The following is a 144,179-nucleotide window of genomic DNA, read 5'->3' on the forward strand; positions in this document are numbered from 1 at the left end:
CTCTAAATTGCCCATAGGCATGACTGTGAGTGCGAATGGTTGTTTGTTTCTATGTGCCCTGCGATTGGCTGGCAACCAGTTCAGGGTGTACCCCGCCTTCTGCCCGATGACAGCTGGGATAGGCTCCAGCACGCCCGCGACCCTAGTGAGGAGAAGCGGCTCAGAAAATGGATGGATGGATACTTTTTGATTGCCCGCATAAGTGATCTGACTCATGAGTGTGGCCAGAGAATGAATTAAACTCGTAAGTCAAGGTACCACTGTACACAGTGGTTTAGAAAACATGTTCTTTTTGCATTTGTGTCCTTTTGCCTCCACCAAACTACACTCTGGTGACTGTTATTCTCTCCTCTAGGTGATCGTGTGGGGCGACTATGGACGATTGGACCACAAATGTTTTATGGGTGTAGCACAGATCTTACTGGAAGATTTGGACCTATCAAGCACGGTGATTGGATGGTACAAACTCTTTCCACCAGTCCTCGTTGGTCGATCCCACACTAGCTCCACTCACGCGACTGGCGTCTCAGACATCATTGGACAGCTCAGGACCACCCCCAGGTGTTCGGTCCTAGTGACCGCGATGACGTCAAGCGTCCGAAATCCCTCCATCAACAAAATAGAGAAACATAGCTATTGGACCACAGTGGAGCAGAGGGTGGAAACAGGACAAAAAGACCTTGGTCTACCAATAAAAAGCCAGATGGAGAAACAGGGAATACGAGTGATAGAGAGAAAGTGGGAAAGAGCTAGCCAATCAAAGCTTAGTCTGAGTCTGACAATCATTTCTCACACCTTTACTTCTTTATCGACTTGAGCCTTTTCTTTGCAAACCTTTGCCTTTGTTTACTCCTCCGAGCTTGAGATTTTCTGTCCACCTTGATTGTCAATCCTTTTTGTGTGTGTGTGTGTACGTGTGTGTAACCTTATTTTTGTGCACCCGATCAAAGTCCTTCACTAGCCAGGAGTGCTATAAACAATGTGGGCGGAGTTGGTCAAGTTTCAAACTGACACCCCTTCATGCAGATGAACGGCTGCATGAGACCATCGGCACTACACCCTAGTGTAGCTGAGCGCGAGGGGCTGCTGTTTGGCAAGGTTTAGTGAACGTTTTAAGTTAAAGGAGCCTGCACACATGCACACACACACGCACACAAACACATACATATGCACACACATATACACTCATTACTTGCCTTGTGAGACATGAATGCAAGCACAAGAAAAGCTTAAATCCTTTATTATGGGAGAGACAAAAAGGCTTTTGCTTTATGTCTGAACAAAATGTAAAAGGAGGCCAAATTTATGATGTGCTTCGGATAATTTCATTTGAAGTTTTGGTTGTCTGTGTTTCGCTCAGAGTTCAGTATGGTACCACATGGTACAAACTCCTTGCGTATATTTTTCTATGATCAGTTTTGGAGCAATGCTTTGCTTTTGAGAAAAAGCCACTAGCAGGTCACAGTTTTCCAAAAGCCAATTCCTAACAACTGGTCCTTATCACCACCCCTCCACACACACACACGCAATCCATTTCCACTGTAAAAGGGAGCAGCATGATCTGGGGATGCTCTTTCCTTCTGCCCAGCTGCATGTTTGTTTGTTTGTTTTGGTACTTGAAATCTTCTTTTGTTTTGGTCTTTCTCGCTCTCTCTGTTTTTTTTGTTTTTGTTTTAAGAAAAGTCAACAACACGAGAAATTAACAAACAGTTCTTTAAAAAAATTGTTGGAAAAAAAGATGTGTTAGTTCCACATAATTTTAGGCCAGCTTGTATGTTGCATGTTCTTGTACAGTTTGCTTGTACTGAATATGAATACAAACCGAGAAAAGCCAAGCCATCCCCCGTCCCAATAACAGGAGCGGACCAATGAGGGAGGATCTACTCCACCCAGGCCACACCTTCCACTCTGGGTCAAAATGTCCATATCAGGAATTCTCCACAGTCGAATCTCATTGTTTCTGTTTTTCGTTTAAGGCCGTTAAACGACAGTGCTATTCTCTAGTACGGAGCATACCTGAGACCCTGGTGATGGTGAGGATATAACTGTGATGTCAGTTTGTCGGGCTCCAGACCAATAGAGAATGTGTGAAAAACAGCTACATGTATATGAAGTACTTTTAAGAGTTTGAGAGAAATTATAAAGATAGAGATATATATGAATATAGAAAAAAATTGTATCTGCCTGTCTCCAAAACACACATGCACACCTTGTACATAGAAAATAAGAAGTTATTAATAAGAGAAATGTCAGTGACACGCAAACATTCCTGTTTTTTGTTTGTTTTGTTTTTTGAGAGAGGAATGTGCACCCTTTGGTTGAGCTCAAGCTGCTGAGCGGTACTGAGCCACAGAGGGGCACGGTAAAAGGCCTTTCTTAACCCCCTTCAAGTTGTTAAAGCAAATGTGTAGAAACAGTTTAACCATTGTTTTTCCTTTCACAAACTCCTGTTTGTAACTATTGGTTAGGACTGGACTTCTAAAGCCAATGAAGAATCTGATTTTACAGACCTATGTTGCAAATGTTTGTGTTGAAAGTCTTGGCAGTGTGGCCGACTGCCCTTTCCTTTGTCAGTATTACTCCATGGATACTGATTGTTTACAGCCCATGGCTCCCCAAACCCAAACCACGATGCTAGACGAAAGACGAAGAAGTATTCACTGCAACAGTTCTTGTTTGTATAACAGATGTGGCTCTACTGACGTGTATGTTTTCTATTCAAGAGTTCATTTTTATTATTTACAAATAAAAGACTGTGCGAAAGAAGATACCTGCTCTTTCCAAGGAAGAGGCCTCATTATTACTGTCAAGCAGCCTTTGTTGTCACTGGTACTTTTGTAGTTGGTTGAGGTGCTACTATGCAAAGAAAAATCTTGTTTGTCTCCTAGAAAAGTACACCTTTCTTTCAGCTTTCTCATGGATCCACTCAAAGGAGACAAAGAGGCAAGACGTATTCATATTATCTATGGTTTTCTTTGAATTTGAATGTACGTTTGTACACTTATACAAATGGTTAAAATCGTACGTAAAATGGTTTAGCAAAGCAGTATATGTCCAGAAGAAGGCAGAAGAACACAAATAAATTTGATTCTATCATCATAAACTGTATACAGTATCTTAAATGCAGCTGTATGGAGGGGGGGGGGGGCACAAGCCAGTGCAAACTGTAGGCCGGTCCCAAGCCTGGATAAAGGAAGGGCATCCGGCTTAAAACTTTGCCAAACAAATATGAGCGTTCATCCAAAGACTTCCATACTGAATCGGTCGTGGTCTGGGTTAACAACGTCCGGCACCGGCGCCGTTACCCTACAATTCAGCTACTGTGGGTTGAAGATAAAAGAGAGCTGGAAAATGTATTTTAGGCAGAAAGAGAAGAGGAAAGCAAAGAGGCTAGAACTGAAAGTGGCGACTTTGAATGTTGGGAATATGACAAGAAACGCTAGGGAGCGGATTGACATGATGATTAGGAGAAAGTTAGATATATCGTGTATCAAGGAGAACAGGTGGAAAGCCAGTAAACCCAAAAGCTTAGGGGCAGGATTTAAACTATTTTACCGTGGTGTAGATGGGACGAGAAATGCAGTTGGGGTCATTTTAAAGGAAGACTTAGTGAGTAGTAGTAGTTGTATGTCTTAGAGGTGAAAAGAGTGTCACATCAAGTGATGAGGATGAAACTTGAATGTGACGTGGTTATGTATAATGTAATTAGTGGCTATGCCCCACAGGAAGGATATGACTTAGAAGTGAAAGGGAAATTCTGGAAGGAGATTGACAAAGTAGTTCAAAGTATCCCATGCAGAGAGATAGTCGTGTTTGGTGCAGATTGTAATGAACATATTGGTGACGGAAACAGGGGTGATGAAGAATTGATGGGTAAATTTGGCATCCACGTAATGAACTTGGAGGGACAGATGGTGGTGGACTTTGCAAAAAGGATGGGAATGGCTATAGTGAACACTTTCTCCCAGAAGAGGCAGGAATTTAGGATGACCTACAAGAGAGGCGGTAGAAGCACGCAGGTGGATTACATCTTGTGCAGACGACGTAATCTGAAGGATGGTACTGACAGTAAAATAGTGGCAGGAGAGAGTGTGGCTAGACAGCAAAGGACGGTGGTGTGTAAAATTACTCTGGTGGGAGGGGGGGGGGGGGGGGGGGGATTAAGCATAACAATTGTGATATATATATACGTGGCCGCCCCGTAGGCAAGTGCACCATGTTCAACATGGCCGCCCCGTAGGCAAGGGAGGCATGTGTTTCGGAATTGGATCTAGTCATATCATATATTTCATATCATATATCATATCTGTGACCCGGAAATGCGTCAGTCCCATTCTCTGCGTGCATTGCGCCACAGCGCCAGTAAACAACAGCATCCAATTCTGGAACTGGAAGTCTGGACTTTGTCAACGGCATTTTAAAAAGTGGCAAATGGAAACTATTTTTGGACACATTATTCAGTCCTGAAGGGCCATTTTATCCGATATCCACTATGGTAAGGTCCGTTTTATTGAGGTTTCACTGTAGATAGTGCCCCCTTCTCAAAGTTTTTGAGTTTTTGCAGTTTGCCCCACTTTAATAATGATCATCAAATCATCATCAATTGATGACAAAGTGAGCAATTTCCCTTTCTTTAAATATTGATGAATAAAGGGGGGGGGGGGGGAAAGGCTGCAACACAAAGGGCAGGTTCTTGAGCACCCCTTGGGATCGATGTGTGGATGTGCCTGCTTTTGATTCTGTTTAAGAAGCAGTATTTTTATTTCTGCTTCATGCCAGCCAGAAATTATGCAATGTTTAAGGCTGGCACACACACACAAGAAGCGCGAGATTTTTTTGTTTTTTCAGCCCTAGGAGAAAGAACTATGTTCTCTGTTTTTGCTGAATATGTACAGGCCTTTTAGCCAGGAGTTCAGTCAGTGGAAATGTGGATGAGTGAGCAGCAGTAGCAGTGAGTGTTGATGTGGAGGCTGAAGAGACCGTGACGTCCAGGCACTGGAGTCAACTGCTAATGTTGCAGTCTGCAGCAGGAAATGGTTTGCTGGCAAGCTGTAATGGAAGGTCATGTTTACATATCCCTTTTTTAGTTGTTAACTTATTTTTTTACACTTGTGTTAAAATAACGTTAAAAAGGATTTTAAGAGTACAACCCCAATTCCAATGAAGTTGGGACGTTGTGTTAAACAATAATAAAAACAGACTACAATGATTTGCAAATCATATTCAACCTATATTTAATTGAATACACTACAAAGACAAGATATTTAATGTTCAAACTGATAAATTTGATTGTTTTTAGCAAATGATCATTAACTTAGAAGTTTATGGCTGCAACACATTCCAGAAAAGATGGGACAGGTGGCAAAAAAGACTGAGAAAGTTGAGGAATGCTCATCAAACACCTGTTTGGAACATCCCACAGGTGAACAGGCTAATTGGCAAAAGGTGGGTGCCATGATTGGGTATAAAAGGACGAGTCCACATTTCAAATTGTTTTTGGAAATTGTGGACGTCAAAGACGAAAAGAACCATCCGAACTGTGATGGTATATGGGGCTGTGTTAGTGCCAAAGGCATGGGTAATTTATACATCTGTGAAGGCACCATTAATCCTGAAAGGTTCATACAGGTTTTGGAGAAACATGCTGCCATCCAACAATGCCTTGTTCATGGATGCCCATGCTTATTTCAGCAAGACAATGCCAAACCACATTCTGCACATGTTACAACAACATGGCTTCGTAGTAAAAGAGTGCGGGTACTTGACTGGCCTGCCTGCAGTCCAGACCTGTATCCCATTCAAAATATGTGGCGCATTATGAAGTGTAAAATACAACAACGGAGACCCCGGACTGTTGAACAGCTGAAGCTTTACATCAAGCAAGAATGGGAAAGAATTCCACCAACAAAGCTTCAACAAAGACCCTTATGATGACGACAAACGATGAACTTGGTTTTCCGGTCACCGGGGCCCCCCTCTGGAGGCAGGCCTGGTGGTGGGGCTCGAAGGCGAGTGTCTGGTGGCCGGGCCTGCACCCATTGGAGCCCGGCCGGGCACAGCCCGAAAGGGTAACGTGGGCCCCCTTCCCATGGGCTCACCACCTGTGGGAGGGCCCATTGGGGTCGGGTGCAGTGTGAGCTGGACAGTGGCCGAAGGCAGGAACCTTGGTGATCTGATCCCCGGCTACAGAAGCTGGCTCTTGGGACGTGGAATGTCACCTCTGTGTCAGGGAAGGAGCCCGAGCTGGTGTGTGAGGTTGAGAAGTTCCAACTAGATATAGTCGGACTCGCCTCCACACACAGCTTGGGCTCTGGTACCAGTCCTCTCGAGAGGGGTTGGACTCTCTTCCAATCTGGAGTTGCCCACGGTGAGAGGCGCCAAGCAGGTGTGCGTATACTTATTGCCCCCCGGCTTGGTGTCTGTACGTTGGGGTTCACCCCGGTGGACGAGAGGGTAGCCTCCCTCTGCCTTTGGGTGGGGGGACGGGTCTTGACTGTTGTTTGTGCCTGTGCACCAAACAGCATTTCAGAGTACCCATCCTTTTTGGAGTCCTTGGAGGGGGTGCTGGAGAGCGCTCCCGCTGGGGACTCCATCGTTCTGCTGGGGGACTTCAATGCTCACGTGGGCAATGACCGTGAGACCTGGAAGGGCGTGATTGGGAGGAACGTCCCCCCCACACGAGCGGTGTTCTGTTACTGGATTTCTGTGCTCATCGTGGATTGTCCATAACGAACACCATGATCAAGAATAAGGGTGTCCACGCGTGCATTTGGCACCAGGACACCCTAGGTCGGTGGCCAGGCAGACGACCATGGGGATGCCAGCTTTAACTTCCCACACGGACACTAAATGAATTACAAGCCAGTCCCAAGTCGCATCAAAGCTGAGAAACAGACAACTGGTTCCTCACCCGGACGCTAAATTAATTAACTACCACCCCCAGCCAATCTTAAGAGGCTCATCAGCAAAGACTTCTCTTCCCCGCTGTTTTCAGGGACAGGTGATCCTCCTGCTGCAGGGCATCCTACCAGCACTCTGAGCTACCCTTTTTGGGTGCCTGGGCAATCTCCGTGGGGATGGAAGTGGGCAGCACACGTCCGCTCCGAACGTCTTGTCGAGCAGCGACATACAGGCTCCGGTCGTCCTGCTTGGGAACTTTTTTTTCCCTGCTCTTTTTTTCCCTTACTCGTTTACCGCCAAATCTACCTGTTCCCCATGCGGACCGGACCGGCCAAACATTAGGAAGCTCAACCAGCCTGCCTAAATTGTGTTCGACCCACGTAAATCCACCTTGTGGTCTCCTAAAAGTACAGATTAGTGCACATTTGGGTTTAAACTAACGAGAACAGGAACCGCCATTTATAAGCATTATCACCCGGTGCTCACTCCCAACCTCACATCACAAGTCAGTCTCCTATGCCAATATTCGTCTGTCCTTTGTTTTGTTTTTTTGGGGTTTTTTTTTTGGGGGGGGGGGGGGGGGGGGGGTTCTGCATTGTTTCCCCTGTAGATACCCATGTTAGATTTCATTAAATTTCAGATAAAAAATCACTACCTGTATCATTTGTGTGTGTTTGGGTTCGACAAAAGACCTCTGGTTATCGAGAACTTTTATCTAATTCATGTATCAACCTTCAAATTATGAGTCTAACAAAAAGGTTTGTTGTCACTTTGTCCTGAAGTTTTATACATCTAAAAGTCACGTGGTTCCCCTTTCCAACGCAAAATAGCTTGATTTATACCACTGAAACTTAAAATCACGCTAAACCGCAAGTAACGCGGGTGTCACCGCCGGCTTATTTTTTAAATATTTTTCCAAATTAATTACATTTTTATTTAACCCTCATATACGCTACATAATAAAGAAAAAAAAAAGGGCAGCAGCAAGAGAAAAAGGTCACGTGCTTGAGCATTACTTGGGGTCTATGTGTGCACATGCCTACAAGAGCTGTAAAAGACTATACTTTTGTGTAAATGGTAATGCTCATCTTTAATCATATAGTGATGTCATATTTTGGAAGTTATAGCTTCACAAAAAACAGGCAAACTATTATAAACACTTCTCAGTATGGTACAATTCAGTTAACCACAACTGTAAGAAAGAAAACTGGATCTTAAATGTTAAAGTGTAGAATCAACACTTTATAAGATCTCAATGTGCGGCATGGTGGACGACTGGTTAGAGCGTCAGCCTCACAGTTCTGAGGACCCAGGTTCAATCCCCGCCTGTGTGGAGTTTGCATGTTCTCCCTGTACATGCGTGGGTTTTCTCCGGGCACTCCGGTTTCCTCCCACATCCCAAAAACATGCATTTTTAATTGGAGACTCTAAATTACCCGTAGGTGTGAATGTGAATGCGACTGGTTGTTTGTTTGTATGTGCCCTGCGATTGGCTGGCAACCAGTTTAGGGTGTACCCCGCCTCCTGCCGAATGACAGCTGGGATAGGCATACCCGCGACCCTAGTGAGGAGAACCAGCTCAGAAAATGGATTGATGGATTCTCAATGTGTGGTACGAGTACCACTAGTAGTATGTGGGCTCCCTCTAGTGGTACATGAACAAATCACTAAATTAAAATTGTATAATATTACAGTGGCTTTGACTCTTTTTTTTTTTTTTTTTTTTTTTAAATCCAATACTGTACATTTGTTAATGTACTGATCGGTTGTATTTAACTTTTAAGTATCAGATATTTGCGTTTAATCATTTACAAATGTTTGTTTTCAAACATTTACTCAGGTAAATTCTTATTTAACATTCTTATTTAACATTTTAATTGAATCATTATTTAAGTGCCGTTTTTTTTTTTAATATATATATATTTATTTATGTGCAGTGCTAAGGTTCAAACTGTGTTGTTACAGTGGCTAACAAATGTATGTATGTTTGTTTTTTTAGGTGGTACTTGATGTAAAAGGTTTGCAAAGCACTTTTTTCGAACATGAAAGCCACAAGGGGTACAGCACTAGAAAGTTGCAATTATTAAATATTAGACACGCAAAAATGTGAAACTTCAGCTACCATGGAATGACGTGAAAGTCGGTGCAGAGAAGCTTCCCCGTCCATGTGAGTCAGCGAGCATCATCGCCAGCAGTTTTATGGCAGAGTCGTCATCAGCCTCGTCGAGTGGAACAGCTTGATGGCTTGTAGGATGACAGAGGGTCTTAACTCTTGTCGTCCTCTGGAACTCTGCGCCGCCATCCTCCAAAGCTGCACATTGAACAGACGCTGAAAAGCTCTTTATTGCCACCTCGTGGCGTGATTCGTAAACAGTGTTTGGTCAACAGTGACCAATACTTTCAAAAAATTGTTCACTTTTTAAAGAAATAAAAACATTTGGAGAAGAAGAATGTGCAAAATATTTGTCATTGTGTCTTGTCCACATCTATATTATGGATTCATCCGACTCAGTAACAGATTTGTTCCTAAGTATGTAATGTGTATGCCTAAAATTGGGCCTCTCAGACAATAATAAACCTGATTAAGACATGTTTACTTAGCCATCAGAATGTATACGCACGTGGGCCTGTGCCCCCCCCCCCCAAGAAAAAAACCCCAAAACAAAACAAAACAAAAAAAAAACCGTTCAAATTGTACTATGTTCTTCCTCAGGTGACTTCTTTTTTTGTTTGTTTTATACGCTTACTCATTTATAGAAGCAAGCAAAAAAAAAAAAAATAGTTTTTGCTAATGCCCAGTTAGCATTGTAATACATGTGTGCCATCGATCCCTGTTGTCCACATTCAACATTTAAATATATCTACATATTTTAAAATGTGCAAAGATTGCCCAACAGTATCGATCCAATACTAATTGACGTTTTATATATATATATATATATATATATATATAGAGAGAGAGAGAGAGAGAGAGAGAGAGAGAGAGAGAGAGAGAGATTTTATTTATTTAGTGCTCATTTATATTAAGGATAAATTGCCAGGCCTCTGTCCTTGTTACCCGTCTGAATGTTTTCGTGACTGTGCAATAGCGTTCACGTTTGTGTTTCGCGTGATTCGCATCGTTGCGCATGTTATGCGTGATGCAATAAAACATAGATGATCACTTAATATGTCAATACTGTACCGGATAAGACAAACATGTGAAATTTGCATTTACTGTATAATACAGCAGACAGTATTTACAATCATGTACATTGAAATAACATTTTTTATTTATTTTTTTACATATGATTGCTAATTAAATTCTGCCTTTAAATACGCAGTAGTTTGGAATAGTTTCGATCGTGTCGGTCAGAGAGCTGGTAGAGAAATTACGCCGCGTCATACCGAGAGGCGCTTTATTTGCAGGTGAGCAAATATGATGCAGTAGGATACAACATTGAAATGATTGAAGCAAAGATGATTTCTCTTTAATTAAAACGGAGCTTTATCGTCTTGCAAAACAATTTTTTTTTGGGGGGGGGGTTTTGTTTTGATAATGGATTATGTTAGTGCGAGTGTGTCTAAAAAAAAAATGGAGTCGAAAGTGATTCCAAATGTTCCCCAAAGAAATCGTGAGTGTTGATTTGTCAAAAAAAAAAAAAAAAAAAAAAATATATATATATATATATATATATATAAAACACCCATGCAACCAAACTTTCTGGAGTTCACCAAACTTCAATTTGCCGCTGTAATAACGTTCTGTCCATATAGATGATTATTGGCTTTGACTTATATATCCCCATAACTTCAACTATCACATGCACATTTTTCCATTAAAAAAAAAAAACAACAACAACAACAACAAAACACTGTTTATTGCACGACTGTTGTTTTACAGCGTTCGCGCATGTGTAAACAAACATTAAGAGTGTAACCTATAATTGGTCAATTATGAAAATAATAGGTCCTCTTGGTCTCCAGAGATGCGCTACATGGAACACACAAGTCGAGGAGTCAGATGGCATTAGACGCAGGGACTTTGCCAGTAATGGAGGCTTTCTGGTTAAGAGGCAGACTGAAACAGAAGGGTGTCATGTCAGATTAGATTTGTTATTTCCCCCCTCGGTGTTAATGGTTTGAAAGGCCCCCTAGTTTGCTTCAGAGCCCATTAGAAAGTGGCGGCCGTGATACAGCCGTCATTACCGCGCTGTTCCCCCGCACCGCCGCTTAATCTAATTAGATAGCCCGGCTCCCGCCTGCCTTTTAGGGGGGGGGGGGGGACTCCTTCGATTGATATTCATTAAAAATACATGATTTATCACTAAACTCTCGGAGGTACGAACACGCGCAGCCTTTCCAAGGTACAACAGCGTTCTTTGGACTGCTGCGGATCAAGGATTTCATCCGTTGCGATTTCAGGTTTCATCATATTGTATTAGTCGGAAAGTGTGGAATTAATAATAATAATTATAATAATAAGAAGAAGAAGATGAAAAAAAGTGCAGCAAACAAGATCACGTAATGGTATAGATGAGTAATTATGTCTTTTGTCCGTGTTGTCAGGTTTAAGTAAGCGCGTTGATACAGATGTACAGCATTCGGTGAGTTCATTCATTCATTCATTCATTCCTTTATATAGTTTTTTTTTTTACTTCTGCGATACCCCTCCTAATTACATGAATTTACATTGGACGTTGTTCGAGTCCATTTCTTTCAACCACAACCAAAAACATAAACATTGATTCCAATATACAACATATCCAACCAATTTCCCAACATATAGAATACTTATTGTGCAATGTCATACTTTACCGTAAAACGTCACCGATGGTGTGTCTTAAAGCAAATGTCTTGAATGGATTTCAATCACCTGACGGACGCTCTATTCCGATATTCAACTTCTTTTTTTTTAGCGAGCTTCATGTCGGGTTGATGCTTCAGGCCCCAGAGCTGGGCCCCTTCTCTTACACAAGCGGCATGTGGCCACTAGATGGAGCTCCAGTCCGTGTTTGTCGCTGTTAAAAGCCACTTCCATATAGTAAAACCCACTATTATATCCTTTAACAGCACATTCCATCGTTGCTTTATCAACACTTGACTAGTTCCTCTCAAATGTTTTTTCTTCTTCTAAATCGATCAGATAATCATTTAAAAAAAAAAAAAAAAACATACCTTCAATTAAATGCATCGTTTGCAAAGTGCGTTTAATTGCTGGATGTTGACGGATTTAAAATATATATATATATATATATATATATATATATATATATATATATATATATATATGTGTGTGTGTGTGTGGTTTTTAAACTGTGCCGATGACTAACCTCGCATTATCCGAGCCACAAGCCCTCATTTAAACCCCTCCAAACACTTTGCAGCCTTTATAGGTCTTTTTAGCTATATGCGCCAGTGCTGGGCTCTATACTTGCAACACAAAAGGTCCCAGGCGTGTCATTCCCCCTCGTCATTCATCTTCATAACAACCAGTTAGTGTAAAATTAACAACGACTTAACTAACGGCGGCCATAAACGTGGCCGTGCATTAGAGGCAGATGGATGGTGGTGATGGAGGCTGGCCTAGGGAGAGCTGCCTTGCTCCAGCCCTTTTCGGTTTTGATGTTGTGTGGCCCCGATGCAAGACAACCGGGGAATTGGAATTCTCCCCAAATTAGATGGAACGATAAATAGCATTCATATCAACCGGTGTGGAGGAAACTGCGGATGTCCTCTCCTCAAATCAGATGTCGCGTCCATGCGCGATCGCGCTGAGAGAAGAGCGCGTGGGCGCGCGCCTGCCTGCGTGATGTAGGAGGTGGGGGTCTGGTATAATTTGGTCTATAGCTGCGTAATCCCGCCTGATTTCATCTAATACCACCGGGCAGACGCGGCGACGTGTGCGCACATGCCGCGACGTGATAATAGTTCGCTATAAAATCCAGCCTACCCCCGTTTTTGCAAATCTTTTTGGATGGCTAGAAATAGAGTGTGTTGTGTGTGTGTGTGTGTGAGAACATGAAATTCCGCTGCCAGAGCGCAAGACTGGATGTGACAGGGATTTGAAGCTCTGCATAGAAATTAAGACGACACCTGGGGGGGGGGGGGGGGGGGGGGGGATAAAAAAAGGAGAAAAAAGAAACAGTCTTTAACCCATAGCTTGAGGCTGTTTTCCAAACCATGTGCAGAACATTGTGGATGATAAAATCATGAATGGAGTTGTGGCTGGACCTCACGAAACCATCTAAAAGGGCTCTCGAACGCGGGCTCGCACTTCTGTCAAATAAACACTGAATTAAACACAGAAGCAAAAAAAACCAAAAAAAAAACAAAAACAAAAAAGACATTTAAAACACGAGATGCAGTCAAACATTAGAATGAAGTTAGTTGTAGCTATGCATAAAGCGTGTTTTTATTTTTTTATGATTATTTTTAATTTTATTTTGCAGGACATGTTTTACTTTTAATGTATAGTACATTTTTAACTTTGGGTCAAATAATTCCCGGTACGGTTCAGTTGTATTGAACTTTTTGGAACAGTAAATACATGAAGAATTTAATCTTCAAGAACTCTTTGTTAACGTTTATTCACGTATGATTTTTATTAAACTTTTATGTGAAATCTTTTTTTTATTGAATCATATATTATGTCATTTTTGTTGTTGTTATTTTTTTTTTAAAATTTATTTTCCTAGTGTTACCGTCCCGTGCATAGTGTTACAGTCCCTTATAATAATTTTCGGAATAAAACCGCAGCCTTGTTCTTGATGAACACGTAGGCCTACTGCGTTACTGTATTTTAATGCATTTCATTATGGTGTTAATTGGAGAGCTGAGTATTATTATTGTGGTACTTTGTGTCGAAAGTTTGAGAGACACTGCTGGAAAGTTTGCTTCTGGTGTGCTATAGGTAAAATATTTACCACACATTTAACGTGTGTTCTACAAACGGAATCAATTCATAAGTCACCATTTGTAAGCACAATTTTGATCTGGAGCATATTCATGGTAAAACTATGGTTTTAATAAATGGATTAAAATCTCTTCAAGCGCGTTTTGGGGGAGATTTCCTAAACAATATAGACGGCGACCCGAGAGACCAAGAGAGAGAAATGAAGGTGTAAAGAAGATCTGGGGTGGGGAGGGGTGATGTGTGTGTGTGTGTGTGTTAGGGGGGGGGGGGGGTCTATGTGCAGCCGATTTATCTCTGGGGCCCCCCCGGTCATTTCCATATATTGAAATGCGCCCCCAGTTACTCAATTTCCCCGGAGCTGTCGTGCGTGCAGAGGAAGGCGCCCATGTGACCGTCATCGGTCTGATGCTCTGTTGTCTCTCCGCTCTGTTCACGTCCCTTACGACACACACACACACACACACACACACACACACACACACACACACACACTCACTGCACTCTTGAATTTATACATCCTGTAACGTGTTGATCTTCAGAACGGATACCCAGAAGTGCTTAATCGGATGGTATATAATATTGCTTTAGATTTGCACAAACTGCGTGCAAAAAAATGAATGCCGCTGTTATTTTACTAAGTAACAAGAGTACAAGATCCTGCCAATGGAACCAACACGCAAACGTGCGCGCACAGCGTTTCCTCGCACCGCAGCATTGTAAAAGTCTGATTTATGACGAGCGCCGCGCTTCCGATTTCAGCCCGGGTGCGCGCTCCTTGCGTCCGAGCGGCACTGTGCAATGCCCTGCGTGCACGCGCCTTCGTGTATAGGTGTGATCGAAAGTGTGCAGGTGAGGATGAGGCGGGAGACGGCAGGAAGAGACAAACAGAAGACAAATGTATAGGTGGGGGGGGGGGGGGTCACGGTTAATATGTGCTGTAAATAGACGCCCTCTTTAACCAACTAGGATTAGATGGTTGGGGTCCCTTAAACTTGTTGGCCACGGGCTTTAAATGTTTGGATGTTTATACGGGCGCGCAGTAATTTTGAATGAAAGCCAGGGTTGCACATGAAGTATACCGACAAAACGGAGATATAAATACGTGTATTACACGTATTAAAACATGGCAGCAATGCAATACTGACCCCCCCCCCACAAATGGTGTTATTGAAAGTCGCCCTCGTTCATACAACACACTTCTAAATCTAAATCTTTGCTGGGGCGGTGGCTTCTTCTGGCAATACACTTGACGGCAAAACTCTTAAATGTGCAAAGAATATGCTTAAAAAGTCCTCTATATATCTTTCAATAACGCATTACACGACCAATAAATATGGGGGGAAAAAAATATTTTCCCATCCGACATGCCCAATAGTCTAAATGAGGCAAAATGTATTATTGTGAATAGATTGCAATCGAGAATTATACACCTTTCTTGATCCACTCTCGTGTTCGTGGATCTCCAAACTATTGTCCCGTGCGTCAAAAATCCACCAGCTATTCTTAATGGCGTCCCCGCAACCCCCTTCGTTGGGTTTGGACGCAAATCTAGATTTCAGTGTATTTCTTCTGTTTATCCTCACTTAATGCCTTCATCGCAACTATCAGGTTTTGATCATGAGACCGATGAATAAAACGCGAAGTGTTCCAATAAATGACTTTTGTCCAAACCTGCAGCGCCACACAAATGGACGCACATGCACGCGCACCGTCCCACGCAAACAAGCCCCAACTTGCAAAATATTTCACTCACTGGTCATGCATTTTCCCCCTTGACGTTGAACCTCCTCCGTCACTCCTCCGGCGACTCTCTCTCTCTCTCTCTCTCTCTCTCTCTCTCTCTCTCTCTCCTTCTCTGTCTCTCTCCCGTCACCCCCAGCCCCCCCCCACCCCACCCCTCCTCCTGGCCTGCCTCCCCACACCACCACACCACCCCCTCCGTATTAAGTGCGCGTCCTCTTCGGTCAGTGAGCGAATCTCCGGCTCCACTCCGAGCGCCCTCCAGCAACGACGAAGTGGCTCGCCCCTTCCTCCCGTCTCCCCCCGGCAGCCACAAGAGCCAGCATGTCTCCCGTCTTCCACGTCCTCTCATCCGTCGCTTTTGTGTCTCCTCAGCGGATGCACGCGTGCGACTTTGCCGATATAAAGCCCGTCGTCTTATATTACCGAACCCCCTTTTATTACAAGAGTATTTACAATCTCTTCCCCCTCCTCTTCTTCTTCACTCATCCTCCTCCTTCTCCTATATACCACCCCCACTGCCGACGAACCCTCCCCCGTTCCAGCTCGAACCTGAATCACATCTGAAAGTTATTATGGGCCCGCTGCGCACTTCTTCTTCCAAGGTCAGCAGCTTGGGTTTCACCCCGGACCGAGTCAGAACAGACAGGGGGCGGGGGGTTTTGGGGTGGGCGGGGGGTATTGCTTTGCTGGACACGAAAGTGCCCACTAAACAGTCACCACTTTCACACTTTCAAAGGTGTGCACAATGTGGGCTGTAAGGAAATGAGCTTTGGACTTGACCTCGGCAGTGACGTGACATCCACGCAAAACGGCGCTAAAGTCATTTTTAAGAAGGAACTTTTTTATTGATTTTTTTGTTTGCCACCTTTTACGGTGCTCATCGAGTCGCTGCCGTTGCGAAAATGATGCTACGTGGGGAGGAGGGGGGCGGGGGGTGACCATAATTCTAACATTACAAAAATCAAGAGTGATAGGTAATAAAGTGTCATCACCGTAGTGTTGTACAATGTGCTAATCATACACTGTGGGGGTAGGAGGGGGGGGGTGAATAAAAATATGTAATTTGATCATGTGCATCAGTTGCAGGCGATTAAAATGTGGTAAAGCGGCGTAATTCCCCCCCCCCCCCCCCTCGTCTCCTCGAAAAGAGTGAAATATGTTGGAATCATGTGCGAATTGGGCCCAGGCAGTAAATAGGTCCAAAAGGCCACCCACTGCTTGGCCCGCGCGTTGCTCGCTTGCGGAAGTTTCCCCCGAGTGTCTTGTGCGCCAAGCGGGCGCGCGCACGCGACACAAGTCGAAGCGCATTCTCTGCTTGCCCTGTTTCACGTCCACGTCCCTTTCTCTCTCTGCATATTGCTTTCATAATACGTCTCTCTCTCTCTCTCTCTTTCTCTCTTTCTCTCTTCTCTCTCTCCCCCCCCCCCCCTTCCTTCAAGTGTGTCTTGTCCGGCCCCCCTGATCTCTGTGTCCATTGGTTTCCACCGGGTCTACTTCATGCGCGGCCCTCCCCCTCCTCTTCCTCCTCCTCCTCCTCCTCCTACTCCTCCTCCCCTCCCCTCGCCAATGATCGTCCATTGGTGTTATTTGGCGTCCCCTCCGTCCCTCCTCCCACTCCCACTCCCACTCGGGTGCCTCGGCCCTGCCCATGTTTTTGTATGTCGGGTGTCCGTCCACCGCCTGACGTTCAAGTTCGCCGGGAACGTCACGTCCGTGCACTTGAACCCCCAACCACGGGGGTGGGGGGGAGGGGAGGGGAGGGGTGGTGGCGGCGATGGCGGGGGGGGGGGCGGGGGGGCGGAGGGGGGCTTTTGCCATTTTTTCCATCGCTCTCCCCTCTCTCCTCTCCTCTCTCTCCATCCTCACACACACACACACTCTCTCTCTTTTCACCGCTCTTCTTTCTCCAAAAAGCCATGAAGGCGATCCCGCGATCCATCTTCGCCTCCGCGCCATCTTTGTATTATTTCTAATTAGTTTTTAATTTTTATTTTTTTCAATGTTTTTTTTGGAGGGGTCAATGATTTTTGTTGTTTTTGTTGTTGTGCGTGGATGACGAAGGCGCCGGATGAAGACATTCTTTTGCCCCAGCGGAGTCTCCTACGCGTAACCCCGGCTCTCCCCGATGTGATCCGCACTGAGCGCCGCCGCCAGCCACCATGTCTCGCCGCAAGCAAGGCAAACCTCAGCACTTAAGCAAACGGGATTTCTCGCGTAAGTACAAACCAGAAACGGAACGATACATGCCCGTGCATCGGTCTCGTTCAGTGAAATAGGCAAATGGGAGGTATTGGTGTGTGTGTGTGTGGGGGGGTGGGGGGTGGGGGGAGGAGGAGGGGGGGTTGAGGGGTGAGGGGGTGTGCGTGTGTGGTGGGGAGGGGGGTCAGCGGAACGTCCGCCGCGAGGTCTCCGGGATGGAGCGCTCGGACCCGCGGTGAACTGAACTCAACTGTGCGGTCCTAAAAGTGCGAGCCACGAGACCAAAATAAGTTTGTTGGTCTTGTTGCAAAACAGCGACAGGGATCCGAAAGGAGACATTTGGGGGTAACCGGGGTCCAATTGTGCCCCCTCGATCGGTCCGGTCAGTGGAGGCGCACGCACGGCTCATCTGGGCGCTCGTAGACAAGAACGAGCCCCGATCGGAACATCACTTACTGTCTCGTGAGCAAAGTTTCACCTTCTCTCTCTCTCTCTCTCTCTCTCTCTCTCTCTCTCTCTCTCTCTCTCTCTCTCTCTCTCTCTCTCTCGCTCTCCTTCTATTCTTGGATTATTCCTAAAAACGGAACGCAAAACTTGGGAGTTGAAATTTCTGGAAGCAACGGAAACGCATCACCTCGTGTTTACAAGCTGCCTCCGTCACAGCAGCGACCGCGCTCGGCGCGCGCAGACAACACACATCGATTTGCCTTTCCTGGCTTTTAAAACCCGAACGCCTATTTACGCAAATGTCTCGGTGTTCATCCCAGTTTGAGGAACTTTCTCGCCAAAACACGCGCAACAGAGTTGTTGGAGCCCGGAGTTGCGAGACAGCAACAGGAACACCTCGTCATCCCGCTTCTCATCTATTTTTTTAATTTTATTTTTTCGGTTTGATGCCACAAAACAAACTGGGGCTAAATAAATGGGAACATTTATGAGCAACGTCTGAACTGCATACCATTTCGACACCGTTTGACGTAAAAATGACCCGTATTGATCACCTATACGAATCTGTCGTCTTTATTGCTCCGACATTGACAGCAAAGATGTTCCATATGAGTGGAAAGCGCGTCTGTCACAAAATTGCAGCGAGAATGGTGTCAAACGGAATTTAATCTTGGTGGTGTTTCAACGGTTCACCTAAACTAGTCAATGAAAAAAAAAAATAAATAAAAAAAAATAAAAAGCAATATTAACGAGATACTTGTATACGTATACACGAATGCTTGGTTAAGTTTTGGCATGTTGACTGGCTGTCGTCCGTGCAGCTGTTCGTTTTACGCAATTTTTTTTGGGGGGTAGGGGTGGGGGTCGAGGGGGGGTGGGGGGTGGGGGTACATGCAGGGTGACAGCGACCATGGCGATAAACTGTCGCTAGGAGGCAGAGCACGATCAGAAAATCCAGCTCAGAGCTTGAACTTGATCACTTTCACTGCTACCACTCCACATACTCACTAGTACTCTGTGTGTGTGTGTGTGTGTGTGTGGGGGGGGGGCTGGGGTGGGGGGTGGGGGGGGGGGTATGGGATGGCTAGGGGGTGCTTCGGGCATTACATACATACCCCCCCCCCAACACACACAGACATAATCACCCCCCCCACACATGCACTTTGACCTCGCCATTTTATTTTAATTTTTTGGGGGGGAGAATTAGCATTTTGCATACCTTTCAGATGCAAACAACATACATGAAATGTATTCACAACATGAGCATTGAAAAGAGACTCGCACTTTTCTATATACTGTCTCATCATTATTATATAAAAAAACAAAAAACAACAACAACACGTTTTTACAGCAGGACCAACCTTCTATTTAAACCACCCAAAACAGAACTAATTCAAGACTAAAATATGTACGATCCAGTGCTTTATTTTTCAAATTTTTGCATGTTTAACTTTAAAACCAACATTTAATTCAAGACCTTCAAGAGAAGTGATCTTTTTTTTTTTTTTTTAACTTAAAATCTTTGTCCGCTTCTCACAAAGCTTTAACATGCAACCAAATGCGTTTTCTACCAATGCACTAACTAACTCCCAACTGAAGTGTTGTATGTAAGGACTTCATGTATAGCTTTTATCAATATGTAAGTCTTATGTAGTCACTGTGACAAAAGTAAGGCCGCGGTGACCTGAAGTTAAATCATTAGGGTGCAGGGGTCCGGATGTAGGATGACGCTGGGGTGAAGGGGGTTGTGGTGGTGTTGGTGAATTTATCATGTTATCTCCATGTCCCAGTTTGTTCGTACATGTGTGCAGGAGTACAGCGTTCAAATGATAATTCCTGGAGGGGGATGTAGTCCACATAATATAAAAAAAGACACACACACACACACACACAGGCACACACACACCGGCTTGCATTCCAACACGCACGTTCCAACCCTTCCCTTTTATCAGACAAAATCTGTACCAATCACCCAGACGATGAAAATTAAAATCTATTTTTTGATCCTCAGTGGTTTTAAGTTCATTAAAATGTGAAATTGGGTGGCTGAGTAAAGAAGGTCAACGAGCATTATCTGGCGAGTGCGGAGTCACACTCCTCACCTTCGACTGCAAGATCTTCTTTAAAAGAAGGACACTGAATTACGCTTCTTTAATGCAGCGGTTGCTCTGTTCGCACGTCTCTACTCCACCGTAGGAGGATGTGCCTTTGACAAAAGCCTTCTTAAAAAGTAGTCGAGAGTTAATCCCACATCGAACGGGTTAGGAATCGCGTTGAATGGCTCATTTTGGGGATGAGTTTTGGAGTCTGTGTCAGGCACTGTGCCGCTGACGTACACTTTTTGTACTGGGCCTCGCATACACGTCGGACATGGTTGTTACACTTTTTTTCCCCCGTCTGCTGGTGACTGGAACAAAACTTTTTTAAACAAGGTTAGCAAAGTCCAAATATTTGTATACCACTGTTATGCACAAAAATGTCAAACCCATGTTTTCCTGTTGTTATCAAATTAAATGTTGACTTTCGAGAGCAATTCTGTCCATGGCACATTTTCCTGTCATTACACCACCCTGTTATTTTTCTGGTTGCTTGCTTGCTTAGCACCTTAAAAGCTCATCTTTATAGTTGCATAGTTTGCTCCCTCCCCAGTTCACACAAATAAGTGCAACAAAAGGATTAATGAAAAATATGTACTAGATTAATATGGGCTCATCTTCTAATTTCCTCCATTCTACTCATTCTTCTTCATTCCTCGCACTCTTATCTATTTCTTTTTCTTTGGCCTTTCTCTCCATTGCCAGCAGCCGATCCCCTGTCCACGGCAGTCGTCTCGTCGGAGGAGTTGTCGGAGCGCTGCTCGGAGCACTCGGAGGGGAGCAGCAGCCTCAACGGGCACCGCCCAGGCTCGACCTTAGGCCGGCTATCGCGACCGGGTCACGACCCTCACCGCTCGCCGGAACAGGACCTGCTGACCTGCGGCCAGTGCCAGGCCACATTCCCCTTGGCGGACATCCTGCTCTTCATCGAGCACAAGAGGAAGCGATGCCACGGCCCCCCCTGTCTGAGTGTGGGCCGAGGCCTGGACAAGCCCCCCTCCCCCTCTCCGGGCCTGGCCCTGACCCCTTCTCCCGCCTTGGGCTCTCTGCGCAGCCGAAGGCCCGTGGAAGTTGGCATCCAGGCTACGCTGGCGGACGACGACGATGACCGCTTTTTGTCACCTCGGGGAATCTGCCCCAAACAGGAGCTCCTCCCAGGTAAGTGCGTTCACACCTCCCGTTATGCGTCGATTCCCTCTGGGTTTGCACATGGTGCCTCAGAATAGGCGAACAAGCCACTCTGACGTTTGCAGAGTTTCTTTAGAGCAGATTTTTGTCCATCTATAGGGTGTGAATAAGGTGGTAAATTTGAAATAAGAATTGTTCCAAGCATGAATTCAATATCTACGTATTGCACCTCTTTGGACTTTGTTTTATGTGTTGTGTGTATAGGCAGGAGGTATTATATTCGGATGAGAAGCCTGCAAGTGCTCCACCTAAACTGTACAGAGGCCAGTCTAGTCTAAGAAGACATGTTAAGACAAGCCTCGGGCTTCTGCTTTTCTACACGAGGGTAGCGAGAAGTAAGAATGACACCCGGAACAATGAGGTTCTGTCTTCTGTTCCGACTAACACCAAACTTATGTGGTTATGCTTGCCATTGTTAAAAAAAAATCTCGACTCTCTGTGTCGGTTTATACAGCGCTGTATATGCAGTTGTAAGTGTGTTTGTGTGTGTGTGTGTGCAAGCATTTATGACTCGGACTCTTCGGAGTCAGTGCAGACTCTTCCTGAGTTTGGTCGCACAGAATGCTTGTTCTTTTTTAATGTGTGAGTGTGTGCTTGCTTCTCTCATGTGGCCTGAGCAGATGTGTCCGCTCGGTGTGGTTTCCCCTTCTTTCATTGCCACATCGAGCCCGACGAAATGCAGTCCAGCACTACACCCCGCGTTAGTACTTCCAACATCTTTCTTTTTTTTTTTTTTTTACACCACGTGTCTCGTAGGTAAAATTTAAGATTTGTCCTCACATGTATCTTGTCGCTCATCTTTTCCCTTGTCAAGCAATCAAAATAGCAGGCATGCGTTGAAAGGGAAAAGCCAGCATTAGTTCGGCTCTGAGAGGGAAAGTCATTTATATAAAGCATCTTAACGCCACTAATTATTTGTTGCACTGCCATCTTTTTCCTCCCTGTGCATTTTAATTAGCAGTAGTTTTTAGTGGCCGCCTGTCTGTACCAAATTAGCCACTGCAGAAAAAGAACGTGTAAAAAGGGGATGCAGATGAAATACAGCAGAGGAGAGACACAATAAAAACACACACGTTATCATTTTGTTCCTTTAGTGTGTCTAAGGAATCCTAAGTGCTCCAGTTGTTTCCCATTTCATTTAATTGTTGTGTACGACCTGTGTCCTGCACTAAATAACATTTCAAATGAGGAGCGCAGATGATGAAAATTATTGACAGACAAATGTGCATTTGACCTTTTTCTGCAGATAGACAAATCTAGGTCTGTGCGAGAGAGGGTGTGTAGTTTTTTTCAGGCAAACCTGCTTGTCTAAGCAGTGACTATATTTCAACACGCACAAACGCACACACACACACACACACACACACACACACACTTACCAGCTCAACTGGGTTATTAGAGCGATTTACATCATAATGCAGGCGCCTGGTTGCTTCAATAGCGTTGTGTGTGGGAACGTCTTGGTATGAACAGCTGTACACTCAAACTGGTGGAGAAAACCAGGATGGCTTTGCTATATGTCTTTTCTGAGTTTGAACTACAGAAAGCCATAGAACATACTTCAGATTTTTACACACCAGCTTTATGTTACGAAAAAAAAAAAAAAAAAAAAAAAATAGAACACATCTACTCTGATCATAAAAGCCAGTATTTCCCGTCCTGCTTTCATCCTAATTGACCCCAAACTGTCATGGCAAAGTAAATATGTCAGAAAAAAATCCTGCCGGAGCTTCAGCCTTGATTATATCTGCCCGGCATTCCCAATGACAAAACAACGAAGAGAGCGAAACACAGTGTGTTTCTTATTTATTAATGCTGACTTGTTGTGTTCAAGCGACATCTCTAATTATATATTTGATTTTTTCCTTACAGTAAATCAAGCGGGTCAGACATTACAGATGAACTCTGTTTTTGAGACAACTCACACAGATGTATGTTCTTTCAAACTAATGCCAGTGATCAGTTTTTAAAATTCGGAAGTCACATTAGAGAACGTGGTAGCTGTTTAATCACGTTCACGACACTGAAAGTAATCCGTCACAGTTAATATTTTAGCTTAGATGAAATGAAAATGATTAATTTAGTGCATCCTCACAGTTTGACCTGAATTTTTTTTTTTTTTTTTTTTTTATTCCATGTCGACTATTTTTGAATGTTGGAACAAGCATGACCAGTGTTAGCCAAAACTAACTTGCTAACTTGCTAACTTAGCTTAGTTTAGTTTAGAAACACGGCAGCGACTTTCAGTGCTCATGCACATTCACACACTCATACAAGCTTCATACAAGGCAGATGCCTTTGCTGTCATTATTTAACAACATTTTGCGCCGTCTTTCTTGTTTATGTGAGAGAAATATATACTGGCGTTTTAATAAGTCGCTCCTCCCGTCCCCAGTCTACCTGAGCTGTACTCTCCAGCGTCGGATTCGAGGGCTGCATATTACATCCAGTCAAGGACAGATGCATGTTTAAAAACAAACTTTACTTTAAACTAACTGTAAAATGACCAAAATGAAAAGTTTGTTAATTTTTCCTACCGATGTCAACGTCGCTCCTTCCGTTGCAAGTCCACAATGAACTTGCAAATCACATTCAATTCAAGAAAATACTTTGGTCATAATGAAACATTTCAGTTCAAGGCATCGCTGCGACACTGCAAATTTGAATTACAGTGAAGAAAATACATTTACATCACTTGAAACGAGCAAACTAATATTTTTGAATAATTTGAATAAAAAAAAAAAAAAAACACCAAATCAAACAAATGACAGTTTCGTTATACATTTTTTTCAGTGTCGTGAAGCATGCTCCAAACATCATCTGTGATGATTTATTGCCATTGCAATTGGAATAGCATCTTAACCTGGACGGAAATCATGTCGTCTTTTCCGATAAATCCGTGTTTTTCCCTAGCTTGTTTCTGTGTACCGATGATGCGATGACTATGGAGCTGCTTGTTGTGAAATGTGTATCTGTGGTCAGAGTGCGACAATGATGCTCCAACTGCAACGCTCCGAAGAGCACAAAGCGCCGGACTCGTGCTTGGCCGCCGCTATTTGCATATCAAAGAGAGTCGGCTGTGGAGAGGATGCATTACCTGTGTGTGGTTATGTTTGTGTGTGCGTGTGTGTGTGTGTGTGTGTGTGTGAGAGAGTGAGGATTGTATAAGCAAATCAGTGATGCAAAAAAAAAAAAAAAAAACAGCATACCTACATACCACACATGCACGCACAATATGCACTCTCTCTTGCCCATTTATTCTATTAATCCCTAACTGAGATGAAAATTGTGATATAATCCCTGGGGCAGTTCATTCAAAAAGCATTGCTAATGTCTCAAAAGAGAGGGCTTTGCATGTGTGTGTGTGTGTGTGTGTGTGTGTGTGCGTGCGCGTCAATGACCATTTGTCTCACCTCACCGCTGCATGGTTTTGATGGATTTGAACAGTCTCGGTTTGAAAAACTGAAAATGCTTTTGATGACGTGCAATTTTGTTTTAGGACTGTAATGATGACCATTGCTCCCGGTCCATTTCTCATACGTTAGAAGCAGTGATTCTCAAAGTGTGGCACGCGGGCTCCCCCTAGGGGTGCACGAAATAAACACTTAAGTACAGTTCAGTTGTATTTTGCGTTTAAGTTCAATACATTTGTGTTTAATCTTCAAGAACTGTTTTTTTTTTAAACATTTATTTAGGTACAATTTTATGCGCAATACATTTTAATGGCGGCATTTTTTTGTTGTAGTTTTTTTTTTTTTAAATCCTCCATTTCAGCGCAGTGTTGATGTTTGAAATGGTACATAATGCTACAGTGATATACAATGATATTTAATATACTTTTTAGTTATAAAATCAAACACTTTGGCCTAAAACATTACTGTATTTGAATGTTGGTCTTGTTGGTGGTACTTGGAGAGCTACGTGTTTTTTTTTTTTTTTTTTAGGTGGGACTTGGTGTAAAAAGTTAGCGAACCACTTGAGTTAGAGAACGAAACGCTTCTTCTTTGACACATCAGTTTATGTGGGAATGATCTGAAATTAAGCCAGAAGAAACAACTGTTCATCCTATTGACCAGCGATGTTATCGGCCGATAAACTGTGCTACCCCATCAATATTAGCTCATTAGCGCAGCCATTATTCCGACTTGCACAGATGAACCCTAAAATGTATTGAGATCCACTTCAAACTATCTATGCAAGCCATTAGCCCGCACTGGTGATATTCCCATTTGAAGGCTGGTGACATGATGATTGTTGTGTATGATTTATTGTTTAGTAATTATCTCATCATCACTGCTAATGCAACTTACCTCAATACATATTAGTTCATCTCCAAGGTCCATTTATTTTCTTGCATGGTGTCAGATCCCATTCTCAGCCTCATTCCTCTCTTTCTTTCTCTTCATCTCTCTCGCTCGCTCGCTCTGCTATGAGTTCTTCTTTTTGTGTGATTTTCAACCATTTCATTTTCTCGTTTCACTCATGCATTCGTCTCTCTTCCTTGCAACATTTAACAGTTAATGCAAATCCAACACTGCAGATTGTAACTGAACCATTTTGGATGTGTTTAGTGTGTGTCTCTCACACTACAGCGAGCCTACAAAGAGATTTCACACACAGGCTGCCATCACTAATCTATTGATAGCCCCTCTTTCGTCCTTTTCCAGCATAAGATTTATTAGTGGACTCAAGTGCTGCCTTTTTGAACTTCTCTTGTCGGGTTTGGATTGTGCTTATGAAGAGTAAATATCTTTTTGGAGGCATAGAATATCAGCAGTGGGATACCACATGTAACTTAATTGACCGTGCAGCGAATAATCTGCTGTTGGGGACATGATATTGTATTGTGGTAAATATTCAGCAGCCACTTCCATTCTTGTAATTCCACATGTGTGTTATTTCTGCTACTGTTGGCTGTTAATGACAAATAGATATTTTATTTTAAGCAAAGTAAAATGGTATTTCCACAAAACTTATGTCAACTGATGTTTGGGGTGTTGCTGAACTATTTTATTATTATTATTATTATTTTTTTGGGCAACTCAGACCAACAATTTGCTCGCACACAGAAGGGCACTTTGCCTGAAATGGGGGTCCTTCTCGAAAAACTGTGAGGGCACCGGACCCCTGTCCACTCCCGTTCCGCCGCCTCTGCACAGACCGGTTTCATAAAAATCGATATTTTGATGGACTGGCATAAAATCAAATCAATACAACTCATCATTACGTGGAATGTACTTGCAGTTCTTGTGTTACTTAAGTCATTAAATAATTTTTTTTGATTGCTGTCATTGCAGACAATACCACATCTCCTAAATAGGATGTTGGAAATGGAAGCAAGGTATTGAGCGCCTTTTGGCAGTTGTGAAGGCTTCATTGGCTCAATTGCAAATAGCGAAGTTGCTGTAGCCATAAAGCGCAGATATTAGTGGGATTGCTTCTATTGTCTCTTAAATTCAGATTTTGGTGGCACGGTGGACGACTCGTTAGCACATCTGGCTCACAGTTCTGAGGACCCGGATTCAAATCCGGCCTCGCCTATGTGGAGTTTGCACGTTCCCCCCGTGCCTGCGTGGGTTTTCTCCGGGTACTCCGGTTTACTCCCACATCCCAAAAACATGCATGGTCGGGTAACCGAAAACTCCAAATTGCCTCAAGGTGTGAATGTAAGAGCGACTGGTTGTTTGCCTATATTTGCCCTGCGATTGGCTGGCGACCAGTTCAGTTTTTGTTTTCCGATTCTGCCTCTCGCCGGACGTTAGCACACATAGCCGCCAGCACGCCCGCGACCCTCGTGAGGATAAGCGGTACGGAAAATTGATGGATGGATGAAATTCAGCTTTCTTTTTCTTGGAAGTTGTCAGCTTTTCTTCTTTTGTCTCATCATTTGGCCTTTTCCCCTTTCCTCTCCAGACATATTTTTGTTTAGTATTTTTTACAAGCTTGTGGTATTACTTTTTTATATCACGCGACCAAGATGAGCGGTTTGACGTGTGTACAGAAGCACGGGCAGAAGCACCTGAATTTCAAAACAAAACTTCTTTCAGACTCTGATGACCAACACAAGGGCCCGACTGATATAGATTTAACCAATTAACCAATTAAGTGTGGATAAGCGGTACGGAAAATGAACGAATGAATGTTTGACAGTTTCACAATAGTTTGTCCGTTAGCATTTGTTTAACTTTACAACACGGAGGAATTTTCCAGTACAAAAAATGAATGAATTCTTCTTGAGTATGTAAACAGCATAATGAGTGACGTTACTGGCAAAACCGTATTTATGCATCGTGCCCTTTAACATTAAATCAAATTTCTTCGACTCCGTTATTTTCTTTGCCATGAAGTGGTGAGTTCAAAATAAAAACCAGTGACCCATTTCGCAGATGTCAAAACATTATGTTTGACAGAGTTGCATTTTCAATATATGATGTACAGAGAGAGAGTTAAACTGAAATGGGAGCCAATTTTAACACTAAAAATGCACTCTAAGCATTAAAATAACTCTTATAAACACATTGTATATACATGTCTACTTACAGACATTTCATCTTGATGGGCATATGAGAAGATGGAGAAGGTTACAATTGACACAAAAAAGCTTGCTGTCAGCCATGCATGTTGCTGCCCAACCTTGCTGAACAGCATTTAGTGTTTCATGAGAAAGTAAGACTATATTTTAATCGGTGAAACTACGGCAAATTATGACTATTTTTGATCAGGGCTAATATTGGTTTCATTGGTCGAGACCTATTCAAAACAATACTTTTTTGTTCAGTCTCGCCATGCAGCCCAGTACCAAAGGTTCCACGGACTGGTACCGGTCTACGACCTGGTGGTTGGGGACCAGTGTTCTTGTGTGTTATCATTTTTAGATGGAGCTGACACACACACACACACATACACACACACACTCACACACACACACACACACACACACACACACAGACACACACACACACAAATAAACAAAAAGAGGCAGAAGCAACATAAAAGAGTTACATTTAATAAGTGAAAGCCATTACATTGCCCACATTCTTTGATTGACAGCTGATTCATGAGACGACACGCCGCAGATGGAGTCCTCTCCCAAAAATATACTTGAAAAACAACAACTTTCAACAATTTCCTAGTTTGAGGTTTGTACAGGAGTGTCCCTGACATGTGCGACTACTCTCGTGCTGTGCTCTACACACTCACTGATGGTGGAGGATTGTTTATTGATCTGATTCTTTTGTGTTTATCTAAGCAATTCAGTGTACACGCTACATTTACTCCTTCGTAGCACGAGGGAAAAGCTTCTGCTTTTGGCTCACTTGCTGCTCACAGGGTGTGTTTATTATTGCATGCACACACACACACACACACACACACACACACACGCACACACTGTTTAGAGTGCGCAGGGGTTGTACATGTTACTCTTTTATTATGTTAAAGGGTTCATAAAACTGTTTATTTGCTACAAAGTTTATTTATATATGCCCCTGGATTACAGCCCCCTACACACGCACGCGTGCATATTTGTCAATGCCCTCCTTTGTATGGCTATTAAGACCTTTACAGTCTGTCTACATACAGTACAGACTGCTGCTTTCCTGTAGCCGGTGCGGGTTCGATTCTCAGCCAGTGTCCTGACACAAAGCCACCGGAGCTCTCCAGTGCTGGTCCCAAGCCCGGAAAGTGTGTGTGGGACTTGGCAAAACGAATGCAGGGGTTTCGTTGGTAGTTTGTGTACGTGTGATTATGTGCGTGAGTGTATGGGAGAGACACACACGTCATGAGATGCTTACATCTTCCAGCTGTGTGTGAGTGGGTCTGATCCTGTATGTTGGCATTGTGTGTGTGTCTGTTTGTCTCACTCTCTCCCACCACCTTCTCCACTTGACATCCTTCTCTTCAGTAAATGAAAAGGGCGTTGATTGCCATACAAAATAGGATCCATCCCTCTAGCAGGATAACATATGTAATTCGTACAATCTACGGCTGTTATGATATGTCCTTTAACTAACACGACTCACTGAATGAAACTAAAGAGCTGCAGATGGCAATAATTCAGAGCGACGTAATCGATTCTACATGTAAAGTATTTTAAATGCTTTACATTAGAGGCATTCAAGTAAACATTTAAAGTCACCCAATGAGTGTAAGATGAAATGAAAATAGATCCTTCCATTTTCTTCAACCGCTTGCCCTCATTCGGGTCAAGGGTGAGCTGAAGCCTATCCCAGCTGATTTGGGGCTGCCAATCGCAGATCACATTTGGACAAACAACTATTCACATTGCCAGCTTTGGACAATTTAAAGTTTTCACCTAACCTAAGAAAGATGTTATTGGACTGTGGGAGGAAGCCGGCGTGCCCGGAGGAAAGTTCTGTAGTTCTGACCAAAACAATAGATTATAATTATGTTATTATGACAATATCAAAAGTTCATTTCACTTGAACTAGTAAAACAAATTATGTCTTTAATTTCATTTTTGTTTTAAATGTTTTCAATACAGTTTAATACATTTGGTCGTCCTGAAGTGCCTAGGAAGGGGAAAACAAAATTAAAAATATACAAATAAAAAAAGAAAGCTGTGAGGAAGCGGTGCACATTAAAACCTGATGAAAAGTTGAGCATGCTAAATTATAAGCATTTGTTAAAAAAAAAAAAAAAAAAAAAATCTAATAATAGGTCTGGGTCAGCATAGAAAGGCTTCTGGGTCCTGATTTGCACCGCATTTCACCGAATATAACAGTATTAAATATGCGATTAAGTCCCCCACATTCAGAGAAGCTCTTCAACATTCTGTTGAGGAATAACCGTAATTACCTACCGTTATCATTAATGTCAGTAAATGTTGAATCCTGACCTTGCTGTGCAGAGAAAAATACTACTACTCCTAGTCATACCTACAGTATACTGTACGTATGAATTAAGCATGAATATATATATAGTAATCACAATTTAATAGTTGCTTAGTTTCGTCACATGGAACAAAAAACAGTTCATAATTCCTTTGTAACATTCAAATTGTATATGAAGCATTATAAGAAATGCCACTGAATGGTTGTACTTTTTTATCCTATTTGCAGTCTAAAGCATTTTTATAATATTTTAATAATGTAAACGCACAAAATGGGCATTTTGCCAGAAAAATTGGCAAAGAACAGTCATAGGAATGTGCACTCAACACACATAAACATGTATGCATAAGGGACCCCCAAACACACACGCATACACAAACCGCCACCAGCAGCAACGCTGACTTTTCCAGATAATTTGTGGACGCTCATTTGAATTTTAAGCGCTACTTTAATCTTCAAAGCTCAAATAGGTTTATGAATATGCATGCAGTGGGCAGACTTTAGTTCATTACCTAGTTGTAAATTCTAATGACCATTAGTTCCTCACAGTAATTGCCAATTGTTTTGCATTTTTGATTGGCCTATTACCATGCGCATTCGCGATGCACATCCGCCACGCTTGTCAGAGCCCGGCATGTCAGGGGGTGTTGTCATGCTTGTGCATGTGCGTTGTGTGTGCGCTTTCACATTTCTGCCTTGGGTAATTGTATGTGTGTTTGTTTGTGTCTATGAGAGATGGATGTTTTTTTTTTTTTTTTTTTTTTTTTGCTTCTTCTTGTTTTGATTTTTGGCTAATATAAATGAAAGTTGCATTATTCTTAATTGTGATGAGCCGAGCCAGATATTGGACATATTTAATTTATATGATGTCTCGCCTCTTTGGCTTTGTCTACACACACACAGATACAATATATAGTCAACAAACCATCTGGCTAGGTCCTATATGGGTGAGCTGACATGGTAAAATTATTCCTAAACGCACATCTACCCCCCCTCCCTCTCCCCCCCCGCCTCCCTCTCTCTCTGTTGGTCCATTTATTTTGAGCAACCCTCTTTTTTCCCTCTTTCTTGAACAAAAGATATTAATCGAGTTCTCCTTTGCCCCTCCTCAACAGCATATTGAGAATCAATCTGGCCGAATGTGGTTGACTTTGTACCAGTGGAGGCTGGTTAAATAGAGGGCGCTAGGGTGCCACCCCACCGCTGCTGACTCGCACGAAAAGGACAGAAGAGAATGTAAAAGAAGAAAGAAAATGAAAATAAGATAGTATTGTAAAAATATTACAAATTATATGTATATCTAGTTTCACATGATTAGGTAGTATTAAGGCTTGTATTCAGGTTAATGATGAGTGAAATTGATTTGTTTGTCGCTGTTGTCTCATTGGATGATTTAACTTCTGGTTTTGGGCGCTTAGACGTTTGCCGTTAACTCTCGTTACATCATGATATTGGTGGTGGTGTTCCTCTACAATAAGAAAGATATTGCTGAGATTGGGTGCCAAATTCCAGCCCAGAACCATTTCACGTTAAACGGAGTTAGCGTTTAAAGCCTCCCACGCCCATGAATGGAAGCCCACGTCATTTCCGGTCCTATTCTCGTGCAGAGGCTCGTTGAAAATGGTGTGACTCAAAGAGTGGAATAATTATTTATTAGAGAATGAAAGGATGGATGGATGATTTCAAAGCAATTTTTAAGGTATGTTTTTTTTCCCGTGCTGAGAAAGCAGCCCTCACTTTTCGGCTGGTTTAAGAATGGCGTTGTGACTTTTTTTGGGATGAGCAGTTAGAGCCTACGGCATAAGTGGTGCCTGTTTTTTTTTGCAAGCGTGAATTCGATCTCTGCCTGATTAACATAGTGTTCTCTTCTGGATTTGGAGGAAAAAAAACAACAACAAAAAAAAAAATGAAATACCTTTCCTAATTCAAATGTCATGTAATATTTTTGTTAAAGCTCAAGTCAATTTTATTTCTATCTCTCATGGCTGCTCTTTTTGATAGAAGATCTTCTGAAGGGGGCGGTTCACGTCATTGCAGGCGCACACACACACACACACACACACACACACACATATTTATATATATATAAGCACATTGATTGTCCTTGAATAATGAGGATACAAAATTCAGATGAGAACAATGATGGGTAGCAGCATCACCAAACGCGTGAACAAGCACGAATGTTGAGATTTTCTTCTGCTGTTCCCTTTGTTGCTTCATTTTTTTTAATGAGTTACTTGCCCCCACTTTCTACTTACACACATACTCCTCTTCCGTCCTCCTCCCAGTTTGTGTACAAGTGCTGTTAGGGGAAATATGTGAAACTATATCCCGATGAAAAGGAATTCTTAATTGCTCAGAAATGAGCAACGTGATGGACCAAGTGTTTGTATGTGTGTTTTGAAGGGTGGTCTCTATAGGGACTCAAGGGGCCTGTTTCCCGAGGTGTCTATTCACACATATGCAGACGCATGCACGCAGACACACAGACCACACCACACCACACACACAGTATATACCTCTGGCTGCTGTTACTCACTTCAAAGTTATTAATATTCAGCTGGGAAACTGTATCCAGAGTACAGCTAAATTATTTAGTAAATTAACTTTTTTAGGTAGTCAGATCAACTGATGGGCAATTTTCTCGTGTGTGTGTGTGTGTGTGTGTGCGTGCGCTTCTGCCCGGTACTTGGTCTTAGGCCAAAAGCATGCATAATTGATCCCATGCCCGCTATCATTTTCTTGATGTAATTGCCCTGTAAGATATGATGAAATCTAATGGTTAATTTATTTCCCCAAAATGGAATGGCTAAAATGTACTTTTTAGCCATTTTTCTCTCTTTTTCCCCTGTGGGTGTTCCTGCATGCATGTGTGTTTTGTGAACATGAACATTTCTGCTGTGTGTGGTCAAAATTAAAGTAGATGCTCATGCTGCCGTCATTGGTCATTGCCAAGGTAAAAAGGAATGAAAAACATTTGATTTTAACTAAATAAACAGATAAAGCTATTTTGCAACGGGTGTGGAACTGAGGATAAACAAAGAAAAATGAAGTATGATTTGAAGATTCATTTGTTGTTGTTGTCAGATGCTCTAAAAACTAACCCGTTTTATTTTTTATTTTTGCCAAGCTACAATTTTTCAGCATCTATATATTCTATATGCTATGTATTTCAAAAAAAGTTAGTGTTAAAATGATCTGCCTATTTTACAACCATGGTTTAAAATCTTCCACATATCTAGCATCACAAAAATGAAAAAAAAAAAAAAACATGCACACACTACTTGTTGTTAAAGTCATAATAGTGTGACCTTCCTTGAACTGTTGGCCTGCACTAAATAAGCTTGCAAGAACACAACTGCATTGCGTGTGTGTTTGTATGTCCAACAAGTGTGTGTGTGTGTGTGTGCATTGATAAGAAAATACACCTTACCTACAGTGTATCCTTTATGACCTCCCTTTATCCTTTTTCACAATTTTGTCCTGCCTTTATCCATCTCCATCTTAGTTCTGTTTTTTCCACAATATGTTTTGCCGTGGACTGTCGTTAAACTGGACTGTCGTTAGCACTACACTACACGTACACACAAACAGTTTCACATACTGTATTTCTTTTGTTTTGAAATGTATTTATTTCAGGCTTTGTCTAATTCATGATTAACCTCTGTTTGCTTTTCTGGCTTACTGTAGCGTATATTCATCGGCTGCTAACAGAAAAACGGGCAAACACCCCCCCACCCCCCACACACTGTTTACTTTTGGCGTACAATAGAAATGCCAGTCCCCAGTCCACAAAGTTAGGTGATGAAAGAGATTGTGGAATGGAACTATGAAAGGTAGAAAGAGAAGGACTGAGAGATGAGGAAGAGAGGGCATAGGGGTAGAGTGCCTTGAGGGGCTTGGGCGGCGGGGTGGGATATGGATAGAGGTGGGATAGGGGATGTGAGAGAGAAAGAGAAAATGGGGTGGGGGTAAAGTGAAGTAGGACAGGCTGAGTCCTAACAGTGACTGTCCATTAACAGATGAACTTGGCCAGCGTCCAATTGTTTGATGAGACTCATGTTGTAAGGTGGCGGATGTGTGCGTTTGTGTGCGTTTAGCCCCCCCTCAACCCACACCCTTACATGCACTTGCTCTGGCTCTGCCTTGTTTGTCATTTGGCTCCCTTTGCCTTCCTCATCATACACTCACATACATGCACAGGATGATTAATGCTTGGCTTGAAGAACAATGCGATAACTATAAATTGTTAAAACAGTAAAGTTCCAACAATGCAAAACAATGTAAACTTACATAGAGAAGGTCGAAAACCAACATTGAATGCCCGTGACCTTTGATCCCTCAGGCGGCACTGCATCAAAAAGTCACATCAATGTGTAAAGGATATCACCACATGGGCTCAGGAACACTTCAGAAAACCAATGTCAGTAAATACAGTTCGGCGCTACATCCGTAAGTGCAACTTGAAACTCTACTATGCAAAGCAAAACACCCAGAAACGCCGCCGGCTTCTCTGGCCCTGAGCTCATCTAAGATGGACTGATGCAAAGTGGAAAAGTGTTCCGACAAGTCCACATTTCAAATTGTTTTTGGAAATTCTGGACGTCGTATCCTCAGAGGCCAAAGAGGAAAAGAACCATCCGGACTGTTATGGTTCAAAAGCTAGTATGTGATGGTATGGGGCCGTGTTAGTGCCAATGGCATGGGTAACTTACACATCTGTGAAGGCACCATTAATGCTGAAAGGTACATACAGGTTTTGGAGAAACATATGCTGCCATCCAAGTCTTTTTCATGGACGCCCCTGCTTATTTCAGCAAGACAATGCCAAACCACATTCTGCACATGTTACAACAGCGTGGCTTCGGAGTAAAAGAGTGCAGGTACTAGATTGGCCTGCCTGGAGTCCAGACCTGTCTCCCATTGAAAATGTGTGGCGCATTATGAGGCGTAAAATATGACAACAGAGACCCCAGACTGTTGAACAGCTGAAACTGTACATCAAGCAAGAATGGGAAAACATTCCACCTACAAAACTTCAACAATTAGTGTCCTCAGTTTATTGAATGTTAAAAGAAAAGGTGATGTAACACAGTGGTAAACATGATCACCTCCCAGATTTTTTGGAACGTGTTGAAGCCATAAAATTCTAAGTTAATGATTATTTGCTAAAAACAGAAAAGTTTATCAGTTTGAACATTAAATATCTTGTCTTTGTAGTGTATTCAATTAAATATAGGTTGAACATGATTTGCAAATCATTGTATTCTGTTTTTATTTATGTTTAACACAACGTCTCAACTTCATTGGAATTGGGGTTGTAAATCAGCTGAAGTTACAACATAAGCTCTACTTTAAACATTATTATGGTGGCAGCACAGGATGTGTTTTGCACTAGTGTGGGTTTTTAGGGATGTGCTATTTAGTTAGAAATATCAGGTCACATATATTACATCATATTGGTGAATTCTTTGGAGCAAAATCTAAAATGACTGCATTCTTCTGCATTTATATGCTGATGCTGTGCAATTGGACAATACATTGTTGCCTATATGTCTAATTTTCCAAGCTCTAAATGTACAATAGTAGGTTAGGATAGGGACCGAGCCCAACTGGGAAATTGCAGTTTTGGGCAAATAATCAACGCTCCGCTAAAAGTTATTATAATTGCCTATATTAATAGTTTAAACCACAGGTATCAACCTCAAGGCCCGGGGGCCAGATCCGGCCCGCCACATCGTTTTATGTGGTCTTGGAAAGCAAATCATTTGCATCAAGTTCCATGATTCCTGCTCAATCAAATGTGTATAAAATTTTGAAATCATCAAATGTAATGAATAATGTTAAGTGTTTTTGTGTTACTAAAGTTACCCATCAATTTGATGTGTAGTGTATATGTAATACTATGGTGAGACGATGAAACGACCCTCTGAGCAAAACCATACCAACAACATGGCCTGCGACAAAAATGACTTTGACACCGCTGGAAACCATACATATACCACAAACCATATACCACATTAATACCATCTCAATTGCTTCCAATTATTTTCAAACATTGCTGTACCCTTAAAATATCAGCACAGTACAGTACACCCACGCCAACAACTTTGATGTTGATAATTATGATAATGAAGATTTACTGTCAGGGTGCACTGCAAAACAAAGGCGCCACATGGATGCCGCGTCCTCTCACTAAGTGTTCTCACGCAGTGACAACACAAACTGGCAGATGTAGATAGGTTTAGCAATGTTCTCCTGAGCTGTTACGGACGCTGTTTTGACGGCGTGTTTAGTCCTAATTTCGCGAAACCTTCGCAATCCGTTGACACGGGGACTGCCATCTTGTCTATCTACTCCCACTGTCCGTCATCATTTCCAATCCAACACGGCTGCTGCTCGATCTGTGATTGAGTGAGTGAGTGTAGGCGAACTTGCACCTACCCACACAAGTGTGGTTGAGGGGAAATTTGGGTGTGCGGACAACTATTCTGCGGTGTTGACAGCCAATATTAACTGTTTGTTGTCTCAATTAAAGAAACTCTACAACACACTATCATATATACTGTCAACAGTATTTTGCTACGAAAAAAAAAAAAAAAAAATATATATATATATATTTTTTTTTCCCAGCTGTATTGCCACGACACTAACAAATCTCTCACAGAATCTTTAAAGAAAATATCAAAAATGGTCTGATGGCGGCACGAGGTTTATATTGCTTGTTTTACTGTGAATGTCATATGACAGGACAGCTGGGAAGTGGACTTAAGATTAATGAAGTTGTGATCATAATATCAACTCTTAAATCTCTAAAATGCTCCAATATTTTGATTATAGCATTCAACATGATTCGGTGCATAATCAATTATATTTCAAATCAAACAAATAAGTCTTACAGTAGAAAACAAAAGTGAGCTTTGTAGTCTGTAGTGGCATCATTTTGAATCAGCTCTTGCATTGGATAACAGAAGCGTACCTAATCTTGTGACTGGTGATTGTGTGTGCAGCTGCAAACAACTCCCCCTTAAACTCGGACTGGATTTACTGTACACTGCAAGGGCCCAATTATGATTCATTTCTTACATCCACTATTATTTCCTATTTATGTCCATTTCAAGTGACACAGATACGCTCATGACCTTTGTTTGTTAAGATGAGGGCTTTTGAGACAAACGTTTTGGTTGTCAGTTCTTCTCCTCACTTTGTCCTTGTAGTATGTATTAATTGTATTTATTTATTTGGGTTAAATCCCTGAATTGCCGCTGCCAATTTTGCACAGGGGAAGTCATTTGCACACACATGCACAAAAATAGATGCAGGGTGGTGGTGCAACATACTGTTTCTACCTCTGGCTATACCTCACCTCGCCCCCACTGCCTAGTGGCTATTTGTCGCATCTTTGGCTGCATTTGAAATTAAAGCTGCTTGGCTTGAAGCTACCATATCAGCTAGCTTCTTTCGTTCCTGCTCTCTAATCTTATGTAAACACAGAAATCAGCTTCCAGCTTACTCTGGCAGTTGAGGGCCAGCAGTGATGTCCCACTGCGATACAGACCTCTAAAGCTTGGATTTAAAGTTTAGAGCTGCTTCACATTTTGGGGAGGTGCGCTTATGTAGGAGGACGAGGTATTTCGATCGTCTCCTTATTGTATTTATACCTGGTAGAAGGATTTTTTTTAAAAAAAAAGAAAGCTTTGAGATATTCCTTTTGGGGTACTCTAAAAGTTCAAGTCCATTCCTTCCATTAATAAAAGGTGGTGGCTGCTTTAAAGTGTCTATTCTGCTCGAAATTCACATGATTAAGAGGAAAAGTGCACAAGGCAGACAAAATAGAGACAAAGATAAAGTGGAATTGAAAGAAAAGAAAACGGTGTCTTCACCAAGCTGAAGGAGACGTGTGACATGACCCATGTCCAGACCGATGTACGCATAAAAACATCTGTGTGCGAAGATACATTTTTATGTATACCAGTGTGTGGGTGTCTGTGAATGATCTATGGTTTGCGTTTACCAGGCCATACTTTGGCCCGGTTTGCCATCACTTGCGTATGAATGATAAATTACGGATGTCCGTCAGATTCACCCAAGCACCTGTGGTCCCTCTTTTTCTTTTGCTGAAACATTGAAATTTATTGATGTTTACTTTTCACGACCAACAAAATTCAAAACAACTTTCATAAATTTGGAAATAGTCAAATCAGTCAAAAACAAATCTGAAATAAATTATTGTTATGAGGATTTAGTAGGAAATGATGAACACAGGTGGACATTTTATTACATATGAACAATGTTTTTGATGTACAGAATTCCAGAAATTAAAAGGACCCATTTTTTTTTTTTTAAATTGTAATTTGTAATGGTGAGAATAGGCTGCAGGAAAAAAAACTAAATTAGTGTTGAATCACTCCGATACAAAACTATTGCAAATACTTTTTCTAAATAAAAAACAAACCAAAAAAATAAATAAGTGAACTCAGACAAGCCAGAATCAAACAACCTTTTCCTCTCGTGCTGCAAGGTCCGTGTTTCTCTTTTGCTCCGTCTACACTTTAGCGTCTCTCTTGAACCTTAATCCTTTACGCTAATAAGACACACACCCATGTTAACATTCAGGCATCAATTTATCTTTCCGCTGCTTTTGTTAGTTGCTTATGAACTTTATTAGGAGCTGACTGAAGACATTCCTGCTCCCTTATGAACTGGTTTGTTGTTTGACCGGTGCCAAAGGAGATGGCAGACGGTGAGTGAGACCATGTTTACCATTTTAATGCCTGTTGCTTTTTTTTTTTTTTTTTTTTAATTTAGGTCAACTGAAATCCACGAGTTTATATTTACTGTTTGACAAAAGTGACTGTGCTGTTTGTTATTGTTCTGACCTCTGAGTATAACCGCCAAATAGACATGCTGACAATTTCGAAGACCATCTTTTGAATTTATCTGCCAAAGCTCCGGTGCAAGGTACAAATTCCTCGTAGCTCGTAGCTGTGTTTGGACTTCGATGACCTTTTGTTGTGACAATCTGTGTTAGGGTGAAGAAAAAGCAGGTCAAAGCAATGGAATTAGTGCGATAATCACCGTTTTAGGATTTTAAAGAGCGGGACCAGCGCAAGAAAGCTCTTCGAGATAGATTAGCACTTCTGGTCTAATATTTCCCTGTTGTCTTGAAGTGTGTATAATATTTGTAGCCTTCCCTTTTAGCACACACAAAACTCTCTTAGGTGCATGACATTACATACGTGTGCATTCTGATGCCCGCCAAAGTCTCAGAGCACTCGTTCTTTACCTCTTGCTTGGTTGCTGTCTCACTCCCTTTTTTTTTTACGCGGGCTCTCCTGACCCCCCCCCCCCTTTTTTTTTTTTTTTTTTGCTGTGTTTGTGTTTCCACAGCCCGCTTGTCTCAGTAACAGTAAATACCCTTGCTACCTGACACAGATCCACCTTTCTACTTGACCGGGCACATAGAGAGGGTCAGCTGTGTGCATGTGTGTGCGTGTGTGTGCGCATGTGTGTGTACGTGTGCGTGCGCACGCGCACGTGTGAACAAAATTGTATTCCCCAGTGACTCTCTGCCCCCTGGTTGAAAGGACTGAGTGAACGCAACCTCTTACTCACTCTCCCCCAAGCAGGCTCCCATCTCTGACATAAAACAGGTTTAATCTTTGACACTGTGTCCAAACTGGCCTCTTTGCAGGTGAGGAGAGCCTCCTGGGGTGTGTATGTAACCGTTAGATTCACTCTGACCCAAATTTGGAGGACAATAGCCTGGAGGCTGTGTGTGTATTTATGATTGTGTCTCTCCTGTGCTACTGTGTGTTTTAGTCTTTCTGCTATTTGGTTCCCTCAATGCTTTTAGCCTCAATCTTTTTCTTGAGAAATACAACTACATTAGATATTTGCTTTTTATCTGCTTGAATGCAACCACTGGTATGCCAAATGACTGTTTGTATCAATCGAGAAAAGCAGTATGCCCCTGCTATCAATGCTTACTACACAAACATTAAAAAACAACAAATAGAACATTTTCTACCACGGAATGCTGTTTAAAATTGGAGTGAATTAGAAGCGCCTGGGCATTTACAAAGCTAACATGTTTCATCTTAGAAAGATGGTTACTACTACGCAGAACAAGCGGTCAAAAATGCTACTAGGAGTGATTATTCCGTATTGCCAAAACATCGCTTTCATCCAATACTGTAGCAATGGCTGGAGCCAAACAAGCTGGAATAAAAAGAGTGCCTGGGTTGATATCACAGTTAAGTGAATCAGCATGTGTTTGAGAAGTCAAGATGAAAACCACCTTTAGGTTTCATCATGTCAAATGTTTTTTAGTGCCCTATAAAAAGTTGCTACATCCCAATTCTGTAAATTCGGACAGTGGATCCTACATGTTACTCAATGGCACACAGCTTTGTGACTGCACAGCAATTTACAGAATTAGTTTACATAAGGAGATTCCACGTCTCCCCCTTCTATTCTTTATCTTACTGATTTTATGAAATTAGCATCCTCATCTTTAAGTATGTTATTTCATTGGATTGAAGCTCACCTCATACGTAAACACGAGAAGAACAGAGAGATGTTGATCGAGGCTGAAAAAAAAAACATTCCTTAAATATTCTCAGAAAAACTAATTTCCTTATATACTGTTTCAAGCTTTTAAGAGGAAGAGTGAAAATTAGACTATTAGGAAATCCTCAAGTGGATTTTTTTTTTTTTTTTTTTACAAATTTGTAGTTTTTCTTTCATCGAAACTGCACTTTTCTAAATTCCCTCCTACTTAGTTTAATCATTTAATTTAATGGCCACATTTGTATCAGTAAATCCTGAACGTCTTTATTTTTATTTATTTTTTTACCGAGAGATGAGCCGATATCTGATAACTGTGTTGATGTAAATTAAGTGACATAACAATCATGCAAAGAAGTGTTACTGACACAGAATTTTTAAAAAAAGGTCGATGTTACGCAGTAAAAAAGAAAGTGCAACAATGAAGGACATTAAGCTTTTCGTGTTTGTTCTTTGTTTATCACACATTTGAGAAACTTTTTATTTTGCGTTCTTTCCATTTCAACGTACTTACCTCATAGAAACAATGACTGATCATTCACCGAGTGTCTAACTTCCTGTTAGATATTACACAATTGCTGGAACCTAAACAGACGACATCATTTTGTTACCCTTTACAGGTTTTGACAAAAGGAATATGAAACATGAAACCAAACTGTCCTCGGTGGAAAACAAACTATTGCTACACTAGATGCTCGAGAGCAATCCCAGAGTTCTTGTTTCTACTGCAATGCTCTCTCATGATGGAGAGATTGACCTTTTTGGAATATTTACCATGTAATGCAATTATACCACTAATGGATTTGGCCCACTGATCTTTTTGTGCGCAGTGTCAGTGGGCTAGTGAAGCGCTGTTGGCTTTATTACAACTCACAGACACACGGACCATGCACACCAGTCGAGCCCTGTGCTCATTTGCCTGTGTATGTTCAACATCTATAATCCTCCCTCTCTTGTGAAATCACACACAAGCGCAAACGAACATGCGTGTGCACACAGCCACTAACGCACACGTGCACGCCAGACCCCTTGTGAGTGTGTGTGTGTGTCTGCCAAGTCAGACGGCAGACTGCCAGCAAATAAGGGGGCTGCGATGGGGTGAGGGCTCATCTGCTGGGGTTAGCCAGCTACAGCCATGCGCACACAAAAACACACACACACACACACACACACACACACAGACACACACTTAAGCAGTGGCCACTTAGATTAACAGGGTTAATTACCACAACATGACGCCCTGACTTTCCCACTGAGCTCTGCCCAGGGTTACTGTAGAAGCAGTTGTGCAACGTATTTACTGTATGTACATATCACACAATGTGTTCATGACTGACTTCCCAGACATAATTGATTAAAAAAAATGTACAAAATATATGTAAATACTGTCACTTTATAGTATTGTTCATTTGATTTATAAATTAGCAATACTTACAGATTTCTTTATCACTGATGTTTATATGTTGAGACTTATTACACCGCATTTATAAAACTGATAAACAATGATATACACTTTTCATAAATAATCTAAATAATCATGGCCAAACATTTGTTTTCTCCTGATCCTTTGTCTTCATCATACCAAGAGATTCCAGACAAGTTTTGCTCCTAACTTTGTGGAAAAAAAGTTTGTGAAAGAATTGTTTCCGGCGTTGTGTACTATTGTTCCATGCTGTTGTTCCGTCCTTGTATGATTTAACGATGTCACGATGGTTTATTGTGTGGCATTTGGTTGTACAAATGGTTCAGACAGCGGCAAGTTTTTTGTTTTGTTTTTGGCTTTACAAATGAAAAAGGAATACGTGACCAGTGGATAGGCAAAGTCAATCGACAGGGAAAGAAACGTACTCAGCGATGGGTGCCTCGCAAGCATTCCAAACTGTGCCGATCACTTCGAACCGCCGTGTTTTGAGAGACTTAGACTTAGCAGAAAGCATTGGATACAGAGGCAGAGGCTGAAACCAGCTGCCAACTATTTTTCCTACGGCCATCGTGACTTCAACTGCCAGCAAGAGAACTAAATCTCGCAGCTGCCACGGTGCAGCGGCGAAGACAAGAGGTGAGGATTTCCTTGTACATACCTATGAAACTATTATGGTTATTACGCACTGGGCAGTAGGAAAAAAAAGACGCACGCAGTACTTTTCAGTACTGCCGTCTGTACTTTTGCCTATATGACAAGCCAACAGGCAGGGCAAAGACTTTCTGTGCAGCGTGTTCTAACGCTACTTGAGCGAGGGGCACACAATATATAGCAATACTGGATCCTATGTAAAAGCTTGTGCCGTGTCACTGAAACATATAGGAAGATATAATACGTATAGTCGTGCTAAAAAATATTGGCACCCCTGGGGCCATGAGTATATAAAAAGACATGCTTTTGACATAGCATCACATGGAGCCAGTGGCCACTCTCTTTTTCTGTTGTACAGCTGCTACTTGGCTGCTCGTCGTCGTCACTGTCAGGTTCCGACCTCCTGATCAACGATGCGAAGTTCAGTTGGGTGCTCCTATACGTGGAAATCCTCCTCATATTCCAACACGTTGCTCGCCATTGCGTATAGTGTGTAGCGCGCTGTCTTTGTCAAGTGCAACGTCATTTCTGGTAGCCCTTGCGGTGGATAGAGTAACCACAACCCGGTGTCTTGAGCTTCGGGTATTTTCGGGGAGGACTCAATATGCGTCATAAAAACCTCATTTCTAGCTAAACTATGGTTGAAAACTTGCTGGAAGTTACGTGCATGTATTACGTAACATAGAAACAATGCAAAAATGAATTTTAACTGACCACATAACATCTTTGTAATCTGACCTTTAAGACGCCTGAGTTCAACCGATCAAATGGCTTTGGGAGTAACTACAACACAGCCAGGCCCTCTTGTGACCTTTCACACTACAAATTCTGGATTAAAAGACATATTCCTAAAACACATTCTGGAATGGGAAAGAAAGTGGCCCAAGTTGCCTAAAATGTTCAGCTACTGTAGGTGTATTGCCCAAGTGTCCTCATTTCTTATTTAAGTGTAATTTGTCCTCTGTGTTTGTGATTCACGGTGGTTCTTGTCATGACTCGCCTGCCCACATATTGCCACATATATTTAAAGCCTCTAATATTAAACTGTGATAAGAAGTTAAGTGGCAGCCATTTTAAGGCGCAAACGGCAAGCGCAGAGCTGTCATGGCCGTCGGGGGTTTTGGCAAGAGGCGCGAGGCGTGCTACTGTCGGGTTGAGAAGTTGAGGCACGTTTAATGGCGGGAAAAGGCAGAGAGGAGGTGATGGGGGTTGTATCAGAGCAAGTCTAAGGCACGCTGAAGGAAGCAATGACAGCGAAGACACTCGCTGAGAAAAGACCAGGGCAGATGGTAAAACTAGTGCAATGTGTGAAAAGCAGCAGGAAGTCCATGTCTTTGCCAGTCTCCACTAAATAAGGCACACTTTGCCACCCTTACACACATACCCCTTCCCAAGCAGTTTCTGGAAATCAAGAAGGGGAAACAAAATCATCGACATAAATGCTGTTCACAACAAAAGTTCTGTTTCTGTGTGCATTCATAATGTGGTCCAACACAGTGGCAATAAATCAGATCACTTGTCTGCCTTTCTTGAGGAGTACATTTGTATCGAATTACAGTAACGGAAAAACTAACTGTGAGTCACGTCTCTCATACTGGTGACTGGATGAAAAAAAATAGTAAAGGTTATTGGCACTGTTATAACTGCCATTTGATAAATGATGACCAAAGCAAAACTTTGTGTTTAGTCTCTGAGGTTTGGAACATTTATAGATGAAATATCACTCTTGCCCTACAAGCCCTGAGTGCTTATTTTTCAACATATTCGAATATACTTCTTACATATACAGGATTTTAGCGCTCTGTGTTACATGGAAATAATATATGACCCGATGTTTGTACTGAAGTATGAACTAGCAGTACTGTATTACCTACAAAAAACAACCCAAGGTTTGTACACCATGTAGTCACATCTTATACTTTTCATTCATTCATGTTCCGTTCCGCTTATCCTCACTAGGGTCGCGGGCATCTTGTACTAGTAATTTTTTAAATTGATTTTCCTATTTTGTATTTATTGAAACAGTTGTAAAATAACTTTTTTTCCCCCCGGAATACGAAAAAGATAAGTAACTCATAGATGGCCACCTAATTAAGATTAAATGTGTAGAAAACAAAAGCTTCACTCGCATAAATGGATAACTCTGCTCGTTGACCAAAGTAGGACGACATTAACGGGTGATGATGAATGATAAACTATTGTATTATTGTGTAAAATAATGCAAAGTATTGTAAAAGCTTTCCAGTGTTAAATACATACACCACTGAAAACAAAGTCCTTTGAATTTCTTTCCCCCTTACACACCGCATGAGACTCCTCCAACCCCTATGACCCTGACAGATAGCCCCATATTAAGCACACTCACCAATGCATGCACACATAGTAGCCTTATGTACATAGGTAGAGGTATAGGGACAGAAAGGTGGTGCGGGAAGGGTAGAATTGGAGGATGTTATTTGGCAATGGTTATATAGCACATACACGTACACACAGAGACATGCGCTCATACACAGCAGCTTTGCTATGTTTCAACTTGATTTAGAGGGCTCAGCTGCAGGGAATAGGAGCAAGAAAAAAAGAGGGCACGGGACATCGACGGACTGAGAGAAATGGGGGAGTGTAGTTTACGAGTAGTAGATCTGGGGAAGAAGAAATATAGTGAGTGTATAACTGTTTTTATGAGGTCCAGTAGTTGCTGCCCTGTAAGGAGAAGTGTGCTTTGTGGGAATTAATCTGCGCATCTGACACACTGCAACTTACATTCCATAGACATTCAGAAGACATTTGAGAGCTTACCATCCCAAACGGCTTCGTCAGCTATTTTAAAGGGACTTTTTCTCCCTTCGAAATCCATTCCAATAATGTTCTTTGTAGATCATTCAGAATGACTGGGATGATGACTTTGGAGAGACATGCATGAGTGCGCTTTTAATGATGTGACTCAGAGGGTTTTGGGGATGGCAGTGAGTGATATCCCACAAACTGAGAGAATGAAAGCTCATCTGAAAGCCAAAACAGATCCATAAATGGATACACATGAATACGATGCTGTCGATGCTTCTATCACTTCATCAGAAAGTTGTCCAATAACCTCTCAGGCCTAAAAAAAATAAATACAAAAAAAAATAAAAATAAATAAAGAGCACTGATATGGGATCAGATATCAGTCATCTACCATTGTTTATTTGAGATGAATAGTTCACTGTGCACTGCTGAATGGTGCCTTTTGAACTGCTTTCCTCAATGTTCATACATTCTATCATCCTTGTTTTTTGGAATCATGTTTCACTGTCAGTACAGTACGACATTTTTGGATGTCCGACAAACCTGCTCGAGTGAAAACACTTGTGTTGTCTTGCCACCTGATCTATCAGCACCTAAGCGCTTGTTTTGCTCCCCTCATGCTATGGCCACTCCCAGGTTGTACAGCATCTAAACGGGAATGTGCTTGTCAAATTAGCTGTGTGACCGCATCAGAATAGCTTTTCACAATACTGTATAACAGCAGCTACAAATATGATGGCCTTGTGTTTTCTTAAAGAGCCAAAGGGGAGCAGAAAGTCCAATTCTAAATATGACGTGCGTGTCTGTGTGGGGCCTCTGTGGTGTCTGTTTCCTTTCTCAGATTTTGTGTTTCTACTTTCCGTTTCAACAGACATGCTACAGTGCTGATTGACATGCTCTTTATGATGAATACCAGCAAGCCAGGTGTGCCGTGAGTGTGTGAGTGCATGTGTTGATGTATGGGTTTAGGTTTGGTCTTTCATTCACGACTTGCCTTAAGACTGATAGAAAAAAAAAAGATAAAGAGGGAGGAGATTGTAAAAAAGGTGAAAATAAGCAGGTATACAAGCCTGCAATCTCTTTTTAGGAAAATATTGCTTCAGTGTGTCTTCGGTTCTGAATCATGCCTGAACCTGTCCTGACGTGAATCCTAGCGGCTCTCCACTAGCAAGGAATTGACCCTGTTTACCCTGGAACCAGAGTTATTTTCTCTTACTCATGCTGCATACAAGTCCAAGGATTTGAAATTCCACCCATACAGCATATTCAGCACAGGGTTCAAGTGTTTTACCATTCGTAATTGCACATTATCACTTTGCAGTATTCAATAAAATAGTTGAAATGTGATAAAGTAGTTTTACCATCATGCAATTTGAAAAGCTGAAAACCAGCTGAAAAGGTTTTATGGCAGAAAAAAAGTACAGTTGCACCTGACACACCCAAGCCAAATTTGGCGTTCACTGATTTTTTTAATTTTTTTGGTAAAAGAGTATCTTTGAGATGAAAGTTGCACAAGCAAGTGACAAATGACTTCAAGACGTTTAGTTACAAAAATGGATGTAAAATAGTTTCTATTGTCATTATTTTGTACATTTTGAAGATGATTCATGTGCATGATATTATTGGAAAATTTTGAACAAGATTTTGCAGAAATCTAAAGGTTGTTGGTAGCTTCGCACAGAACCTAGAGAATTATAATCAATTGTACATTTAGAACTGTATTCATTTGGGGGTTATTCAAAGTTTTTTCTTACATGCCACAGAAAAAAGGAAAGCACATTAAAAAAAGATGTAACTTACAGCAAAAGAAACCACATTCCTCTCAAATGTATTCTACATGTGCTCCAGTTTGATAAAGCCAGACATATGGATACTGCTCTACCTTTATCCCAAGGGGGAAGTCTGGTTTCTCAATTATCTCTGTTTGGCGCTACTTCTGACCTGTGGCTGTATTTACGCGAACACACATTTTATCCATGGCTTTTAATGGCGTATATAAAAAAAAAAATCACTTCCTCATCAAAAAGCCCTCTCCTAATAGCTTTTCAGAGTTGTTTGGGAGCTGTTTTGGTTTGGTCATTAGTGGACCATGAGTACGTGTGCGCGTGTGTGTGGTGTTTTGGAAACCAGCTGATAGATGCGCTATAAGGTCGTTTTAGGTGGGAACGAGGGGTGGGGAGAGGGGGAATACAGGCCCTGCCCATGAGGGTGGGGTAAATTGGGGTTTAGGAGTTTGTGGTGCAGCACTTAAGCCATGCTGGGCCTGATGGGAATGCCAGGCCCCCACACCACTTTCCAAAATCACTAATGGAGCATCTTTGGACACACACACACACACACTCACCCACACACACACACCTTGCTACATGCCTGCAGACAAAAGTATTTTGCATGCTCCATTATTTCACCTAGATATTGAAGACATCCACACATCTGTTAATAAGACATCACTATTGTAAATATATGCTTTCTATTTTTCTTCTTTTGCCATTCTCAATAATTTACTTGCCTTTTTGTCCTCTGCTGGTGGCCCGGCCCCAGGCATAGTTCAATGCATATGTGTGTGTTTGTGTGTGCGCCTTTCACATCCATCATGAGTCTTTTGTCACTCCCTCACCCTTTCTATACCATATGCTCTGGCAGACGTCAACCCTCCAAAAGCACACTGAAACAATTTTTCGTCAGTACAAACACGAAGAAAGGTTCATTTAGTTTTACATCGTGAATGTATTTTTTGCATTCTGTTTAAAATAATTCATAAACTCATAAAATGACTCATTCCAGGTGGAAATTCAGTTGATCAATTTTAGTTTTGTTTATACACGTCAAAGTAAATCAAGCATTTACAATCTTAAGAATGCATAACTGATTATTAAATTTGACTATTCTTATACACAGTATCTGACAAGCAGAACTAACAACCTCCTCGGCTGGCCTATGAAACCAGAAAATGAAGATTGAGCTTCTGAAATTATATTTGAAAAAAATCTTACATAACAACACAAAAGACCATGTGTTTCCAGTTGTGCCATGCCACATGGAACAACTCTTGCCCTTGGGTTTGTGGATATGATCAGTTTCCAGCCAATAAAAGGGTGTAAAATAATTTTTATATTTACTATATATTTTTTTTCTGTTACACACACACACGCAGGCACTTATGCGCGCACGGACACACACACACACACACACACACACACACATACACACAGACACAATTTTAACTGTTAAACATATTTTATATCTTCTACTTGATACAGTTATGCCTGAACGAAAAAAATGGTTCTTTAGAAAGTTGTGCAGGATTATTGCTTGATCTCTGTCAAATACATCTGTCTTGATATTTCACACAAACCAAAAACCTCTTTCCACCATCTTGGCTGTGGTTCTAATGCTACACACCTTGTTTCTGTTGGAGGACAAAAGATTTCTTTTGGCAACAAGGGCTTTTCTGTCCTAGTCTCCTCACACACACATGACTATTCATTTAAAGAGGCAGGTAAACTGCTGTTCATTTCATATTAACACAGCTATATATTCTGCCTGTCTTGCTTGCTTCATCGCCTGCTCACAGTTTCCCCCTGTTCTATATAAAACGTCTGGGGGATCGATCGGGCTCTGCGGGTGTAGTGACTGCAGCGCTAATGAATGAAGCCAACAGTGTTTATTAAGTAGACAAGGTTGAGAAGGAGTGCTGGAGGGGAGTTCATCATCTGTCTTCATTTCATCGCGACCATGCTTGGTGTTCTTGTCTACGTCTGCAAAAGAACATAGGCTTACATGAGAAAACTTGACGGCAATTATGCTTCTTTCAGAATTAATCTTATATGCCTTTTTTTTTTTTTTTTTTTACCCAAAAATCCTTGCAATAAATATAATAAATGGAAAGGCACCAACTCACAGCAATTATGTCCATATTTTCATCAAGTCTCATTTTCTTTTTTAATCACCATAGTATAAACAATATAAAAGTGATGAATGTGAATTTTAAAGAGACTAAGGCAGAAATACCAGAGGTGGGATTCTAATTGTACAAATAGCTACATAAAATACATTATATCCATCCATCCAGCCAGCCAGCCATTCAGTTTCCATATCATATAATCAGCGGACGTGCTGGCGCCTATCTCAGCTAACTTCGGGCGAGAGGCGGGTACACCCTGAACTTGTTGCCAGTCAATCCCAGGGCGCATGTAGACAAACAATCATTCACACTCACATGCACACCTATAGGCAATTTCCAGTTTTCAATGAACATGTATGTTTTTGGAATGGGTCACTGATGATGTACGGTGTGAATGTGAGTGTGAATGCTTGTCCGTGTCAATATTTGCCCTGCGACTGACTGGCGACTAGTTCAGGTTGTAGTCCACCATTCGCCCGAAGTCAGCTGGGATAGGCTCCAGCGCCCTGCGACCCTAACCAGGATAAGCGGTGTTGAAAATGGATGGATGGATGGCTTTTGGAATGTGGGAGGAGTACCCGGAGAAAACCCATGCAGGTACGGGGAGAACATTTGATCTCAGAACCGTGAGGCAGATGTACTAACCAGTCGGCCATCGTGCCGTCATATGCTTCACAATCAAATAAAAATAATTGACACAATAATGTTTTTCAATGTAAACTTAAAAAAATTAAATCAAAATGTTTATTTTCCATGAGCTCACTCCACGTAAAAACAGAAAAGTGCAATTTTTTTAACACAGTTCAATTATGGGAATATGAGCAGGCAGACTTGCCATAACCTCTAACATCCTTTTTTTTATGAATTAGAGTCCATCCATCCATTTTCTATATCGCTTATGCTGACTAGGGTTGCGGGTATGCGGTATCAATTAACCTACCATGCATGTTTTGGGGATGTGGGAGGAAACCGGAGTACCCGGAGAAAACCCACGCAGGCACGGGGAGAACATGCAAACTCCACACAGGTGGGTCCGGGATTTGAACCCCGGTCCTCAGAACTGTGAGGCAGATGTGCTAACCGTTCCTGAGTCCGGAACGCAGGGGAGCTCTGCCTGCCTGAAGTCAGGGATACATGCATTTCAGTGCTAATTTGTCATTTTCCCTCCATCAAGTGGACACAGACTGTGGTTGTGGTTTTCCCTTTGGATCCAACATTTTTATTGTTTCCGTATACACCTTTGGGTTGATTTTGAGTGGACAGTGAGCCAAGCCTTTTCCTCCAACGTCAGTGTGTGACCTCACAAATATACTCCTTGAAGAATGGGCAAAAGTTCCCATACACTCAATCCTAAACCTTGCTGAAAACCTGCCCACAAGAGTTGAAGCTGTTATAGCTGCAAAATGTAGACCAGCATCATATTAAACAATATGGATTTTGAATGGGATATCACTTAAAATCATTTGTGAGGCAAGGCGAGTGAGCAAATACTTTTGGCAGTATCGTGGATGTGCTTATTGTGAACACAAACTCACACTTTAACTAAACATTCGCATCCTTAACATGAGACTATCAAGGCTTTTTGGCCTCTGTGGGGGTCACCAAGTCCCATCAGAATGATCGGGAAGTGGTTTTCTTTCTCCCTAAAATGAATTTATCTTGTTAACATTCAAATAATAATTTCAAATAACTTATTCTCAGAATCACTGACAGTCCAAAATAAAGCCCACTTGGAAGCTGAGGGTTAAAATACAATGCTTTGAAAAGCTCCCAAAATACACCTAAGACCCACTTGAAGTTGTGGCCTCATCTGAAAAGTACCGGGGTTGGAGGGCGGAGGGGGTGGGATCTTGAATCCGAGTGTTTCTGCTGAAGCCTAAACTCTATCTCTTCAAGGTCGGCAGTGAGACTGTGGGAGACTGTTTGTGTTAAAAGCAGGATGGCACATAGTTCTCCCACTCGCTTCTCATTCACTCTCTCACCACAAGCCAGAGCTGTCTTGGAAGGTAAAGGTTTTTAATTGCTGATGGCTTCCAGTCATAAATTTGTATTAAATATGTCCTCTATCGATTGGCCTTAAATGAATGGAATTAAAGAGATCGGCACTGAGTGCTTCCCACCTGGGAAAATGGAGGTATGACTGGAAGAAAAGGGGTGAGCAATAGATAGAAAAGGAGGGATGGAACTGATGTTGTGTATTAACACGACCAAGATACACAATGGACTGAAGTATTGAGACAAACGTACTATTCACTCGATGTTGGAATCATAATTCTTCATTCTCCCAAGACCTTTCGCACAATTCTGTGTCCCCAAAGGTGTGATTGGAAGATTCTGGTGTGGAAGTGCTTTAAAGCCCTCCCCTCAACATTATCAAACATTTAATTTCACAGAGATTGTGAGCCAGGCTCCACTAACCAACATCACTGACCTATGATCTTACAAATGTTCTTCTGGATGAATGCTCACAAATCCCCACGGACACAGTCCAAAATTGTGTGGAAAGTCTTCTACAAACTAAGTCTTGGACTAACGCAACTTCTAAATGAAAATGGCCTTTAGTCGCAAAAACGTTGGTGATAGTTTTGTGTAGCTTTGGCATGTGGATTGCAACCTTTCCTGAGGTTTCACTAAATATGCATGTGTTGGTTACAATGCGTGCCTGTTTTTGGTAATACACAAATTTCGCCGTACTTTTGGATCTTACGATTTTTTATCTTTACCTTTACATTGCTGTGAAATCATATTGCTAAGGGAAAAAGAAGTAAAATTTAATGTGGGCAGAGTGGTGAAAACAATGGCGTGGACAACTACAAGTCGTAAAAGAAGACAGAGTGAAGACTTTATAGACGTCACTGCGGCTGTCCCTCGTGTAGTTTGCCTTTATGCTTGAGCGCAACCCACTCTAGCTGTTTTTAAAGTGTGCTGCAGTTCTCCTCCAAGTCGGGGGTGTCATTAGAGCTGGTATTGGATAGGACACCAAAGGGTGGAGTTTCCTCTGCATTTTTTTTTTTTGCCATTTCCGTAGCCGTTTTTTCCTTTCCTTTCAGTAACAAGGAACAAAACGACAACAAAGACGACCGCGACAGAACAAATGGACCTACATGACCAGATGATATGTTTAATTATGCTGCAAGATTGATCGAGAAGGCGGCGACGTAGATGGTATGTAGAGCCAAGGGGAACGCTGAGTGCGTCATCACAGCATGTGACTAAAACGGACCAATCACGAGAGATGATTTCCGCGGCGTTCGACGCACAGCAACTATTTTTGTCGGGTGCATGGCAAGCTACGCAGAGGTGCTGCGCGGGGCAATTCGTCGGTCACATGATACAATGTTGTCGGCCGCGCGACCGCGGGAGTATAAAGAGGCCTTGAGAAGGCAGCCACCTGTATGCAGGGTTGATAGACAGATGGAGGGATGAAGTCAAGTGGGCGGAGGAGGGATTAGATGAGGAGAGGAAGCAAAGTGCTGTGCGTGTTTGTGTGTGGGCCTCCGTCCAGCTGAGGTGTTTGTTCGGCTCAGAGTGATCTCCTACTGCGGTCACTGCAGCACGCACAAAGCACACACACACACATGCACATGCACGAACACGCACACACACACACACACACACACACACAGACACACACACTGATGACTGAATTGTCCTGCTTGGCAGCTGTTACAGGTCTCTGCAGATCGTTCAATACTACCTTGTATGTGTGTCATTTGTGACTACCAACCTCTTCTCTCACTTATGGCAAGTAATGAAAATCTCAGTGTGCTCCTGCGTGTGTGTGTGTGTGTGTGTGCGTGTGTGTGTGAGCAAGTGCATTTTGGGCACTGGTCTTTCAGGAAAAAAAAACAATGGGCTCAATTGTAATGACTGTTATAAATCCGACGCGGCGAGCGGCGTAAATCTGTACGGAGGCGGGTTAGACTGGGTTTTTGTAATTTTGTAGATGTGTGCAAGGCAGCATTTAAAAAAAAGGGAGGTCTGCGCCGTTTTGGGCATCAACACAACCAACTTTATTCACTTTATTCCCTTTAAATGTCATCCGTGCATGACTGGAACATTGTCGCTGCTCTTGGCAGGTGTGGCAACAGCCAACATGAGCGCATACCCTTATTAAATACAAAATTAACGTGTGATAACCGCTTGCAACTTCAATATAACAATATGTCTGCAGACTTCGTACAGTATATCTATCCCCAACACCGATCGTTGCTGCATGTGCTTCCCGCATAGTTCCATGCCAGCCAGTGGGGTGATTTAAAAAATATAAGTATGATGATAATGATAATAACGGGTTCAATTATGATTTGATGTCCGCTGCTCATATATTTATGAATGAAATACGTCTGATCCACCAGGCATGTCCACGGAGGTCAGAGCTCTGCCTGTGCGCCGGTCACATTCACCAAAATCGCATTAGACCAGCTGCGTCGGCAGTTAGACATATTATCAGCAGGGGTAAGTTCAGATCGACTTTCTGCAACCAAACTGTCACATGTGCTGGGCGGATGTCAAAGGACACACCATCGTTGCGCCGGTACGCCCAGCTTGTTGCAAACACTTGCAGCGAGCCTTGCGCTTGCATAAAAATTAAGACAAGCCGGTTTTTATCTTCTGGCGCAGATCTGCCATGTATGAAAATACAGCCCAATGTGCTTTTAAAGAGAATAATCTCTTTTACAGAAGTTGTATACTGTACATAGATGTGTAAAAATAAACTTAGCGACCTCCTGTTCTTTTTCTCCTCCATGTAGAAATCCTACATATCAAAGTCAAGTCAGCTGTGTACAATCAATGAAAAGCCTAAATGATTCAACCCCAGTAAAGTCCAAAGCAACACGGACTGATCAAATTGAATCTGATGAAAAGGCAAGCGATCAAGATTTGAAAGCACGATTTTGCATTCTGGAAGTGGCCCACACAGGAACAATTGTGTGTGCGTGTGTGTATGTCGACTCAAGACTTACTCTTGTGTAACCAAGTTCAGAAGCATCCAACACAAGCACAGACACATTGAGGACCACCTTCTGTCTTTCAACCCCTCCCTCCTCTCTCTCTCTCTCTCTCTCTCTCTCTCTCTCTATCTATCTATCTCTATCTCTCTCTCGCTCACTCTCTGCTCGCATAAGCGCTGTAATTTGGCTGGTCTGTAATTTCACTATGGTGGTTTCGGGTTAAGTGGAGCCTGTCACTGCGATCAGGGGTGCCGGCCTTCCACATGGACACGCGCACTCACTTGAACACATCGACAAGCATACTGCCACAGTGCACTTCAATGTTTCTGCAAAGGTCACTTCCATTTAATTACATTTATAAACACGGGTTAAAGGTGCAGGCTTTGTCATTACAACATACCTTTACAAGATGCATTACTGTGTGCGTGTGTGGGTCCATGTGCGTGACATAGATAGTTTGTATGTGTGTGATATGAAGAAAAAAAACTTTGCAGCTATAATGGTTTGTGGTGGATTGACACAAATGCGCGCGTACACACACACACTCACACACACACACCACACTAGATTACAAGTGAGAGAGTTGCGGATACCACAGTCTGTAGCCCGGCAGGGGTTCTAAACACAGAGACAGAAGGTATTGATATATTCCACAAACACACATACACACGGACAGACGATATTGATATTTTTTTGCTCGTAAGGCGAGAGAGTACGTGTGGCTATTTAGCAGCAGCATGCAGACACACTCGTTCACAAGCACACCCATGCACACGCAGCGTGCAAGCCAACAAGCTCTCTATTGTTGTTTTGTGCAATTTAAACGCATTCATACTGTCTTGCGTAGGAAAAGCGCTCAATGATCAACAAGGCTGCAGGCTACTCTTTGGTACAACTGAAATTTGAAGAGTTAAAATAATTTAAGGCCAAGGTTCGTTGCTTTCAGCCAAATTGGTATGTATTTAACACATTACAGTTTCGAACTTTCGGTGTTTCTGTTCTAGGAATAGTTGAAGATGATAATTTACATAGATGACGACAAGGTTACACTCCGTAGAGCTAGTTTAGTTTCTTTCAGTGCGCTATCCCTTTTATGATACACTGCACATTCTAACCACTCCCTTTAAATGCAGAGTTTGGGGAAGTAGTCTGAACCTCTGCCTGAGCATTTGGAGTCATTTGACTGTCCGGAGAGGAAACCAACTGCTTCTGTTTTCTTTTCAATTGTTTGCTCTAGACTTAGTGACCGAGGAGGAATGTGTTGGAAAGATAATTCAGCTTGAAACCTGAAAACTTTCCCCAATTTTGTGGAGCAGGTGCAATAATTTAATTTAACAGAAAGCCGCATAAACACATTTCCTCAATCACTTGTTGTTCAAGGTTTTGTAACAGCATAGGTTTAAACTTGACCAACAGGCATTTTTAAGTTTAACCAACATTTTCTTCGTAATTTTTCAATAGTAAGAGTACAGAAACACACATAATCATCTTCACATAACTGCAGTAATAAAGTTAACTACTGAATGGGATTAATTTATCAAGAGTAGAATACAAGGACTTGACTATTAATTACTAGCATTAAGTCTGATGTTCTAAGATTGCTTTAGGTTAAAAAAAATGAGGTGAGGAAAGGTTAAAGGCTCAGATTTAAATCCAAAATTGTGTTAAGCGTCACTGTCCCTCACTGCTAGTATACGTTCTTAATCCTGTTTAAGGAATGTTCCATTACATCAATTACTACCACCTCACCGAGAAGTGGTCAAGGACGGCTGTAAAGAGCCCTGATGAAGTGAAAGACAGGAGGAGGAGAAGGGCATTTGGATTACAAACAAATAAATCTGATGTAAATGAGCATGAAGAAAGACACATAATGAAAATATTCCACAAAAAGATCAAATCTATTTTTTTAGAAATGGATCAAATTGATTCTAAAATGCTGGAAAGTCTATCTTTAATGGTGGCAAAGACTTGGCATCTGCATTTATTTAACTATTTATTTGGTCTGAACAGTGCTCTAAAAGAGATTTAATGATGACAATGCAACTAATTTACAGGACAAAATGATTGGATGAAGATCAGTAGTAAATTTACAAAACAGACAGTCTGTGGTACAGTCCAAAGATAATTTGAAATTACAAATGACCCCTCACGGCTCCCCAACAAATACCTCACCTAACAGACTCACATGCATTGGATACGTTTACCCGTTTCAATCATGCACAGTAATAATCCCAATTTCTGGATTACCCTTTAAAAGTGGCAAATAAGAGCCATCTCAGATATCGATGCAAATGTTTGGTGCACATTGCTTTCCTTAAAGTTTGTGACACAAACACTTTCACCAACAATGAGGATTTGCTTAATGAAACCACTCAGAATTAATGTAAACGCTAATGAACTCACGCCAACTGGCCACATTATCACCACTTGCACGATCTAATACTAACCACTCCAAAAATATATATACATTCTGCTTTTATGCAGTAAATACAATAAACCAATCAACTTGGACTGACACTGTCAGAGAGGTATTAATTAATCAACAATATTTGTATTATTGTGGGTGGAGTTGACAGTGCTGTTGACTTCCACTGCCCCATATGGAAAGCTGTTGATTTTGCTTCCCTCTTTTAGCCTCATCACTTTGTAAAGACAGCATATTGGTTCCTTTCAATATGGGTTTCACTGCATATATCAAAGGGATAAAAGTGTGAGAAAATAGTGACTGAGAAGGTTAAATGTAAAATTTGAGACATCCAAAATTTCAGCACATATGAGTAATGGCATTAGCCCTCAGTTTTCGGCATGTCTATCTTCATTTTGAAGCATTAAAAACTATTTCTGTTCAAGTCTCTCTCTTTCACTTTCACTCTCTCTCTCTCTTTCGCTCTCTCTCTCTTGCTCTCTCTCTCTCTCTCTCTCTCACACACACACACACACACACACACACACACATACATGAACACACGTATACACACCAAAATCCACACACAGACAGACACAGTGGGTAACACAAGTGAAGCTGCCTTAATCTCCCCCATTCCTGCCTCTCCCATCCCGTAGCACTTAAGTGTCCAAGCAATGCCCTTGGCGTAATAGAGTATAATGCCTTAGCTGGTCACCGTAGCATGGCTGGTATTGAGTGTTAGGACATTTTTGAAACTGAGAGTGTCTGTTCTCCAGAGTCTCACCAGGAGCTTTGACATTTAGCGACTTCGAGTAAAGAATCACATGATGTCGTCCGATCCGCATCTTTACTTTCCTTGCTCTTACACCACTGCTTTACTCAATCTAACCAGTTATAGCACGTTTGTCATTGTTGTATTCATTTTAAATAAAAAGTATTACTTCACCTTTCTCACCTCTGTCCTCTTGCCTTCGTCTCTCTGTCTCCATTCCACTTTCTCACTTAATTTTTCTACCTCAGAATGGCAGAGAGTTTCCCTAATGAAGTGGTTGATGGGAGTTTATTACAGAGAGACAGTGGAGCAGTCGCCTACTCTAAAATCCATTAACCTTACAGTTTCATTCAGCGCATGGACAAGTCTCAGCTACCAGTGTATAAGGAACATCTTAGCTTGAGAGTTACTTAAAAATACCTAGTCTTAAAATAATAGTCTTTGTTAGCTTAATATTTTTTAGTATTACATATATATTTTTACATATGTGGAACGTACGCATTTACGGCACTGCACACACTTAGGATTACACTGCAATTCCATCCATTTTCTGAGTCGCTTATCCTCACAAGGGTCGGGGGAGCGCTGGAGCCTATCCCAGCTATGATCGGGCAGGAGGCGGGGTACACCCTGAACTGGTCGCCAGCCAATCGCAGGGCACACATAAACAAACAACCTTTCGCACTCACATTCACACCTAGGGGCAATTTAGAGACTTCAATTAACCTACCATGCATGTTTTTGGGATGTGGGAGGAAACCGGAGTTCCCGGAGAAAACTCACGCAGGCACGGGGAGAATATGCAAACTCCACACAGGCGGGGCCGGGGATTGAACCCCGGTCCTCAGAACTGTGAGGCAGACGCTCTAACCAGTCGGTCACCGTGCCGCCTACACTGCAATTAGTCGGAAAAAAACATGACAAATCTGTGGTTTTGTTTTATTCTTTTGAGTATTATAGTATTGTTATGAGTTAAATGGGCGGCACGGTGGACGACTGGTTAGCACATCTGCCTCACAGTTCTGAGGACAGGGGTTCAAATCCTGGCCTCGCCTGTGTGGAGTTTGCATGTTCTCCCCGTGCTTCCGTGGGTTTTCTACAGGTACTCCGGTTTCCTCCCACATCCCCAAAAACATGCATGCTAGGTTGAGTGAAGACTCTAAATTACCCGTAGGTGTGAATGTGAGAGCGAATTGTTGTTTGTCTCTATGTGCCCTGCGATTAGCTGGCGACCAGTTCAGGGTGTACCTCTCGCCTGAAGGTACCTCTGATAGGCTCCAGCATGCCTGCGACCCGCGTGATGAGAAGCAGTACAGAAAATGGATGAATTAATGAGTTGAATAGTGTTGTGGGGAAACGTAGCATTTTAAGTGCAGTGAATTTGTTTTTGTTGAATGTTTTGTGGCCGGTTTTTTAATTTTTTTTAAAAAAAAATTTGCCGTGGGGATCACTTATGTTGCAGAAAAACAGTAAATCTTCTATTGAGAACCAATGCATCTAATATGCAGGAGTCTTTCATACCACCACATCATCCAAACCTTGGCTCAGAAAAATAGAACAGACTAAATTAATAAATGGACTGACCAGTTAATCAGGAGGAAAAATTAATGATTGAATAAAATTAACCATCCCCAGTCTTGATAATGCAAATGATATTCAGAGGTTAAATCTGATGCAGGTGGCCACATTAGTGGTAATTTGTGCCAATTTTAATGATCCATAATTTAGCAGCCCCTGTTCTGGCCATGTGGGACAACTGTGTGTTGGAAAGGAGATGCATTTCACTGAAACAAAAAGACAGAATGTGCTGTTCTGCACACATAAATTAACACTTATTTTTAAAATTGCACACCGTAATTGTTGTGTACAATGGTCATAGATGTAAAAAGTAATATAAGCTTTCATGGCATTTAGGAATAATGTAAAGTATATTTCATCGAATTAGATCCTTATTTTAAATTATGATCAGAATTCTGACTCCTTCTCAGCTAAGAAGAAGCTAATTTTGTATATTGTCTCATGGCATGTTATTTAAATGATCCAAAAGGCAGTGACTGGGGTTGTTTGTTGTCGAAATTTGTAATCAAATTGATAGCTGTGTGGCTCCCTGCTGAGATTCCCAATTAGATTATAAATGCATTATAGGTGGCAACAAAGTTCAAGAAATTAGAATATTACATAAGAAACAAAGTGATTTTCAATACAGTAATTAGATTGGAATTGGCTTTCTGAATATATTAATCTGTAGAATGAGTCTCAGTTTTTGTACTGAAGTACTGAAATACATGAATTGTACGATTGAATTTATGTAGATGCACCTGTATACTGTAAACATGTTCACATAGTAATGATTTAATTAACTCTGAATGGAAAAATACATCAGATAATATAGAGGAGGGGGGGGGGGTAACGTAGTGTTGCTGTAGCATGCAAGATTCATATTTATGTCAGTCTGAAATTGATACTACCAGTTCACCATATAATTCATATTATTGTTTGAGATCTGAAATATCTAATTTCAATGGCAACTTGCACATTCTTTAGCATTTAATTAGTATCATGACTAACGTTACCTTTTTTTCTTGTGGTTTGTGTCATCTTATTGTTGTTTAAATTTATGAGTGTTTGTCAGCAAGGCTCAGTTTTGATGGATCAATGAGAAGGGAAAATGGTACTCCACTAGGATAGCGCTTCCTTTGTTCTGCTGCTGGACAAACATTTGGTGCAAAGGGAAACATTTTGTTCCAGAAAAGTCTGAGAGAAGAACAACATACACTGAAATAAACATGCACACCATATTCTCACATGTAACTCATGTGGGGGATGACCTCAATAAGAGGTACTGTTGTATTTGCAAAGTCTGCAACACCATGTGCCAACTGCTCTTAATAGCCGTAACATTTAGGCCTAAGGTTCCACAAAGTGATTGGTTTAGCGAAATCTTAGTGATTCATGCCTATTATTCTTGACAAAATAATAATAGTCTATATACAGGGAGAGCTATGATGGTGATAGATGAACAGAACTGAAGCTTTAATATATTTTGGTTTTCTCTACGGAGTCTGTAAAAGTAAATATATTTTCATTGAACTCATTACTCTTAAGGTCTCCTCTAAGACATTGTTTTTCTATGTCACCACAGGAAAAGAAGAACCGACAACCTACACGTGCACTACATGTAAGCAGTCATATGGCAGTGCCTGGTTCCTGCTGCAGCACGCCCAAAACTCCCACGGTTTCCGTATCTACCTGGAGAGTGAACATGGCAGTCCTCTCACCCCGCGAATGGGTGGGCCTTCCTCCCTGGGTGGGGGTGCAGATTGCCCTTCTCATCCTCCCCTTCATGGCCTCCATCTGCCCCCTGATGCAAGCCCTTTCAATCTCCTCCGGATCCCAGGCTCAGGCTCAGGGGGAAGGGACAGTGTGGGAGCAGGAAGTACACTTGGGATTGGCGGTGGGCTCCATCATCAGCGTTTTCCTCCCACACCACCTATCTTCAGCCCACCTCCAAGGAACCACCTGGACCACCACCACCTGAGCCCAGAGGAACTGGCGCTGGCAGCCCACCACCCGAGTGCCTTTGACAGGGTGCTGCGCCTCAATCCTCCTCTTCCCATGGAGCCCCCTCCAACAATGGACTTCTCACGGCGACTACGGGAGCTGGCGGGGAACACCTCAGGGTCCACTCCCCCTCTATCCCCCAGCCGGCCTGGTCCCATGCAGCGCTTACTCCAGCCATTCCAGACAACTGTGGGAAGCATAGGCACAGGAGGTGGAGGTGGCAACAAAACACCATACCTTGCAACCCCACCGCCTCTGCCAGGCTCCATGCAGTCACCTGTGGGCTCTCAGACCAATCCTACCACTCCTCTAACCTCGACAGGGGCAACACCGTCGTCCAACACTCCGTTGAAATCAAAATGTTGTGAGTTCTGTGGAAAAGCGTTCAAGTTTCAGAGTAATCTAATAGTGCACCGGCGCAGCCACACAGGAGAAAAGCCGTACAAATGCCATTTGTGTGACCATGCCTGCACACAGGCAAGTAAGTTGAAGCGCCACATGAAAACTCACATGCACAAATCCTCCTCGCCAAACACAGGCAAGTCAGAAGATGGACTTTCAACTGCCTCCTCTCCAGAGCCTGGCACCAGTGAACACATGGGCAGTGCAAGCAATGCCCTTAAGTCAGTGGTGGCCAAGCTGAAATGTGAAAACAACAGAATGCTACGTGAGAATGGAGAGGAAGAGGAGGAAGAAGAAGAAGAGGAGGAAGAGGAGGAGGAAGAAGAGGAGGAAGAAGAAGAAGAAGGAGAGGAGGAGGAAGTTCAGAATGGAGAGAGGGCAGCTAGACGAAACAACAGCTACCACTTTGGCTTGAACCTTGAAGCTGTACGTCCGCATGAAAACAATGGAGGTATTGGAACACGACTGGGAGGAATGACTGATGAGGGGTCCATTCCACGGTCACTCCCTGAGGTAATGCAGGGACTGGGTCTCGCCGCGAGCATGCAGCATTTCAGCGAAGCGTTCAATGCACACAAAAGGAACGCAATTGCCCAGGAGAACCACCTCCACCACCACCTTAACAGGGGGCATCCACAAAATCGGGAGATGTGCGATTCTAACTCAGTGCCGGAAACAAATCGTGGCGAGGAGGGCTCCCTCTCAACCGTCAACGGACGCGGAGCATCTCCTAATGAATCTGCCTCTGTCTGCCTTTCTAAAAAACTGCTTTTGGGTAGCCCAAGTCCACTTAGTCCTTTTTCCAAACGTATCAAGCTGGAAAAAGAATTTGACCTGCCCACTCCCACAATCCCGAACACAGAGAACGTCTACTCGCAGTGGCTTGCTGGCTATGCTGCTTCTCGACAGCTCAAGGATCCTTTTCTGAACTTTGGAGATTCCAGACAATCGCCCTTTGCCTCTTCGTCCGAGCATTCCTCAGAGAACGGCAGTCTGCGGTTCTCAACCCCTCCGGGGGAACTCGATGGCGGGATGTCAGGTCGCAGTGGTACAGGAAGTGGGGGCAGCACACCTCATCTCGGGGGTCCTGGGCGGCCCAGCTCCAAGGATGGTCGAAGGAGTGACACTTGTGAGTACTGTGGCAAGATATTTAAAAACTGTAGTAATCTGACTGTGCACCGGCGCAGCCATACAGGGGAGAGGCCATACAAGTGTGAGCTGTGCAATTACGCTTGTGCCCAGAGCTCCAAACTTACTCGTCACATGAAGACCCACGGTCAGGTGGGCAAGGATGTGTACAAGTGTGAAATCTGTAAGATGCCCTTCAGTGTGTATAGCACCTTGGAGAAACACATGAAAAAATGGCACAGTGACCGTCCATTGAGTACCGAAATAAAGTCAGAGTAGAAGGCTGAACAATGGGACCTTTTCCCTGCAGCTGTCTGCCATTAACTCCCTGTTTATTCCTAGACTCTTGCAGTTTTTGCCCCAAACCCAAAACTCCACTTTCACCAGGCTGGTGGAAAGTTAAGACCATGTGCTCCACACCAGCACACCCCGTGTTCATTATCCATTGAATGCATGATCTGTATCGGGGCAATACTCTTGCATTGAGGCAAAACTTTGAGCCTTTTTCTTGTGCAATAAATTACATGTTGTGTACTATTTTATTTTTTTAGTTTTACGCTTTCATTTCTAAGAGTTTGTCAGCATGCATAGTACGTTTTTGTTAATCAAAAATAACAAAAAAAAAACTAATGAAAAAAGAAAAGAACTTGTCCCCGGTTGGTTACTTGTTTAGTAAATGTGTTGCTGTTTTTCTCTTGTTATGTTTTTTTTCTTTTTATTCTTCAAAAAGAGAAAAGACAAGAAAGATACAGTATACCCATGCTGCATATACCCTGTAAAACATATCATGTACAGTTTTGTGTTGTTACATGGAAAATGACCCTCTTCTGGAACCCCTGGAAATGCACTTATCCGGATCTTTCTAAAAGATGCCATGTTCACACAGGGTTAAAATTAAGTATTGCATTGGTTCGATAATTAAAATAAATATTAATGACAGTCAAATTTCAACAACGCAAGGGTGTGCAAAGACTTCAAATCGTACTATCATTTGGTAGAGTGAGAAAGAGTGCCTTTGATATTTTAAGACTACATTGGCCATAATCTTATCTGGAATAAGTTTGGGGGCCACACTAGGCTGTTGAAACCACCAAGAAAAGGTCCTTGCATCAAGCACCTGCCTGCCCCAGTGGAGTGTGACACCTCGCAATCAAAGATTCAGTCTCTAGTTAATGACCATTTACCTACCTAATACATGTTCAGTGGGCTTATCTTCAGTATGTGGCTTTCACAAGGAGCATGGTACGACCAGGATTGTGGATATCTGAATATGTGTCGTTCTGTTTCTGATAAGGAGCTACTTTTGAGGAAAAAAACGGTAATCTGTAGTGTACAATCCTGAAGTTGAGGAGATACCAGTGATATTTTTCTGAGTTAGCACAAACCTGCTACGCTGCTTTCATTTGTGGTGTGTGAAACGGCACATTAAGTAATACATAACCTCTAAAAGAGACTTGAGAGCATTGAAATACCTTGAAGCTAGACAGAAAGAAAGTTACAACAAACTTGAAAATCCATACGTGTGATGGGGACTAGAGGCAATTACTTCTTCATTTCTTCAAAACAGCGTCTGTCACAATGATCTCCAGCAAAATAAATTGGAAAAAAAAAAGAAATCCATCAATACGCAGTGGCTCTTAAAAAGAGTGAAATGTGATTTTAATCAGTATGCATAGGCTAAAGGAGAGCACATACTTTGTTGCTTTGAACCCCAAGAGGAGAGCTCTTTATAAGCTGGTTTGAGTCAAGCACTTGTCATTCAACCTGGACGTACCATCAGCGCTCTTGCATTGTACCACACATTTGCAATGGTGGACAGGCTGGAGTCTAAATGCTACATTGTCTATTAAAAGACATGAAGTGCACTGTTTCAAATTCCAAGATAAGGTTTACACTGAAGGGGTAAAAGGGTCCCACTGGTTCACCAGTTGCCATTTTACTTTTGACCATTTGTCAATGTGATGCCTCGAAAATCCCAGGTGTCTACTGGGTCAAGAAAAATCACTCTTTCAACAAGGTCTGTACATTAAATGTACAGCGCTCAGAGATCGTTTCAAAAAGGACTCTAGGTCCACTGGCAGCTGTAGTCCTTAATGTTGACTTTTGTGAAGAGCTGCATTGTTTCATTCTTGCCATCTATGTCTTGGATAATCGATTGAATTTGTCGGCTAGACGATAAACACTCAAATGTTGTTGTTCACATTTTTGTATAAATGTTCCTGTAATTATAGGTATGGAAATAAAACATTTTTTTCGGAAATGACACTTCACTGTCTTTTAGGGGAAACTGTTAAGTTTGTTGTCGTTTCTCTTTCCCTCAGCGTCTTGGTGATGTTCAAGACACCGATCACAGTATATATGAAATGATGAAATAGAAAAGAAAAAGCAAACAAAAAAATCTGTGATGGTTTTGTATTTTATTTTTCCTTGGCTCTTCACAGCTCTTCAGGTTGAAATACAATTTGCATTTGGGAAATGATTAAGATTATATATGAGTATATAAAGAACTTAAAATATAGGAAAATGCACATACATGTCAATTCCTATGCTTAAACACATTTATGGTTGATTTTTCTGTATTTCTAGAACTGTATTTGAATTCAATGTTCACTTAGAGTAGGCACTATAGTATTTATATTGAGGCTCGTATTTTTAACTGTTGCTTGTTCTCTCTAAAAGGTACCATACCTTTTCTGGTAGTGGAAAAAATCCCAAGCTGCCACGGTATATTTTTTTAATTTGGCAGGATAATATAGTGCAAATTATTTGTATGTTTAAAGAGATAAAATGAAAAACCTAATACAAAAAAATCAGCGAAAGCGTGTGGCATTGGGAGGCTATAGGTCATATGATGGCCACTGCTCTTTTCCCTGTCCACAGAGGTCGTTGTACATATCTTCTTTGGTTTTTGGTTCCGACCCTCCTTCCATCCTGCTGCCATTCTTGTATGCAGTAATACAAGCTGACATTGGCCTGTTCTATTGTGCGCTTCTGTCTCTCTTACCTACCTGACAACATTCCAACAAAAAGTAGAGAGAGAAAAAAAAAATCATATGCAGTACATGCCGTACAAAAAAAAGTATCAAAATAAATATGTTTAAAAATAATTCAATGTTTTGCTTTTTTTTTCATTGCCAAATACAAAATGGTGCTTTATATTTAGATTGGGTACACTTTCATATGCTAAGCATATTTAACATTGACCTGGGAGATGTGGAGAAGCCTGCTTGAGTTAAGAATTTTTGTAAATGGCAATGCGAATATTTTGTTATCAGCCTTTTCTATTCCTGTTCTGAGAGTTGTTTGTTGTAACTTGAACTTGAACTTTATCTTTTACAATGGGAGTTATTTATTATCACCTATATGCTCTGTTTAAAACAGAGAACATGGGATGGATCCTTGTTTTGATCTAATTTTATTTTATATTTTTGTTAGAGTATAATTTCATTTATTTTGCATTTGTGGCCAATGGTCATTTGACAAATCAAGCTCTTTATTAATTTCAGTTGTATATGGAGTACCTGTTCAGTTGTATTAAGAAAACCACTGTCTGTGTTTTCTGACAGATGTCTGCATAATCCTGTTACCACACCCATTTTGTCCCTTTATCAAAAAACAGTTAATAAAAAAATTCAAGTATATTGGCACTTGTCCATTATATCCACTCTGTTTGTTATCATCTCGAGGCTTTTTTCCGTGGTATGTCCATATCACCCAGCTTCACAGTAAAACACACCACACTATAAATGTTCTCATATTTAATTGTCATATTTCCAATGACTACAGTTGGACATTGAATAGTGTGTATGTATATTTACATACTAAATCAATATAAAGAAAATTATGTGTGCATTTGTGAATTATGGTGATAGAATTTTAGTTATATTATTTGTAAACTGTCTTTTAGACAATGCTTTGTTGTTGTTGTTGGTGGTGGTGGTGGTGGTAGTGGTGGTGGTGTGTGTACATTCATGTTTGCCTGTGTGCATTATATTTGTAAGTACATATGTCCATAGCACTCTAAAGTCCAGTACAATATGCTGCTGATAACACCTATTAATGGTCACGTGCACTGACATTCACTTGACATACTAACAGTATGAGTACACATATAATGGCCTCCTCTCACTGAATGTCCTTAAGCAAATATAATTATGTCCCTCAGTTTGCTCAGTAGTCACAAAGCCTCATAAAGCTGTCAGGATCAATCAGCACCATGTCCTCCAGCCACCGCACCCTTCGGCTCAGCTTACATACTCTTCGGCCTCTTTAACAAAGATGTGAATAGATACTGGATTACTCAGAGAAAACCTTCGACTGAAGATTCCAGAAAATAGTATAGGATGTTGTCAATGACGAAAAATGTATAGCACAGACCTCTGCCAAGGCCATAAGTTCTCAATTTGGATAAACACTAACTTCAACTTCTTTTCCACACTACTCTATTCGTCAAGATTGATGAGGAATCACTGATAATAGAGGCTAATGTAAAAAAACAAAATTTTCCGCGAGGTTAACAAGGGAATCCTAGATCTGGACCTTTATCCGATCATGACAACAGCTTCATAGATTCTGCTTGTGTCTGTGTCCCAATCTTCCACAATTTGGTTGTACACTGTGCAATGGCAATAAAGGTTGTATTTCCACTTCGAATTGTCATAGCCACCTCATGGTCCCCATGACCCAAAACCAAGTTTTCCCCCCTCTATACTTGCATTACGTAAGTATGTGAATGAATATGCCGATGTTCCAAGATACATGTTGACGTTTTAGCTTTGTGAACAGATAGAGGGGTTTATATTGTATGTAAATGGACAGACAGATCCTTCCCTGACAGAAGACATGGATCGAGGTGTGGAAACGGGTGGAAAATTACATGGCTTTGAAACGGGGGTGCAATGACATGACAATGAAACTTGACCTTTACTTGGGTGGTCCCGTATAGCTGGCCAAATAGGTGCAGAAGTAAAGGTCAGTGAGAAATGACTTGAGCTAGGACTCACAGGGATGGGAAAATGTGACAAAAACTGACTAGGACTAGAAAAACGATGAGGGGAGGAACCGTATAAATCAAAATCGGTCTCAGAATCAGAAAGGTTAACCTAAATGGGGCTATCTTTACAATCAGAAAAATCTGAATCAAAACAAATATGTGAAAGGGAAATGTTAGGGCTTGGTGAATAACTAGGACGAGTGGCGGATACTGGTGAAAAGCACAAAGAAGAAGGTGGAGGACCCAATTGCAGGGAACTAAATACAAGCAAACTGATGGGACAACAAGGAACACCTGGACAAGACAGGAAGCTGATAGATTGACACAAGGTAGAGGGACTGACGAAAACAGGTTGAGACAATAACCAAACGGACACACAAGACATGAACAACACGGGACACAGGAAACTTGAGAAAAAGAACAAATAAACTAAATCTCATCAGAACCAAGTCAAGAAAAACACAACCCGTGACTTAACAAGCAGACAGTGGTCAATATTAAAGTTTATAAAAGCAGTAGCGGTTTCAACAAAAAGCATTTCAATAAATGAATACTAAAATAGGACTCTATATTAAAACAAACATACTAATAATGATCAACATCCATCAATAGATTTATTTTATTTTTTTCCCCTGGAGCTTGTCCTCATTCAAGTTGCAAGTGAGCTTGACTTTACTAGACTTACACTTCTAACTTGAGAAAACACCTTGCGGTAAGTTGCAGATGTTTCTATTGTTGTTTTGGCAGTGGATATGGCAACATTAGCCCTGTCCTATGGTGTCGCACACGCACACAGAATCACTAAGTCTGGTCAGGAAACAGCTTCTTCATGAAGTCATTTTAGTGAACAAAGCAAATAATGTTTCTGTAGGGGCCAATGCTTGTGTTGTTGGTTTTGGGGCAGTTAAAAATTGCAATGATGGCAGGTGTGTGTCGACTCCCATATATATATATATATATATATATATATATATATATATATATATTTTTTTTTTTAATTTGATGTTCATGCTCTGATTTAAAAAATGAAATAAAAAATAGAAGTTATTCACTAGTTACTCATAGTAGTTTTTTTCATTGAGTACTTTCTTACTCATGTAAATATTTGGATGACTACTTTTTGCTTTTACTTGAGTCACATTCTAAAGTAACAGTACTCTTACTTGAGTGTAATATTTGGGTACTGTACCCACCTCTGATCACAATCCCATAAAGCTGATGATAAGAGGCGAAATTCTACAGTATATAGTTACCCTTAATGGCAGGAATGGAAGATGTAAAAAAAGGCTTATCCATACCAGTGTGTAGTGATTCAGGTTCAAGTCTGTTTCCCTTGACCACCAACTTTTGCTACTGTCATGTACTTAAACATGTCTCATAATTTGGAAAGGCCTTGTTTTAAGGTCAAATGTGGACCTATGTGCCAAAAGACTTCCTAACCCCCCACCGACCCCCTCTCATTATTGAACTCCACCCCTGGGTCAGTCTGAAGTTCAAATTCATTGTCAGAGTGAAAACAAAAGAAAAATAGATTGAATGAATAGGTCAGTGGGGAGCGTAAGTGAAGGAGTTGCATGTGACTAGTTTTTTTCATGGATTTTCACAAGAAAATTATGAGAATGATAAGCCTCGACTAAATGATTTATTTTCTATTGTAGATTTTATCTCTCTTTTTTTAATTTATTTACCAATTATTTTACTGAAATGTGCCTTGGGTAATTCCATTAAGTCAGACCAAGAATGATGTTGATCCTAAACCAAATTATATTTTATAATGTATCAGTATACTCTATAATCTTGTATTGCCTTTTGCACAATGTAGCTGAATAATGAAAAAAAAACACAAGTTACCCTCCTCCACTGTACAAGATGATCCCGTGTTATATCAGCATCTGTGACTCTATGTTAACCCTGTGAACTCATAACTCAACAAAGGCAGGAGGCTGTACGGGCTGTATCTTGTTTAGATCCGCCAGGGTCATGAAGGGCATCGTTCTGATCTCTGACCCTGAAAAGAGGCCTCGTGGCCGGGCTGGGCGAACGGAAAATCCCTCAGGCCTGAGCTGGATAAAAGGATGTCCAGGAAAGACATAGATTATCTGTTTGTGTGTCTGTGTGTGTGTGTCTGTGTGTCTGTGTCGTGCCTGACTTGTGTTACCAAGTTCAAAAGTCTCCGATACAAGCACAGACCTACTCACAGTGGTCAGGGATGTTAATAACAGCTAGACAGATGAGGGATATGGGTCTATTTTGTTGGAAGAATGAGGAAAAGATACTACAATAGAAGGCACACGACAGAAACTTCAGATGTACCGAAGTGTCTGTTTATGAGCATTTGTGTGTTCATGTGGGAGGGAATGATAGACACATGTGGGCTCTGGGACATTGTGTGTTTTGTTATGTCTGATACCAACGTGTTTCTGTGACCTTCCTGCCTTCAAGCCTTTTACAATAAAGACACATGCAGGCGCAACTCTTTCATCCTCTCATTTCGTCTTCCCCACACCACTTGCTTTGTGCATATTTGTCCATGATAGGGCAAAGGTCAACATGCAGTTGGGAGTTGGGTTTCACATGGCTGAACACCTTTATTGTTCACCACAGGGCAGGGGAAACCTAAGTGTGTATGTGAGATAAAGTATGGGTGTGTTTTGTATGTTGTGTCTTGCTCAACTATTGTGAAAACTTAATGTTTACTATGAATACGGACTTCCAGATTATTATGCACGTAGAATTGAAGATAGATAAAATGTTTTTACATATGTTGATTATCCCATCTATTTAGATCACTTATATACATCTCAGACAGGTTTGATAATTAATTTCCCAGCTGAGCCCAATTTAAAGAAAATTAGTGGACATAGTCCCATGTTGCATGTCACATTTTCTAAATATTTGACTGACTAGTCTTCTGATGAAAAGCGCAGAATGACAATGCCAATGTCTTGCGAAAGGAATAAAAACAGGACATTTTAAGAAAATCATACTGTAAAATAATTTTCATGGGGTTCAGAGCAAATTGTTTTTCTTCCCACGATAAAGGCATATTCAGGAAAGTTTCTGTCAAGAAAATGCATCGTATTAAAAGAGCAGCTGTTAAGAAGCTACTGGTGTCTCTGGAGTCCCAAGAACCACAGTGCAGGAGGCTCCAAAGGCTTGCAGTCCTGCATACAGCTTAAATGCCGCTTAACCCATCTATCTCATTTTTGAACAATTATATTCACTCATGAATGCCTTTGTAATTTGGATGGTCCAGATGGATGGAGTTCTGGTTGGGTGGTGAATGGCCACCATGTCACAAAAAAGGCTGCAACGCAAGCAATAGCTAGAAAAGCACTATATAAGTATAATGCATAATAATAATAATCATTATTATTAATAATAATTATAATAATAATCATTATTATTATTACTATGATTCATTCATTCATCTTCCATTCCGCTTATCCTCACTAGGGTCGCGGGCGTGCTGGAGCCTAGCCCAGCTTCCTCTGGGTGAGAGGCGGGGTACACCCTGAACTGGTTGCCAGCCAATCGCAGGGCACATATAAACAAACAACCATTCGTACACACATTCACACCTACGGGCAAGTTAGAGTCTTCAATAAACCTATCATGCATGTTTTTGGGGTGTGGGAGGAAACCAGAGTACCCGGAGAAAAACCATACAGGCATGGGAAGAACATGCAAACTCCACACAGGCGGGGCCTGGATTTGAACCCCAGTCCTCAGAACTGTGAGGCGGATATGCTAACCAGTCGTCCACCGTGCCGCCATTATTATTATCCATCCATCCATTTTCTGAGATGCTTATTCTCACTGGTAGCGGGAGTGCGGGAGCCTATCTCAGCTATCATCGGGCAGGAGGTGGGGTACACCCTGAACTGGTTGCCAGCCAATCGCAGGGCACACATAAACAAACAACCATTCGCACTCAGATTCACACCTATAGGGCAATTTAGAGTCTTCAATCAACCTACCATGCATGTTTTTGGGATGTGGGAGGAAACCGGAGTGCCCGGTGAAAACCCACGCAGGCACGGGGAGAACATGCAAACTCCACACAGGCGGGGCCGGGGATTGAACCCTGGTTCTTAGAACTGTGACGCAGACGCTCTAACCAGTCGGTCACCGTGTCGCCTACACTGCAATTAGTCGGAAAAAAACATGACAAACCTGCATTTAAACCTACCAGATCCAGGACTCCTCTGCCAGAGTATTAACGTTCAACCATGGTACACCAGCCTTGTACTCGCACGTAAGCCTTATTTGCATTACTCTGATTTCCACGTTCTTCCTCGTCCTCAGTGCTCCTTCTGTGTTCCCCGCCTAGCTGACCGCCTCCACCACACTGCCAAGCCATCCCCCTGCTTACACCACTGCCTTCCGCACGTTCCCTGGCTCGACGACCCGCCATTACGCCTCCTTTTCAATAAACCATTCTCCACAAACTTCTCAGCCTCCATTTGCTTCTGGGTCCTGTTACATTTGTATCGTGACAGAATACTCTGGCCACTTTGGACCCAGCAAACCCGCAGGCGCTCAGACAAGCACTCATCCTCCAAGGCCCCCATATAGGAAGAGATCATGGAATCATTAAACACTCCCTGGCTTCTGGACTCATTTGGCCTTCACCTTCTCCCGTGGGGGCCGGCTTTTTCTTCGTTGAAAAAAAAGACACCCCTATCCGCCCCTGCATCCACTACTGAGGACTCAATGAACTCACGGTAAAAAACAAGTCTCCACTACCCCTTATTGGCCCTTCATTTGAACCACTCTGTGACGCAATGCCTATCATCTCATCCGTATCAGAGAGCAGGACGAATGGAAAACGGCTTTCAATACCTCCCTCGGACACTTTGAATACTAGGTCATGCCGTTTGGATTAATCAATGCCCCGCTGTCTTCCAAACTTTCATTAATGATGTCCTCCGCGACATGGTGAACCGGTTTGTTTTCGTCTACTTAGACGACATTCTCATTTTCTCCCACTCCCCTGAAGAGCACCGTAGTCATGACTGCCAAGTCCTCTGGCGCCTCCTTTAGAACCGCCTTTAAGTCAAACCGAAAAAATGTGAATTCCACCTCTCCTCCGTAGACTTCCTGGACTATATCATTGCCAAAGGTCAATTACAACCAGACCCAGCCAAGATCCAAGCAGTCGTCAGCTGGCCCACTCCCACCACCCGCAAAGAACTACAACGCTTCCTGGGATTCGCCAACTATTATCGCCGCTTCATCTGCAATTACAGTCAAGTTGCGACTCCTCTCACCAGCCTAACCTCCACCAGCTTCCCTTTCCAGTGGACCCAGGTCACATCCCAAGCCTTCGACCAGCTAAAGACCATGTGCACCATTGCTCCCATCCTACGCCACCCAGACTCCTTTTTCTCCCATCGTCTGTCCTCTACCAAAGGAAATTACGATGTTGGCAACCGAGAGCTGCTGGCTATCATCTGGGTGTTGGAGGAGTGGAGGCATTGGCTGGAGGGGACTGAGTCTCCATTTGTCATTTGGACCGATCATAAAAACCTTGCATACCTCCGTTCCGCCAAAAGTTTCAATCCCCGACAAGCTCACTGGGCACTCTTCTTGAGTCGGTTTAACTTCATACTCTCCTCCCACCCTGGTTCCCGTAACAGCAAAGCTGGTGCCCTTTCCCGCATGCACTCACCCCTCTCCAGCCCCACAGAACATGAGACCATCCTCTCCTCCTCCTGCTTCATTGGGGCAGCCACTTGGGAGATCGAACAGATCGTGAAAGATGCTCAAGAAACCCAATTGGACCCGAGTCCAATTGGGTTTGGCACGATCGGAAGTCCTACAGTGGGCGCATAATTCTGAAATCACCTGTCACCCGATATCACCCGAACTATCCAATTTGTACAACAACAACACTTCCGGTTGTCCAGCCTGGTAAAAGACACCCGGGAATTCGTCCAAGCCTGCTCCGTCTGTGCCCCAAGAAAGACCTCACATCTGCCCCCAGCTGGTCTGCTGTGCCCCTTACCTATCCCAAGCTTCCCTCGGTCCCACATCGCCTTGAACTTGGTTACTGGCCTACCTCCCTCTGAAGGTAACTCTATCATCCTTACTATCATTGATCAATTCTCCAAATACGTCCATTACATATCCCTCCCCTAAGCTAACTTCTGCCTTTGAAACCGCTAACCTCCTTGTCCATCATGTCTTCAAACTCCACGGAATCCCCATCAACATCGTCTTGGACCGAGGTCCTCAGTTCTCCTCCCTAGTTTGGAAGGAGTTTTGTAAAGCGGTGGGCGCAGCAGCCAACCTGTCTTCCGGATACCATCCTCAGTCCAACAGCCAGACGTTCAACCGTTGTACACCGGCCTTGAACTTACACGTAAGATACGCCTTTTTCAAATTGTTCTGATCTCCATGTTCTTCCTCGTCCACATTGCTCCAACCCTAACCCTAATCCCGCCTTGCTGACCTCCTCCACCACGGCATCCATGTGCTTACGCCACTGCCTCCCGCACGTTCCCCGGCTCGACGGCCCGACATTACACCTCAGAGGTCCAATCCCAAATTCCTTTTCAATAAACCATTCTCCACAAAACTCTCAGCCTCCGCTTGCTTCTGGGTCCAGTTACAATGGATACATTTGTATTGTGACACCTTTATGTTGAACTATCAACAAAGAGACGTGATAATTCTTGTCACTTTTTAAAATACAACTGACATTTTTAAAGGAGGAAAATGCAGAGTTTTCAAAACGATGAAAAATGCGTCTTTTTCAAGTTGGGTAGGTCACATTTGTTCATATGCACTGTGGGTGTGCACTGCTTAAGATAACTAGCTTAATAACACTTCTTCAGTGGTACGGTGGACGACTGGTTAGCACATCTGCCTCACAGTTCTGAAGACCCGGATTCAAATCCGGCCTCGCCTATGTGGAGTTTGCATGTTCTCCCCGTGCCTGTGTGGGTATTCTCCGGGTACTCCGGTTTCTTCCCTACATCCCAAAAACATGCATGGTAGGTTAATTGAAGATGTTAAATTGCCCATAGGTGTGAATGTGAGTGTGAATGGTTGTTTGTTTATATGTGCCCTGCAATTGGCTGACGACCAGTTCAGGGTGTACCGCGCCTCTCCCCAGAGTAAGCTGGGATAGGCTCTAGCACGCCTGCGACCCCAGTGAGGATAAGTGGTACGGAAGATGAATGAATGAACACTTCTTCATCGACGTCTACATTTACTGTTACTGCTTACACTGCTGAGAAAGAAGGTCAGGTGAAATCATCTGTCCCAGTTGGTTCAAGTACCTATATATGAGGGTTGCCATTTTAATAAAGTGTATTTATGACTTACATCACCGAGAACTTGAGGTGGCTTGTTCATTTCAGGTTTGCACAATACAGGTATTCATTTTGTAACAGCTCAATTGTTACAAGAACAATCTTCTCTCTCACACGCACACACAACATCAGCCTTTATCCATACCATCTGCATACTTTCACTTACGAAACATCAATTGCCTCCGTCCATCCTTCACCCCCTAGACTGCTGCTGTCCTTGTTCTTAGACTTGTCACTTCTTGCCTGGATTATTTCAGATCTCTCCTGTGTGGTCTATACCGCAAGTCACTACAAAAACTACACCTTCTTCAGAACTGTGCTGCCAGTATTATCACAACAACCCCCTCCACTCACCACAGCACTCCAGCCCTGCAACAACTTCACTAGCTCTCTGTCCAATACCACATCCAATATAAAATAATCTACTCACCTGCACCTTCAAGGCCATCAATAACCTCACCTCAGGCCCCACCTCCTTCATGTTGCCATACCCTCATCCCACTCTCTGAGATCTTCATCCTCCATCCACCTCACCATCCCTTCTGCCCATCTATCCACCTTGGGCGACAGAGCCTTCAGCTGCTCTGCCCGCCGTCTTTGTAACGCACTATAACCTGACTTCCGAAACACAGACTCATTCACCCTGTTCAAATCCAAATCGCCTCTCAATAAAATTAATTATGAATTATTGAATCATTGAATTACTGAATTATTATTATTAGTAGTAGTATTATTAACCGATCAACAATTGTGTCTACTGCAGCAGAGTGGAGAAGACAGGAAAAGATAACACCTTTGTGTTGGTTAAACCCCCAATGCTGAGGTTTGTTGAGCTTTCACGAACTAGTGGTTGTATTATATTCAGAAGAAGCCTGCTGCTTCTTTGCTAGTTTTTGCGCACTTTCACATAATGTCAAAAAACCTTTTTTGTATAAATTATTGCAGTACAGACAAAAACATATGCATTCATTTTTATGTTTGAGCACTGATGTCATCGATTGTCTTCCATGGAGACTTAACAGACAATTTCATGTCCACTGTTCCCAGGGTAGACAAATATTTACATATTGTCCCTTAAAAAAAATCTGAATTTTCTTTCATGTAAAACTCATTTGATTGTGCTGCTCTGCTTAATGCTGTGGCCTTACAGCACAGTAAAACAAAAAATGTGCATGTTTTACTTGTCTACAAATACAGATACAGACGCATGCATGCACGCATGCACACCTGTTATCAACTACACCCAAATGCAAGACGAGTGTTGAGAACCCTCTGGAAGGCTTCTTGTTTCGATAAGCACACACATACTCAGGTGCATCAAAGGAGAACTGATACGGCACACTGTGTAGCTCAACCACACAAAATAAGGGTCAGACAAGTGTGCCTGTCACTCCAAGACAGGTTTGTGTGTCACACAGACTCTGAGCCCCTCCTGATGACTAAGCTTCTCACCCTGTCTCCTAAGGAAAGCCCTGCATAAGAAACTAATTTGGCCGCGTCATCACAAAATTTTTTTGTTCACTATCCACAGCTGAGGCCCACAGGTGAGGGTAGGAGCGTAGATCGACTATTAAAAAAAGAGCTTCACCTTTCGGTGAAGTCCACATCACTGCAGATGCTGCACCAATCCATCTGTTGATCTCCTCTGGCTGAGGCCCAAGGTCTCAGACTTGGAAGGGCTGATTCTCCCAGATTCACACAAAGCTGCGAACCATCCAGCAATAGTTGGAGATTACATCTTGATGAAATCAGATAATCTGCAAATAAAAGCAGTGACGCAATGCAGAGGTCACGAAAACAAACCCCCATTAATGCCTTAGCTATGCCTAAAAATTCTGTCCATAAATGTATTGAACAGTGAGAGCAGCTTTGACGGATTCCAACCCTCACCGAAAATGAATGTTACTTATTGCCGGCAATGTGGACCAAACTCTAAAACCAGTTGTACAGGGACTGGCGCGCTATTGTCTGTTTGGTAGACAAAAACCTAGGTGTGATTGGTTAATGTATTGAATTGCACATCTGTTTACGTGAGCAATAGACGTTGCACCTGTTTTTGCACAGGCATACCTTAGTAAATGAGGCTCTGACTTGTTTGCTGGCAATTGGTCCTACAGTACAGTATGTTGGTACAAGTGGTGTGAGTACATTAACAAACTTCTGGTTTTATGTTTACCCTTTTTAAAATGATCGCATAGGTTGCTGGTACCCCTCTACCCACCCTTGAGGACTTGCACGCTGCCAGAACTAAGACAAGAGCGTGCAAAATCCTCTTCCAGCTCCTTCCCTCAGGTAGGCGCTACCGATCAATGCAAAATAGAACTAGCAGACATTCCAACAACATATTCCCTCTTGCAATCAACTTCTTAAACAGCTAACCTACAATTCCATTGCAACATGGTGCCATTTTGTTTTTGTCTTGAGTTTATTGTCACATTTCTGTCAGGCCAATTATACATACTCGTGCACTCACTGTAATAGTCTCGCCACGCTGCAGTATTTGCATATCTGTTGTTGACCAATACTGGCCACTCATGCCAAACTAGCATCTGCCCCACTTGCACACTGACTGAGGAGTATCTGCAACGTTTGCACAATCAACATTGTCCCAGATTATCGCGCTACTAGTCATTTTAAACTGCATACACTCCTTGAAGTCTCGGCACCCTTTGCACAATGGTCATTGCACCGAACTATTGCTATATTAGTCATTCAAACTGTTCTCATTGCTAGAGAACAATTGTCAAAACAAAAAAACTAAAAAATTGTACTGGCATTACCAGATAACTAGCAACTCTTTATTGCTCAATGACTGTTTTTCTCAATGTCTTTATGTCTCAAAAGTCTCTCTGTTGTCGTACTAGAGCGGCTCCAACTACCGGTGACAAATTCCTTTTTTTTTTTTATGGACATACTTGGAAAATAAAGATGATTCTGATTCTCTGATTCTGATTCTGATCTATTGACCCACATAAGGAACTGTTAAAGTGTTTTTATAGTGTAAATGGAATGATGCCTGTAAGTGTAACAGCAGGGGAGCCATCATAGTGCACAGTCCTGTAATGTGCAGAAGACACAAAGGAGGGACTTTGCATTAATATTTGAAATAATGAATCCGTGTGGTCATTAGGTTGGTCTCCTCAGCTTCCACAGCAATACATTAAGCCAAGACAAGCGCCATGTATTTTACATGGTCCTGTCAACAGAAAATGGATCCTGTGGCATAATTATGTCCTGCTTCGGTGGTAAAAAAAAAAAAAAAAATTACATTTTATATATATATCCATCCATTTTCTGAGCCGCTTCTCCTCACTAGGGTCACGGGCGTGCTGGAGCGTATCCCAGCTGTCATCGGGCAGGAGGCGGGGTACACCCTGAACTGGTTGCCAGCCAATCGCAGGGCACATACAAACAAGAAACCATTCACACTCACAGTCACACCTACGGGCAATTTAGAGTCTCCAATCAATGCATGTTTTTGGGATGTGGGAGGAAACCGAAGTGCCCGGAGAAAACCCACGCAGGCACAGGGAGAACATGCAAACTCCACACAGGCGGGGCCGGGGATTGAACCCGGGTCCTCAGAACAGTGAGGCTGACGCTCTAACCAGTCGTCCACTGTGCGCTACATATATATATATATATATATATATATATATATATATATATATATATATATATAGTAGACAATATATATATATATATATATATATATATATATATATATATATATATATATATATATACAGAGAGAGAGAGAGAGAGAGAGAGAGAGAGATGAGTGCATATTTCGTTTCAGACGCCAGACTTTAGTCTAACCCCAGTCACACTGGTGACCTGATTTAGCTTCTACAGTTAAATCCTCAGATAACAGGTTAACAGTCTGGGTGTGTGCATTCTTGTATGGTACACAAGCTTGGTTTATATTGTGCTCTTTAACCCCCAGATATTGATGTGCCCAAGACACAAACAGTGTCCCTAACTCATGTAATACCACAGTGGTGGTCTGTGTGCAAATCTGCTATGTGGTCATGATGTACTGTCGATCGTCATATGGGGCATAGGCGTCAGCCAATTATCAATAAGATGATCTCGAAGTTCAGCACATAATGGTTTGACTGAAAGAAAGGTTCGACTGCTCACCTCTAAATGCAGTACATTTGTTCTATGGGTGGAGATAATTGTTTATATGGGAAATGGTAGACAAATTTAAAGGACGTCGTAGAGACCTGCCAAGTGGTGATTTTTAGTTGCCCTCATTTAACTTGATACAAATCAAACCAGAGTAAATGGGGCACAAAAACACTTTCTAACCAAAAACACTAGTAAATATAGAGGACATAAAAGTGGAATCGCCTCCCGCCCGAAGATTGCTGGGATAGGCTCCAGCAGCCCGCGACCCTAGTGAGGATAAGCGGTAAAGAAAATGGATGGATGGATAAAAGATCAATTCCTAAGTCCCTAAGTGTAACGAACAACCAAATTTAGTTTGATTGACTGAATATTCCCCTAATTTTCACATTCCTCCCTGAACTTGGCTGGTTTTCAAAAAAAGGCTTTGCTAATGTAATTGCTGGTGTCATGGGTCTTCACTGAGCTTCTTTTTGAAGGGAAAATTAGATCTGATAGTTGTAGACACATTCTGTGTTAAAGTCCCATAGTTAGACAGACAGACAGATCTGCCCGAATCACTGAATGAGTGGCGGCCTGCCAAAGCCAATAAGAGGCAACAGTGGGAGGTAGGGGGAGGGGAGACACTTATGTTTTATTCATGATTATTCACATAATCCCCAGACGGAGGAGGGTGATATGTGTCAGTAATTTAAGGTAAAAACATGCCAGCTAACAATGCGCACCCTGAAACTACATTGTATAGTTTACAAAGACACAAGAAGATACAATCACAGAAAATGCAGTGTGCCTATTCTGTATTGTAATGAGCCAATTATCATTCTTGGAGTTGTGTGTATTTAGCTTTTTGGATTACAAACCTAATTTTTGTCCTGCTAAATGTGGAGGTGTAGGTGAGCTAAACATAAAGCCCCAGAGCAAGAAGGTACTTTATGCAAGTCAAGACTCTTTATACTGTATGTCTTAAGGAAATATACATTGTTGACAGCAAATCACAGTGTAACAGATCAAGATCTACACATGTTGAGCTATGATTGCAGGTGAAAGCTAGTGCGGTAGTAGACTGACACTCACAGACTTTGCCAAGGAATGATGAAAAAAGCAAAATTTTTGTTTTGCTGCCCTAAAAATTTTAAAATTATCCATCCACTCATTTTCTACCACTTATCAGTGAGTCAAGTCACGGGGGCAACAATGTAAGCAGAGAAGCCCAGACTTTACTCTCCCCAGTCACTTCCTCCAGCTCTTTCAGGAGGATCCAGAGATGTTGTCGGGTCAGCCAAGAGACAGTCTTTCCAGTGTGTCCTAGTTTTTCCCAGGGTTCTACTCCTAGTGGGACATGCCTGGAACACTGTCAAAAGGTAGACCTCCAGGAGGCATCATAAGCACTTGCCCGAGCCACCTCATAAGGCTCTTCTCGATGTGGAGTAGCACCAATTCTACTCTTAGGCAGAGCTTGGACACGCTATGGAGGAGACTCATTTCAGCCAATTGTACCCACGAGTCTGTTATTTTGGTCACGAACAACAGCTTGTGACCATAGATGAGGGTGGGGACATAGATCGACCAATAAATTGAGAGCTTAGCTGAGCTCAATTTATTGAGCTCAGCTCCTTCTTCACCACAGCAAATCAATGCAGATGCTGCACCAATCTACCCAGCAGACTCTCGTCTCCAGCAAATAGACATTTCCAGGGAGGCTGAGTAGTGTAGGTCAAACACACCTTATTTAAAAAGGGGAACAACCAATTTGCCAATCTAGAGGCACTCTCCCCGATGTCCAAATGATGTTGGAGAGGAGTATAAACCAGGACAGCCCCACAACATCCAGAGCTTTTAGGAATTCCAGGCACACCTCATCAACCCCCAGGGCCCTGGCTCCGAGGAGATTTTCAAACACTTAGCAACTTCAACCCAAGAGAAAGGAGGGCCAGCCACAGAGTCCCCAGACTCTCCTTCCTAATAAAAATGTGTGTTGGTGGAAGTATTCTCCCCACCAACTCACAATGTCCTGAATCAAGGTTAGTAGTGTCCCATCCCCACTATACACAGTGTTGATGGCACAATGGTTACCCCTCGTTAAATGCTGGATCTTGCACCATAATTTCCTCGAACACATCTGGAAGTCATCCTCCATAGCCTCACCAAGCTCCTCCCATACCTGTGTTTTTGCCTCAGCAACCACCAAAGCTGCATTCAGCTTGACTTACCGGTATCCATCAGCTGCTTTCGGCCTAGGTTGTCCTGGTGCCAAGTACACTGGTGATGAACACCCTTATGCTTGAACATTCTGTTTTTATGGAGAATCCATGACGGGCAAAAGGCTCCAGTTGGGCTCTGGTCAGGGGTTCCTCCTAATCACGGCCATCCTGGGGTCCAGTACGTATGGCCCACACCTGCTCGGTGCCTCTCATTGGGGCCTACTCCAGAGTGGAATAGCGTCCTACTCCTCTCAAGAGGACTTGTACCAGAGTCCAAGCTGACTATATCTCCCGAGAGCTAGCTTCCGTAGCAGTTAAACCAGAAGCCTTCAGTTGCCGTCAAGATCACAATCCACCCGTCAGCCTTGAACCCTCTACAGGTGGTGAGTCCATGGGAAGGGCCACCTATGTTGTCTCTTCAGGCTGTGCCCGGCTAGACATCATCGGTGCATGCCAGGCCACCAGCCGCTTGCCGTTAAGCCTCGGCTCCATGCCAAATTCCAGAGGGAGCCCCAGTGACATGCGTCTGGGCAAAGGAAAACCTCTTCCAATAGTGTTGTTTTCATAGGAGGTTTGGAGCTGTGCTTTGTCTGGTCCTTCACCTACCACTTGTTTGCCCTAGGTGACCTTACCAGGGCCATACAATCCCTGACAACGTTGCTCCTAGGGTCACTGGGACACACAAAAGCCTCCATCATGGTAAGGCTCAAGGAGGAGAACAGGCAGGCATAGCGTCTCAAGGATTAAAATTTAAATTGACGAAATCTCTGTCATCATACCATACTTTTATTCCCTAATGGAAAAGATTAATGTTAAGATAGGAAAACAAAATAAGAAAAGCCTTTGATTACAAAACTTCTCTCAACAGTCGCTTTTTGGATAAGCTGGCCATTTGTTAAAATAGCCAAACATTACTGTAATCAACTAGAATGGCACAGGTCTCTAATTTGCAATCAAGTAAATAAAAAATAATTCACAGGAGGAAGACAGCATCACACACACAGACATACTGATGCATGATTACTCATGCATCATGGTCCACAAAGGTAATATTAAGAGGGTGTGATCAGAATTAAATAAAAAAAGTGATAAGTGCTAACAAGTCTTTACACATTACACGCTCAACAGAACCGTGTGATACCTCCATTTGCTTGATAGACTCCACCATCATCCCAGTCCACCAGAAAGCTGTAAAAACAGGGACGAATGACTACCGGTTGTAATGATGTCTGATGCCAACTTGAAGCACATGATGTCCGCTGGACACTGTAAAATTGGACACACAGGTCGGTAGGTATTGGTTTTAGTCAATCAAGTTGGGTGTCAATGAGATTATGTACAAAAAGATTGTGTTTGCTGTAAAACAGCAGCTTTTGACATGTAATAAAACAGTGTGAGGCTGGTAAAAGAGTCACGTTTGATTTACAAAGAAACAGCAGTGGTGAAAGACATCACTAAAATCGCTGAAGTTGCAAAGTTTTCTCATCTATATAAAATGCAACTTGAAATACTGGAGGGATAAGAGAGGAGTACTGTATGGGAAACCCATCTTACTGATCACTTTCTCAGCAAAAAACATTTTGCAACTTATGTGTAGCTTGTCGATAAAATGCAAATTTCTCTCCATAAAATGCACAACATTTTGTAAAGTTTAAATTGTTTTTTTAATGCATTTTGACTGATAACCTCTCTATCTCTATATTCAATAAACAACCACAAAACATTTGTGAGCAAAGTTACAAATTCAGGGGGGGATAATTCTTTTTCCTTCACTGTATATGTCGCCCACCTTAAACCCCTCCAAATATAGGTAAACTAAAGTATCATTTTTTAAAATGAAAAGGGGCATCATTAAAACTGGAGAAAATGTAGCTATAAGTGTTCGATTGTAAAAATAAACCAGCTGATCAAGGTTTTTAAACAAAACCGCTTTACAAAGCTAGATCTTTGTCGTTATGCCCAAAAATAATGTTCTTACTACATTCATTATGTTTTATGCACTCTCATTTGTGTCACAGAAACATTGGAAAAAACATTTGGGTGGTGAAACCACAAATTATCACTTTCCAAGTGATAGTTCACTCGACTTCTGTAACCTCCCCATCTTTTTCTCAATGTGAAAGACCTTAAGCATACACTGTTTAGAACAGTCTCTAATTGATTTGTCTGTGAATGGGAGGTATCACATTAAGAGTGTCACAAAGCTATTCTCTCTCATTGTCCCTCCATCCTCCCACACATCTGGGGTGTGTTTGAGGTGAGGCTGAGGACTTCTAAAGAAGAATCCTCTTTGTCATGAGACATTTTTAACAGGCATATTCAGCAATGGGTGTGAAAATAGGCATAGCACCTGACTCCTACAAAAATGAGTTGTGTACAGGAGGTGGGTGGGGGGTGGAGTCAGAGTTTTCCTTCCAAAATGTTTTTTTGCAATGACACTTCATTGAAATATTACCTGTGAAATGGACTGGGATTGACTGGCAACCAGTCTGAGGCGTAGTCGGCTTTGTGCCCCAAATCAGCTGGGATAGGCTACAGCTCTCTGTGACTCTGAACAGGATAGGGGTTTCTAGAAAAAGGATGGATAGATGGATTACCACTGAACTGCCTTGTATATCCGGGCCTACCATCTGCATGGTTCTGTTTATAATCACCGACTCTGTAATCTTGTGTTTCAGTGGGTGCATGCGTGTGTATGTGGCTCAAGCCTCCACTCCAGCTTCTGTTTTACCTCATATATGACAGCAACTCTCCAAACACACAATGCATAAGTGATATTACAAGTATTAATGCACACTGATGCAATAAAAAACAAAATATTTAACATTACTTTTCTGAGTAATCAGAGGGATTTTCTTTGGTTTACTTCACTGTATCTGTGAAATGATTTAATAGGATACAAAGAAAGTACTCTTTTCGAAAATGCCCTTTTATTTTGCACAAACCATATTATTCTTTTTTTTTGGTTGAACATTCAGTATTGGTAATTGCTTTTAAAAGGATAAAATTAATGTTTATAAAACTTGCAGGCCTGAGTGAGTACATTTCATTTTTTTTTTTTTTTTTTTTTTTTTTTTCATAATTGATGTACTGTATAGTGTCTTGGAAAATCGCTCTTCAAATGGAAATGACGGTAACAAACTGAGCCTTTGATAAAAGCAGTATATACCTCATGGCAGAAAGATTATGTAATTGGTGTAAATAGAAGGAATTCATGGGATTCAAAAGATTAATTTGTCCTTTGAAAAATGAACTGTCAAATAAGACTTTCTGCTTTCATTGAACGTTCTGTTATACGTATCAATAAGCCAACAATGTGTTATGCAGCATACAACAACACATTGTTGAGCTTAGAGTATAATGAAGGTAGAACAGCACTTAATAGACAGCTTATTTACCATTTACACAACAGAGGCACAAAAGAAGTTGAATATATACTGTAGATATATACAGTTTTTGCCATCAGTGTCCATGTAGGGCATGTTGTGACTTTTTAAACGCTTCCTGTCTTGGATTTAAATTTTGAAATTACCATTACTACTAAGACTATACATGTCAGATATAAGAAAAGTTGCTGATCGTGGAACAGCTTGCATTTGTGTTAGTAAACCAATTTTCTTGTAAACTGCAAGCACCTTCCAGCTGGACAAACCCCTCGCCCCCAAAAAAACAACTCCGTAGTGTTATGCCTTTTCCACCCAACTGTAACGAAGCCATGTTACAGTCAAGACGGTAACGTTCTTGTGGCATTTAGCAAACCTAGAATCCATCATTTAAATCATTGTAATCATTTGATTACACCAGAGTCTTGTGACAAGATCTTTATACCACTCCATCTGACACTTGGCATCGTGCTTGGTGATGTAAGGCTTGAATGCTAATGTTCGGTCTTAGAACCCCATGAAATGAAGGTACTAGTCCACTCTGCAAGAATACAGATTTCACTTGATCATGGCACAATACTTAACATTCATATTATAGAGTCTGACACACTTATGCTTATTATAAGGTACGTAAATCAGTGGCGAAACCAAAACAGATGTAATCATATTTTTAAACTAATGTCTATAGTACTGGATATTATTTTATTAGAAAAATAAACATTTTAACAGGGTTACGGTTCTTGAGATCTCAGGGCAATTGTGAGAGTGCATGGAGTGGGTAATAATCACACTTAAGCTGCATGGAAGTGGAATGTGGACCGCGACACAACCAATGGCATAAACTAAACATGGGCAAATTTATCTTGACTTTGATTCTCTGTACAATTTCACCCATGCCCACCGCTACCCATAATATTGATGATGTGGAAAATAATTATAATAATCTATTTCCATTCTATTACAATTTCAAGTGGAGTTGTAAAATTTCAGGTAACCATCAAGGACAATATCCATTTTGAGTCAAAACAGTGCAGGCATATCAGTAGTCAAATTACGATAACCCAAATATCATACAGCCATTATTTTCAGTTACTGTAGCAATGGTAAAGTGGACAATAGATGAATAAATAAGTGTAATATTACGAGAGCATCAAGGAGAGGTAGTCCTCTAAACCTGGACAGAACAAGGGACAGTGTGAAAAAAGGAAGACCGAGAAGAGGGTAGCGTGAGGAGGAGAGAATGGGAGCCTTTAATTGCATGGAGGCAGCATGACAATTGAGAGGAGAGTGGAAGGAGGAAAATCTCCAGGAGTATTGATCAGTTCGGTTCTTCCATTTCAGTCACTCCTCACCCCCTTCTGCATCTCCCCCTTCACCCAATTTGCACCCCTAATTTAGATTGAGGCATGTGTGCATGTGAATGTGTATGAGTGATGTTAAGGTCATTTTGAACACTGTTTGTCCTTCAGTGTATGCGTACATCTCTAATATATTCATTTACTTGTTAACTTGCCTGTCCATCATGTTACAGAGGTATTGCAAACACTAAGGACGTTGTGTCATATACGACTGTAATTTCTATTTCTGAGCATAATTGCTAAACGACTTAACTATTTTATTTGAGAGTTATTTGTGACTAGCTTGTAGATGTTTTAGGTTTGCAGGTTATATGGGGAAGTGATGGTGTGTGTGTCTGCGTATAGCAGGTGACAAACAGTGGCAGAGGTCGTGGGGGTTATACTTCCTGATCGATCTCCCGTCTCCCTTCAGAGTGACCCTACACCTTTTCCTGGGCCTAATGAGATACACCTCATCATGGAACCAACACATGGACATCCCCACAAAATAATAGAAACACAAATATGTTGCAAGTCCAAGTATAATTTCACAGTCCAGCCAAAAATATGTTTATTTATCTGCTGATTCCTAGAAACAATTCTAGCCACTATCTAAACTAGTCGGACCCCTCTCTTGAAGGATATATGATCAAGGCTGTGACCTTCCACCCCTGTCTCAGTCCCAGACTGAATCAATTCCTAACCAGACAATCCTCACACCCTAAATACCCCCACCCCTTTTTCTGAACATAATGACCAGAGCAAGGCTACTTCACAAACAATATAAAACACAGCCAGCCTCAAAGATTGTGTGTGCTCACTCATGTTCGATGTGTGATTGAGTCAGGAAAGGTGAGAGGCATTTATCAAGTCATGTTCTGATTGCAAGCTCTAATTAAGTGTAACTGGTCAGCTGCTTGCATTCAAAGTAAAACACTGGAACAGTTTTGGTGTGATACTTTCTGCTTTTCTTCCCATGTGCATACTGCGCATATATATATATATATATATATATATATATATATATATATATATATATATATATATATACACACACACACACACACACACACACACCTAGACACACAGTGGGTACGGAAAGTATTTAGACCCCCTTAAGTTAACAATTTGCTAAAATCATTTCAGTTCATTTTTCCCCCTCATTAATGTACACACATTACCCCATATTGACAGAAAAAAATACAGAATTGTTGCAATTTTTGGAGATTTATTAAAAAAGAAAACTGAAATATAACACAGCCATAAGTATTCAGACCCTTTGCTCAGTATTTAGTAGAAGCACCCTTTTGAGCTAATACAGCCATGAGTCTTTTTGGGAATGATGCAACACGTTTTTCACACCTGGATTTGGGGATTGCCATTCCTCCTTGCAGATCCTCTCCAGTTCTGTCAGGTTGGATAGTGAACGTTGGTGGACAGGCATTTTCAGGTCTCTCCAATGATGCTCAATTGGGTTTAAATCAGGAGGGTACCAATAGTCTTTTTGGCAGTCCTAGCTGTCCGTGTCAGTCCACCGTAGATTGTCCTCAACATTTTAATGGACCAACATGGAATTAAATTAAAACAAATGCGTAAATATACAGCTCACCATTGCACCATTATGATACATGTAGTTGCTGTAAAAGTGGTAGCTTTGCGCTTTCAAGAAACTTTACAATGGTGGCTGAAACCATCTTTGAAGTGGAATCACTCCTTGCAGTTGTAGGTGAAAAAAAAGTCTGCTAACGCCGACATTCTCCGCCAATAAATATCACTGCTTGAATGCTTTAACATCCAACTCACAGCGTCTCTTTGATTAGCTCCAGAAAATATTTTTTCTTTAGTCTCTCTACATAAATGCGGTAGCTTTATGGAATCCTCTTAGAGTGCGCGGCATCGAGTATTGTAAAAGTTCAAGTATAACATGATATTTCATCTTCCTGGGATGCTGGACTTACTACCGTCTCTGGAGCGCATAAGAGGAAATGTGCTATTAAGTCGACAGGAGAAGGCGTGCAAGACCAGATTTGACAGGCAACGCCCACATTTTGGGGTCGCTCCAGTGCATGAGCAAATGTGACACAAAGGTATGTAAATGACAGAGTTAACTGGATAGGAGAATCCGTTTAGCCAGAAAAACATGCGTGCTTCTTTTCTCTCTTTTTTTTCCTACACAAGCACATAGGAGAATATGGTCTCTAATGAGCTCACTGTAGCTGTTTGCACCTGCACATGCATATTTTGTTATTATTATTTTGTTTGTTTGTTTACAAACTTTGTCCAAGCATTGTATGCTGCAGCCACAGAATTTTCAGGTCTGCTGAAGTTAAAACTGAAGAGAGAATGTGGAGATTTCATTCTTTAGTCCATAGCAAGTAAATTATACTTTGATAACATATTCAGTGAAAAACTTTGTATTTTAAGCCCTCTACACACCAGTTATTGCTAGTCTACTCACTGCCACTCATATATTCCCTCCTGCTTGGACAATGTAATTGTATATCGATTGTCAGGAAAAGGAAGAAATTGTCATTTTATCGACTGTTGCAGCTAAACAGAATAAAATATGTAGTGTTTGTCCCATTGTGTAAGTGAAAGATGAGCAAAGCTCAATAATGTTGACAATCAAACACTGGAAAAAAGGTCCTGAATTTGATCATGTACATCGGTTGAACATGATTAAAATGTGGTAAGCTGATGTAATGTTCTTCTTCTTCTCCCCCCAAAAAAGAAATAAATATGTTAGTTTACCACATTTAATCTTGGACAACCAATGTACAGTACATGTTCAAATTAAATAAATTCACAAGACTTTCTTTTTTTTTTTTTTTAGTGCAGAGCTGTCAAGTCTGCCGATTTAAGCCCCCTATCATATATTGGGCCGCTTAGCGTCTGTGGATATTTCAACATAAGTACTAAAAAGAGTAATTTATTTGTTAAGTAAAAAACTATGCACTTTATAAGCACCTTTCAGCAGCCTTTTTAAAACACTTTGGTTCTGTTAAAGCATGCAGCACCTGACCGGTGTGCTTAAACTGTTTATTTGACTTGCTACTGGGAGCATAGCAGTTTAAGTGTGTCAGTGTGGAGGTATGACTAATGTGTGAGTGCACGTGTCCATGAGCAACCTCTTTTATTTGTGTGTATTACCCTTCAATGGTTCCTACATATGCATCCGAATGTTTGTGTGTTTCTGGGCATGTGTTTGCAGCCATTGCTTCCTTCCTTCCTGTTCAAGGGGACCTGGTCCCTTGACCGACTAACGCTCCTCTCCTCGGGGAGGGAACTTTCAGTTTGTGAGTGTTATTGTGTGTGTGCCTGTGTTATTGAAACTTGGCCTGATATGGTGCTCCTACAGGACTCATCTATTATTGAAGTTCTCTATTCTCAGAAACACATTCACAGCTGCGCCCAAATATTAAGCAAACCATGTAATATACACTTGTTGAAAAAAAAAAAAAAAAAATGTTTTCTTTTTTTTGGTCATGGTAATAGAAAAGTGTTGTCAGCCTATTTGTGTTATTACAGCGTTATTACAGCGGTTTTACAAATATATTGTTTGTTTGAAGGCAAACACATGTTATTGTGGAGATCTGGTGGTTGACAAGAAAAGAGTTGACAGTTTAATGTTCACTTTTCAAAAATAACAGTGAATAACAGCCCGATGTTTTCACTACTAACCTGGTAACCAGAGCGACTCCTCCTAACCCGAAATCGGAGTTCTGTACTCTCAACCCGGAAACTGAAGTCATGCTTGTTAAATGTCATTAATGATTGTGGTAACCACAGTATCTTATAATCTGGTGCTGATCCAAATTTTTGGCATTGATGGCAAGTTTGTGTCTGTATTCATAACTCAATTACTCATTGACACAATTGATTTCCTCTCTCGAATATATACAACAACTAAACAACAACAATAAACACACACACACACACAGCTCTTCTCTTTTCTCTCTCACTTGCATATACTGCATACATTTGGGAATTGAATTTTTGAGTTTCCAATTGTGTATCATTGAGATGCAGCGAGATTGTGTTTGGGGTCAGAGCGCTATCATGTTGCCAATCAGCCGGCCCGCTCAAAGCCCTCATCAGCCTTTGATTGCATTTAGAATGGTTAATTCAATAAAATATGACATTATGTAAATGTACGTGTCTTTGCCATATGGCCCTGGAGCTGCCCCTTACCCCCACACCACCTTCCCACATCTCACCAGGGGCAACCAAGTGTATGTTTGTGTGTGTGTGTGACTGCGCATGAACTAAAAGTAAGAAGTTAACCAATTTTTCTCATTTCCTCCCTGTGTCGCCTTCCAACTGATGACATATTTTTCTCCCTAAGTCGGTTTCCAAAAACTAGACTGCAGACAACAGTTCAGACAGACCAGTCTACCAAATTGCAAAACACATGCAGTGTGCCTTGCGCTTGCACGGAAATTAGAATCCGCTCCAGATGCGCTGTCTACGTAAATAGAGTCCATAGTACATACAGTACAACGGGTTTTATTTGAATGCCCGACTGCATGAAAATATGAGTTCGAAGTTAGCAGTGAGTTTTTGTTTGAAAGGCCTTCGTTGCACTGGAGTGTCATTTTAAAAAAGAATCTCAAATTTCTGTCATTTTTGTTAACTTTAGTCTTTGTCAATATTTCATCCAGGTAAAATTAAAACAAAATTCCGCATTCTTGGACACTTTGAAGATTTGCAGAGTTGAGGTTTAGCGTGTCATCCAAATACACAATCTATACATTCATTATATATTTATTTTAAAACAACTGCATAAAATGGATTTAGCATATTTACCACACACGTACCAACAGCTTGCCGTATAGGTCTTATACAAAATAATATTTGACTTTGATTATTTGGCAAGCGAATTTAAGGTAATTCACTGGTTAAATGTACGCTTTTCTGGAGAAGCGTTTTCAAGCTCATTAACGTGAACATCACACGCAACAACAGCCCTGTGTTTCACCATTCATGATTTGAATAGATATTCATGCATATGGCTCATCATTAGCATGATAAAAAAACAAATGCATATTAAGTGACAAAATTCCGTTTTATCATTCAAGAAACAATTAAGAAAGTATTTTTACATTGCTTTTGTTGTTGAATCAATATGTGCAATCTTGTGCTTTTTGTTTACCTATATTCATAGTACTATATATCTGTTTATTATATTAATACAATATACTGAATAAAGTGTTTGTTGCTGTGTCTCGTTCTTTATCTCTCTAACTTTCTGTCTATCTCCCCCTGCCTGTCCCTACACTGTAACCAAACCACAAAGGAAGCTGCTGAAAAGCGAGCGAGGTTGTGGTTGGCACACATACGCCCAAAGGGGCCCAGGCCTGTCAGCTCAGTAGCCCCACATCTGGAGCCTCCCGCTGGGCCAGCAGCCTCCCTCCAGCCCTCCTCCCCCAACACCAACACCCCTCCTTGGGGAGCACGGAGCGCGCACAACTACACTCATACAGTCACACACACACCGACATGCCACACACACCGACAAGCACACTTCACCTACCGTAAACTCACTGAAACATATATTCATACAGTGCACATATATACTTCTGTCCAGTGGTATTGGAACAGTGACATCAATATTAAAATTTTTATTTTCAGGTACAGTCAAAAAAGAAAATAAGAGTGACAACAAAATGTGATGTTTCATTTTCATGAAAGACAGTGTGCATATTGAAAAAAAATGACAATTACATTTTTTCTTTAATTGTTGCTTTTAAAACTGCAAATTTGGTGGGGCCACAGAAGACTCCACTTAAAATCACCATGAGTAACCTTTTGATGCGCATCATGGGTCCAAAGTGACCCAACTGAGTTTTCTAGATCTTTGCAATAGATACAGTTCAACATTCAGTATTTAATGAACTTGTTTTTTTAATCACTATGCATCCTAGTTATTGTTTTTTTCCCCTTTTGAATTTTATTATTAAAACCCATGTCTGTATCAGTAGCCTTCGAATGTGCAACATGGGTCAAAAATGGCCTGTATCCATTTTCCATCTTGTTTCATTATTGACTCACTGTTTGTGAGTTCTTATCCGGTTAGTATTTTGAATGTGCGTCATTCAATTTTATAAAGGGTGAAGTGCTTTTGAAGGTGAGAGAAACAGATGAAAAAAATCAAAATAAACAAATAAAAAGTATTTTGTGTTTAATGATTTATCTCACGCGGGTCTGGAGCATTTCAAATGAGCTGTTGGTGAAAGAGCTACATTTACATTTATTAAGCAGAGGTACAAATTATGATTTCACATAGCAATCAACGTTATGCTGTGAATCCTTGGAACTTTAATGGCACAACTGTTGAGAAACTCAGATTTTGACGATTAACTTGGTTCAGAAATGGAACATGAATCAAGAACTCAAACTGAATCTGTATCCATGTTTGTGGTTTTTTTGTGAATTTACAGTCTACCCTTTCAACACACCATCTTCCAGAATTGGACTGAGCGCGTACTGTAGATGTGGCCGTTCCTTACTGGACATTCTCCCCTTAAAAGGCAGGAACACAATTCCAAAATGATGACAAAATGTGCGATTTCTAGTTTAGCATGTCTGAGCCAGACAACTGACCCTGCTCTCAAAATTGTGCTGTATAACATCTTTTTTCTAATTGACATGAAAAGAAAATCTAGTTTGGGTATAAAAATATGAATCTCATCCAGCAGGAGTATGGCTCATCACTATTAGTAGGGCTGGAACTCGTACGGGTCATGGATTTTGACTCCAGCGTCTTAACCACTCAGCCCATTGTTAATCCATACCAGCCAATTGACCACGCCTCATAATTTTTTATATGGGTACTATCTTCTACCAGGAATGAGATTTTATGCCACATTAATAATTATCACAGTCACATGTTTGTGATTAAATTGACAACATGCATGAGAACGATGGCCAATCCTAACAAAATGGGTAGTGTTGCAGGTACAGATTGCTGTGCTGGTCAAACCTGCAGTGCATTCAGCACACAAATCCATTGCCAGTCAGTTTGTGGTTGCGAGATGATAATAAGAATAACTTTCTCAAGGATAATGGACCATATTCAGGCCTCTGTGCGTGCTGTCCCAGAGGATGGCCCTGTCTGCTGTGAATATTCTGCATTTAAATGGTCCATTAGAAGCCAAACAAACACAGACAGACCGCCATACTAATGACCAATCGGGTCTAGGGTTGAGGCAGGGCACCCACCCTGTCTTAATGTAAGTGTAGATGCGTGGGAGAGATACAGACAAGGGGTGGAGGGGGTTACACATGGTTAGCTGTGTGAGTTGGAGTGGGAGGTTGATTATGTGTGACAAGGGTCAGAAGGGGTGATGAGTTCTGAGTATGGGCTCTCTGGCCAGAGGGGAATCATCTTCCCACCCCATCCATTTGCATGTCTGTCCCGTTTATTTGTGGGTTGCTTATTCTCAAACTATCCATTTTTTGAATAATATGTCTTTGTTAACTTGCATGTATTTGCATGTGCATACATGTGCATATTGCCTGTCATTCTGCCATGTGCACGTATTCATGGTAATATTCAATATGGTGAGTGTGTGTGTGTGTGTGTGTGTGTGTGTGTGTGCGTGTGTGTGCGCGTGTGTATGGCTATGGTTATTCTTATAAGAAGATGCAAGTTGTGGGCTCCAGGCCCTGGTCAGCCCTTTGCTCATTATCATTATTAATATTTGAGTAGTAGCCTGTGCAGGGCAGACAGATGCCCTGATCTCTCACCATTCAACTTTTCATGAAATGTGACAGGCCACGTCTTCATCATTCTCTGCTGCTTATCAAAATATGAGGACTGAGGGCGGAGGTGTCTAAACTAGGCGCAGTCAGGCTTGCCTTTTTTATTTTTTTTATTTTATTATTATTATTTTTTTTAATTTGGTCAAGATCATAAGCAATATCAGCCTGCTGACAGAAATTGAAATTGGGTATTAATAATGTCAGTAAGAATAAGTAGCGGGTGCATTGCTCAATTTAATGCTAAATAAAAACAGTGGTTTTGACATGCCTTTTTTATTTTTTTTTTTTTTACTTGTGGTGTAGCAAAATAAGCCTTGTACCATGCATACACATTTATTGCTGAGAGTTGAGCATGATTATAGACTGAATGAAAATAAAGTGAGACTTGAGTCTCAATAAAACAACTCATTCTCAAATTCACATTATTGTAATTCAACGTCACGAAACTTGAAAACGTCTGTTTGCATTGCACTCTATTTTTCTCAGCATCTCTGAAACATAACATTTTAATAAGTAAATAAATTGTAGTTTTTAATTTTTTATTTTTTTGAATATGAATAATTGGCTGATGTTTATTTTTCTGGTTTATTAATTGTTGTCATAGTTTTTCTGTTATAATTGTGATTACTATCATTAGTTTAACATAAAACCTTATACAGCATAGAAGAAACAGTTCAGATATCTGTGCCATTGTTTCATGTTATTCAAACACTATCCACCTGACAAGAATGTTATTGTACAATGCATGTTCTATTTACATTGCAAATCACCATCCATTCTGAGAGAAGCGAGAACTGTATCGACCCTGCTAACCCTGTTCATAGGCCAAGTGAGACGAGTGAGAAGTTGTTTGTGCTATTAATTGCGAGAAACAAAACCAGCAATTCTTCAAACAAGCATTGAGTCCTTTGTGACATAGTTGCATATTCATGAGAGAAAAAGTTTTCCCTTTTGTCTCCGTTATTGGCAGGGGGTGTCGGTTAGGAGAGTTATTTTTTTTTCTTGTGACATTCTGGGACTATTTCCTGAATGCCAGCCACCCAAAATAGACAAAGATGTTGAACATGAACATAGCTGCGCACGCACGCACATACACACGAACAAACACACACATGAAGGCAGGCATTTTACTATTTGCATGCATGTGCACATATGATCAAACCTCTGAATAATGTCCTCATCTTTATTTATTGCCTTCATGTTGACCAAGATCCACAACCATGTAGGTACTGCATCATAACAAAACACTCTACTTTCACGCATGGTACACGGTAGCATTTACACACATTGAAAAAACATTTTAACTGTCTATTTGAAATGCAGTCGATAAATAGTGAAAAGCAGAATAAACAAGAAAAAAAGAGGAGAAGTGCCTAAATTTTACTTACCTTTCTGAGAAGGGTTTTTCTTTTCCAAGTATGCCGTAAGAGACATTTATCTAGTGAGTAAACACAAGAAATGTAGCAAATGAAATGGGTTAAAAACTATAAAAATGAGAAATTATCATTCTCTCTTTCACTGAATTGGGTGTCTTCTGGTCAAGGGAGCTCGGACCGCAGTAAAGAGGTCAGTAAATACAGTTCAGCTGTGATATTGAGAATGTTGTTACTGTATGTCTTCATATAAAATACAGTAAATCAATTGGAATATGAAGAACATCACATTCATTCCTTTCCTAGAAAGTAGAGTTGTTTTGATGAAAAATAATAGACGGGCCTCTTTTTGCTGGGTTATTATCTTGAGTGCAACAGAGGCCTTGAGCAATGTAGCCAACATTTCTATTCTTGTGAAAAGCGAACATTCACTTTGGAGTATGGGACTGTTGTATGGGTCCCATTCCACATTTGTTACAATGAGTAAAGCAAGTTTTTGATTTGCATGCTTTAACAAAACACCAAGACTCAATCAGCCTCTTTTTTTCCCAATTTTCCAAACACAAGTCAAAATGTCCAACACTGAAAACACACCCCAACTATTTTGTGCTAGACTGTCGCTGAAGCAGACCAGAAAGGACCAAAGAAGACCAAAGAAGACCCCTCCTCTCTATCAATCTTGTACATAGCGCCTGTTCTTGTGCTGCCATGATGAGTTCTTCTGTGCTGTCTTTGAAACCAGTATGTACTGTACTAACCACTGGTAGGATTTCTCAATAGAGACCACGTTTTGTAATTGTTGGTGGTACATGGCATGCAGAGGCTTGTCCCATCATAAATGAGGTTTCGGCTTCCTGAGTCATCCACCGTTTGTGCGTCTTCCTAATGTACTCTCGTTTCATCCTGGATCACAGCTCACAAGACACTCAAAAGGACTCTGCCTCCCTTCTCCTGCTTAATGTACAATCTCAGGCAGGGGTGGAGCCAGAGAATGTTCATTTGGTTGCTAGGGTGGAACCAGAGGTCGTTGGGGTAGGAGGGGCATTTTCCAAGTGCCCACTTCACGGTGCAGAGCTGTGATTTCCCCCCGCTAGTCAACTTTACATTGTCCTCCTTGAGAGGTCTGCTTGCAGTTCCGTATAAATTATTTTTTAGGTTGGTAGAAAAGAGATTTACCTACTCATCTAAGTCCACGGACTTTACTTATTTTGACTTTACAGATAAAACTGACATTATTCAGTCTGTCATCATTCATAAAGTACAGTATATACCAATATATATCCATGATAATATCTACATTAGATTTTTCATCCAGATAGAGCACAATAAGGACTAATTCAAGAAGGTAATGTGATGCACTAGAGAACTGCGTCAGTTACCTGGAGGAGCCAATTGAACTAGGGTGAAAAGGGGGCTGGCTCGCTTTTACTTTCCGAGGCAAACTGTCACATTATCCTCTCTCCCTGTCTGCCACACTTCTGTACCTCAGCTGGCCTCTTCTTGCTACCACTACAAAAAAATATATACTCTATATCTGCTGTCTTTCTCTTCATTCTATTTCCCTGACGCCGTGGCATAATAGACACACACACACACAGAAACAAGCCAATAAAAAGTTACTTTATAATATGGCCACTTTAATCGAATGGTGGAAAAACACTATTGTGGACAGTGCTATGTACAGTATATATAAAGACTGATTACTGTTACCACGAGTCTTGTGTTCCATGTGTACCTGCTGACTATAGTCGTGTCTTGTCCCTGTGACATGATGAATTTTGAAATTCAATCTGGTCTGATGACTGTCTCATAACTTAGATGAAACAATGCCAACCTCTTTTTCCCTTGCCAGATGGCATGTAAAATCCCTCCAGCAAGTTCGGAATCGGCCGCTGTTTGTCAGTTTCAGGCGACCCTTTCATCTGCCCTAACAAATTGAGTTGAATCCTGTTCGACATCTAAGCACGTCAATTGTTCAAATTACAATAGCAGGGTATCTTTCACACCTCAGTATAGTGAAAGCCAAGGCAGATGACGTTGGCATGTCAACTATACACACAAAGCTGATCATTGTAAATATTATTTTCCATATTCAATGAATATTGAATGAATATAACATATAGAGATAATCATGTTTCAATTTCACACACTTTTTATTTACTCATTTTATGGCCTAACCCTTACGGCAGACTGCTTGGTAATGGTGGAAAGTGCGCACATACATTTGTGCATATGCGTATCAGAATGAAGTCATCGCCTTATCTGTCTATAATTAGATTCTCTAACAGACCTATTGCTCCTGCCGTTCAAACGGGAAACCCCCTGCAGCTGCAAGATCCAGCCTGCCCACCTGTCAATCTTCACTGTGCCCCAGGGCCAGACCAAGCAGTCCGGGGGTTGGGTTGATAGTAACAGGATTGCCAAACCTGTTTCTCCCCATACTTGTTTATTTCCATTCTAAGCTGACATTTTAATATACCACGGTGGAGCTTGTCTGATCCTTTGCCAAAAAAGTGAAGAAAAAAAAATAAAAAATCCCCTCACATGGTTGTCAGCTCGAGGCAAAACAGCCAAATCAGAATTTTGATGAAACAGAAGACGAGAATGATGGCTAGCATCTGTGTTTGGTTGGTGGGTTGGGGCATCAGCACACACATACGTATGTGCATGCGGGCCTTCATTCCAATTATAAACATACTGTTGCTTGTGGGGAAACTGACAGTTCTTGCTTTGCTAATGTGCCCTTTTTGAGCTGCTAATCAAAGAAAATAAAATTGTTAGTGCGACACTCTTCCACCAGTGCTTTCAGCCGCAGACTATAAAATAAAATTGATAAAACAGATACTCCACTGTACTTGGTCTTTGCATGCACTTAAAATATTGCTTGCCTCTCATTAGAGTAACAAAATATCTTTGAAGACTTACATAGACTTGGATCCTCTCCAGAGGTCTGACATGCTCTGACACCGCGAGAGACTGCGAGATTTCCCAGATGAAATTTTGGCAGTTTTGCTGCAAAATCAGATTAGCAACCCTGAGATTTAATTTCCTCCTCATCCAGTGGTTTTTCTCTTATTCTGGGGCTGATTGTGATTGATTATTACTGACGCCAAGATACCATCGTGGATCCACTCGAAGATTTCATCGAAGGATCTTTCAATCGCTTTGTCATGCAAGCGAGCGGTTCCCACCATGACGACTGGAGCAATCCGCTGAAAAGACGAAAGGCTAATTTGTCCACAAGCACTGAAGATTTACAACTTTGCTCTCCCGACGCCTATATTCAAGTCCTCTCCTACATTGACAAGAAGGTATCACTTCTCGATTGCATGATTCGTAATCTTATTGTATTGGTTTAGACTCAAGAGTAGACTGAGGCGAAGGGAGTAGATGAGAATGATTTATTAGGAATTGGCTCAGGAGTAAAGATATCCAAGGCGTGATGGTGGACCGTCGGAACAAGGAACGAGCAGGAAGGGTGGAAGAGCTTGGTGGTATGACTGGAGCAGACAGTGAGGCAGGGGGCACGGAAGGAGCACTGGAGACAAAGAAGAACACAATAGAGTGAGTACAGATGCGGGTCGTCGGATAGTTACTTGCATACAACAAAAACCTGGAGGTACCACAATCAAGTGTCAATACTCAGGCGACGGCTTCCCGGAACTCATAGGCTTATATGCAGGCAGTGATGAGTGCTGATTGAAGACAGTGCCCGGCCAAAGTGATGCTGATTGCTGGGGAGAGACAGGGAGAGAGAGAGAGGCAAGGCGCAAAGCGCCACCCAAGCTCCAAAGGAGGAACTGCAGGGCACAGATCATGAGAGATCTGTCATCCCCGCCCCCCCAACAGGAAGAGCTTCAGGCAATGATTGGTTTTCAGATGGGTTCTATAAACATTTCTGGTGTGTACTATAACCACTGTTTTTCAGGAAGGTGATAGAGGTAAAATATATAGGCCTGTTTAGAAGCCCTATGAATACAGCTGCAATAAAATTACTCCTGAAACCAGGGAAAGACCCCACTCTTCCAGCTAATTACTGACCGCTGTCACTAATTAATACGGAGATCAAAATCATACCTAAGGCTTTAGCCAACAGACGAGAAAAAAATCTCAGTTGTTCATACATTCTGACCAAACAGGTTTCATTAAAGGACGGAGCTCCACCAACAATGTCAGGCGACTGATAAACTGTTTAGCTAAATAATAGTGTTTAAAGTTGGAAGCATTTAGGCCCTCCCTCCTGTTTACTTTTCTGAAGAGTGGATAAACTAATTCTATTTTTCTTATTTTTTTTAATAAAAATGTATTACGGCAGAACCTAATGTTTGAAACTATTTAAATGTTTAATGGAATCATTGAGAACAAATGATTTATTTGAGGTGAGGTTTTTAATTTTTATTGTGGCTATTCTTCCCAGTCGTGATATAGGCCAGTTATTCCAGTATCTTAAATCAGATGAATTTTTCAGAAGTGGTGTGTAATTTAGATTGGTTAGCTCTGTGAGTTTTGGTGAAATATTAATACCTAAATACTTAATGTTTCCTGTAGGATTGGGGTAATCTGGGATTTGATCTGCAGGCTTCCATGAGTTTGTATTTATTGGGAGTATTGTTGATTTTGTAATCTGATATTTGTGAAAATGTTTAAAAGAGATTGAAGACTGCCTGAAGAGAATACTTGGGTTCCTGTAAATAAAGAAGAATATCATCAGCATACAGATTGATTTGGTGTGCGGGGGCATCACTCTTCCTCGATGTGCCAGCTCAGCAGCTCAGCAACTCCGTACACCAATTGAGTAACATGCATGTGATGGTGTTCATTCACTAATAAGTTCAATAGAAAAACTATAGACTTGAATTACTTCTGCTGTCTTCACTAATAACAACACAGGTTATCGTAACATATCAACTCACAGGTTTTTACAGGTGTTTAGAGACTAATAAAAGAATCCCACTCGGCAGTCTTGCTCATTTTCCCATATCCTGTCCTGCCCTTTTCTGTCCTCTCTTATCCGGTTCTCTTGGTTAGTTATTGCATGTCCTCACCGGGCCCCCCCCCCATACCCAATCTACAAATAAGTGTTTTAATGTTATTATTAGTTACTATTGTTCTGCTGTGGTTTTCACCCCTCGTCTCCTTGTCCACTCTGTTCCTCTGTCTGTCCCCTAAAACCTTTTTGTGTCCAGCTGCATTTTCAATAATCATCAGAATAATTAATAAATTAAATAATAGGCACAGCGAGTAGTTAAAACTCTCCTGTTGCACAGCAAAACTGTTCCAGCACAAAGGCATACAGATCCACCATTCTACAAGGTCATGCAGCTGAACAGGACAAGTTTAAAAAATAAATAAATACAAATGAAGACTTCCAAAGGCTTACATATTTGTATGGGTATTATTTTGAAATTGACATGGACAACAACTGCAACAACATCAAACTACCAAAACTCCCATTTATTTCTACTAGTCTTAAATGCCATAAATGCTTCAAGAATCCAATAATCGCATCCACCTTAACGTCTTGGTGGCAAAGTTTAGAATCGACAGGTTCTCAATTAGCTCCCAGTACGCTCTCCCCAATCTGGCATAATCCATCCATCCATTTTCTGAGCTGCTTCTCCTCACTAGGGTCACAGGCGTGCTGGAGCCTATCCCAGCTATCATCGGGCAGGAGGCGGGGTACACCCTGAACTGGTCGCCAGCCAATCGCAGGGCACATACAAACAAACAAACAACCATTCGCACTCACATTCACACCTACGGGCAATTTAGAGTCTCCAATTCATGCATGTTTTTGGGATCTGGGAGGAAACCGGAGAAAACCTACGCAGGCACGGGGAGAATTTGCAAACTCCACACAGGCGGGGCCGGGGATTGAACCCCGGTCCTCAGAATTGTGAGGCTGACGCTCTAACCAGTCGGCCACCGTGCCGCCTCTGGCATAATCCATATTTTGAAATTAATAATATACCCCTTCATTTTAGTACATGGGAACAACATGGAATTAACCACCTACAACAACTATTTTACAACAATGTTTTTAGGACACATGATGAACTGTTCCAAGAATTCCAAATAATAGCCGGAAACTTTCTTAAATACAATAAATTAAAAGCAGCAATTAGAAAAAGAATACCAACACGCCAGAGCACCCTCGAACTGCCTGAGTTTGTCAAGCAAATAATGAAGCTTCTCCCACAAAGTAAAATAAATCTCTCAAAAGTTTATAAATTAATTTCGTGTACTAAATCAATGCCCTTACCAATCACCAAATGGGAAGATGACCTCTCTATGTCTGCTGACCATAGCTACTGGATACAGATTTGTAACAATACGTTTAGAGTGACAAAAAAACACAAATCTACAGCTTATACAATATAAAGTGCTTCATAGAGCACATTTTACTCAGTACACTATGCATAAAATGGGCTTCTCTCTATCTAATATATGCGTGCAATGCACCAAAAATACCCCAGACATCTATTTTCATGCTATATGGGAATGTACACCAACTCAATGTTTTTGCTGTTTGGTTATACAAAAACTCTCGTGTATTTTAAACTGGAATATTCCACTTTCTCCAAGATTGTGCATACTTGACGATTTAAGCATTATTGACCTCCCTTATAAATATTCACAATCATTGTCGCGTTAGCTACCGCTGAGAAAACAATTCTATTAAACTGGAAAAACAAACAAGCTATTAACATCAATCAGTGGCTAAATCTCATCATAGAATATATGATGAGATTTGGGACTATTTTTCACTCCTTCCTGATCTCGGGTGTGTGGGGAACCACTGGGGTGACGTCCTGGGGAGTAATGGTGGTGTGATGGTGACTCGCCCATGTTCCGTGGGTGCTGGCGCGGTGCCGGCTGGCACCCGCCTGGGTCCCCCGCTCTGGCAACTGATGGGGCGGAGGGGCACCACTGTCGCTCCTCGGGCCTGCTCCCACGCTCAAGGGCGGGTAGTGAGTGCTGGTGGGGGTGTGGGGGGCTGGGGTTGGTGTTGCGGGTCTGGGTGGGATGCCCTACACTGACTAAACCAGACTGTAATGTATGGAAGCCCAGACAGCGCACGGCCGGCCCGCAGTGTAACTATTTGCGTGATCGCTCACAAAGGTAGGTGCTAATAGTAACGAAAACAAGCGTACGTGACGACAAGTCGATTTATTTTTTATTTATTTATCTTGCAATAATTAACATCCTTATTGTTATGTTAATTGTCGTTGTCGTTTCTGTGTATGTTAACAGAGGTTATTGGAATATATGCCTAATTTAACTGTCACATTTATTGCTGCATTGTTTTGTTTTGTTTTGCCTTGAAACCATTACTTTAGGTAGTGTGTGAAAGAATGACCTCTTGGTCAATTCCTTTACAAGGGCATGCCCAACAGAGCGTTAACTGTCTAAAGATGATAAGAACCAACTATACCAATAATAGCATGGTACAGTTTGACCTAAAAAAATAATCAGTAAGATCTGCAGCATAATGTTGTCATTTTTTCCTGTAAAACCAGTGACACATATAGCTGCAGAAAGAGAAGCTACACATTTTGGTTTCTTTAGTGCTTTGGTGAAAATAGCAAGTTTTTTCAAGTCAATGGGTACAAGTCAAAATGAAGTTAGGAGTCATTGCTGTTCAAATCCAAGTCGAGTCTAAAGTTATCAAATTCATGACTCGAATCCAAGTCATGTGATTCGAGTCCACACTTCTCGTGTCTCGTGATTGTCTCGTGAAAGTGTCAATTTCATTTAAAAAAAACCCTTCTTTTTGTCATACAAGTGTCCAGAAAAGCCTCTCTGACAGCTACTTCTGTTTGACCCAGTTTTGTATCCACTTTATCCATATCTGGTTAAGACCGCCCCTTTCCTCTGATTGGTTGCCTCCCTGTAGAAGACCCACTTGTGAGAGGAGACGTGTTTGTTATGTTGACAGCGCTGGCTCGGAGTAGAGAGGTAGGTGGATATCTTCGCTAATGATGTAGATAAGCTCCAGAAATTTGAAAGACCTGATTTCAAGCCTCTCGGCAGAAAACGTCTGCAACTCAGTAATGCATGGACGACTTTAATTCATATTTCACAGGTTTACTGAGGCACCATAGAGACAATATTACATCACAAATACTATAAAAAGGTGGGCTGGCAAAATACCGGACCTTCAATGGACTAGTTTGGTTTTCTCTAGCGCTTGTAAATGTTTCGTATTATGTCCTGGATGACTAGAAAAAAATAAAAAACAGCCAAAATTGGACTTGTAAAAGAGAAATTGTGGTTTCAAGGTCCCTTAAAATGTGTCAATTCCTGTCAATTCGGGTCATAGAGCAGCATTGCTTTGGTGGCTCTCATGTAATCCTCATCATCATGGCAATGTATTGTATGTGCTTTTAAATACAAGTTCAGAAGGTTAGCCAACACATGGATTTTCCCAAGACCATACACACACTCATAACCATCTATGTGACCAAAGACCCTTTGACCTTCTGAGTATTAGTATCAATTTTGCCACTTAAGCCTTCACGTATTTCTTTAAAGCTGGCTAATGCTTTCCCTGAGGGCAAACACTAGCACAAACTGTCCCCCACCTCCATTAATCCTGTCTTTCTCACATACTCTCAATCGCTTAGTTTTTCTTCTTCTGCACTGGTTGACAGTTCCTCTTCCCTCTGTATTTCTGTGCCCTCCAATATCACCCATGTTTTTCTTCTCTCTGTCATTCATTAATCCCAGCTGTACTTTTTATTCTTCCATATGTTATGCTATATTTGCCTTTTTTATTTTACAACCCCAATTCCAATGAAGTTGGAACATTGTGTTAAACATAAATAAAAACAGAATACAATGATTTGGAAATAATGTTCAACCTATATTTAATTGAATACACTACAGAGACAACATATCTAATGTTCAAACTGATAAACTTGATTGTTTTTAGCAAATAATCATTAACTTAGAATTTTATGGCTGCAACACATTCCAAAAAAGCTGGAACAGGTGGCAAAAAAAGAAAAGAAAGTTGAGGAATGCTCATCACACAACTGTATGGAAGATCCCACAGGCAAACAGGCTAATTGTGAAAAGGTGGGTGCCATGATTGGGTATAAAAGGAGCTTCCCTGAATTGCTCAGTCATTCACAAGCAAAGATGGTGCGAGCTTCACCTCTTTGTGAACAAGTGCGTGAGGAAATAGTCGAACAGTTTAAGGACAATGTTCCTCAACGTACAATTGCAAGGAATTTAGGGATTTCATCATCTACGGTCCATAGTATCATCAAAAGGTTCAGAGAATCTGGAGAAAGCACTGCATGTAAGCATCAAGGCCGAAAACCAACATTGAATGCCCGTGACCTTCGATCTCTCAGGCGGCACTGCATCAAAAAACAACATCGATATGTAAAGGATATCACCACATGGGCTCAGGAACAATTCAGAAAACCAATGTCAGTAAATACAGTTCGGTGCTACATCCGTAAGTGCAACTTGAAACTCTACTTCTCTTGCAAATCACATTCAACCTATATTTAATTGAATACACTACAAAGACAAGATATTTAATGTTCAAACTGATAAACTTTATTGTTTTTAGCAAATAATCATTAACTTACAATGTTATGGCTCCAACACGTTCCAAAATGAGCTGGGACAGGTGGCAAAAAAGACTGACATAGTTGAGGAATGCTCATCAAACACCTGTTTGGAACATCCCACAGGTGAACAGGCTAATTGGGAACAGGTGGGTGCCATGATTGGGTATAAAAGGAGCTTCCCTGAATTGCTCAGTCATTCACAAGCAAAGATGCCAAAAACCAACATTGAATGCCCGTGACCTTCGATCCCTCAGGCGGCACTGCATCAAAAACTGACATCAATGTGTAAAGAATATCACCACATGGGCTCAGGAACACTTCAGAAAACTAATGTCAGTAAATACAGTTCGGCGCTACATCCGTAAGTGCAACTTGAAACTCTACTATGCAAAGCAAAAGCCATTTATCAACAACACCCAGAAATGCCGCCGGCTTCTCTGGGCCTGAGCTCATCTAAGATGGACTGATGCAAAGTGGAAAAGTGTTCTGTGGTCCGACGAGTCCACATTTCAAATTGTTTTTGGAAATTGTGGATGTCGTGTCCTCCGGGCCAAAGAGGAAAAGAACCATCCGGACTGTTATGGACGCAAAGTTCAAAGGCCAGCATCTGTGATGGTATGGGGCTGTGTTAGTGCCAATGGCATTGGTAACTTACACATTTGTGAAGGCATCATTAATGCTGAAAGGTACATAGAGGTTTTGGAGAAACATATGCTGCCATCCAAGCAATGTCTTTTTCATGGACGCCCCTGCTTATTTCAGCAAGACAATGCCAAACCACATTCTGCATGTGTTACAACAGTGTGGCTTTGTAGTAAAAGAGTACGGGTACTAGACTGGCCTGCCTGCAGTCCAGACCTGTCTCCCATTGAAAATGCCTGGCGCATTATGAAGCGTAAAATACGACAACGGAGACCCCAGACTGTTGAACAGCTGAAGCTGTACATCAAGCAAGAATGGGAAAGAATTCCACCTACAAAGCTTCAACAATTAATGTCCTTAGTTCAAAAACGTTTATTGAATGTTGTTAAAAGAAAAGGTGATGTAACACAGTGGTAAACATGACCCTTTCCCAGCTTTTTTGGAATGTGTTGCAGCCATAAAATTCTAAGTTAATGATTATTTGCTAAAAACAATCAAGTTTATCAGTTTGAACTATACATATCTTGTCTTTGTAGCGTATTCAATTAAATATAGGTCGAACATTATTTGCAAATCATTGTATTCTGTTTCTATTTATGTTTAACACAAGGTCCCAACTTCATTGGAATTGGGGTTGTATTAATTTTTTTATTTTTTTTTTTGCATCATGTTCAATGGGGAGCCATGGGGCAGAGAAATAATTCAGTCTTTGCATTTTGCAAGCTCTCTGGTCAGCGGTGGAGCACTGTGCACAGACACATTAGTTTATCTAGATTGACCCAGCAAACATCTTGCGCCATGACAAATAGCCTAGATGTTCCTGAACACACACATACACACAGAAACACACGCAGACACACACACAGAATTGAGGCATATGCAGAACACATACTCTGGTGCTGTTTATGGGGTGGAAAGCATGAATGCCCCAGGAGCAGACAACTTTAAAAATTCTCCAGCCAAAAAAAAACAAATGAAAGCATCAAGGGAGACAGGGAGTAAAGATACAGATTAAAAAAAACTAAAAAAGCTCTACTGTAGCATCCCTTTAGGTAACAGAATGATTTTCTACATTGTTTAATTTTTAATCACTTTGCCTTACCCAACATTCCTCAGCTCCTTTTTGCATTTTCTACATATAAATATATAATTAATGTCTGAAAGGCAGATAAAAGTAAAAAAAAAAAAAAATGAGGAGCCGAGAATAATTTGTTGTTCTGGTGAACATATTAATGCAAAGTATAAAAAAGTGGAGTTGCTGAGGCCACATTTTTTTCATCCTTCTTTCTTTTTATCATTTGGCACATTACATTTTCTTTTGTTCCACAGGCAAAGCTGTGCTGGTCATTTAAGGAAGTTTCGGGAGTAAATCGTCTCCTCCAGCAATCCGGCTGCAGACGCGGTATGCATTACTTTGAGAACAGAGTGGACTTGTGGGAAACTGTAGCAAATGTGGAACAGCACATACTTGCAGCATTGTGGACCCTCATTGTGATCATAATATAACTGTAATCCTGTCATAATTCATTGCCCTGAGTCAATGTGAATAAACCAAGATGATACACACATTAAATGCTACAGTGTGTGAAATTTTATTAAGTCATGTACACATATAGTAAGCCATGTTTACACTAAAATTCAGTTTGTAATAAAAAGTCTAAACTGGTTTTGGTCTCGGTGTGCGTGCGTCTGTGTAGGTGTGTTTTTTGTTTTTTGTTTGTCCTGTTCGCGGCTGTTAGATCAAGCAGAAAGGAGGATAGGTGTCCCTTTTATGCTGGAACAGATTTACTGTGTCACAGTGGACTTTTTAAGCTGCCGCTGTGGTTTCTTAGTATTTTAATGGATTTTTATTGAGAATCAGAGTCGATCAGTCGAAAAGAACAAGGTTTCTAGAGGGGAGTGAGAAAAGAAGACAACAAGACAAAGCACTAACTGTAAACAAGATGAGGAAAGTAAATCATTATATACCTAGAACAATGATGGCATTAGATATGAGTGTTGTATGGGGTAGTAGAGCTACACCCTGTGAGGGAAGGACAGGACAAGATAGGACAGGACAAGGACAGGAGGGGAAGCATGCAGGACAAGGTTTCACATGTACAATGAGTGACAGAAGTGTTCTGTAATTGCTGTGCCTGCACCGCGGACGCTGAGGACCCCACCCAATCGATCGAGAGGCGGAGTCGGCGGAGTCGGGCCCAGGAGTCCACCCAAGATGTATGTATGTATATCTTCCTGTTGGTGACTCTTTTCCACTCGTCATGCCTGCAAATGTTACAGATTTAGAAAAATAGTACATTACAACATGCAGAAAATGAGATCAAATGAAATTAACTCAGGTGAGTTATCCCTAAACCTAGACTGACTAGCTATGTTTATCACAACCAAATCAGTTGAACCGAATGTGTAAGAGTACAGCTATCAAACTGGCGGCCTGGGGGCCAGATTCGGCCCACCATCTCATTTTATGTGGCCCGCAAGAGTGTGCATCGACTTTGTGTTTCTTGCTAAAATACCAAAATTGCAAATTGGCTTCACTTTTTAAAATATTGAGATATTTCAAGCATTTTTTGTTACCAAAACCCCACTTTTAAAATAAAATTTATTCATACTGTAGTTGAACAAACACTTTTTACTGGCTTTTGATTTCAAAAGTAAATATCCATTAATTTGTGTATATATAATATGAGGCAATCATACATTCATATGGGTTTGCAGCCATAACGGCCCTCCGAGTGGAACCATAACTACTATGTGGCCCGTGACAAAAATGACTTTGACACCCCTGCTTTAGAGGTTCCACCCCTAAAATAAATAAATATATATATACATATATATATATACATATAGGATGTGCATTTTAATGCGTTATATTCACGTTAACTTAGTAATTTATTAATGCCAACAATATTTTTATTTGATTTCATTATTATTTATTTATATATAGCTTCCTGACAGGCAGGACACAGAAGGTGAGGCTGGAGGACACCACCTCATCCACTCGCACCACCAGCACCGGGGCACCCCAAGGATGTGTCCTCTCTCCGCTGCTCCTCTCTCTCTACACTGCACCTCAACACACCTGACTGTCAAACGCCTGAATTTTTCAGACGACACCACAGTCATCGGCCTCATCAAAGACGGTGAGGAGTCTGCATATCGACAGGAATTGGAGCGGCTTGGAGCTTTGGTGCGGCCGACACAACCTGGAGCTGAACACGCTCAAGACTGTAGAGATGACTGTGGACTTCAGGAAACATCCTTCACCACAGCTGCCCATCAGGTTGCCCAACTGCCCCGTGTCAACCGTTGAGACCTTCAAGTTCCTGGGAATTACAGTCTCTCAGGATCTGAAGTTGGAGATCAACATTAACTCCATCTTCAAAAAGGCCCAGCAGAGGATATCCTTCCTAAGGCTTCTGATTAAGCATGGCCTGGCACAGGAGCTATTAAGGCAGTTCTACACAGCAGTCATTGAATCAGTCCTGTGTTAATCCATCACAGTCTGGTTTGGTGCTGCCACACAAAAGGAGAAACTCTGACTGCAACGTACAATTAGGATTGCAACGGACAATTAGGACTGCCGGAAGAATTGTCTGTACCCCCTTACCCACCCTTGAGGACTTGTACGCTGCCAGAACTAAGACAAGGGCATGCAAAATCCTCTTAGACCATCCCATTTCTTCCAACTCCCAGGTAGGCACTATTGAACAATGCAAACTAAAAGCAGCAGACATTCCAACAACTTCTTCCCTCTTGTCATTAAATTGCTGGAGGCTAAGTAACTCTCCGTTGTGTGTTTTTGTGTGTTTTTATGACTCAAAGTAATGACAAAATGGCTGTCTATTGTCACACTAGAGCGGCTCCAACTACCGGAGACAGAATCTTTGGTAGTTTGTGAATCTCTCTATCTTTGCATGCACTATAAAGTGAACATTACTTGGAAAAACCTTCAGGAGGACTGCTTTGCTGGCTACAATCACTGAAGTGATTGCGGATTTGTGGCACATCTGTCACGATATGAAGGGATCCGTTTTAACTGGACCCAGAAGCAAGCTGAGAAATTCGTGGTGAATAGTTTATTGAAAAGGAATTGAGAATTGGACCTCTGAGGCGTAATGGCGGGTCGTCGAGACAGGGAACGTGCGGCAGGCGGTGGTGTGAGCAGGTGGATGGCTTGGCGGAGTGGGGGAAGAGGTCAGCAAGGCGGGGAACACGAAAGAAGCACTGAGGACGAGGAAGAACATGGAAATCAGAATGATGTGAATTTGTCATACCTTACGTGAAAGTACTAGGCCGGTGTACCATGGTTGAACGTTAATACTCTGGCAAGGGTTTCCAGGATCTAGCAGGCTTTTATGCAGGCAGAGATGATAACCGCTGATTGAAAACGTGTACGGCCAAGGTGGTGCTGATTACATGGAAGACAGACTTGAGAAGTGATACATGGAACGTCTGATGAATTTTGAGAGATTGTGGAAGTTTTAGCTGAACAGATGTGGGATTGATGATTTTGGTGATAGGGAAGGGACCAATAAAGTGCGGAGTGAGTTTATGGTATTCGGTTTGGAGTGGGAGGTCACGGGAGGAAAGCCAAACTGTCTGACCCACCTTGTACTCAGTCGTAGGGGAACGACGAAGGTCCGCGAGTCATTTGTTCCTTTCGGCGGACCGGGTTAAAGCCGCCCTGATGTCCTTCCAAATGGCCTGGACCCTGCGCAGGTGATTCCTCACCACGGGAACTGTCACCGAAAGCTCTTGTTCCCTAAGCAACAGAGGTTGGAAACCATAACAGGCCATGAACGGGGACATACCACTGGACTTGTGGGTGTATTCAATCCTGGGGAGGAATGAAGTGGGGTTGCGTGCGGCAACGCAGCGAAGGGCCCATTCCAGGAACTGATTAGTCCACTCCGTCTGGCCGTTGGACTGAGGATGGTAACCGGAAAACAGGCTGGCTGCTGCGCCCACCACTTTGCAGAACTCATTCCAAACTAGGGAGGAGAACTGAGGACCTCGGTCCGAGATGATTGCGATGGGAATTCTGTGGAGTTTGAAAACATGATTGACAAGGAGTTTAGCGGTTTCAAAGGCAGAAGGTATCTTGGGGAGGGGTATGTTATGGACATATTTGGAGAATCAATCAATGATAGTAAGGATGATACTTTCAGTGGGAGGTAGGCCGGTAACAAAGTCCAAGGCGATGTGGGACCAAGGGCGGCTCGAGATATGTAAGGGGCGAAGCAGACCAGTTGTGGGCAGATGAGATGTCTTCCCTCGAGCACAGACGGAGCAGGCTTGGACGAATTCCCGGGTCTCCTTTACCAGGCTGGGCCACCAGAAATGTTGTTGCAGGAATTGGATAGTACGGGTGATAGGTGAGTTTAGAATTATGGGCCCACTGAAGAACGTCAGAACATGCTGAGTCGGGTATAAACAAACAGTCTGGATGTCCAGTCCTGATCTGGTTGGGTTTCTTGGGCATCCTTCACCATCTGTTCGATTTCCTCGGGAGCAGCCCCGACGAAGCAGGAGGAGGAGATGATGGTTTTATGCTCAGCAGGGCTGGAGGGGTTGAGTACATGTGGGAAAGGGCGTCGGGCTTGCTGTTGCAGGAACCAGTACGGAAGACGAGGCTAAAATTGAACCGGCTCAAGAAGAGGGCCCAGCGAGCTTTTCGGGGGATTGAGACATTTGTCGGAACGGAGATAGGCAACGTTTTTGTGATCGGTCCAAATGATAAATGGAGACTCGGCCCCCTCCAGCCAATGCCTCCACTTCTCCAAAGCTCAGATAATAGCCAGCAGCTCTCAGTTGCCAACATCATAATTTATTTTGGCAGGGGACAACCGACAGGAGAAAAAGGCACAAGAGATGAAGTTTCTGGAATGTGGTGTCCCGCTGCGAGAGGACAGCCCCGCTCCAGTGTCCGAGGCGTCAACTTCCACCACGAACCAACGCTTGAGCTGGTTGAAGGCTTGGGATGCCGCCAGGGTCCACTGGAAAGGGGAGCTGGTGGAGGTGAGGCTGGTGAGAGGAGTCACAACTGAAGCCGCAATAGAAGTTGGTGAATCCCAGGAAGTGTTGTAGTTCTTTGCGGGTGGTGGGAGTGGGCCAGCTGACGACTGCTTGGATCTTGGCTGGGTCTGGTTGTAATTGACCTTTGGCAATGATATAACCCAGGAAGTGTACAGGAGGAGAAGGGGATATTCACACTTTTCCGGTTTGACATACAGGCAGTTCTCAAGGAGGCGCTGGCGGACTTGGCGGACATTAGTGCCTTTTTTTTTAGGGTGGGAAAGGTTGAAGAGACAGCTGGAAGGGAGAGGGGCTCATGCCAGAAGATCGATTGTGCAGTAATCAGAGCGCTGGGAGTGGGGTGGGGGTTAGAGAAATGGCAGGATCCTTACTGAAAACTGGGGTCATGATATTCTTCCCACACCCCGGAGAGGTCGAAAGGTGTGGGAGGTGGTTGAGGTTTGCTGGAGGGTGGCATGGCGGAACGCAAACAGTGCGAATGGCAGGGGTTATGCTTTTTTAGCCAGGGAATTCCGAGGACTAATGGGGTCTCAAGGCAAGATATAATGAAAAATGAAATGTCCTCACGGTTGTTTTCTGAGATGAGTAATGTAAATGGTGCTGTTTGGTCAGTGCCAGGGGAGATGAGTCGCCCATGCAGGGAAGTGACTGCTTTCAGTGACTGGAGTGGTCCGAGAGGGAGTTGGAGCTGACGTGCCAATCCCTCGTGAACGAAATTATTATCTACACCGGAGTCATCCATCCATCCATCTATCCATTTTCTGAGCCGCTTCTCCTCACTAGGGTCGCGGGCGTGCTGGAGCCTATCCCAGCTATCATCGGGCAGGAGGCAGTGTACACCCTGAACCGGTTGCCAGCCAATCGCAGGGCATATACAAACAAACAACCATTCGCACTCACATTCACACCTACGGGCAATTTAGAGTCTCCAATGCATGCATGTTTTTGGGATGTGGGAGGAAACCGGAGTGCCCGGAGAAAACCCACGCAGGCACGGGGAGAACATGCAAACTCCACACAGGTGGGGCCGGGAATTGAACCCCGCACCTCAGAACTGTGAGGCTGACGCTCTAACCAGTCGGACACCGTGCCGCCGCACCGGAGTCAATGAGGGCAATAACGGGTGTGTTGTGAATGGAACCAAGAATACATGCGGGAACGGTCATGAGTACGGGAGGGAGAGCTTGGGGAAGTGGTAGTTTGGCTCACCACGACGCCCTTGGGTCTTGGTGAGCCTGGTCTTTTGGTCTCAAGGGGAATGTGGACATGAAATGGCCTGATTTACCGCAATAAATGCACAGTCGCTGGGTGACACGGCGCTGATGTTCCTGGGGGTCTAACCTGGTGTTGCAGAGTTGCATGGGTTCATCTGGTGCAGTGGGGGGTGATGAAGAGACGGTCGGAGATTGGGAAGGCGGGCGAGGTGCTGCCGGCGTGATGGATGCAATTTTACGTGCTCCTAGCTTACGATTTCCCGTAACCGGTTGTCCAGACGGCTGGATAAAGGGATAAGATCTTCGAGGGAGGAGGGCTCGTCCCAGGCGGCAAGCTCATCTTTGAGCTGCTCTAAAAGCCTGTTTAAAAAAATACCCATTAACGTCGTGTCATCCCACCTGCATTGACCCGCAAGTATCCTCAATTTTACAGAGTACGAAGCTACGGAACTAGAGCCCTGAGTAAGCGTGAGGAGGCGTCGGGTGTCTTCCCTGCCCTGAACGGGGTGATTAAAAACTTTTTGGAGTTCCGCAGAAAAGGAGCTGAATGATGAGAGTACAGGGGAAGAGTTGTGCCTTAACGCAGAAGCCCATTTTGCTGCTTTTCCACGTAGGAGGTTTGTTACGTATGCTACTTTGGATTGTTCGGTGGGGTAGCTTAACGGTTGTAGATTGAATACCAAGGAGCAATTGAGGAGGAATTGACTGCATGCAGCTAGGTTCCCAGAGTAGGGCTCAGACAGCGGAACATGAGGCTCTTTGTATGGGAGGCGGGATGGATCGGAGGCTGCAGCCTCGGAAGGAGTACTTACGGGAGGGTGGTTGGAGGTTGAGAGGTTTGTGGTGAATAGTTTATTGAAAAGGAATTGGGAATTGAACCTCTGAGGCGTAATGGCGGGTTGTCGAGACAGGGAACGTGCGGCAGGTGGTGGCGTGAGCAGGTGGATGGCTTGGCAGCGTGGTGGAAGAAGTCAGCAAGGCGGGGAACACGGATGGAGCACTGAGGACGAGGAAGAAAATGGAAATCAGAATATGTGAATACGGTGTAGCTTACGTGAACGTACTAGGCCGGTGTACCACTGTTGAACGTTCATACTCTGGCGAGGGTTTCCAGGAACTGGCAGCCTTTTATGCAGGCAGAGATAATGACGGCTGATTGAAAACAGGTGCGCGACCAAGTTGGTGTTGATTACAGGGAAGGGAGAGCGAGAGGGGCGCAAAGTGCCACCCAAGCTCCAAAACAGGAACTACAAGGATAGATCATGACACCAGCCCCACAATGGAGGGGTATGCTCTCTGTGGTTACCCAAAAGGCTTTCATAACTAAAATTGCAAGTCATCCATATTGCGCATGCGTAAATCTGCTGCCATTATTGAAACTTATTCACGGTCTGGCTTCCAAGACAAAACTTTGTAACTGTGATACAAAGTTAAGACAAAATATTTGGCACTTGTTTTAACAATAAAATGCATAATAATCGCAGTAGGATAATTTGAAACTTTGTGCTCCCCACAAGTTATTATTATAATTATTGTTGTACTCATTACCATTGTTACTTATTTTCCTTATAGTTAGGTTTCTCCATGTATTATTAAAGCATTTTACCTGCTGCACGTTGTTTATTAGTCACACAGAATTGTATTTCTTGACCAGAGTGAAACACTCTTTGTGTTGAAATATAAAGTTCATGCTCATAATGATTTGATTCTTCAAGTGTGTGTGTGTTTTTTGTGGGACGTTGAAAGATCTGAGCACATGGCAAAAGGACCTTTAGTCTATCTCTGTACATGCCTGCTGATGAATGACAATGACTTCCATCCATCTGTACCGCTTATCCTCACTCAGATCACGGGTACGCTGGAGTCTATCACAGCTGACTTTAAGCGAGAGGCGGGGGTACACACTGAACTGGTCACCAACCAATCACAGGGTACAAATAAACCAACAACCATCACACTCACATTCAATTTAGATTATTCAATCAACCGAGCATGAATGTTTTTGGAATGTGGGAGGAAACTGTAGTACCTCGAGGAACATGCAAAGTCCATACAAGGAAGCCTTTGGATTTGAACCCTCGACCTCAGAACTGTGAAAAGAATGTGTTCACCAATTGGCCACTGTGCCGCCATGACAGTGATTTTAGTTACATAAGTGGCACTAAGTTGACATTGTGTTTTATAAGAAACAAGTACATACTTGTATTCAATATTCATTATGTTTTAGATGTTTCTTATTGACTATTGAGTTCATAATAGGCTGTATTTAAAGTACATGATAAAGTGGCACAATTGTAATAGGTGTCAGACTGTGTACAAAAAAAAAAAAAAAAAAAGAGACACATTGAATCTGATATGCTTTCATCCATATCAGGCCTTGATCATCTTTGGATAAAAATCTGAAATGAATCTGCCAAAATTTAACTGCAGCGTAATACGCCAGGTTATATCTCTCCTGGGACTGTGAATTCGAAGTCAACGAAATAGCGCTATCAATGATGTATACATACATAAATTTTGTATCTTCCCACCCTCTGTAAATTTAATGTAAATTATTACTACAGGCACTACCTGAGTAAATTTAGACGTTTCCAAAACTGTTAAACTGCATATTATCGATGCCTTTCTGTTCATAGGTTCCTCAAATTGGAGAGGACTTTTCAAACATTATTTTGTTATATGATTGTGATTGTCGTCAAGACAGTCACATACATCATGCTTCTGGTGGTAGAGTGGCTGTCTCCCAACCTGATGATTGACCATGTCCAAGTAAGCTTAAGCAAAATACTGCACCCTCAGTTACACTTTGTGCTCGGCTGTTCTTTTAATTTCCTACAATAATAATTTGTTCTGTTCATGTATGTGTAATTGGGTGAATGAGGTGACAGTGTATACAATTCATTAACTACTTTTGAATGTAGAACAGTACGAAACAACAGCATTTCCTGTTCTACTGTTGTGCCTTTCTCTTACATTTATGACTGGTATTCCCTGTCGACAGCAGCAATTCGAGTTCTGTTCATACTTCTGCAACCAGTACCCCAAAGAAAAAATGCTGAAAAGTGGGATGGGACAGAGTGCATGATTTGGGAACTTTTTGAAGGAAAACAAATACTGTATGTACTATACTGAACTGAACCAAGCCTTAGTGCTTGATTAAAATGAGGCTTTCATGTCAGCTCAGGAATTGACTGGGGCCGAAAGTCAACTGGGATATTATCCTTCTTCCTTGTTACCCTGAACAGGATAAGGGTATCGGAGATGGATGTTTAGACGGGTGTGCTTCTCAAGAATTCAAATTCTAAGGATTTAAAGAAATCCTAATTACTACTGTATATATCATGACCCCAGTGTGTCACGTCCACCTGGGCTTCTCCTTAAGACCTGATGATGTTTTATATCTCCATATGTGTCTAATTATATTTGTATCTATAAAGCCGCTTACCCCATTCCCTTCAATTCCTTGCTTTTCCTTCTGTTGCTCTTTGAACTATTCAAGCAGCAAGGCTCAGGGTGTTAGCAGGGAATTTGTCCAGCTTTGACAGGGCCGAGCCGTTTTTCCTCAGTGCTCTTTGAAGAGTGGCCGCTTATCGACACCAGGGCTAAGCGCCGACCCTCTGAGCTCAGGCTTCAGCACTACTGGGAGCCCCGTGAGTCTAGTTTGCATCACTATCTGATTGCACCTACACAGACACGATGCTCTCACACTCAGCCTGTGATAAATTCAGTACAAGCTGAAGTACGTACACAAAAAAGTATGCACACGTGCATACATGTAGAGGAGACATTGAAAGACTACGTACTCTGGACAGACATTTGCAAGAAATATGTAGTGACATTTGAATATGTGGGGAAGGAGATAATAGGGCTGATAGAGATATGGGCACATGCACATTATGCACATACTCTCACACATACACACGCTAACCTTTTCCCGTGGCATACAAGGGACGAAAACATGCTAATGCTTGCGAAAGGAAGATCAATGGAGCTTTGTGGCCTCATGTTGTGAAAGAGGTGAGGTGAGAAGGTTGGAATTTCCTCCTTCGATTTAACATCTCATGTGGAGAGCTGACCACTGATTCAGTCTGAAACTGAGTCAACAAGCCAAGAAAATCTTTCCCACAGTGACCCTCAAACTACAGAATATGTTTCTTTTGAAACCAAGGAAAGTTCACCTTGCTGATATATTTTCAGTAATAAATGCTTGTTTACTCTGAAGCCTAATTTTAGAGAGCCACGGTTTGAAATGTAATGGGTGTGCATCTAGCACAGCAGGCACAAACATCCCTTGGCTTGTTTCCCAGTCAATTTAAGCCATTTAGAGTTGCCAATTACCCAACAGGACCTCCAAAATTGTCAAAATTAAGAATTGTGTTGGTGCTCATCCTAAAGACTCATAGCACACTTTGCTGAGCTTATTGTCCTGATCGGATAAGACTTTTGTAAAATAATACACGTGATAGTTTGACATGCTTTCACAATAACTGTGAATTAGAATTAGAATTAGCTTTCATTTCCACACACTCAAATAAAATTAAATATATATATATATATATATATATATATATATATGGGCACGGTGACCGACTGGTTAGAGCGTCAGCCTCACAGTTGTGAAGACCGGGGTTCAATCCCCGGTCCCGCCTGTTGGGAGTTTGCATGTTCTCCCCGTGCCTGCGTGGGTTTTCCCACGCAGGCACGGTTTCCTCCCACATCCCAAAAACATGCATGAATTGGAGACTCTACATTGCCCGTAGGTGTGACTGTGAGTGCGAATGGCTGTTTGTTTGTATGTGCCCTGCGATTGGCTGGCAACCAGTTCAGGGTCTACCCCGCCTCCTACCCGATGATAAATGGGATAGGCTCAATCACGCCCGCGACCCTAGTGAGGAGAAGCGGCTCAGAAAATGGATGGATGGATGGATATATATCTATATATCTATATATATATATCTATATATATATATATATATATATATATATATATATATATCTATATATATATATATATATATATATATATATATATATATCACTGATGGTGTAGTGGTACACTCATCTGACTTTGGTGCAGGCAGCGTGGGTTCAGTTCCCACTCAGTGACACTGTGAATGTGAGTGCGAATGGTTGTCCGTGTCTATATGTGCCCTGAGACTGACTGGCGACCAGTTCAGGGTGTAGTCCGCCTTTCGCCCGAAGTCAGCTGGGATAGACTCCAGCGTCCCGCGACCCTAACCAGGATAAGCGGTGTTGAAAATGGATGGATGGATATATATATATATATATATATATATATATATATATATATATATCCATCCATCCATTTTCAACACCGCTTATATATATATATATATATATATATATATATATATATATATATATATATATATATATATATAGAGAGAGAGAGAGAGAGAGAGAGAGAGAGAGAGAGAGAGAGAGAGAGAGAGAGAGAGAGAGAGAGAGAGAGAGAGAGAGAGGCCGGCACGGTGAAAGACTGGTTAGCACATCGACCTCACAGTTCTGGGGACCGGGGTTCAAATCCGTTCAAATCCAAACTCCGCCTGTGTGGAGTTTGCATGTTCTCTCTGTGCCTGGGTGGGTTTTCTCCGGGCACTGTGGTTTCCTCTCACATCCCAAAAACATGGATGGTAGCTTGATTGAAGACTCTAAATTGCCCTTAGGTGTGAATGTGAGTGCAACTGGTTGTTTGTTTCTATGTGCCCTGCGATAGGCTGTCGACCGGTTCAGGGTGTACCGCGCCTCCGTCCCGAAGATAGCTGGGATAGGCTCCAGCAGCCCGTGACCCTCGTGAGGATAAGCGGTAAAGAAAATGGACGGGTGAATACAGAGAGAGCGATTTTTTTTGTTTTGTTTTTTATGGAAGGTAAAATCAATTTTGCAAACTCCATTGCATCATGTATATTTTCTTCTTCAGTTTTGATTTGAATAGATACATTTTTTATGGGACTGTAAAACTGTTATGTTGAAACCCAAAAGTGTAACAAATTCTCAGACACATAGACTAGGTTGGATTTCCTATGAATTTGAATCTCAGAGGTCATTCCAGGTTTAAGAACTCTGTCAGAACAGCAAATCTCTTGCAATGGCCTCAAAGCTAAACGGGTTAAGTCATATACAAGTATTTGCCATTTGGCCTGAAAGAAGAAACAGTCTATGTCAGGTTGAGCAATTCAGCCTTGGCTGTAAAATGCTAATAATGGAATGGATTAGACTATCTTCTGGAAGAAGATTAGAGCCCAAGGCTAAAGCCGAAAGAAAGGCCAGTACCATTTGATAAAGTCTGAGCGGAGAAAGCCAAGGTAACTTAAAGACGAGAAGGTAAAAGTGGGATATCTGAGGATTTCATAGAATGATAAAAAGCCAGAGATCGTCAGAGCAGAAGGTCTAAACTAATTTTATCATTGTGGGGGGATTTAAGGCAGATGAGGTTGAGGATTTTACATATTATTGTCCACATCTAAATTACTATATTTCAATGACTGCTGGCAGAAATTCTTACCTTTTAATTGCTCACAGAAGCGTCTAATGAAATGATTTCTGAGAAGATACAGGATCAAGCCAAACTGAATTCAGTTATTATTATTATTATTGCTATCTTACATATCCCTTTGGTTAAGATGCCAAGGCACAATTCGGCTGTCACAGTGACGGGAAGAGAAAGTACAAATGACAGAGAAAGAAACTGTAGAAAGATAAAACTGTCATGCATAGATTCCACAGGCTAGCTGTCTGTGTGTCTCTCACTCCCTCACTGGTTCCAGCACTGACCCCTCTCATTAAAGCTGATTAAAACTTTTCAAGCGAGTGCTGGTTGCCCTCAGAAGATGATAACCTCTACAAGGCTGCTACATAAAAGAATAATAGACTGCTACAATAGACAGTTGGACAAAGGAAAAAAAGCAAGGCCCCCAATTGGAACATTTTAGAAAATTAATGAAATTTTACATCAAATGAATTATAAATTAAGGAGCCAGAGAGTGGGAAAAGATGAATAAGTCATAAGAAAATGTACTCTTGTGCTATCAAACTGTAGGAACATGTTATCCTCCACCAGGCTTGAAGAAACAGGGTCAGGTTCAAGTCGTGTGGATTGGGAGGAAAAACAAAGGTTTCTTGCTCGACACAGCTTTGAAGATTTTTTAGTGCGATTGTACTTGAAAAGGGACTTTGGCCTCGTCCCCCAGTGAGAAAGACTCTGTGGCTGTTTCTGTTTTTTTTTTCTTTTTTTTTAAACAGCTGCAGGGATTTGTGACATTTGGGAATGTTTTTTTTTTTTTTTAAGGGAATTGACATCAAAAAGTAAGAAGGGACTGATAATGTGGCACTCCTGCTTCTTCTCTCTAATTAATAGCATCCCCTTTAATGTGGTATTAAAAATATAAAGATGCTCATTGATAGGGGACATTGCTTTATGTGAATTGGAGGCTTAGGAAATTTATTTTTTGTATGAGGATTTCTGTTCTCACAAGAATTTTGTGGGATTTTTTGAAAATAATACATTTTTAATTCATAGAAAAGCAACATTTTGAGGGCACAAAATCCGTATTTGCAATAATTATCAGAACATGTTACCTGCATTGCTAATAAATTCTCACAACAGCTCCTTGATCTGAGCCTCTGCTGTGTTGAACTTGCAATACATAAAATCTATAACAGTTTTCAGCCGTTCTGGTTGTGTTGGCATTCAATAACTGTGAACTGAAAAAATGTAAAACTACAAAACTAAAAATGTAAGCGCAACTCATGTCAGCTTGTATTTTTATTGAGTTTTTAAGTCTGCAATCCGGCTCTGTAAACACTCTCTCAACAATAAGTCTACAAGTTGTATACAATACCAGAGGTCAGAGGTTGTCGGCCACAGGACACAAACCACTAATCAAATCAACTCAGTCCCTCTTGACTTGTCACTAACACGTTGGAGTATGTGTGTGTGGGTGGGGGGGGGGGGGGGGGGGGGGGGGGGGGGGGGGTTGTGTGTTTAGTGGATTTTGTGTGATTGAGCTTTCAGCAAAGTTAGTTATTGATATATGAAGATATGAAATGAACCCTTTTCAGTCTTCTCAGTGGGATCCAAAAATGAATACAGGTTTCAGGACTACTTTTAATTATCTGCTTTGCCATGCAGTAATCAGAAATTACAGCCATTTATTCATGTGAATGTCAAAATAATGAAAATAATTTTGCATATCGCTGGTATTCATATCGAAATCCTTATCGCGAAAAGCATCACTTTTCAGGAACAAACTGCCACAATATTCAATTATTTGAGCATTATGACTGTACTGTTTTTAAGAGCTAGGAGAATTTGCTTGTTTAAGTGTCATGGATGAGTGAAGGAGCAAAACTCAATTACTTTACCTTGATTTACATACAGTCCATGCATCTGTAATTGTAAAATTAGATAGTAGAAAGCCCTCATCTTAACAAAGAAGGGGCAAAAAAATGAGGTTAACACTAGTTAATCGGACAATAGGTGGTCATTGACGTTCACAGCTTGTTACCGTATGTTGCTCAATAATTAATGCGCTTCTCCCTGGCAGCTCTGCTACATGCCAAGCTTTGATCGAAGGTCACTGTGCTTAAGGTCTTGCCACAGGAGGGGTGGCTGCTCCAACACTGCAATTTCATGTCTTTCTGTTTTAAACACCTATACAGGACATTCTCTACTCTGGTCACATACAGTTACGACATGTTAAGATTAAAGTTACTGTAGCTTTCGTTCCTGATCTGTACTTGCACGTGTTCCGGCGCAAACATTGCAAAATGTTCTCCATTCACTTAAATAGGTGATATATATATATATATATATATATATATATATATATATATACTGTATATGTGCAATAAGTATTGAGCCCAATGTTATTTAACATACTAATACCAGTAATTAAAATGATTTTTCAGAAGTTTCCGCGGTTTGTAGTTTAAATGCTTTTTGGACTGATGCAAAGTGGAAAAGTGTTCTGTGTCCGACAAGTCCACATTTCAAATTGTTTTTGGAAATTGTGGACTTCGTGTCCTCCGGGCCAAAGAGGATACGAACCGTCCGGACTGTTATGGACGCAAAGTTCAAAAGCCAGCATCTGTGATGGTATGGGGCTGTGTTAGTGCCAATGGCATGGGTAACTTACACATCTGTGAAGGCACCATTAATGCTGAAAGGTACATACAGGTTTTGGAGAAACATATGCTGCCATCCAGGCAACATCTTGTTCATAGACGTCCCTGCTTATTTCAGCAAGACAATGCCAAACCACATTCTGCACGTGTTACAACAGCGTGGCTTCGTAGTAAAAGAGTGCAGGTACTAGACTGGCCTGCCTGCATTCCAGACCTGTCTCCCATTGAAAATATGTGGCACATTATGAAGCGTAAAATATGACAACGGAGACCCCGGACTGTTGAACAACTGAAGCTGTACATCAAGCAAGAATGGGAAAGAATTCCACCTATAAAGCTTCAACAATTAGTGTCCTCAGTTCCCAAATGTTTAATGAATGTTGTTAAAAGAAAGGATAATGTAACACAGTGGTAAACATGACCCTGTCCCATCTTTTTTGGCATATGTTGCAGCCATAAAATTATGTTAGTGATTATTTGCTAAAAACAATAAAGTTTATCAGTTTGAACATTAAATATCTTGTCTTTGTAGTGTAGTTATTAAATATAGGTCGAACATAATTTGCAAATCATTGTATTTTGTTTTTATTTTTGTTTTACATAATGTCCCAACTTTATTGGAATTGGGGTTGTATATATATATATATATATATATATATATATATATATATATATATATATATATATATATATTTGTAGGTTAAATGAAATTCATTAGCCGTTACTTTTTGACTGCCCATCATATAATGTGCATGAAAGATGAAAGACATTACTTGGAGCAGATAGACTCCACCAAATGATAACCAGATAACAGCTTGCTTACATGAAGACATCAGAATGGTCAATAACCATTTGTACTCAATAGCCAATAGTGTTGACAAAAAATTTTGTTGGGAAAATGACTTGTTGAAAACATATTTGTGATGGTACCAGTCCCCAGAGAGAAACTCTTCTCCTCACTGCTAAATAACCTATGAAAATTGTAACAGGAAGTTGGCAGGCCCCTCACTGCTCTGACATATGCCGAACGTCCTCCCCGCCACGCTCAGGGATCTGTCATTCAGTTTCAGGGGCACAGCTGCAGCAAGGCATGGGGAGTATTAGCCCCCTACTGAGCGTCTCCCACCCTTCCATCTATACCCACCATCCTCCAGTCCTCCACCCCTCATTTGCCCCCTAACTGTGGGGCCTTTCTTTTCTTCGTTCCTAGTCATCTATTGTCTCTTAACCATGTGTTTGATTTTCATAAAAGGGTTGGTGAGAATTCCACGTGCTTTACTGTATGTACTGTAGGGGTATGGGGCACTTTAAACCGTGGTCAAGTGTCTGTCTTTGACACTTCAATTAGTGACACACATTTGAGGCAGAAGGAAGAGAGATAACTAATAGTCAAATGGAGAAAATGATTGACAGGGTAGTGAAAAAAGAAGGGGTGATTAATATGTAAAATGTGCATGGTGTGGAATGCAGTTGTCACAAAGTAAGGGAATGAGCGGGCTTCTCTCTGTACCAGGGATTATGTTGGTCATCTTTTGTGTGCATAAAGGTTTAGGGGTTCACACCAGATTAGGGGCTGGAGGATTAAATTAGGGGACTTCAAGAAAATCCCTCAGACTCTACTCTGTTTATCCTCATGCACTGTGTGCGTATCAGTGGTCCAAGTACATTAAATCCTTACAAACTTTTAATTAACTGCAAGGAGATTTTATTTTATTTAAGTGACATTGGAGAGCGATGGAAATTACAAAACGTATGTTGATTTTTGTACATAAATCCCATTGTGAGACCAATTTTAGATAGTTGTAACACACATACAAACACGAATGTGTTTGCAATCTCTGTAATGTGTTTAAATACTCATGTGTTGTCTACAGAGGTGGGAGTAAATCACATATGTGCAAATCACAAGCAAGTCTCAAGTCATAACCTTCAAGTCTCAAGCAAGTCCCAAGTCATTGTGGGAAAAAAACAAGCAAGTCAAGTCAGTTTGCCACTGAATTTAAAGTCGAGTCAAAACATTACTTTGTTTAAACAAGTCTCGTAAATCAAGTCATACAATCTTCCTCCAGTCACAACATATATTGGAGTGGTAATAAAATGTTTTTTCACCATTCCCATCCCTCCCCCCCATACATCATAACACTAAAAAAAGTATTCACACCTTGTAGAAGTTAAATGAACAACAACTGAGACTAAGATAGACTAAATTTATTGTACTGAATTGTTTTAAAGTTGTATTTGAAACTCAGTTTAACTGAACTTTATTTCTCATGAAACTTTGCTGCTGACTTCGTGTTGTAACTTCTACGGTTCTGAAGAGAACGCAATCAAGCATTTTCTGTTGGTCAAATATAATTAAATGTGTACCTAATTTGCTAAAGGAGAATAAAAGAGTTTCATAATAAAGGGAATAATACATGACACAAAACATTTTGCCATCTTTCAAAACAAAAAAAGTAATGTGAATAAAATCTCCATTATTCCTGTGCCCTCTACTTGACTGTCTCATATAAAATGCGGATTTCCAACTCTAAATGAGATGACTTGTCAAGTCATGTGTTCAAGTCAGAGTCAAATCAAGTCTCTTGGCTAGCAAGTCAAAGTCTAAGTCTTTCTAAAGTATTTGGCAAGCAAGTCGCTCGTCATAAAACTGGCAACTCAAGTCTACTCAAGTTAAGTCATTTGACTCGAGTCCTCCCATCTCTGGTAGTCTAACAGCAGCATCAATCATTTTCACCAATATCTTTGTCAGGAGACTTGCCTTCTTCCTTTTGCAATCTTTGTGCACAGCAAGTCTGTTAGTAACCCTTCATTGAAACTCAACATTTCCTTTTATGTAATGTGTTGCACCACATCCCAGCTTTCCAGAAATCACTAAAATAAACATTTTCTTTGACAATGTCTAAACGGCCATATGTGGTGCTCACACTGTGGTCTTATGTACAGGTCCAAGACCCATAAAGATTACAACATCCTACCTTGAGGTAGGATTAAACCTAAAAAAAAAAATATATATATATATATATATATATATATGTGTATATATATATATTTTTTTTAATTTATTTATTTATTTTTTATTTTTTTTCTTCCTGTAAAAGAAAACATCCTTTGCTCAAATCAGAAGCTGAGTGCTTGCAAACCCAAACACTGGACCGCATAATGACAGCCAAGGCCTCTAGCAAGGAGGCCACAGAGGTTATAAAATAATGTGGGAAGGGAATGGGAATGACCAGTGCTTAAGTATAGGTTTCCCGCTGGTATTTATGTGTCTTTATGTGTGTTCAGGCCTTGTGATCAGTAAACCCCACAGTGGAACGGTCGCCTCAAATAGAGTGCGACCAGCAGCTTCATAAGTTAAAGCCTGAGAAATCTGTAACAATCTGCCACTTGGTGGAAAGGGAGGTGATACCACACCGGTGCCGGGGGAGGAGAAAAACTCTCTTTTTCAAAACCACCCACTGCAACAAATGACAAATTGTATATGGGGTCAAAGTAAATGACAAATTGTAGGCTCGCCATCCTGCTGTGGTGAACATTTTTCCGATGCCATTCATTTAATTCTAGGAGATAGTTCTGAATGACCATCCAAATTTCAGAGTTCATTTTTTGTTTGATTGAGACCAAACAGTCCTTGGTGGCGTTCCTTGACATTTATGAAACGGCTTCATCCAGTGATCCTGATCACTGGAAGCTATAACTCATTTGGGAATATAAATATATTTATATGTATATATATATTTTTTTTTAAATATCATTTTTTTGGGGGGATGGGGGGGCTTCTTCACCCCCTCTAAAATAGTCCGAGCTGGTGTCCACAAAAACACTCCCTGATTTCGCAATGTTTTAATATCTACAATGTTATAATATGTACACTAATTCAATAATATTGATAAATATTGTGTCCCTAGATTCCCTACCAACCATACGTCATTTTATTTTCAGTCTTATGGCCCGCAATACCTTAATATGCTTTATGACCCTTTGTTCTTTGAGGGACGAACTGTGACTGTTACTGCCAACCAATTTGATGTTTCTTACTAGCTGTTGAGGCTCGTAAAGTTTTTCAGCAAAATGGTACACTGATATATTTTTGTCAGAAGATTTATCAATGACACAAGACATATTGGCTGCACTGAACAAGATGATCATGTGTTCTGCAAGCGGGCCACAAGGTGACCTGACTGAATTGTATGTGATTTCTTTCTCTGGGGGTACATCAAGAGCAAACAACTTCCTGCAACCATGGATAAGATGAAATTTTGTATCATGAAGCAGTATGAAAGATCACTCTGGATATGCTGAAGATTCTGTAAAGAGCAAGACTATCACTTTGATGTTTGTGGACTACCTACAGAGGTGCATATTGATTTTCTTTACCTCATGACAATGTGCGAAATCAAGTAATTGTACTTATTAACTGTGAAAGAAAATGACAATAAAGTTATACATAAAGTTATATCTGTTTGAAATTAGGGATTTTTTTTTTTTTATCCTTCTCCCATATTTTAGGTTGTGCTATCGACCTGCCATATCTAAAAATTTATACATACACAGCATCACATCTGCACTACTAAAAAAAAACAAAAAAAAAAACAAATAAATTTTCAAAAACGACTTCTGGTGAAACACTTGCAAATATGCTGATCCAAGGTCGGCTCGCGGTGGCAGCGGCTTTAGCAGGGTCGCCCAGACTTCCCTCTCCCCAGCCACATCATCCAGCTCTTCCGGTGGGATCCCAAGGCGTTCCCAGGGCATCCGAGAGACACAGTCTCTCCAGCGTGTCCTGGGTCATCCCTGGGGTCTCCTTCCGGTTGGACGTGCCCGGAACCGTGCCCAGGAGGCATCCGAATCAGATGCTAAAGCCACCTCATCTGGCTCCTCTCAATGTGGAGGAGCAGCGACTCTACTCTGAGCTCCTCCCGGATGACCAAGTTTCTCACCCTATCTCAAAGGGAGAGACCTGATACCCTGCGGAGGAAACTCATTTCGGCCGCTTGTATCCGGGATCTTGTTCTTTCGGTCACAACCCACAGCTCGTGACCATAGGTGAGGGGTAGAACGTAGATCGACCGGTAAATTGAGAGCTTCGCTTTTCGGCTTAGCTCCTTCTTTACCACAACGGACCAATACAAACTCTGCATCACTGCAGACGCTGCACCGATCCGCCTGTCGATCTCCCGTTCCATTCTTCCCTCACACGTGAACAAGACCCCAAGATACTTGAACTCCTCCACTTGGGGCAGGAGCTCATCCCCGACCTGGATAGGGTTCGGGTTTTCTGACTGAGGACCAAGGTCTCAGATTTGGAGGTGCTGATTCTCATCCCAGCCGCTTCACACTCAGCTGAGAACCGCTCCAGTGAAAATAAGAGATCACGGCTTGATGAAGCCAACAGAACCACATTATATCAAAAAATCAGAGATGCAAGTCCGAGGCCACCCTCTACGCGTCGGCTGCGTCTATAAATTCTGTCCATAAAAGTTATTAACAGAATTGGTGACAAAGGGCAGCCTTGGCGGGACTCCAACCCTCACCGGTAACAAATCCGACTTACTGCCAGCAATCAGGACCAAACTCTGACACCGGTCTTACAGGGACCGAACAGCCCGTATCAGGGGGTTTGATACCCCATACTCCCGAAGCACCCCCTACAGGACTCCCCGAGTGACACGGTCGAACGCCTTCTCCAAGTCCACAAAACACATGTAGACTGGTTGGGCGAACTTCCATGCACCCTCGAGGACCCTGCCGAGGGTGTAGAGCTGGTCCATTGTTCCACGTCCAGGACAAAAACCACACTGCTCCGCCTGAGATTCGACTTTACCAGGGAGGCTGAGGAGTGTGATCCCCCTGTAGTTGGAACACACTCTCCGGTCCCCTTTCTTAAAAAGGGGGACCACCAACCCGGTCTGCCAATCTAGAGGCACTGTCCCCGATGTCCACGCAATGTTGCAGAGGCATGTCAACCAGGACAGCCCCAAAACATCCAGAGCCTTTAGGAACTCCGGGCGAATCTCATCCCATAGATAGAAGAGCCCGCATCAGAGAACCCAGACTATGCTTCCTCATGGGAAGGCGTGTCGGTGGAGTTGAAAGTCGATCATCGAACTGCGACCTAGGTCCCCTGGTGCCAAGTGCACATGTGGACACCCTTATGTTTGAACATGGTGTTCGCTATGGAAAATCCATGATGAGCACAGAATTCCAATAACAGAACACCCCTCGGGTTGTGATCGGGGGGACAGCATTCCTCCCAATCACGTCCTTCCAGGTCTCACTGTCCTTTCCCACGTGAGCATTGAAGTCCCCCAGGAGAACGATGGAGGCCCCAGCACCCCTTCCAAGGACTCCAAAAAGGGTGGGTACTCTGAACTGCAGTTTGGTGCATAGGCACCAACAACAGTCAGGACCCATCCCCCCCACCCGAAGGCGGTGGAGGGAGGCTACCCTCGTGTCCTGACTATATCCATTTGGAACTTCTCGACCTCGCACACCAGCTCGCGCTCCTTTCCTGCCAGAGAGGTGACGTTCCACGTCCCTAGAGCCAGCTTCTGTAGCCGGTCCCTGCCTTGGGCCACAAACCAGATCGTACTGCACCAGACCCCTATGGCCTCTGTAACTCTCTGGACTGGCTGCTAATGGAGCCTTTAGTTCACAGTGACAGACTCCATGTCAGCAGCCCAAAATTAGCCTTTTAAAAAACTAGTGGTTACTTATGCCCTGAAGGTGGTAGTATACAGTATGATCTGCTCAGCTGGTTGAGAGGTGTCTGGAGGAGAACACAATCTGCAGCAGAGATGAACTTCCTTCTGGAGTCCAATGACGGAAGAGCTCAACCTGACCCCACAGATGACTTTCCTGATCTCTCCTGAAGTCTCACTTTAAAGGTCTCAGTGGCCCCCTCCTGAACACTCAGACATTAACAGTACGAAGCATGGTAAAAAGGACCCTGTACATCAGGGCTCACGAACATGTAGCCCCCAAGGACCACATTAATCACCGGCAGCTTGTTCTAAAAATACCTCACCAGTGATTGGAACATTGCAGCTTTTTTGGAATGTCGTAGAAGTGATCATTTGAAAACAGGATTGCACGGTATAATGTGATGAAAAAAGTCATACCTCGACGTTAAAAATTACACAATACCACTTGTTATTAGTTCTGGTATTTTAAGTGTGCTATAGCAGAGCCAGCTTCAGTCAGCAGCAGTCTGTGCGTCTGCAGCCACTGCACTCTCTGTAGTGGGTGGCGCCTCCCAAAAAGGGTTTCTCCCCAGAGCGTGTGTTCAGGGAGGAAAAAAAAGGCCACAAGCTTCAACTCTTGCTCGACACTCGTTAAGAAAAAAGACTCACAGTGTGAGATGTGGAAATATTTTGCTTAGATGGTCAACGATCAGGGCAAGCCGAAGCATACAACAAATTAAGTCTGCAAAGCCTGATATTAAAGCTGCACAGAGCAGAGAACACCTTCATCATAGGATGCCCAAACACCTCGCTGAGACAGAGTTAAAAAAGTGAAGTTTTTTGCAAATGTCATACATTTAAACGACTTACCTTCAAATAGTAGTCTAATGAGCGGGAATTAATTTGTGACAAGCCAACTTGTGCCACCACTGCTTGCATTTGACGGCAGTTATATGATTTTTCATCTATTTTTCCACAGTTTTTAACTCCTGTTTTTGCGTTTTGCCTTGATATCGTTTCACTATCAATATAGATGTACTTTATGTAGGTATATAATAATAAAGTAATAATTTTGGTATCATGACAAATATTGATGTTTATCTGTTCCTTACCTTTTAAAATAATTATTGAGAACTATTGTGAGAAATCATTAGCATAATCAGTGTCTTCATGTTGTTGAATATGATAAATTACTAATAATAACACACAATTAAAGGTATTTTTTTATTTTTTTTATTTTTTTACAGAAGTGTCTATCAAAGTGTTATCTCCTACCCAACAAATAGGTCTCAGTTTCAGAAAGGTTGTTGACGTCTGCTGTGCACAGAGTGAAAACTAATAACCGAGGTAACCTCCATACAAAACAGAAAAGTCTAACGGTGGACATACAGACTGGGATGACAACCCCCAGGTTGAGGACTAATGTACAAACCGCCTATAAATAAAAAACGGAAACGTGATGTACAATGGAGGATTTTGCATAGTGCTACTGTTTTGCAACAAATACATTTTTTATCTGTTGTTAATACAGCTATTTTTAACAAGGGGCCATTCGATGATTTGCATGAACATGTTTTCCATGTTTTTGTCGAGTGTAGGGATATCTTTATTCTTCTTCCGGATATTTTAACAGCTTTGGTGTCATTGTCTCTGACCATATGTTAATTTGTTCTTCTTCATTTCAGGAGGTGGGAAAATATTAATCAAAAATTCATATGATTTTTTTTTTAAACTGTGGTCAACTTCTTCATACATAGAATTTATCTATTTTAAAAAGGCATTACCGCCATATCACAAAAAATATATACAACTGGCCTTGTAACTAAAAGAAAATTATATCTTCTCTCCCTTTAAAGTCCCTGGGTGAGGTTTATTACTGGGGAGGAGGGAGACCTCTTCATTGTTGCAATCCATGCGTATTTATGTGCACATCTATGTTATGCAAATGGAGGTGCATCATGCTTAATTGAAGAAAACCTTCAATGTGCCGTCTGTTCGGAACTCACTTAATAACCACAAAAGCTCCTTGAGTGGAAAACGAAGGACAGATTGCGCCAAAACCAATTATTGCGCCTTTGTTTTAGCGTTGTTAAGTCCACAGATCTCCTAAGAGCCGGAGCGCTGTTTTGATGTCTTTGAGTCAGGGTTATTGGTGGATGGCATTAGCCACAGCTAGAGCCACAAAGAGCCAGGCCTCGACAGGGCCCAAGCCTCAGTCCAGATGGCACACTGCCACTGCGACCTTGTCAGCACCTGCTCCCCAGGCACTTTGTCTGGGCATTGCCTGCGGGAGCAGAGATGGGCACATCATGCCACCCCATATCCATGGAAGCTAATGAGCCCTGTGCCCGCTTAATTAAGGACGCCAGCTTAATGCAAGAAAGAAGGGGAAGCAGGGGGCTAAAACACATATGCTGGACCTCAACCAAAACAACAGAAATAAATAATTAGCCCCCCAAAATGGAGGGGGATCACTCGAGCCAAAATATCATTAAAATTTGATATGTAAATCTTCTTATCAGCCTACCAGTGACACAAATTAGCACAGCAGCTGAACGCATTAAATCCAGGCGAAAAATATTCAATTAATAAATGAATGAGTTGTGATGAACTTTTGATTAATTTGGGCTGTAGTCCAAGTATACCTTATCAGGGAATGTCACCTTGGACTGAACCTCGTTGGTCTGTTAAATAGTGTCAGAGCATCCGTTTTCATCTGCTTATTTATTGCTTTTTCTGAAAGAGCACTCCATATCACAGAGTGTCTCTGGGGGAATGGCACTGTTGTTTATGCCTGATTAGTCAAACCACCAAAACATGCACTTGTTTTTTGCTCCAGAAAAAAAGGAAATACATAATTTAGATTTCATTAAACTCAAATTAAAGCTGTGCGCATGTGATGGAATAGCACTGTTAAAATGTTACGCGCCATCTCCACTTCTCCCATTGGATACGCACGATGACAGGACTGCACGCACATGTGAGCACCTGCTCTCCTTCTTTTGCCCTCACTCTGACAAGCATGGACAAACGCTATACTCTCCGGCTTACTCCCAAGGAACAAAATAGGCCAAAAATATTCACTTCCTCCATATCTGAGGGCCGAGAGAGTGAAGGAGGGGATTGAGAGAAGGGTAGGAAAAGAGGATGGAAGGGGTGGGCGGTCTAATGTGCAAAGTTGTTTCCGTCCTCTACGGCGAGGCCATCATTTATTCAGCAGCTCGGCACTCGAGACGGGCCACTCGCATTTGCTTGATACTCAATTATACATTAGCGTACATCACTTGGCAATCTGTTCATATCAATTTAATTGGATTTTAATATTGCCTCTGATCTTGTTGTCCAATTAACAGTGCTGGCTGGCAATAAAGCCGAACCACACACTATGTGACACCTTTGATCCCCACCATATGGAGCCCTTCCATTGATTACCAGCACTGCCACAGAATTTCACTCCCTCAATATGGCCTGTAATGAATGGAAGTGGAGAGTATGTGGTGGGGAAGCAGTGTATCAGGAGGCATCATCATCCCCTCTGCTCCACACCCAACCAACCACCACTGATGTGATAAAAATTTCACTTTGCAGCACAGCTTCATTCATTTTGTTGACATTCACCTCTGATTAAAAACAATAAAAAAGAGTAGGCAAGACGGTGTGGCCATGCCCTAAACAGTATTTGCAAATCAAACGTTGATCATTTATCTAGTTTGAAGCCAAAAGCACTGACTGCTGTATGCCTGGTGCTCTTGCATTGCCTTGACAATGACAACATGCTTTAACAGTGACAGCTTTGCCCCCTTTCTTCTACTGGCCTTTGTGTCTATATATTTGTGTGTACTTGTGTAGCTGCCTGCCTCGTTTTCTGCAAGCATTGGCTGCTGCAGAACACAAAAAAGGACAGGATGAAACAAATAAGAAGGATATTGATCATTGTTGTAATAGAAATCAAGGGAAAAAAGGATGCGAGAATGCATCCATTTTTAAAAAATGTTGAAAAAACGAGAATGATTACAGTACAGACAAAAACAGGTTCAGTGGAAACTCGATAGTACAGACTAATAGGGGCGGGTGGTCGTCTGATCTTTTTCAACCAAACTATGGTACAATAAAAAAATATATTGTTTTTGAGTTTTTTATCAAGGCCTAAAACGCCCAGTACCATACAATGCTATTTATTGTAAATAAATATTTTTAAAAAACTTGAAAATGTATGAAAGTTTCACATTTCATCCAAACTTACCATGCCGGTGTGCTTGGTCATAGTGGCATTGTTTACGTACAGTACTCATCAAAGGCGAGTCGCTTTCATGAGCCACAAGGAATTAGTGTGCTTTCTAGTCCCAAATCTGTTGCCAAAGGCGAACGGCTTGGCAACAAATGCTTGTTACTAGCATGTTCCAGACTCCAAAGACTTGTGTTTTGTATTCCTCAGAGTTAATTCTTCCACCATTCCGCCCTCTCTCTGCTCTATGCACAATAGACAATAGATATTGTCACATGGCCTCCGCGAAATACCCCAGAAATACCTCACTTTCAACATGGCCACCACATGGGCACGGGAGGATCTAGTATTATTGTATATCTGTGACCCGGAAATACGTCAGCCCCATTCTCTGCCTGCATTGCGCCACAGCGCCAGTAAACAACAGCGGCCAATTATGGAACTAACAGACTTTGTCAATGGAATTTTAAGTGACAAATGGAAACTATTTTGGGACACATTGTTCAGTCCCAATGGTCCGTTTTATCCAATATTCGTTATATCGGGATCAGTTTTATCGAGGTTCCACTGTATTCAAATGTCTCACACAAGTCATTGTGAGTGGTTACTGTAAAATAATGTTCTTTAAAGGTGTGTAAAGGGAGTTGTGACAGACCCTGACCTTAACAAATGCACATACTGTATGTATTAATCATAAGCAATAACAAGTCAAACTCATGGTCACATGCAGATAACGCCTATTTTTCTAGGATTAGACCTGCTATCTGTATCAGTTCTATTTTCTCATTCTCTGTGTCCTTGTTTAAAGCACCACTGAGTACTGGCCTATCATTAGAATAATTAATTGTTCAACCAAGTTGCACATTCAAAAGGCTAACACTTGGGCAGAAGCAACAAGACAGCGGTTAGTGTGGAGGAGGAGGTGGGTGAAGTCAAGCGTGACACTAGAAAACATGAACAGGTTCCTGTTAGGAGCCCAAGCAGCCGTGAAAAAAGGATGGCAGAAAAAAAAGTCCCTTTACGGTATGTACATGATGACTATGTGACTCATTTTGCAACATTTTTATCTGCCATTATGAAAAGACAGAATTTAAGCAAATAGCTTGTAATAAATATTGTGTAAATGTGTAAATATGATTTAGAATCATATTTTGCTGCCGTGAACGTGTTTCTCCGAGTGATTTGTTTGTGTCGTTCTAGTTCCAAGTTACTCCTCCCTGAGCCACAACCTTATCGTAGTGGATGGGTTTTTGGGTCCCATTGATAGGTTGATAGGTACGAAGTTTCCGGGGCTTTATGGCCCTGGCAGGGTCACCCGGGGCAAGCAGGTCCTAGGTGAGGCACCAGACAAAGCACGGCTCATGAACACCCAAGGATGAACACAATCTAGAAAATCCAGCTGCTCCCCAACTTCCCTGCTTAGGCTGCTGCCCCCACAACCCGACCCCGGATAAGAAAATGGTTAGATAATTCCAAGTCATGTGACGACAAGGTCATGGCACGTAACCCCAAGGGCAAGGTTGAGACAAGATTATTTACAGGTAAGATGGACTTTGTTGTATTTCCAAATTAATTAATAGTTTTGGGGAAAAAAAGTCATCGTTTGTCTTTGTCGTCTTCTTGGGGTGAGCTGTGTTTGTTCTTATTTATTGGTAAAAAAAAAGCAAAATCTTAAAACTTTGACAAAGGTTGTCAACAGTACATTAGTGATAATACTACTGGTGAGAAATCTGACAGGAAGGTATGCTAATAATGTGCACTGTATTTGGAAGACACATGTACAAAGGTCACTCACCAGGCAGAATGTGGGATGTGTGAATAGAAATGTGCAGCACTAGTACCCCCCACACATTCATTCTGAGGTCCCCTTGAGCAAGGTACCTAACTCCTCCTGTAATTGCTAACCAAGCTCTGCAGAGCTGCCCACCCACATCTCTAGTGTGCCGGTAATAGTTTACGCTTGCTGTGTCTACCACACAGTGAGTTCAATGAAAAAGCAGCAAAAAGAAAACAAGAAAGACAGTCGAAATAGATGTCCCATTAAACCTGTTCACTGTATTGTACGTCTTATGTGTACATTTTATATTTTTAAAAATTAGATTTACATTGTGGCCAAGCCAAATTGCGATAATAATCTGGATGATGTGAATAGTTCAAAGTGGAACCTATTTCCTGAGTGCATGGGTGGCCACAATGTTCCACAGAGGGCTTCATACAGAAAAAATGAAGGATGCTGGGACCACTTTCATATTCTTTACTATTCGTTTAATAAATTTGCTAAAACCAGTCCCGTGTTGGTCAGGATACGCTAAGCAGTTCATACATATACAGTGTTACCTCGAAGTACGACCACATTTTGCTACGTGATCAAACTTCAATATGTTTCCAGTTTCAGCTGAAAATTTCTTAAGATAAATGATATTTTAAATATTTGTTTCAGAGGCCCAACTCTCACAATTGTAAAACATTAAATTACTGTACAAGTAATGTTTAAAGTAACATTTCAATGTTTTTAATTGTTGTACAAGAATCTATCTAATGTGAATACATTAAAATCAACCAATGTCACTCTTTTAACCTTAGCCTAAGGATAAATGAGAAGGGGAAATTATGTACGTCAGTTATTATTTTTAAATGTCACTAAAAAAAAAAAAAATTGACCATGAATGTAAAGTAAACTGTTAAAACAACAACAACAATAATAATAATAATAATGCATTCAACTTACAGAATATAGCGCTTTTCAAAATATGCTACATAAAGTATAATATTTTACCTTTGCCTCATCTTAGAATATGAGGCTGCTTTCAACACATTTTAGATTTTATTCCAAATAATAAGTCATTTGGGGTGTTTCTGTTTCTTGGTACCACTGTCGTTAAAGAAGAGAAAAAAAAAACAGTCGACATCTCAACATCGTGCTATACCTGACAAAACATTTATTGGCATTTGTGTCATATCTTTGAAAATTCTAGTTATTCTCATAACATCACACTTTTTTTCCTGTAATTTGTTGAAAACATTTGTTCAGTGTGGCACAACAATCTTTTAATTTTCAAATGGAAACCAAAAATCAAAATAGGAAAAAGTGACTGATTATGTAGTTCCATGTTTTTATTTTTACCCCAAATAAAGAAAGAAAATGTCAGATTTTTCACATTTAAAATTTAGACTGAGATGAAAAATACCAAATGGAAAAATAGGATTGAATTTGATTATTATGTTTAATTGGTCGGGTTTACGTCACCTTGAATTGGTAACGATCGTTAGTCAAGATACAGTCGCTAGTGCGTCGCCACAATCAATCAGGACCATGACCACGAGCCATCAAATGATCCATCAGCCATATTATATCAAGGACAAACATGTTTGAAGCGTCTTGTAATCGGTTTCATGCATTATGTCTCACATGGAAGTTATGCTTTTGCTGCAACTAGAACGAGATTTTTTTAATTTTGGTTCTGCTTAGTCTACAGTATTTGCACCATACTGACTGTTATAGGGCCACACGCCCCAACCAAATCATATACACAGTTGCTTGCATATCATTGTGCAATGATTGAAAGAAGAATGTAAATAACAGTGTTGTTAAAGTGATTTGCCCCATTTCCACTAGTCCATGCATGGTATTCCATGAGGTCATAAATGAGTTGAAAACAATAGTGGTGAAAGCATATTTTCAGATGTAAATGCATGACGCCGATTACAATAACACTTCATAATATGACTGATGGGTCATTTGGTGAATGGTGGTCCAAACTGATTGTGGCGGTAAAAAGCTAACATAGCTATACTAATGTTCATTACCAAACTAATGGGTCAAACCCAACCAATCAATCAATTATCAAAATCTAATTCAGCCCATAACCTGCTTTGCCATTTTGTATATTTGAATTTTTTATCATAAAATTAAAACGTGAAAAACGTGAAAACCCCCTTCCAGCAGAATCCAAGTTTTTTCTAGTTTTATGCATTTGTCAAAATTAGTCACTGTCTGTGAGTAAGTATTTTGATAGCATCACTTTTCGGCATATTTCCAACCTCCAAGCTGGATAAACTTGAATGCTTAAGAATAGCAAGTGCGGTGTATTTGTGTAATAAGTGTTGTGTTGCCTAAGGAGATCAACATCCTTTTAAAGGTGTGAGTAATTATTAGGGAGCTTCTTTTCTTTAGGCAAAATGAGCCAAAGAATAGATTTAAGTGACTCTGAAAAGTCAAAAATTATCAAAAAGATGGATGCAGCACTTTCGAAATATCTAAGGTATTGGGGTGTGATCACAGAACCACCAAACGTTTTGTTGTAAATAGTCAACAGGATCACAAGAAACGTGTTCATAGAGAAAAAGATACAAATTAATTGCCAAGAATTTGAGAAGAATCAAGTATAAAGCAACCAGGAACCCATTATCTAAAATTTCTGTCATATTTCAGAAATGGGCAGCACGGTGGACGACGGGTTAGAGCGTCAGCCTCACAGTTCTGAGGACCGGGGTTCAATTCTGGGTCCCACCTGTGTGGAGTTTGCGTGTTCTCCCCGTGCCTGCGTGGGTTTTCTCTGGGCACTCCGGTTTCCTCCCACATCCCAAAAAACATGCATTAATTGGAGACTCTAAATTGCCCGTAGATGTGAATGTGAGTGTGAATGGTTGTTTGTTTGTATGTGCCCTGCGATTGGCTGGCAACCAGTTCAGGGTGTACCCCGCCTCCTGCCCGAAGATAGCTGGGATAGGCTCCAGCACGCCCGCGACCCGAGTGAGGAGAAGCGGCTCAGAAAATGGATGGATGGATTTCAGAACTGCAACCTACCTGGAATACTTCAAAGTACAACCTCTTCAGTGTTCAGAGACATGGCCAAGGTAAGAAAAGCTGAAAAAAGATCACCACTGAACAAGACACACATAAGCTGAAGCATCTAGACTGGGCCATTTCTGTTCTCTTGGGGTAATCTTTGCAGGCCGACCACTCCTGGGAAGGTTCACTACTGTTCCATATTTTCTCCATTTGAGGTTAATGGCTCTCCCTTTGGTTCAATGGAATCCTAAAGCTTTAAAAAAATGCCTTTTGTAACCCTATCCAGATTGATAGCTGTCAATTACTTTATTTATTAGCTGCTCTTGAATTTTTTGGGATCGTGTCATTTTGTTGCAGGTTTTTTAGATCTTTTGTCTGACTTAATTTTGTCAGACAGGTTCCGTTTAAGTGATTTCTTGATTGAACAGGTCTGGAGGTAATCAGGCTGTGATCAGTGAAAATTAACCAAATGTTGTGATTAGCCACAATTAATTCATAATTTAACAAGGGGGTAATTACTTTTTCACACAGGGCCAGGTAATTTTTTATTTATTAAGGGAAAAAAATGTAAATCACCATTTAGAAACAGCATTTTAAGTTCACTTGGGTTATATTTGTCCGATATTTACATTTGTTTGATGATCTTAAAGTTGGGAAACTACGCAAAAATATAAGAATTTGAGAAGCGGACCAATACCTTTTCATGGCTCTGTACACTTTTGGATCAGACAACAAGGAGAAGAAATTGGCATCTGCCCATCTAACAGGTATGCAAAAGATAGGGTCTTCAGGTATTTTTGGGGCTCTGTGTAAATGGGGATCGTTTTGAGAAAGTTGCTGTATGTATGTGGATTTTTGTAAAAAGGCTTAGTAATGAAACTCAGATTTTTACTCAATCCTTCTCTCTTTAGAGGAATCTGAATCTGGATAATCTGGTAGTATTGTACTGGCTTCACGTTTGTTAATAGTTATCTCACCCACTGCTGATGCAAACGTTTTGATTAGTGATGAAAAACAAAATTTCAGACAAAACAAGACAAATTACAACTGTCGCGCACACCAGTGCTCACTGGACGAAACCTGATACTGATGAAGAGTGATGTGTGGTCAATATGCCTTTGTTCTGTTTTCAATTTGGATTTTTGTGGTTTAACAAAGACAAGTGACAAAAAAAGCAGCTGCTATTCATCTTCATTCTTTTACAATATTTATACTTACAGTGTATTGTAGTTCATTTAGGGCATCACACTGAAACATGCTTGACAGTGCTGCTACATGCTTCAATGAAGAACAAAGCTGAACATACTGTAGATTATAATTGACACTTTACATCAACACTAAGCCATTGTTTATTAATTAATAGTATTAAAAAAAAGTCTGGTAACTAGTTACTCTCCAAACAATATGAAAATACACTTACCAGCCCAAAATTAACTTTATTTTTTATTAGATCTGACTCGATTGTGGATGTGAACTATCACATCCACAATCGAGTCAGATCTAGTCAGCGTTTACAAAGATAATAATGTTATGGGTGGCAGTCACTGTCTGTAAAACTTAGTTTGAGACTGGAGGCTCAAATTCCAATACAAAAACATTTGTGCCTCCCTTTGACTGCCTTCATGCCAATAAAAATCCTTCTTTGCAAGTGTGTGGATTGGGTCGACGCATGTGAAATCCATCCATCCATACATCCATCCATGAGCCTTTCCCAGCTGACAATGGGCAAGAGGCAGGGTACATCCTGGAATGGTCACCATCCAATCGCACGGCACATATAGACAAACAACCATTCAACACTAAATTTCACGCCTATGGACAATTTAAATTATTCAATTAAGTCGTGTGTTTCTGGTATGTGGGAGACTATGGAGAGAAAACCCGGTGAAAACTTACAACTCCACACAGGACGATAATAACCAAGATTAAAATCCCGAAACCTCAGAACTACAGCTACGTTCACACTGCAGGGCATGATGCCCAATTCGTATTTTTTGTTCAATCCAATCTTTTTATGTAGTCGTTCAACTTACAAAAACAGATGCGACTTCTACTGTGGAAAGAATGTGTCCGTGACGTCACAGGCATGCGCACAACTGCGAGGCACCGTGTTTACAGAAGTAAATACAGCCCCACGCGTAGGTCTCGTCATGATGCATTTGTGGCACTTTCAAGGATTTTGTCCAACCGGAACCAACATTTTATTATATTTATCAGTAGTAAAGCATCTTTTTTCACCACTGACTTTTTTCTGCTCTTTTGTTTGCTTTTGTGGCATGTCTGTTTTGTCGAACAGTTTTGACGTTTGTCACCTTTTGATGATGTGTAAGTTGGATGAGCGCCCCCTGCGCGTCCATATTGCACTCGCGTCGGGTACATATCTGATTTATATCCACATTTGAAAGACGCCTAGGTCGGATATGAAAAAAATAGGACACATGTCACATAGGACAAAAAAATCTGAATTGACCTGCACTGTGAACATAGCCTATGGGGCAGACATGTTAACCACTAGTTTCGCCGTTCATGTTTCAAAATGAAAAAGAAAAGTCAAAGGAATGCCTTGCTATAAGAGGTAGAATTTTAATAAAAAATAGTTTTAATGACAAACATATGTATTACCCCTTGATTGGACCCTCTTTCACTGTCACCCACTATAAAGTTAACATTGATATTTGACTTCACAAGCAGTGAATGAGTTGAATATAAAAAAAAAAAACAATATCCCCAGAAATTAATTTATGTATCAACTGTTTTTTATTTATTTTATTTTTTTTTTACGTCCTTCGGCTGGCCTGGGAACGCCTTGGGATCCCCCTGGAAGAGCTGGATGAAGTGGCTGGGGAGAGGTGAAGTCTGGGGGTCCCTGCTAAAGCTACTGCCCCCGCGACTCGGATAAACGGTAGAAAATGGATGGATGGATGGATTTTTAAATAATTTTAATCATGTAAAAAACATTGAGTTAGCTTGTGTATGAAATGTGCCATATACTGTAAATATATTTGCTTTGCTTTACTTTTATGTGAACAAGATTTCGTTAAAGTGCTTTAAACTCCTCATCATCACAGAGAGACTCAGGAAATAGGCTTGTTGCTGGAGGTAGCGGTACTGTAGGTTGATTAAGTGCGGGGGGCTGCGATGGATGGACACGACGGGGTAGTCATCCTTTCTTATCTGCCATGTTGCCCAGTCGATAATAAGGACATCTCGATAAGGCCGGACAAGCCTTGTGTACACAGTGTCATTCCTACCGAATAAGGGGGATACACATTGACATAGACATACGAACGATCTGCAAACAAAATTGAAGATTCATAGAGTGCAAGTAAAGCTGCAAATCCTTAACACACACACACACACACAAACACACACACTTTATAGTTTTCTCTGTCCAGCTGTCATTTACTTCCCAGAGGTCCAGTAGGTCTAAATGCAGTTAATATGTCCGATGAATCGTAACTAAAGGAACACTTCTTGTGTTTGCTTTTTGTGGTTTGTTGGCCATCGACTAAAAGGCCGCACAATGAGTGATGCAGGCCGGTATGGTGACCGACTGGTTAGCACATCTGCCTCACAGTTCTGGGGACCAGGGTTCAAATCCCGGCCCAGCCTGTGTGGAGTTTGCATGTTCTCCCCGTGCCTGGGTGGGTTTTCTCCGGGCACTACGGTTTCCTCCCACATCCCAAAAACATGCATGGTAGGTTAATTGGAAACTCTAAATTGCCCGTAGGTATGAAAGTGAGCGCAAACGATTGTATGTTTCTGTGTGCCCTGCGATTGGCTGGGCACACCCCGCCTCCCGCCCGAAGATAGCTGGGATGGGCTCCAGCGGCACGCGACCCGCTTGAGGAGAAGCAGTTAAGAAAATGGATGGCTGGATGGATGAGTGATGCAGTTGAACCTGACTAAATTGGAAAACATGAAAGAAGTACAGTCATTTCGGCAACAGAGAATCTCCACACTTCGCTTTTTAGCCACAAGTACATATGAAATTATAAATATAGCTAATTATTATTGTAAAAAAATAAAATTATATATATATATATATATATATATATATATATATATATATATATATATATATATATATATGCTGTATTGGTACGGCTTGGTGAGTGGATCTTCCTGGAAACATATTTTTGTTGTGAAAGCTCATGTGATACAAAATTGCACTTTTTGATTGGCCATTACATCAAAGATCCGTTGACCTGCGAGTCAAGCATTTTGAATCACAGCAAAAATAGTGGCCGAAGGTCAAGCAATCATAAAGACTAGTTTCAGAAGCCAGCACACTGCACGACAGTTCAGTCAGATTTGGCCCGTGGCTTGATGTGTAGCGGGCCTTACCTCTGGTGGAAGGAACATCTGCTTTCTTCATATATGGGATCAGTTGTTAATTTCCCAGTGCACTGCAGTTTTATATTTGCAAAGGAATGCAGCTTTGGTGGTCAAGGAGTACAAAACTCGGGCATGGGAGGAGTTTGGTGAGGCCATGGAGAAAGACTTCTGGAAGGCTTTCAGGAAATTCTGGTCCACCATCCGGTGGAAGCGGAAGCAGTGCACCATCAACACTGTGTATAGTGGGGATGGGGCGCTGCTGACCTCGACTCGGGACTTTGTGAGTCGGTGGTGTGAATACTTCGAAGAACTCCTCAATTTCTCCGACACGCCTTCCCATGAGGAAGCAGAGTCTGGGATCTCTTAGGCGGGCTCTCTGATCTCTGGAGTTGAGGTCACCGAGGTGGTCCATGTACGACCATTTTCAGAGTTTGGTCCGCATTGCCGGCGGTAAGTCAGATTCGTTTCCAGTGAAGGTTGGACTCCACCAAGGCAGCTCTTTGTCACTGATTCTGTTTATAACTTTTATGGACAGAATTTCTAGGCGCAGCCGAGGCATAGACAGGGTCCGGTTTGGTGGCCTCAGTATTGTAACTCTCCATTTTTGCAGATTATGTGGTTCTGTTGGCTTCATCAAGCTGTGAACTCCAAGTCTCACTGGAGTGGAGACCCCGGGGATGACCCAGGACACGCTGGAGAGACTGCCTCCCGGCTGGCCTGGGAGGGCCTCGGGGTCCTCCAGGAGGAGCTGGATGAAGTGGTTGGGGAGAGGGAAGTTTGGGCTTCCCTGCTAAAGCTACTGCCCCCGCAACCCGACCTCGGATAAGCAAAAGAAAATGGATGAATGGATGGATAACTATGAATAAAAAAAGTCCACATGGAACGGATAGAGTGTGGATCAGTCTGTGCTTGTTTATAAGAAGGTATGACTATTTTTGAAACGCATGCTCTAAATTGTACTCATTCGACATTTTTAATCTCATTTTGATCGTGCTAAGGCCACATCTCTGAGGACTTCTTTTTGATCTTATTCTGAAATTCAGATAAGCTCCGAGTCATTCTTTCTACCACTTCCTTCCTCTCTTGACATTTTCTTGTCCTCCCATCTTTTTTATTTTACCAGAGTAGCTGGAGTGCATTTCAATACAATGGCGAGTAGCCCGTGTGTGTGTGTGTGCGTCTGTGTGTGTGCACATGTGTATGTGTGTGAATGACTGGCCAAGGTCTTTGAACACTAAGACCTGGATGAAGGATTGAAAGGCCCCTTGAAACCCCCTGGAAGCCCCTTCAGCCTGCATTGACATCCTCTAGGGGCCAAAAAGTGAGGAAAGGGAGATCAAAACCAGAGAGAGGAGTCCAAGAGGTCGACGTGAAGTGAATGTGTGGAGTATCTACAGTCCAAGGAAGTATACACGTCTTGTGTAGCTTTTTTAAAAGAGTCACACGATGAGCAAAAAAGGCATCAAAACCGGGAAGAGTATACAGCAGTGAAATTCCGTCAATTCCTGGACAATGGACTGAAACATCACCCTCTGATGCCATGCCAGGTCGGATGGCATATGATTTCTGTGATACTGAGGTTGCTTTAAAAGATATCACCCTTGAAATATTTTTAGCTGCATGTTGAATTCCTGATTTTTTTCTTTTGGTGCTGCAAAACAACGTGGTTCATTTATATTTACAGGCCAAACGTTACTGGCGGTTACTTAAAATGCCAAGTAATAATTATTTGGAATGTGTACCAACAAGGAGAACAAAAAACTGAATTAAGGAAGAATTATGTGGTATGAATCATGCCTTTGTAAACTTGAAACCCCCCCCCCCCCCCCCCCTATTTCTGCCAAAAAATAATAATAAATCCAAGTGAAATGCATCACAAAAAAAGTCATATAATGTTGCTCTCTTCTCCTTTTGTTCGGCTGTGGTTCCAAGAATTGAACTGACGCTATCCAGGACACGTGTGACATCTCTTCACCTATACCATTATGCAGTTTAGGGGCAAACCCGACTAATTAATGTATGCGTTGGCTCATATCAAGGGGATCAGTTTCAATGGTTTGTTTCCATCTAAATTTCAGACTCAAGGATGTTAGTATGAAAGCATGATTATGGCACCATCATGCCATGCT

General features: G+C 41.7%; 2 protein-coding genes across 3 annotated transcripts in view; both read left to right on the forward strand.

Annotated features, from left to right (window-relative positions):
- Positions 1-657, forward strand: part of LOC133409448 (regulating synaptic membrane exocytosis protein 1-like) — a 100,754-nt gene extending 100,097 nt beyond the window's left edge. Inside the window, 2 exon segments of the mRNA XM_061689448.1 lie at positions 356-478; positions 480-657. Coding sequence (XP_061545432.1) covers positions 356-478; positions 480-575 — 219 coding nt within the window. The 3' untranslated portion in view covers positions 576-657.
- A 16,680-nt stretch (positions 658-17,337) lies between these two features.
- Positions 17,338-66,513, forward strand: bcl11aa (BCL11 transcription factor A a). Of its 2 annotated transcripts, none has more exons than XM_061690652.1 (3): positions 17,338-17,752; positions 20,986-21,438; positions 60,928-66,513. In XM_061690652.1, exons 1-3 carry the CDS (start codon positions 17,698-17,700, stop codon positions 63,153-63,155), a joined length of 2,736 nt encoding a protein of 911 aa, XP_061546636.1. In that variant the 5' UTR covers positions 17,338-17,697; the 3' UTR covers positions 63,156-66,513. The 2 variants fall into 2 exon arrangements, with proteins under 2 accessions (XP_061546636.1, XP_061546637.1); XM_061690653.1 differs by having other exon boundaries at positions 20,989-21,438.
- The last annotated feature ends 77,666 nt before the right edge of the window (positions 66,514-144,179 follow it).

The sequence above is a fragment of the Phycodurus eques genome, chromosome 11, assembly GCF_024500275.1.
Source record: "Phycodurus eques isolate BA_2022a chromosome 11, UOR_Pequ_1.1, whole genome shotgun sequence".
In the NCBI taxonomy this organism is placed as follows: Eukaryota; Metazoa; Chordata; class Actinopteri; order Syngnathiformes; family Syngnathidae; genus Phycodurus; species Phycodurus eques.

What these genes read in the sequence shown, in the direction of transcription:
- bcl11aa (XM_061690652.1), top strand. Translation starts at nt 17,698, where the DNA reads ATGTCTCGCCGCAAGCAAGGCAAACCTCAGCACTTAAGCAAACGGGAT. An exon ending in AAGCAAACGGGATTTCTCGC is followed by an intron (nt 17,753 to 20,985) that starts GTAAGTACAAAC and finishes CTCCATTGCCAG; the next exon opens with CAGCCGATCCCCTGTCCACG. An exon ending in CAAACAGGAGCTCCTCCCAG is followed by an intron (nt 21,439 to 60,927) that starts GTAAGTGCGTTC and finishes ATGTCACCACAG; the next exon opens with GAAAAGAAGAACCGACAACC.